A 144,179-nucleotide genomic window follows, 5' to 3' on the forward strand; every position below is an offset into this window, starting at 1 on the left:
AGGGACTTTATCATCAATAACAAAGTTAAACATACCTGACTAAATGTAGCTCCTGTGAGCAGAAAAAGTTGTGACAATATGGAGAACATGAGTGCATTTATCTAGACACTTTAAACTCCATTGGGATCTTTTATTTTCATAATATCATTAAAAATTATCACTGCTCAAAAATGAATCATAATTATGCTCTACAGCAAATGAAAAGCCAGTTTACTTAAAAAGGTACCCTATGGAGACCTATACATCAGGCAATGTAATAAAACAATTGAAGTCAGTTGATAAGTTCAAATGTACGATTTGAAACCTGCTGCAACCCTGGAGAAATCATTAATCCCTCTGAGTCTCAGTTGTCTTGTCTATAAAATAGGGATAATAAAACCTGATCATGTTCATGAGGCTGTTCATGAGAGGGGAAATTACCCATAGACAATCAGAGATACATATATAAATAAGATAGATACAGATAGTAGATATAATGCGTGTGTATATATATACAATGTATTAAAGATGTAATTGCCATTTGTTACTTAACCATTGCTAACTATTATATATAGAGAAGCAACATGAAAGAGTAAGCAAAATACAAACTTTCAGTTTACTATTCAAAGTCCTTCAAATGTAACTGCAATTAGAGTATTGTTTCTTTTTGGACATTTTTAAATTAATAAAAATATGTTTTTTTTACACATCTCCCCATTCCTACTGAAAAAAAGGGGAAAATAAAGCTTGTAAGATGTATGTATTGTCAAGCAAAAGAAAATCTGGTTTTGGACATGTCTAAAGATATATATCTCATTCTACATTTTTAGTCCATCACTTCTTTGTCATGAGATATGCAGTATTCCCTATCAGATGTTCTCTAGAATCATGGTCATTCACTACGCAGATCAGAGTTATTAGGTCATTTAAAGTTGTTTTTTGTTTGTTTGTTTGTTTGTTTCCCTTTTTACTGTTTGGCATGCTATTAACTATTTTCCTCATTTTTCTAACCATTCTGAATCAATTCAACCCAATTATCCCAGGTGTCATTGAAAACATCTCCCTTATTGTCTTTTGACAATATGAACATATTTTGCCAATAATATCCCATTATATTCATATGCTATCATTTGATCAGTTATTACATAATTGTCATATTGTCACTCCATTATTTTGCAGTTTTTTTTCCTACCACAAAAAAGAGATAAATATATGAGTACACACACACACAGACATTTACATAATTTATAGGACCTTTTCTTCTTTCTTTGATTTCTTTGGAGAGGGGATTATATGGCTGGTACCTATATCACTAGGTAAAAATATATACATAATTTAATAACTTTGGGGCTCTGGTTACAGATTATTTTTCAGACTGTCAAGATAAGGTCCAAACTCCATAAATAAAACATTTTCTCAAGCCTTTCCAAAATTATTTTCTATCAACTTTATCAAAGGGATGGACATGAAGAATCTCAGAGTTGCTTTAATTTTCATCTCTCTAATTATTAGTGATGATGCAGTTTTATGTAACTACAGAAAGTTTGAATTTTTTTCCTCAAAAACTGTCTATTTACTCCTTTGGTCCTTTGACCATTTATAAAGTGGTGAATATCTCAAATTCTTAATTATTTTAATCATATATATTAATTTAAATCATATTCATATCTTAGAAATCAGATCTTTACCAGAGAAACTTTCCAGGCTTATTATATATTAATATACTTTATGGACACCACATTTTGGGGTAATCTGGCCCACTTGCTCTTCCCCAAAGACAAAATGGAATAACAATTTCCATCTTCTATGTCTTTGCCTCTGCATGGGCAATCTCCCAAGACCAATAATGTGTTCCATTATCACCTAATCCCTCATTATTTAAAAGGCTCACCTTATGTACTATTTCCTAGTGGAAGCCTTACCTGATTCCCTTGGTGCTCTCTGCCTCTCTATGTTTATATTTATCTCTTTCCCAGTTTGTTTCTTCATCTCTAATTCTGTCTTTGTTATTTCATATATATTCGTGTAACACCCTATTACATTGATTAGCACATTTTAAGACCAGAAGGATATGCAGCCCAGAATTTAACAAAGGGCAAGTAGAAAAAATTCTAAAAGATGTCTTTTATTTTCTAGTCATACAACCTGGTGACAGAGGGCTCTTACTGGCTTGCTCCCATTTTTTGCTGACCTATGCCTTTAATATCTAAGCATCTCTTCCTTCTGATTGATCTGACAATTAATCATTGGAACAAATGGTGACAATCCTGATAGGTGGGTATTTCAATGGGGAGATGGACCAATTATATCATCATTGGAAGAAGAAGAACTGCTCAGGTGCACCAATCTCTAGTTTCCCTAGTGATAGGGAAAATGTTTTTTTTTTTTTTAAATGTGACTGACCTGCCCCTCCCTTTGTCAACTTCTAAATTCCTATATTTATGATTGAGTTGGTTTTAATCATCAATAATTTCCTTTACAGGTTTACCATTTTATGAGCACAATAATCACCATCAAATCAGAGCATAATCCTAAACCCTGTTTATCAATATAGTATACTGTACAAAAAGAGAATGAAACTGAAATCAGTGTTTATCAGAATTCTGATCTTTAAGTAAGAAACTTAGACTCACTAAAAGCATTTCTGTAATTTGTTTGTAATGCCATACATTTATGAGTCATGGAATAACAGTCTCTGAAGAATTAGTTGTGAGTTACCCAAAGGAAAAGAACTGTATGGTGGCTATAAGAAAATGCCGTATAATCAGTCTAGCATGGAATCATTCGAATGGTTATCATTATCTATAATATATGACAGGGAGAGGAGTTATGCCTTTCAGGCAGCCAGTGTAAGACATTAAAATATCACTTTCTTCTTCTTTTCCTTTCTCTGTTTCTCTGTCTCTTTCTTCTTCCTCTCTCTATCTCTATATGTAAATGTGTTCATTGTTATTCTTTTTATACCATAAAAAATATAGACTATATATTCATATGAAATAAATACATATTAATACATGAACTAACTTTATAGTCATTCAATAGATGCATTTTACATGTTCTTTTTGTATATAATTCATTACAATGTAAACTTATAACGAGTGGATATGTTTCATTCTCTATAATTATATCCCCAATGAGTAGGTCAAAACCTAGTATATAGTAGGCACTTTATAAACAGTTGTTTTTTATTAATTCAAGTAGATTGATCCACCATGATGCACATTAAATGACTGAAAAAATGTGGAGGATTTCTAGGAATATATATAAACTAGTGAGAAAGGACAAGAAGGTGGATATGTTTTATACTCATAATGAAATCACACAAATCTAACAAAAATCAAAATTAAGTGTGGTGGTATCTTCAGGCTTCTACAATTCAAGGATGTAATTTGTTAGAGTATTTTATGATAATTCTTTGGCTCAGCAATTGATCTTCAAATTTATGTCTATTTTTTTCTTTAAAATCAGAAACTTGTTAACATGGTTTTCATGAAACAGATGTGCAATTTGTCATCTGCTTTGTGCTTGAAACTTTTCCAATTAAGTAGAAATTTCTAAAACATGTGATGAACTGATATGGTCTTTGAGAATCCAATGTCACTATCATGCCTCAGTGACATGTTGAAGTATGATTTTATTAATCAACAGAAGCAAATGAAGAACACCAAGAATATAAAATATTGTGCATTTTCTGGTGGAAAGAATCTATTACATGGGATTTGAAATTGAATTTCATAAATTCAGTAAAATTCATGATCTGGTAGCTCTGTGGAGACAAAGTCTCTATTAATTTCTTCTTTACTTTTCCCCATCCTCATGGGGATAGAAAAATTGAGAGGGGAACATTAGTTTATATAATCATAATAAACTTGGATAACATACCTGACAATGCTTCTTTCATTATCTGTTTCCCATTTCCTAACATAAATCCTCCACAGGGGATATATCCAATGAAGTGGAAATTTGTTTGTAGGTCTTTTCACATTTGGGACTTTTATCTTTTTTTTTTTACCATTACTTTTTTCATTCTTCCTTGCCATAGGTTTGGATCACCCCCTTTTCTTATGATAGATTTCCTGAGAAAAGTCTTTTAATCCACTTCTTGAGCAAATCAATCATGGGAATATTTTATAATTTATTTATAACTAACATGCATTTATACTTTGAACCCTAATCACCCATAATTTTGACTTCCTTATTTTTGGTTTTAAAATAATTTCTTTTATAAATTATTTGTATTTTTGTGGTGGTTGTTTGGTTGTTGTTGTTGCTCAACTTGCTCTGGGCTGAAAGGGAGGAAGAATTGTTTATGTGTATGCATGTGACCAGTTTCAGATTATTAAAATGCCCTTTCTTAAATACAATACCTAAAATTGAAAGCATTCTGAAAATGTAGCAAAAAACTTTCAAGTTTACTTTTGTTTTTTATTGTGTAGCAACTGTTTTTTTTTTTTTTTCCTTCTTCACAGTGGCTGTTAGAATCCTCTGTTTACCTGTGGACGCTTTAAAAGATGACTAAAGAAAGCCTGAATGCAAAAACATAGTGCAATGACTATTATGATACAAATGAATCTCTTTTCATTGAGTATGGGACAGAGAGGAAAATGAGTTAAAGGGGAGGTCAAAGCCCCCTCTGTCTTGAGCAAATTTAAGCTTGAAAGCCTCGAGGAGGCTTTTTTGTGGGGCAGAGGGCAGACATGACCCTCTGTGATCTCCTTTGACTTTCTCTCAAACCAACAGCAGATTAAGCCTCTAAACTGGTTTTAAAGTAAAAAAAAAAAAAAAAAAAAAAAACACAAAAACGTAGAGTACAACATATTCCCAGGAGAAGATACGTTGGTAGAACTTCAGAACAGATCTGTTTCAATCAGGCAGGGGTACAATCTGCTGAACCCAGACAGCAGCACAGGTAGACTAGGGCAAGGAGCTGGGGCAGTGAGTCAGAGAGTTACAATTCCACACACCTGGGAATTTTCTGGGAGCTTCTTAGGCCACTTGGTCCTAGTTGAAAGCATGTGGTTTGATAAATTTGCTACTAAAAGCAATTGAAAACCACTGAGCTGGGAAGAATGCAGGACTTAGCTGCTATTACTCAGCACCAGAACTCAATCAGCAGAACTGCCCCAGGACAAATTAAAGCACCTATTGCCTCTTTTACATTGAGTTTAGCTCAAGCCTTAAAAAAAAAAAAAAAAAAAGATAAAGGATTAAAAAAAAAAACAAAAAGAACTCTCCCCATTGACAGCTTTTATGGAGATAGAGATTTTAGAGATACAGATTTTAAATATTATAGTAAACATTATAACACTGGAATACCTTTTTCATTACTTGCCCAAAGACCTTTTTTTTTTTTTAAATGACTAATATTTCAATAAGATTATGTAGACAGAAATCCAAATACTTGGAGAGTTTTAACCATCAATTTACAATGTTTTATTATATTATGTTATTTAATATTTCTTTTTTATAATTGAAAGTCAATGTTGCCCAAAATAGTCTGAAAATTACATAATTGAAATATTAAAACATTTACAAACCAAAGAAAAATAAATCATGTAAAAATATGTTCTACTCTGATAGAGGGAATGCAATGCAGAATCCATATTAAGAGGTTTTCTGTGAATGATGATCTCTTCCAGATATTCTTGTTTGTGGATGATGTTGTGTAGGTGACATTAACTGTCAGAATTCTAGAAGGTCTCTTAGAAGAGATCTATAAGTTGGGTCTGGCTACTCATACAGAAAAGACCAAATGTGTAAAGACTATCTATTGCCCAGATTGTGACATCAAATTGAATAGATAATGTTTAGTAGTTGTGCATAAGGATACATAACCAGAACAGAGTACAAATGAAGAAAGAATTTGCCCCAATACTGACAAGGAAGAAGAATGTAATTTATTATCTTGAGGGAATTTCTCCCACACACCCTGTAAAAGGATGTATTTTCAATATCACTTTTCTAGTGGTATTTTGTATCCTTGAAACAGAATAGAACTATCTACAAATAACTCTAAAAATGAATATCACACAGAAACCAATGGTGAATTGTATAGTGAGTGATGAACTCCATAGAAGAACAGGAGTAAAATATACCAACAAGACAATTGTATAGTATCCAATTTATTTTTCCCATATCAAATTATCTCAAATATTTTTTTTCATTGCAGGTGGGCCCTCTACCCTTTCAAGCTTCTTCCTCTGCCCTCCCTCCCTTAGCTGTGGCTCATATTACCTCCCTTCTTCCATGGCATTCCAAAATGAAGACATCTATATATCTTGGATTCCTAGTAAAGCATCTCTCATGTGACAAAAATCATTATTTATTGAATGCAAGCATGCATTTTTAAATGAATGTATTCTTATTTTGAGTTTGATTTATTTAGTTATGTTCTAATAATAAAATTCATACAGTCAGTATTTCAATAAGCATTCAATAAACAAGTGTCAGACATTGTGCTAAGTGTTGGGGATACAAAGAAAGGTAAAAGACAGTCACTGCTTTTGAAGAGCTTACAATCAAATGGGGGACATAACCAATGAATAAATATGTACAAATAAGTTATTCACAAAAAAGCAGATATAATTAAGAGAAAGAAGGCAATAGAATTAATAGTGATTGGGGGGAACCTTTCAAAATATATTGTAGGATCCATTTAGTTAACTGAAGTTAAACTAGGAAGTACAGATGTAGATGGTAGGCATTCGCAGAGGGAACATCTATAGAAAATTCACAGACCATAGAGTTGGAATATTTTATTCAGGGAACAATAAAGAAGCCATTTTTGCTGAATCAAAGCATAGGTAGGTAAGATGTAAAGTTAAAGAAGGCAAGAAAGATATGGAGGGGTGGGGTAGGGAATGAAGAGTTATGAATGACTTTAAATACTTAAAACAAATAATTATGTTTGATCTTGAAGGTGATAGAGAACCACTGGAGTTTACTGAGTGTGGGAGATGGTTATGACTGCATCTATGTTTAAAAAAAAAAAAAGAAGAAGAAGAAGAAGAAGACTTGGGGAAGACTTTGAGGCATTTAAGTCCACAAGCAGAATATTGCAATTGTCCAAATGTGAGGTGATAAGGGCCTAATCCAGAGTGGCAGTATCAAAGGAGAAAAAGTGATGAGAACTGTTGCAAAGATGAAAAAAACAGGTCTTGGCAAGAGATTGGATATGGCATGTGGGAGAATTAAGAAGGACAGTTATGTTGTGAATCTGGTGTCCTTCTTTATAAGAAGTATAGAGTGAAAGTATTATTTGTTTGTTTCTTCATTTATTTATTGCTGAGGCAATTGGGGTTAAGTGACTTGCCCAGGGTCACATAGCCAGGAAGTGTTAAGGTTTCTTAGGTGAGATTTGACCTCAGGTCTTCCTGACTTCAGGGCTGGTGCTCTATCCACTGTACCAACTAACTGCCCCTAAAGTGAAATTATTAATTCCACCAATTTACAGATAATGAGTTTTAAATAGTTTACCTACATACTAGTCTCATGACTAAAATCCTGAATTTTATGAATTATGCATTATTGTGGAATGGAACCTACTTTCCTTATAACTTTCTGCAAGGCATTTTTCACCTCCTTGTTTCTCAGGCTGTAGATGAGGGGGTTCAGCATGGGAATGATTACCGTGTAGAACAGGGAGGCTATTTTATCAGTATCTAAAGAATGATTTGATTTAGGTTGAAGGTACATGAAGATGATTGTACCATAAAATATTGTAATGGATATCAGATGGGAAGAACATGTGGAAAAGGCTTTCTCTCTGCCCTTGGCAGAGTTCATCCTCAGGATAGAAATAAGGATAAGGAGATAGGAGATGAGGACAATTAAAAGAGAAAAAAGAGTGTTAAAGCCAGCAATCACGAACAACAACATTTCTTTGACATGAGTGTCAGAACAGGCCAAGGCTACCAAAGGGACATCATCACAATAGAAGTGGTTAATTATATTAGAGTCACAGAAGGACAAATGGAACGTAACAGTGGACTGCAGGATCCCAACAAAAAAGCTGTAAATATATGTAGTGATAACCATTGAGATACAGGTTTTTTGAGACATGACAACTGTGTAAAGTAAAGGATTGCAGATGGCCACATAACGATCATAGGCCATAACTGAGAGGAGGAAGATCTCACAAACTACAAAAGAGATGAATAATGCCACTTGGATAGCACATGCAAAGAAGGTTATCCTTTTAACTTCCTGCATGAAATTCATTAACATATTTGGAGTGACTGAGGAAGTATAGCAGAAATCAACAAAAGCCAGGTGACTGAGGAAAAAATACATGGGGGTATGAAGTTGAGGGCTGACCTGAATTAAGACAATCAAACCAAGGTTTCCTACAACACTGATCATGTAGATTATTAGAAAAACCCCAAAGAAAAGGACTTGCAGGTCTTTCCTGTTTGTGAGTCCTAGAAGAATGAATTCAGGCAGAGCTGAATGATTGCTTGTGGCCATGGAGTGTGTTTTTAAGCGTAGCATCCAAAATTCATCAAGCAAGAGTCCAGTAGATTATCTTAATTTTGGTTGTGATCAAAGGAATACCAGAAAATGCCTCTTGGTCCAAGAATACTTGACAAAGTCTAATAGTTGCACTTGTAACTATCCTAATATTTCAGCACAAAGAGGAATTATTCCAGATGAAAATTTTACTTTAAAAATCCCCAGACCTCCTATTAAAGAAGAAATTCATTTGAATCTTATTAAGTCATATTTAAGATTTCATTCTACATTACAAACAATCCAGAACTGTTCATGACACTGAGGGAAAGAGATATGTCATGAGAATTAGAACTAGAAAGGATTTCAGAAACCACCTAGTCCAAAACCTTCATTTATCACATGAGAAAGTGAGATTCATAGAGAAGAACCATCCAAAATTATACAAATTGTAACAAATCCTAGATTCAAAGACCAGATCTTCTGAATCTAAATTCAGCAGCTTTTTACTCAACCATGTGGATGACAAATATTAGAAAATTATTAGGAGAAAGTATAATATCTAAAGGTTGGAGATTTAAAAAACACAAAACAAATATTTATTGAGGAAAAAAAATAAAAGGTTGAGAACTGATAATGTATATCTCTGATGTTGGAATCAGAAAACCTGGTTCCAGGATTCTCTCTGCCATTTCCTTTCTTTGTGATATTGTAGTGAACAGGTAACTGCCTTATTCTTTCCAAACTTCACTTCACACAGCTATAAAACTAATATGATATTACTTTGCTTCTTTCACATTGATCTTGGTAAAAAATCAAATGATATCATGGATAGAAAAAATGTTTTGTAAACTATAAAACATAAAAAAATGCAAGATGGCCTTTTATTCTTCTTATAAACACCCCATATTGAAATTTTCCCTAAGATAAGACATTGGGGTGGGGCTAAGGGAAGAAAGGGATTGTAGAGTTGGTTTAGTATATCTCTTTGACTCTGTATCTAAGCTTCAGAATATGCTAGGTCCAATACTAAATCATAATCTAAAAGTAGAAAAAAAATTTTAAAGTTCATGGATAACCAACTTCCAAAAAGGAATTCCAACAAATTAAAACAATTTGTTTCATTCATTTAGTAATTGAAGGAAATTGGGAGGTAGAGATGAAGAGTGTGGCCATTCAAGGTGTAGGAAAAAGCTATAGAAAATGCAAACCCCAGGAAAATGGAGAATTCAGCCATCTTTCTCCATCAATATAGGACAGAAGATCAATGGCAAATTATTTCTTGTTACATCTTTACATTTTAAAGAAAGCTGATTCTTCCCTCTTCCAATTGTTTTTGAACAAATTAGAGAAATGACACATTAGTTCTATCTCCAATAAAACATGACAGAACTGAACATACCTGAGGGGCTCTAGCCATTATGAATACTCATGGTTGTGAGACCTCAGTGCATTTGTCTGAGTGCATTTATCTGAGATATCTTGATTCCATTGGGACCTCATTATCATATCACATTATTTCTCTGAAGAAACAGTTGTAATGATTTATTCACAGACAACAAAAGAGAGCTTCTTTAAAGATATTCCCTTAAGACATACTGAGTAGGGAATCTAGGGTAGTAAAGAGTTTACTTATGCTTGAGTTTCATGATTTGTGTTTAAGTTTTGGACCCAATAATTGCTAGTGACACTAAGTTATTTTTATGCTGGGATCCTTGAGCAAATCATTTATATAAAGGGATAATAATATTTGTAACATGTATCTCAAAAGATTGCTGTAGGGAATACAATAAAATACAATTTTTATATTTTTCTTGCCATTCAAATAGGATTTATGGTGGTGGAATTGAGAAGAAAGGACCTATGATTTGGGAATCACAAAGATAAATTCTCACATCTGGAATAGTGAGTTCAATGGGTCTTGTCCCTTAGAATACAGGATCCCTTGAAAAGGATCACATGTCTGCACTCTAGGAAAAACATAAATTTGAAAATTTTTTATACTGACCAAAAGGCATTAGAAATACAAATCTAGAGCTGAATAAAATCTCAGAAGCCATCTAGCCCAAAGTCCTAAGACCCATTAGTGTTAAGTGACTTAATTAAAGACAAAAACAGCCAGTGAGCACCACAAATGGTCATTTAACCCAGGACATGTGACTCCAGAGGCAGCATTCTTAACACAAATCCTAAAACAACAGGCAGATGTTTTCATCTTTGTATTTCTTCTTATATTTTATTTTTTATAAAGACTTCTCCATAGTCCAGGGTCTAAAAGATTAGTCAAGACAAGGCTAATATAGAAATAAGGTAATGAATCTCAATCAGAGAACACTCTCTGATACTTTTGTCATTTCTTAAATTTGTTTTTTCGTGGAAATAGCATGCCTTATGTCTAGGCATCTTTTAGACTTCTTCAATTCAGCCTGCGGTTACAGAGAACAATTGATGTGATCAAGCATGGTAACTATTCTGAAGACCCTATTAAATTTTGGTGGTCTACCATTTCTTGAATCCTACAATAAGACCTCCTCCTGGAAGTTAGCATAAGATAGTAATTAATGTGTTCTTACCAAGAAATGGATTGGATTGTGATGTACTGAGCTCTATATCATTGAAAGATTTAAGCAAAGACATTATGGTATTTTGGTGGGGAGAGGAGGAGGCTTCTGGTTTTCCCTATTTTTACTCATTGGATCTTGGAATGAAACACCACTTCCTTCAGACTCAATTCTTCCTATTCAAAATAAAAAAGTTGAATTAGAACAGGCCTTCTTAAGCTTTGTTTGCTTTATAGTTGAGGATTATTTTTAATTATTTTTTTTTTTTGGTATTGTTGTTTTGTTTTGTTTCATGGAGCAGTCTGCTCAGTCCAATGATCTTCATCTCAAATAATGCTTTTAAAGGTATAACAAAATATATAAGGCTACAAAAAGCTGATTTTATTGAAATATATTTTGAAAATATATTTTAAAATTAAGAACTGCCTAAAATCTATCCATAGACTATAAATGGCAGATTTATAGTCCCCAGATTATCCTCAAATTGCTCTCTAACACTTTATAGCCTAAAGTTAACTGTAACTTCAAATTCTCACACATACATGTATATATATATATATATATAATATACATATAAATATATATTACTATACACATATTTTATGCATTTCTGAGTTTCTAAACTTTTTCTTTGTCATCTGTTGAGCTTTACATATCATATCTGCAGCTTCTGCAAAACTCACAATATGTTCCAATTAAATTTCTTATGCCAACCTCCAGCATATCAAACAATGATGGGGAAAATAATACTGTAGAAAGAATAATTTTAATCATTTATATGGTAATATCAAAATTCCATTGAAACCCAGAGGTTGGAGAATGGAGTATATCAAGAATTTTCAGAAGGACTTCAGAAACAATTAGTTGGACTATATACCACAAAAGGCACTTGGGTGCTGTTTCATAACACTCTTCCTATTTGTCCCAACTTCCTTCCTCAGTCTAGCCAATTCTTTCTCAAGAAAATCTGAGCTTCAGTAGAAAAGATAACAACAACAGCTATAAATTAAATCATAAGGACAGTTTCCTTTATTTAAAAAAAAAACAGTTCTGGAGGAATAGTTTTGGTTTGTTTTTGTTTTGTTTTCCCCAATAGAAATGATGCAGTCATAGGATCAATGACATGGAAAGAATAGGGTGTACCTTGGAACTCAGGAACAAAGGTGCTTCCTTTTAGACATTGTTATAGCCTATTGATCTGCTGATAAAAAGATGAGGCCTCCCAAAGGATAACATTTTGTACTTGTTTTCATTATACTCCATGGATCAAATAATATTCAAAAAAAAGAAAAAAAAAACAAGAAAAGTCAATTTATTCATTTTATTTTAATAAGTCCATGATTTCTATTGCTTATGACCCTGTTCAAAGCATCCTTCACCTCTTTATTTCTCAAACTGTAAATCAAGGGATTTAACATGGGAATGATCACAGTATAAAAGACTGAGGCCATTTTATCTGTATCAAGGGAATGGTTTGAGCTGGGCTGCAAGTACATAAATATCAGAGTCCCATAGAAAATGGTGACAGCCACCATATGTGAGCCACAGGTGGAGAAGGCTTTGCGCCGGCCTTCAGCTGATTGCATCTTTAGAATCGCAGAGATAATAAACATATAGGAGACAAAAACCACCATAAGAGAAGAGATAAACATTATTCCTGCACATGCAAAAATCCATATTTGTTTGGAATGTGTGTCAGAGCAGGATATCCTCAAGAGAGGCATGTCATCACAGTAAAAATGGTTGATAATGTTAGAACCACAGTAGGAGAGGCGGAATGTCAGGATCACATGAAATAATGCAACCAGAAAGCTGTAGCTATAAGGAGTAGCTACCAGCTGAATACAGATTTTAGGAGACATAAGAACCATATAAAGCAAAGGGTTACAAATGGCCACATAACGATCATAGGCCATGGAAGCTAGCAGCAAGCATTCTGCTGTCATGAAGGCAAGAAAGCAACCTAGCTGGGCAGCACATGCGTTGAAAGAAATAGTATTTTTCTTATACAAAAAATTCCCTAACATTTTGGGAGTAATGGAGGAAGAGTAACAGAAATCAACAAAAGCAAGGTGGCTTAGGAAGAAATACATGGGAGTTTTTAGTCGTGAGTCCATTCTGATGACTATGATGAGACCCAGATTGCCCACCACTGTGAAGATGTAGATGGACAAGAATACCACGAAGAGGGGCATCTTCAGCTCCTTCTTGTCAGTGATGCCCAAGAGAATAAATTCAGTCACCTGGGTAAAATTAATTTCAGCCATTTATTCCATCGGGAGCCTGGAGGATGGAGGAGATAAAAAAGCCTAATCCTAATAGTGTTCTTAATGGTCGCCAACATTAATAACAATTATTCATATTAAGAAAGCATTTTTTAAAATTTTATCAAAATTTTCCTCAGTTAAATACATTAATATAGCTATTGCAAAGATCATTGTATTCATTTTATTACTAAGTAAATAGTCTCACAGAGTTCATGACTTTTCTAATATCATACACCTAATGAATACCAGTTTATGTAGCTTAGAGTCTTGGCTATGATCACAGGTCTTAGAGTTTCTCAAATATGTAATGCTGCATTGCCTTTAGTATATAATTAAATTCAAACTGGCTCCTGAGTTATTATTATTGCCACTTCTTAATGGATTTTCTCTATCTCTCTGTCTCTGTCTTTCTGCCTCTGTCTTCTATTTCTTTCCCTGTGTGTCTGTTTCTATGTCTCTGTCTCTCTCTCGTGCATAACTATTACTCTGATTCATGCACCTATTAATTCTTGCCTGGACTGTTGCAAAATCTTATAATTGGAAATCCTTCGACTAAGGTTTTCACTAATCCATCTTTCACATAACTTCCCCTATAAATATTTTTTTCCCTAAAATTTACATCGGAACTTGTCATTCTTTAGGTGGAATATCTTCAATGTTTACTTTTTGCTTCTGTGATAAAATAGTAAACCCTCTGCATGGCAGTTAAAACATTCATAATGAGAATTACATCTCCATTTACAATATAAGTTTATGTTACTTCCCAACCCATACTCTTCTTTCCTGTCAAATTAGCCAGTTTACTGTTAAATATAAATAGGATATATCTCCTACCAACAAGCTTTGTTATAAGGGCACTCCAACAATCAGAATCCTCTCTCCTTTTACCTCTAAATCTCCATTAAAGAGGGCTTAAGTGCTAGCTCCTGCCTATTTTCCCCCCTACTCTCTTCAGTAGATAGAGCCTTCTTTACTTCCCAAGTAACATTGTATTTGTTTTCTACTCATTTTCTAATCACTAGAATGTATTTTAAGTTTCTATTATGTTCCAGGCACAGTATTAAGTGTTAGGGTTAAAAGAAAAAAATGTATTAAGTACCACAAATAAGCCCATAATCTATCTGAGGATATATTATACACATAAGTGTGTGTTAGTATGCACAAAAAAATGCAATTTTGGGATTTCATAGAGCATTAGCTGCTAGGAGAATTAGAAGACATATAAGTTTCGATGAGTGATGAGAACTAAGTCTAAGACACAAAGATGAAGAGGGAGTAAATTTCAGGTGTGAGGGATAGAATGGGTGAAAATATGGAGATAGGAGATGAGGAATAACATGAAGATCAAGGGAAATTTGGGTGGATAGCATAATATACAAACATATATATATATCATATATAGATATAGATATATAGAGCAGCAAAAGTAAAGTTTTTGAAACCAAAAGGGACTTGCATTTGATTCTAGTTGCATTAGGTAAGCCCCTAGAATATACTGAGCATGAAAGTGATATAGTCCAACCAATATCTTAGGGATATCACTTTGAGAATTGTTTGAGGAAGACAGATGGAGAAGGGAGAGATCACGAGTCTGAAAACAAATACAAGATTAAATACAAATAGCAAACAGCAATAAACAACTGAACAGGGTGATGTTTATATGAGTGGAGTGAATGAGGTAGAACCAATAAGATTTGACACCTAAACTGAGTGTACAGTGAATGAGGATAAGGAGTCTGGCATCTTTCTGAGATTAAATATTTTGGTGACTAGAAGGATGCTAGTGCCCTCTATAATAAGAGAAGTTTGGGAGAAAAGCAGGTTTGAGGAGGGGAGAAATCTCCCCTTAGCTAAAAGTTCATTCACTCTTACAAACAAAAATGTCAAGTTCTCCTCTATCATCATCATAGTCATTATGCTTATTTTTCAATAATATTTTATTTTTCCAAATACACATAGAGTTTCCAACATTCATTTTTGGAATTGTGTTTCAATTTTTTCTCACTCCTCCCTCTACTCCCCAAGACAGCAAGGATATAATGTTTAATTGATCCAAACAATTCCTTCAATTTCTCTTTCCTTTTGTAATCAAACTTCTAGGTGTGGGGGGAGAGAAATCTTGGATCAACTTTCTCTACTTCTTCTCTCACATATTTTTCCATTCTGATTGTTGGAGTGCACTTATAACAAAGCTTGTTGGTAGGAGATGTATCCTGTGTTCTTTCTGTGTTCTGCTCTCACTCAACTGAAATGGTTTTATCCAAAGTTATTGAAGATCTCTTGACATTTTCCTCTCAATCTGTAACCTCTTCACAGCATTTTATAAAAGTTAGTACTCTCTCCTCCTTGGTTTTCTTCTATGTATAACACTGCTTCTCTTAATTTTTCTATCATCTGTTTTGTTTCTCATCTTTTCCCTTTGTGAGATTATCATCTCTTAAAAGCCTAAAATAGGGGAATACTTTAAAGCACTGTGATGGAGTCAGTCCTTTTGCTAACCTTATCCCTTGCTGAACTCAAGTTCCATGGATTCAAATATCATCTCTTTGGGAATGACCTCAGATCTATATATGAGAACTAAGTTTTCAATTCCTGTTTCAGCTATTACCACTGAACATTTGAAATACATGTTTTATAGTCATCTCAAACCAAACCAAGTAATATAGTCTCATACTCAAAGAGCTTACACTCTATTGAGAGAGACGATACATTTATCTATAGATGTATGCAAAATACATAAAAGGTGGTAGATTTGAGATGGACAAACTCTGAGGATCATTTCTTCTTCATTTTAAAACTTAAGAAATACAATCTTGAGTTAGACAAGGGTCCAGGTTAAGCAATTTGTCTAAACAGAATAGCACCAAGAAATATTTTGAAAAATCTATGACATTAAAAGATGGGAGATTTCCTGTGAATATCCCTAACAATGTAAGAACTATCTTCTTCTATGTTCTGTGGTGATTTATGTCAGATAGAGGCAACCAGAAGCTAATGATGATTGCCCTCATAAACTAGAGATACTCCTTCCAAGTATTCAAGTTTCTATTAATAAATGATCCTATTTTAAGCCATTTTTTTTTTGTCTAAAACAAATTTGTCTAAATCTCTCTTAGACCTATTTTTCAGGTTGTACTTCTAAAAAGTCTAATTAATTTTTTATAGCGAGAATATGTGATATAAATTAAATAGCTAACATTTAATTATATTAGTATTAAGAACATTTATTTATAAATTATAATATTTGTTGATGTAGCTGATCGATGCTTTTGCCATTTTCTCCTCCAGCTCACTTCAAAGATAATGAACTGAGAAAAACTGTTAAGGGACTTACCTGAAGTCAAAAAGTTTGTAAATGCCTGGAGCTATATTTGAATACCGGAAGAAGATTCAGTAGTCTTTACTTCAGGTTCCTCGTTCTATGCACTGCATCATCTAGCTGCCCACTTTAAATAGAACAACCACATATTTGTTTTCAATCCTTGCCAATGTCAAATCCTCATCCATCAATATAGCTAATAGAAAGAAAAACTATAATTTCCAAGAGTTAGGATGGCTATTTTTCCTAATTCAATGTTTTTTAAACTATTCATTGGCCTGCTAACATAGCTAATCAATCATGAGCAATCCAGTTTGGTATAATGGTAAAAATGCTGAACTTGCAATTGAAAGTCTTAGGTTAGAATTCCTCACTTATTACTTCAGTGACTTTGGCCCAATCACCTATTCTGCATCAAAGGTTCTCTTAATCTAACATGAGGAGTTAAGGTGATGTCTAAAGTCTCTTCTAGTTCTAAATTGACAATATTATTTGATCAAAACTATTTAACTAGATTTTTTGTATAGATTTTGTCCGACAGTAATGACCAAATTTCTCATATACTATGCAAGAAGTTTTATTTAAATATTCCCTTCTAACCTGTATGTGCATGAATGTTTGTGGCAACCCTCTTTGTAGTGGCCAGAAACTGAAAACTAAGTGGATAACCATCAATTGGAGAATGGCTGAATAAATTGTGGTATATGAATATTATGGAATATTATTGTTCAGTAAGAAAGGACCAGCAGGATGATTTCAGAAAGGCCTGGAGAGACTTACATGAACTGATGCTGAGTGAAATGAGCAGGACCAGAAGATCATTATATACTTCAACAACAATACTATATGCTCATCAATTCTGATGGACGTGGCCATCTCCAGCAATGAGATGAACCAAATCAGTTCCAATAGGGCAGTCATGAACTGAACCAGGTACACCCAGCGAAAGAACTCTGGGAGATGACTAAAAACCACTACATAGAATTCCCAATCCCTATATTTTTGCCCGCCTGCATTTTTGATTTCTTTCACAGGCTAATAGTACACTATTTCAAAGTCTGATTCTTTTTGTACAGCAAAATAACTTAGGACAAGTATACTTATTTTGTATTTAATTTATACTTTAACATATTTAACATGTATTGGTCAATCTGCCATGGTGGGAGGGGATGGGGGGAAGGAGGGGAAAAATTGGAACAAAAGGTTTGGCAATTGTCAATGCTGTAAAATTACCCATACATATAACTTGTTAAAAAAAAAGCTATAATAAAATAGATAAATACATATTCCCTTCTATACTCTATATATCTGGTACATACTTGATTATTTACATGTTGTCTTCCCCATTAAAATGTGAGCTCTCTGCAGGCAGACATAATTTTTTTTTGGTCTGTCTTTGTATGCACAAAATTTGTCTCCTGAGCACAGTGCTTAATAAAAGCTTTTTCATTAAAAATAAATAAATAAAAAAATAAATCTCTTCAGTTTTTCTCCTAATTAACTGTCACAAAATTTTCTAATCAAATTATTTAATGAAACAAAAAAACTTATAGCATTACCTTACCTGATTGAACTAGATTATATTGTTAAAATGTTAAATCACTGGTCTAAATTCTTAAGTTTTCTAGAGCATTTAAAATTATGTACGGTGAGCAAAAAGTGCTCTCCAGAATGTAGAGGAAGTAAGAGAAGATAAGGCTTTATTGATGTCTGTGTCCCAAAAGGACCTTAACCTTTAAGTCTTCCAGAAGTTCACTGCTCAAACAGGAATTCACAAAGAAATTAAGTTTAACCCCTATGGGGAATCCAAATTGAGCTAGATGTTAATTGAGGAGCTGCTCTGGGTGTTTGGAAAAGTGAATATCTGAAACTGCTTCTCACAAGGATGTGAGGAAGCTAACTAGATAATTGGAAGGAGTTCTGGGATTGCTGTCTTCATTGAGCAGAATGGAAAAAAAGGGAATTTTCCTTGTTTTCCATTGCTGTTGTTCAACTTGCCTGCTCTACCTTCACTGGGTAATACTTCCTCCTTTGATGCTCACAATATATAACATATATACAGATACATACATGTATGTGCATGTATGTGTGTATGTGTATATAACACATACACACAAACATACACACATATACAGCCCAATCTAGACCCCAGTGACTATTATCTCAAAACTAAGCAATCAAAGAAGCCAAAAGTCAAATACTACCATTGACAAATCCTTGAGGATTATGGCATAGAAACTACATAAAGAATAAATTGGAAATAACCACTAGAAAAATGGCACTAGAGTAATGGGGAAGATTTGGGTTTATATATTGGTTGTAATTCAGAGCAAGTAAGTCAGCTAATGTAAGTCCTCTAAGCAACTGCCTTAAGACATTCTTAGGACCACAAGGGAGGCTGAAGCCCACTCAGAGCTTGGCCAGTCTTCTGAGACTCCAAGATCATCCACTGTATCCATGGGCATTGCCTATTATTTTGACCTGTGTCTTCCCAGTGGACTTTGCTGATTTAAAAGAGAGAGCCAGGCTGACAACTTTGCATAACTCTATCTCACTTAATCAAATTTAATCCAAGATATAATTTCATGACATCACAGGTCCCCTTCAAAAGGAAGAAGGAAGGACAACTATACTGCTGATTCTTCTCTCCTCATGCTTCACATAGGGCATGTGATGGACCCAGGGCTTATAGAGTCCAGGACTTGTCACCTTTTCTGTCTCATGACTCTGTCCAAGATAACTTAAACAAATTAAAGAAAAAAAAGTGTGTGTGTGTGTGTGTGTGTGTGTGTGCGTGTGTATTGTATATATCTTGAAATATATATTTTGAATGCATACAATAAAATATAAAGGTTGTTAAAGGCTCTCAGTTATATTGAATTAAAATTTTATATCTACTTCTATAAATGTGTATGTATATAAGGTATACTTGAACATATAAATTTTTAAATGCATAAAATAAAATTTCTAGGATGTCAAAGGCTCTCAATTATATTGAATAAAAATTCGTATGTGTGTTTGTGTGTGTGTGTGTGTGTGTGTGTGTATGTGTGTGTGTGTGTATCTTGAAATATATATTTTGAATGCATAAAATAAAATATAAAGGTTGTCAAAGGCTCTCAATTATATTGAATTAAAATTTTATATCTATTTCTATAAATGTGTATGTGTATAAGATATACTTGAACACATAAATTTTTAAATGCATAAAATAAAAATTTTAGGATGTCAAAGGCTCTCAATTATATTGAATAAAAATTCATATGTATGTATGTGTATGTGTAGGATATATTTTGAATATATATATATGTATGTATGTATGTATAAAATAAAATATATAGGATGCCAAAGGTTCTCAATTGTATTGAATTAAAATCTATACATGTATTTGAATAATCATTTATATATGTACACATAATTTTAAAAATCCACCAAATTGAGGGACCTCAGATTCCATAATTTCAAAAAAACAATTCTCAGTAAAGATGGCTATCTACTCGGGTGGAAGGAGTTTGTTCATGCGGAAACTCCAGATGGCCCAGGTCCCGTAGTTACCCCATTGGGTCCAAATTGGGAGAGTTGGATAATGAGTTGAGAAGGGGCTGAAGGTGGATTTCAGAGGGATCTTGCTAGTTCCTAACTTCCATGTGCAGAGACAGCTCTAGGCATTCAGGTCAGAATCTTTCTCCTAGCTGAGCCTGAGGGGGAACTTGGAAGCCCCCTGCCTGGGGGCATTTCTCTTAAAGGACTGGAAAGAGGAAATAAGGGTATATTCTCAACTTCCTGAGTAGTTGTGCACATTTCAGTCTGCAGTTAGGGAGGTTGAGGATCTCAATCAGTTGAACCTGGGGGACCACTGGAGCATCTGGAGGGTTCAGGCCCTAAGACCCAAAACCACCTCAAGTTAGTCCCATGCAGACTAACTCCCATGGGAGATACATGAGGCAGCTGAGGCATAGAAGAAGAAGGAAATGAACAAGTAGTTGTTAAAGCATCTATTGTGTGTCTGGCTCAGTGGGGAAGAGTTTCTGTGACTCTTAGAGCCAGAGCCACCAAGCACAGGCCCTTCCTGTGACTAGCAGGGAAACTGGAGGCCACTTGCCCAAGGTGATCTAGGATCATGCTGAGAGAGAGCATGGGAGAAAGCCCTGAATTCAAGTTCTGCTTCAGATGCTTACTGGCCCAGATAAGTTATGTAACTCTTAGTCTCAGTTTCCCAGTCTTTAAGATGGGAATCATAATATCAGAGTTACATGATAGCACATGTTAGTTACAGAGATCCAATAAGATTTAAAAAGCACTTTGCAAAACAGAAAACTTGAGACAGGGTGACCCAGAGATGACTTCTCCAGTCAGGCAGGATCACAGGGGATTTGATATAGAAGTGGAAGCCCAGCTTAGCGTGTAATGCCACAGAAACTGAGCAAGATAGCAATTAGAGTACAATTTAATAATTTATTTAAAAGGGAGAGATTTACTGGGACCATGTGGATCCATAGTTTGGTCCCAGGGCTGAATGAGACTATATAGTCTCCAAGAATCCAGCCACGAATATGAGATACAAGATTCTTTTATAGGGTAACAAGCATAATGACATAATGGGGGAGGTACCTGGATGGGGATGACCTAATGGGGGCAGGCAACTAGGATGACATAATGAGAGGTACTAGAGAGGCTCCTGATATTCTAATGATGTCTAAAATGGATAAAGACTTTTATCCCATCAAACATTAAGAGGGAATGGTTTGCCCAAATGCTGAGTGAAATGAGCAAGATCAGGAGATCATTATAGACTTCGAAAACAATACTATATAATCATCAATTCTGATGGACATGTCCCTCTTCAACAATGAGATGAACCAATTCAGTTCCAAAAGAACAGTAATGAATTGAACCAGCTACGCCCAGGGAAAGAACTCTGGGAGATGACTATGAACCATTCCATAGAATTCCCAATCCCTCTATTATTGTCCAGCTGTATTTTTTATTTCCTTCCTAATTGTACACTGTTTCAAAGTCCAATTCTTTTTATACAGCAAAATAACTGTTTGGACATGTATACATATATTATATTTAATTTATACTTCAACATATTTAACATGTATTGGTCAACTTGCTGTGGGGGAAGGATAGGGGATGGGGAGAAGGAGGGGAAAAGGTGGAACAAAAGGTTTGGAAATTGTCAATGCTGTAAAATTACCCATGTATATAACTTGTAAATAAAAAGCTATAATTAAAAAAAAAGAGGGAATGGTTATAACCTGAGGCAGAGTAACTGAATAGGACAATTAGGGAAACTGAGTCAGAACATCAAACACGAACTGTGGCACAACACTATGGCATTAGTTTTATTTCCTATCAATCGGTAATTAACTGTATTTTCTTTCTGAATATCTGCAGAAGAGAAGAGTTAAGGAGAATGTGATAACTGTCTTATATTACTGAAAAAGCTTTCGGTGAAAGAAGATTTAGAGTGATTTTATTATTTCTTTCTTCAAGGAGATAGCAGAGCTCTCTTTTGCTAATCACTTCCTTGGTATCCATTTCCTTACATACCTTCTCTTTCCCAGTATATAGGCAGACTGAATAGTTCCTTGATGGCTGTTTTTCATCTCTTATATTTTTAGGCAGGGATACACCTCCATATCATTTAGTCTCTTATCAATGAAGAAAATTACTGAACATTCATGATTTCATTATATAATATATAACCTCAAATTGCTTATTATATTTTACCTTCTTTAATATTTATGCTCAAAGCAAGCAACCTTATCCTCCTATTTAAGAGAATACTGGGATTAACTTTTATGTCCCTTTATGCTTAGATATCTGGAAGGTTCAACTAAAATACCAGCACTTTACTGAAGCCCCTTTTGATTCCTCTGGTAGTTAGCACCATTTTCTTCCTCAATTTTAATCTTGTTTTTGCTTATCTATGTGTATGTTTTGTTTCCTCATTTCTCCAGTAGAATATAAGTGTTTTGAGAACATCAACTAATTTATTTTTGTTTTTGTATCTCCTGGGCATTAGGACAGTGTTTTGGACAGAGTTGATTTCTGATAAATAGTGTTTAATTGAAGTGAGTTAAAGTTGTGTTTTTAACTTGATATTTTAGGAGTAGGAATTACAGCTATTGGTCATCCAATATATGATAAGGCTTTTATCTTCATATAGACTTGGTGATTTTTCAAAACAAAAACAGCCCTTCCTGTCTAGAGGACTCAGCACTATCATAATGTTATTGTGAAAGAACCTACGAACACGTACCTGACATGGATATGTTCTCCATGTACAGTCTTTTCTGGTATGCTGATCAGCAGGAAAGAAGCTTTGGATTGCTGTGTTATATATTCACATTTTCTTCTCTAAGGTATAAATGTTTTGTCCATATTTAGACTCAAGAATAAGGTGACCTGATTTCTAGTAAGATGCAAGTCTTAGATCCTTTTCAGAGAAAAGGAAGGACAGGCTTCTATTATAATAATAATTTTGAAACTACTATTTTCTCTATGGTCATTTAAGAGATATTTAAGCCAGTAATACTTGTTACTGATGACTCCTTTGGAAAGTGTCCTAAAAGAAACTAAACAATGAATTACAAATACCCATACCTCCCCTGAAATACTTGTGGGAAGGGAAGATCAATATTTAATTGGAAATGGAATGCTTTGATATGTGGGAGGATTGAGGAGATTTTTTGTTTTGTTTTGTTTCATTTTTTCCCCTGAAATATAGAAAATCCTCAATTGGAATATAAGCTTCTTAGAGGCAGGGATTCTTTGATTTGTCTCTTTCTCTCCTCAGGCAAATAGTAGATGCTTTATAAATGCTTGTTGGATATTGATATTAGTTGTGCCCATGTTGAGAAATTAGGATAGATGACTAACTTAGATGATTTTCAAAGCCCCTTTTAACTTGAACATTTCACAAATTTATGTCATTTCTTATCTTCAATAAAGGGATCTCACCAAGTAATATTGCAATCAAGAATATAATAAGAAAATACTACATTGCTTAAGTCAATATTTAAGTTTACTTAAAGCCATGATTGCTACTGCTCAAGGTCTTCTTCAGAGCATCCTTTACTTCCTTGTTTCTCAAACTGTAGATCAAGGGATTTAACATGGGAATGATCACTGTATAAAATACTGATGCCATCTTATCTGTATCAAGGGAATGGTTTGAGCTGGGCTGCAAGTACATAAATATCAGGGTCCCATAGAAAATGGTGACAGCCACCATATGTGAGCCACAGGTGGAGAAGGCTTTGCGCCTACCTTCAGCTGATTGCATTTTTAAAATTGCAGAAATAATATACATGTAGGAGACAAAGACAACCAAGAAGGAAGCAATAAGCATAACCCCTGCACAGATAAAAATCCATATTTGTTTAGAGTGTGTGTCAGAGCAGGATATTCTCAAGAGAGGCATGTCATCACAATAGAAATGGTTGATAATGTTAGAACCACAGTAGGAGAGGCGGAATGTCAGGATAACATGGTATAGAGCAACTAGAAAGCTGTAGATATAGGGAATGGCTACCAGTTGAATACAGATTTTAGGAGACATAAGAACCATATAAAGCAAAGGGTTACAAATGGCCACATAGCGATCATAGGCCATGGAAGCTAGCAACAAGCATTCTGCATCCATGAAAGCAATAAAGCATCCTAGCTGAAGAGCACAGGCACTGAAAGAGATTGTATTTACTTCATACAAAAAATTCCCCAGCATTTTGGGAGTAATGGAGGAAGAATAGCAGAAATCAACAAAAGCAAGGTGACTTAGGAAGAAATACATGGGAGTTTTTAGTCGCGAATTAATTCTGATGACTATAATGAGACCCAAATTTCCCACCACTGTGAACATATAGATTAAGAAGAACACCATGAAGAGAGGCATCTTCAGCTCTTGTTTGTCAGTAATGCCCAAGAGAATGAACTCAGTCACCTGGGTAAAATTAATTTCAGCCATTTATTCCATCTGACATCTTGGCCAAGATAAAAACAAAGATGAAAGTTCAGTTAGTTCTTGGATTTTCCTTCCCTCTAAATCACATTTTTCATTATTAGAGTGAACAATGATGGATAGAACACAGTAAAAAAAAACCTGCTGTGATTACCAAATATCCAGTTTATAAGTATACTGTGAAGTGGGTTGTGCAAATATTAGTATTCCTATTTTATTGTTTGAGACACAATTTGATATCCAAAATTCCATGCTATCTTACTCTTAAGAAAAGAAAAATGCATCTCTATTTTTGGTAGTACAGGCTAAATTTGTAACTGTCATTCTTAGTCTTGTCTATACATTCAAATTCAATATACATTTCTTTATCACTAATTTTGTGAGAGGCAGCTTGTTTTGGTGATGTAAATGCTAATCTCTGAGCTCATACACACTTTCAAGGTCTCTCAAGAGCTTTGGAATTGTTTGTATGACTTGGGAAATACTGGCACAGGGCTACCCAGCATGGCATGCCCTCATCAGAGAAGGTGCTGTGCTGTATGCACAAAGCAGAATAAAAATAGCCCAGCAGAAATGTGAGAAAAGTAGAGTTAGAGAAACAATCCCAAATGTTCCTTGGGCTGATTTGTGTCTGACCTGTGGCAGAGTATTCTCAGCTCCTATTGGTCTGATCAGGCACAGTTGGACACACTATAACTCAACTCTAATGTCATGATGATATTTTGGTCCAATATATATATACATACATATGTAAATCTCTTTAGGCATCAATTTTTATTCTAGGGGATTTCTGAGGTCCTTTTAGTCACTTTATTTGATTTACAGAGATAAATAAATTAAGCACAGGATGTTCCAGAATTCTTTTGTTCAGTTGTGTCTCTGTGACCCAAGGAACCATAGTGTGTAATAAGCATGCTATGATTTTACTATCTCTTGAAATTGGTCCAAAAACATGTTCATTGTTTCCATGATGCTGTCCATCCATCTCATTCTCTACCTTTTCTTTTTTTCCTTTTCAATCTTACTCTCATGATTCTTAGAGTAATGTTAAGCCCTAATAGCTTAAAACAACTTTTAAGACTTTTGAAACTCCCTGTAAATATGAAGAAAGATTGACGATAACTAGGGCATCATGAGTGGAAATGATATTCAACTGATCATGTAAGGAAACTAAGGTGAGAATAAAAGTAGGAATGGGATTGCTGAGGTAGAGAACTAACAAATGGGTCATTGTGGCTCTAACATAAAGTGTATACAAGTAAATAATGTGGCATGAGTGTGAACATAGCTACAACCAGACCAATATATGTCACCACCTTTCTCATATAAAGAAAACTTTAATCTGTTCTAACCAAGATCCTTAGTAAAACTTTGTATCTATTATGTGACAGTTCTATAAGATTACTATCACTATCTCTTCCCCATTACTCCCAGGATCCATTCCAACTTAAACTTAGCCCAGTTGATTTGGTGGACTCAAAAAAAAGAAAAAAAATATAATGTTGGTAACTCACTTACCATCATCATGGGTATATTCAGGAAAGCACTGCAGAATATTGTATAACCTCAGATCTCTATTATCTCAACTTAGGGGAAAAATGATAAAAATTGTTCCTAAAAACAAACATTTATAAGATATTCAAACAGGTTATCTATCCTCTTTTCATTTTTTGGTTATTGTTTGAGCAATTATTACTAGTATTCTTCCAATCATTTATGAATTGTGTTTATTTCAGTAATTACTATTAAATAAAGTTGCTAGGTTAACAGCTTAGTTGCTTCCTTATTCTTACAAGCTCCCAACTTCCCATTCTCTCTCAGTAAAACTAATAATATAAACTGATCTTCTGCTAACCAGTCTGCTTACATAACAGTAAGATTATTTGATCATCAAAAGTCTGTGTGGTTGTGTTTCCTAGTTCTCTGATTCCTATATTTTCATTAAGTACATAATTGATAGATGTTTTGGTTAATAAACATCACTTGACCAATTTTGGTTCAAACTGTTTTTGGTATATATGATCTTTGGGTTCAATGAAAATCCAGTCTTTCATGTATTATAGAAGATTGTTCTTCATGTTAATATTCCCATTTATGAGATCATAGTTTTCAAGTTAGGGCATACCATAAAAAGCATGATTCCAACCCTTTCATTTTACAAATGAAAAAACTAATACCTTTCCTAAAGTCATATAAGAAATGACTGAGAATTGCTCTCTCTTTTGCATTTGTAAATCAGAACTCATGTTTGGTGCCGTTTTCTTTGTACTATAATGCTTTGCAAAACAGAAAAAAAAATGGTTCATCGTCTTTTTTCAGAGTGCTTTAATTTATGTTTCTCTCTTTAAATGTGCTAGTGAATTACTAATGTAAACTGTGTCCTTGTAATTTTAAACCTTCAGAAAATGTCATTTTTGTTATTATATTGTTTTATTTTTGGTTCCTTATATACTATTTATAGTTAAAGTGATACAGATTCTAAACTATTAAGGATATGAAACAATTGTTTTGCTTTCCTGAGTCAATTGGATTATTTTGTCTTACCTGAGAAGAACAAATAGCTAGATCCTCAAAAATACATAGAGGAGCTTTTGAGTTCATGGTTTTATTGACGAATGTGTCCCAAAGGAATTACATGTTCAACTGGTCCTGAAGCTTCTAACTCACTCAGGCACTGACAAAGAAATTAAATGCAACCATGGGGAACATTAAGCAAACTGTAATTGAAGAGCTTCTCTGGGGTGTTGTGAGAACAGAAAATCTAAGCCTATTCCTCACAAGTGAGCAATGTGATAAAGAATGCTTTTTTAAAAGTAAAATTTGCTTTTGGAATATTTTCAATTATTAATAATATTGCTATTATTAATAGTCACTTTCTAGCTTCATGAATTAATTTCTTGGATAAATCTAAACTCAATTTTTAAAACAATCTCAAACATCATTCCTATGGTAAATCCTTCAGTTAAAAACATTTTTGCAGTACCCACTGTATGCAAAGAACATGGCTTAAGAACCAAAGCAACTTGGTTCTCCACCATTGCCTGGTTGAGTTTCTCATGTATGGGATCTGGATTACGTGGCCTCTAACATTCCCTGCTGTCCTACATTTGTGGTTCTATGAGTATCACCTTTCTTGTTGTAGATATTTCAGTCCTTGAATCTCCAATCTCATCCATGTAGACACCTCCTCCAACAATGTAGATTGTAACCCATCCATTCCATTTGTTGTTTTGCAGTTCTCCCTCCCAGACCATCCCTCCTATATCAAGCATGTTCTTCTTTTCCAATTGTGATCCCTTGTTGAATTAGTTTAGTTCTTATGCTATTCTCTTGAATCCTTTGCCTCTCATCACATCACCAGGTACACTCTGCCAACTGTTACTCTTTATCATTCCTACCATCTGTGTGCCTACATATTTACTGTTCAATGAAGATAAAGCAAAATCACAAAAGTGCGCTGAGTCCACTACAAATCCACATCATGCAGCTTTAGCTCAGCTCACACTCCTGCAAAGCAATCAATTTTACACTATTATGTCAAGGTATAGAGATTAATTGAGACCTATTAATTTTCAACTAGAGAATTTATTAAAGTTACTTTGACCACACAGGATTTGCATCTGAAGCGCATGGCACAGAAGGCCATAGGACCTTTTTTAGGGTGTAAAAAAACCAACAAACAGGTTAGCCTGTTTCCTTATCTGACATATTTGCAACTATTTATTAAGGGGACATATCAAATACAGAAACAGTGAGACAGAAATCTTGCATAAGATTTCTGCTACTAATGTTATGTAAGAGAAAAGGAGACAAAGGTGCAAAAGGGATTTGGGATTGTTGAGTCATTTCAAATTCTCAACCCAGTTTTCCAGGGTATGGGGCTATGGTTGTAACAGTTCCTACTTCTTTTGAGGGGAATGTAAATCATTGAATCATTATTTTCAAAATAAGAGATTACAATACCATAATTTTCATTGACTCACCCTGAGACCTGATAAATCAAACAAGATTAAAAAAGATGCAGATGCATATAGTGAGGGCAATGAGAAGGAGAAACAATGGTCCCACAAGAGATGAGAAGAAAGAGTTTGCCTATGGGGAGGAATTAAACAGGGACTGGTACCAACCTATCCCCTGACCCTGCTCCATTTGTGTGGACTCAAGATTTTTAGGCACAAGAACCAGACTCTCCCTGGTAACCCCAGAGTTTTAGCATAAAAACAACAGGCCTCTTCCCAGAGCAGTACAGAGACCATCGTATTTAAGGAACAATAGGTCCAGGTCTTAGGGAATTTTACCTGCTTCTCAAGCTCCAGGAAGTAGAGTGTTCTAGATAACCCAGATCAAGATCTACTGGTGCACTTGGCTCCCAATACCTCATTTCACTATGTATGAGGACAACAGTGGCAATGGCAGCAGAGCCCAGCAGACCGAACCCCACCGAGGTGAGGATGAGAGCTGTGGCAGCGCGCTTCTTGAGCTGTGAGTTACTGGCCCTGTATGGGAGAAAGATTCCCACTCTTCTTTTCCACCAAGTAGCATATAAGAAAGACAAGAGACTAAAATGCACAAAGAGTCTTGGTTAACAGAAAGGCCTGAGCCGACATGCCATTGAAGCAGGCCGACCAAGCTCCCGAACAAGGGACAAGGAAGCACAGGGACCTAGACAAAAGGGTAGCCATGGTCCTGGTGGAGCTGCAGGCTGAGATGTAGGGAGAGGAGTCAAGCAAAGGGGATGACACTAGGCAGGTGCCAGAGCTTTGGATATTCCCCAGAGACAAGCTGAGCTGATCAGGAGTCAAAGAGCTAAGGACCTCTTCAGGGCTCTCCATTATTCTTACATAACAAGGGGCTGAGTATCCATGTAAAGCCAATAGTCAACCCCAAAGTCTGGCCTGGAAGTATTTACAGGCCCAATGAACAGCTGAGAGCAAACTAAGGACAGGTGTGGTTGGAGGGAAAGAATGGTAAAGGTTTGGGAGTCCTGGACAAATGAATGGGGACAAGGACTGAGGAAGACTAAAGAGGGGCAGGAAGTGCTACTAAGTCCACCTCCCGCCTCTTCTCTGCTGCTGTTCCTTCAACCCAATCCCTAGGTGAAGGTGAAAGTGTTGTTCCCACTCTTTCAAGTGCTTCTGGGATGAAAATCCTCTCATCTGGAAAAAGCCCCAAACTTTCCGTGTCCCTTATCCTCCCTTTTGTTTTGGCTAAGGAATCATCTGAAGGGGAGTGGCCAGGGCTCCAAGGGTCAAGTAGCCACCTCACATATAAGGCCTGAAAGTGAATTAAAGTTTCTGTATATAACACACAAGTATAGTAGGGGTTTTTTGCTCTGGTACTTTTCTAAATATCCCTCAGGGGATATTGTGTTCAATTAAATAATGTAGATATATTCTATAATTTGACAAGTGACAAACTGAATTGTTAGTGGTGTATCCTCTTTCAGCCACATTTACCTAGATTTTCATTCTAAGTCCTGAATGCATTTTAACAGGGGACCCAGTCAGAATTCTGTGTCCATTTATCCACTAATTCCAGTTCTTCCCAAATCAATGGAGCCCGATGTCCATTAGGGGCAAGAGCTCATTTTTTGAAACTACTTCCTGCTGATAATGGGCACTGAGCTGAATCATCCTACAGGATCCCATTTTGGGGGATATGCTGGAACTGATGGAAACATTCAATAGATCAATTCAGATCCTTGAAGCTGGTCAATACAACTGCAACTTGATCAAAATCTAGAATAAAAGTAAATCTAACAAACAGATGTTAGAATAGAATAGAGATAGAAAGACGGTTCTACAAGGACTGCTACAAGATGTAGGGAAACATGTAGGAAACATGCCATAGGACAGACAAATGTTAAAGACGTGTCAGTTGTAGTCCCAATAAACAATAAAATAGCAGTTAGATCTCACAGACAATTGTGTCAATTATTCGTATCTTATTTCAGAAACCTTTAAGGACCTTATTATTTACAGACACAAATATCTAAGAACTGATAGATGACCAGGCTAAATACTCATTTGCCTAATTATTTAGGACATAATGATTACATATAGCCAGATTGGAAACACCAAAGTATTACATAATTAAATTGTACTAATGGTTTCTATTTACTATTTTCTCTGATTAGAGAAACCTCCTAAAGGTGGAAAAAGCTGGGACACAACTATAATATAATACAATCAGTCTTCTCCAATAGCAAATCTCATTAATCAAAGTTTCAAATGAATCTAGTTCTCAAAGATCACATCTCCAAAACAGGTATTGACTAAAATCTTATATTGATAAAGATTCATCCTAAAAAGTAAGTTCAACATAGCACAGATCATTTTGCTTTTAAAATGCCCGATACATAGGAAAAAAAAAAAAAAAAAAAACCTCTAATTGCATATTATCCGTAACAGAAACATGTTTGAAGGGACAATGGCAAAAACTATTATTCCCAGAGTATATATAATATATATATATATATATATTAACTCATCCTTTTCCAATTGAGGATTCCCTATAAATCTTTGGAAATACAAATAACAAATAGAAAAAGGTCTATATAAAATAAAAATATCTCACAAACAATTGTGCATATCCTATCAGATTAAAATCCTTCTCCAAGTACTTCAAGAAAGCTATAGATCCATTTGTTATCATATTTATTAAACAAGAAGACCATTATGCACTTAAATAAACTTAAATAAACATCAAACTTACCAAAGAATTCTTGCTGTTGTTTCTTCAAAGAAGTAGGGGCAATGGGTGGAACACTATGCCCTTCAGTGACTATGATCTCCTCCAGCAAAAAACTCTAGAGACCTTAGTCTTACAAGGGAGGGCTTTTACCCAACTAGTACAGGTGTCAACAAAATCGAAAGCAAATTGAAGCGCCTGCACGCCAGCATATATGCAGGCCATTTTAACAGTCCTTTCAGATTTTACTTGCCTGGGGCCTATATGAGGGAATGCAGGAGTTAGGAGTAAGGGAATTAAAGATGCCATGGTCAGAGGCAAACAAGTCTAGCATAGGCAGCTGATCTATAAGCTTGTTTTCCTTCACCTGGAGTGAATTCCCCTTCCTTTAGGAAACAACAGAAACCTCTCTAGGTCCATGGACAGCTGGCAATAATTGTTTTCCCTGAATACTTAACAGGAAATTGTTTGGCTGTCAGAAATCCCTTTTCTTTCCATGTAGCTCCCATCATCATGCAAAACATGAAAAATGTATTTGAAATCAGCATAGATATTTTAGAAATAAGCAAGGGGTCTAAGATAGGATTCCAGAGACCCTAGAAACCTTCTATCAACCCCCAACTTTCCATCAACATACAGTATGAAAGGCTCTAGGTAGATTAGTTTAGTTTTTAGGGTTCTAAAAACCTTGGCCTGATCCAGGTGTGCTAAAATAGTCTGCTTCCTCCCTTAATGAGCAAAAGGGAATGTGGGAGATGGCTTCAAATACTAAGGCAAAGTGGGCCTTTAGACAAAGAAACTCTAGCCCAGGAAGCAAGAGCTTTAGAGATTTAATAGCAGCAACCTCTAGGTTGAGGAGAAAATTCTCCAGGGCTGGGCTACAAATCAAAATATTATCTATATACTTATATTGTGCCTCATATCTTCCACTGACCACTTGCTCTGATTATAGAAATTTGCTGTAAGAGGAAAAATCAGGGACATGATTTAAATAGCATCAAAACTGGCCCTTCAAATATTTACCTGAGAGCACATACAGGATAAAGCATCCTTATTCATCTCTCCTTCAATATCTCCTAATGATCTATGATTCCATGTGTCCATCTTTTGTAACTTCCTGCATTTGCAAGGATCCAGACCTGAATATTTCCTTTACTAAATTCACTCAGATTTTTTAAAGGTTGCTCTATTTCCTGCCTCAGAAGTCTAGGGACAAGGGTGGCAAGAGTTAAAAGTCCTCCTAAGAATTGCTAGGACTAAAGGTAGTTGGGGATGGAACAATTGGTTGGTCATAGTCTGAGGAGAAGAAAAAGAAGCATATGGGGAGGGAGAGAAAAGGGAGTCCAATAGGTGTGATGGGACAGATTCCTGTTCTGCTCTCCTCTCCCCCCAGTCCACGTGATATCTTTCCTAACTCTACCATCCTGTCCCTATCTTCCTTTTCAACATGTTGCATCTCTCTCTTTTCTCTCTGACTACAACATACTGTTTCTCTCTCTCTCCAACAACCTATCAAATCAATAATCTTTAACAATTTGAGGTTTCAATATTACAATAACCCCTATTTAATTATCAATTTTACAATTTTCAACAAATGATAGCCCAATGAGTATAACATAACCATCAAAAATGGATAGGAATTTCATGTAATTTACAATTCTTTCAAATTTTAACATACAAACTAATTAAAATTATTTAAAATCAATACTTTTCCATGTGACATTCTAACTAGATATTTCATTTAACTCAATTGCAAAATCAATCCTTCTTGCCCCATGTATGTAAAATCACTTTTCTCCTTTTTTTTGTTTTCATTTTGTTCAAAATTTTTAATATTCACAATACAGCTAACAGCTAAATAACTTCATAAAGTTTATACACATGTCCAGCAGAGCTGACAAAGTTTTAAAGCATAATTTATAATGTTTACAAATTACCCAATATATGTTTTAGAAAGTAACATATTTCATCTAATTTGGGGATATATGATCTCTTCAGATAAGTTATCAGTACTTTGTTTTAACAAGCTATTTTTAAACCAAATCAAATCAGATACAGCTGCAAATTTCCAGTAGTGATGTTTCAAAATTCAAATAAAGAATAAACAAATTTAACATATACCATTCAATAGTAATTATCTTCCATAATTTCATAATTTTAAACACATACATACAGTTTCCCAAAATCCAACAAGGCAAGCCTCTTTTTGTGGCAGTAAACTTTTTCTCATTTTCCTCAGGCAAAACAACACTACTTAACAAATTTGGAATTTTCAAGAGGAATTCCAGAAGAAGATTTCACCTCACTTCCTTTCTTGATGACATCAGCTTTCCTTATTCTCTTTTTACTTATCCCATTTAGAGCTTCAAACTCTCAAGTCTTCAAGCTCTTAAAATGCTTTTACTACCATATTTACTACCAGAACTAAAAGCTGCTTTTGTTTCCAATTCTTAAATCTTAGATTAGCAGTCAGTGCAAAGAAATTACATTTTACATATCTCTTTAGTTTCTTTAAAGGGACAATCTAAATACATGACAAGACAGAAAAGTCAAACAGGAACTTACACAACACAACAGAAGTCCTAGATTAACAACTTCACTATACACCAACAAATACAGGCCAGGGGCAAGCTCTTGACATCTCAGGAGTGCTGTGAGGGGAGATTTCAGTATGACAATCTGTCCCTCCCCAAAACAGAAATACCCAAACTGAGCCTTTTTAAAGATTACACATAAAAATGCTTAGAACCAACTTGTGCTTAAAAAGCACCCAGATTTATGCCCAAAGACCATGGTGTCCCACTGGCACTTCTCAGAGTTGTATGGCTTGTCAGCTAAACTTTCTCTCTGGGGACCCTCAGATCAGATAGAAAACTTACCCTGCAGGAGTTTAAAATCAAATTCTCTACATGACTAATGGGGGGGTGTCAGGAGTGAGTCTTTGGAGCAGCTAGTTCTAATCTTTTCCCCAAGCCCTGGAAATCTCAGAAAGCCAGCTTCTCCTGGGGACCGACTAGGACAAACCAAACCAAGGCTCACCCCAGGCCTGAAAATTTCCAATCTTGCTCTCTCTCTCTCTCTCTCTCTCTCTCTCTCTCTCTCTCTCTCTCTCTCTTTATATATATATATATATATATATATATATATATATATATATATATATATATATATATATATATATATATGTCTTAGGGAGACTTCCAAAAAATTTGTGCTAAGATATAGAGACAAGTTGAGAAATATTAATTTTCAATTGGAGAATTTAATAAAGTCTACTTTGCCCATTCAGGATTTGCCTCCAAAGCACTTGGCCCCAAACAAAAGGACATAGGGCCTTTAAAAAGGGTCTCAATAAGCCAGCAAACAAGTTAGCCTGCTTCCTTATCTGAATATTTGTAACTATTTGCAACTATTTGTTAAGGGGCATGGAGACAGAAGAAATGTATATTTATGCATACATATCCATCTTTATCCATATTATCTATAATCCATATATTTATGTCTATAAATCTATCAAAGTTTCAATCTATATTGTGAGTTCTTAACTTCTCTGTTAGGAGATAGGTAGCATGCTTCATCATATAGTTGGTCATTGTGTTGATCACTTTTAAAAGTATTTCAAAGTCATTTATTTTCATATTATGATATTACAATAAATTATTTTTTTCTTTTAATTTCACTCTGCGTCAGTTCATGTAACTTTTTCTAATAGCACAATAATATTCCATTAAAATCATATATTACATTATATTTATATAAAATTTAAACATTATCCAATTGAGGGGCTCTTCCTTAGTTTCCAGATCTTTGTCATCACAACACACAGAAAAAAAAGACTTGTTATAGTTTTTTTTTTTTTTTTTTTTTTTTTTTTTTAAGAGAATTCTCTCTATTGAGAGGAATGAGATCCCATGGGAGGACTTTATTCCTCACTGGGAGATGGGTTCTTATGACAAAAGTGTATTAATTAAAGAGACCTCTCTAAAGAGTAGCCTAACTTTCCAATAGTTCAGATGCAGATTTTCATTTTTTTTTCAGTCCTTCTTAGAATACACTATTAAACACTGACATTCTGATACACCAAAGGATAAAAAGTAATAACTTTCACAGGAGGGGAAGGAGTCAAGAAAAGGAGGAAATGATCAAGGAGGGATGTTCTTGGAGAATATTTTCCATAATTCTGAGGTTTTAATCAGAATAAGAACACATTCCCTCCTCAAACACAAAAGGATATGACCAAATACTTTTCCAATTGTAGGGATTCATTTAGACAAAATTGAAAGGTTGAAGTAACCATTAAACAATACTTTCAGGTGTCTTATCCAAGAACAATAAATAATTTTTATTGTTATTCAATTGTGTAAGACTCTTTGTGACCCTGTAGATCATAGCATACCAATAATGTTCAAGAGATTTTCTTGGCAAAGCTATTGGAGTGCCATTTTATCCTCCAGGGGATTAAGGCAAACAGAATAAGTGACTTGCCAGAATAACACACTGAATGTCTGAGGGTGCATTTGAACTCAGTTCTTCCTGATTCCAGGCCCAGCATTCTATCCATGGAGCACCCAGCTGTTTCCCACTAAATGGTTGTTATGACGATATATGAAACCATATGTAATTTGTAGCATTTTATTTCTTCTGCAATAGAAATGAGAGACTTTCAGCTATTAGGCCTCCTGAAGGTTGGGTTTTTAATCCATCAAGAAAGTGCCTATTTCTCCCCACTTTATACAAACTAATTCTTTTTTCTTTCTTTTTTTTTTAAGCGTCATAAAGGCTTAATAGTAGTATCACTGCATCAAAGATTATGCAGTGTTTAAGAACTTTTTGGTTGTAATCCCAAACAATTTTAAAAAGTGGTTTTATTCACAACTCTGTTAAAGCTCTGGAGTTTTGGAATATTGCTTCAAGGTTATAATTTTTTCACACAGTTACAAATTGCTTCTGTGGTTTGTTTCCTAACCCACTTATTATTGTTGCATTTAAATCCATATTTTGATTTTTTTATTTGTTAATTACTATTTGTTTTGGGGATAGGGATTCTATATATTGTACTTTTTTTGGCTTAAAACATGTATTTGTATGATATATTCATTGAAAATGTAGAAGGCAATGAGATAGAATACCATGTGTATATGCTGTCAGATATAGTGGAATTGTTGATTGTTTCTGCTGAACTGTTTTTTTCTCATTCTCAAGTAGAGCAAAGGAGTTAGATAATCTGTGTAGAAAAATGAGAAAGGGAGGATTGATGAAAAAAATAAACAATAAAGGTAAAACATCATTGAAAAAGAATGATACATGGTATTGTGTTGTTGGATTAGATGAAGCTATAGCTCTTTTTAGAGTGATTTTCAAACATCTTTTATGTGGTGGCAAATTGAGAGAAGAGTTAAACAGGATTATTTCCAAAGCATTTTCCAAGTCTAATATTCTATGTAACACTTATTTTACTTTTTTTCATTAAAATTCACCAGCTTTAAGTGATTAAGATAAGAAAACTCTTAGTTAAATCACTTTCTTAATTGAATTAAAAGAAGTGCTTAATCATTACTGTTTAAAGCCTTCTTCAGAGCATCCTTTACTTCCTTAATCATCAAACTGTAGATCAAGGATTTAACATGTGAATGATCATGGTATAAAACACTAAAACCATCTTATCTATATCAAAGGAATGTTTTGAGTTGGGCAGTAAATACATAAATATTAAAGGCCCATAAAAAATGATGACAGCCACTGTTGGAATCTTTACAAACTGCTAACTCATTAGAGTTGATGTTTTGGGCTGGAACCTGAAACAAGGTACTAAGTAAAACTAATTGATACAATGCTTGTGTTCACACCTTTACTCATTGGAATTCACAAGTATGGGAGATTCACAAAGTAAACTTTGTAACTTTGTGAATTCACACTTCCCTTGAAGCTCTTGGGGCCAGAGAATATTCTGGGAAGAAACCCACAATCCCTCTCTCTCATATCCCACAATTCCTCTCTCTCGTATAAAAGAAACAGACAGAGGCTCTTGGACAGATTTCAGCAGAATTACATGAAGAGTGGAGCTGGATTGGAGGCTGAAGAAATCAGAGGCAGAAGCAAAGGATAAAACTGCAAGAGCTCTGGGAACCAAGCAGAGAGATAGCCCTCAACTAACCAGGCTACTTTTTTTTTTTTCTTTCTAATTTTTTTTTTAATTTTTATTTAATAATTACTTTATATTGACACTCGTCTCTGTTCCGATTTTTTTTTCCCCTCCCTCCCTCCACCCCCTCCCCCAGATGGCAAGCAGTCCTTTATATGTTGGATATGTTGCAGTATATCCTAGATACAATATATGTTTGCAGAACCGAACAGTTCTCTTGTTGCATAGGGAGAATTGGATTCAGAAGGTATAAATAACCCGGGAAGAAAAACAAAAATGCAGATAGTTCACATTTGTTTCCCAGTGTTCTTTCTTTGGGTGTAGCTGCTTTTGTCCGTCGTTTATCAATTGAAACTCAGCTCTCTTTATCAAAGAAATCCACTTCCATCAAAATATGTCCTCATACAGTAGCGTTGTCGAAGTGTATAATGATCTCCTGGTTCTGCTCATTTCACTTAGCATCAGTTCATGTAAGTCTCGCCAGTCCTCTCTGCATTCATCCTGCGGTCATTTCTTACAGAACAATAATATTCCATAACATTCATATACCACAATTTACCCAGCCATTCTCCAATTGATGGGCATCCAGGCTACTTTTGAAGGAGAAAATAAACGTTTGTATTTTTACCAGCTGGCTGCATTTGGGGTAATTATTGATCTGAACTGATACTAAGGCTGCCTCCAAGAAAACCTCCCCGGAGAAACCTGCTCTCGCCCAGAGAGAACCTTTATCTTATTATATTATTTTAAAGAAGAAAAAGAACACCACAAGCCACCCTGTGTGAGCCATCGGTAAAGAAAGCTTTGCTCCTGCCTTCAGCTGATTTCATCTTTAGAATTGCAGAGATAATAAATACATAGGAAACAAAGACAAAGAAAAGGGCACCTGGATGATTCCAGCAGACAAAAATCCACATTTGTTTAAAATTGGTACCAGAGCAGGATAGTCTCAAGAGAAGCATCTTATCACAGTAGAAATGGTTGATAATGTTAGAACCACAGTAGGAGAGGCAGAATGTCAGGATAACATGGAAGATTGACACCACCAAACAGCAAATGTAGGATATAAGTAAAAGCTGAATACAGATTTTAGCAGACATTAAAACGATATAAAGTAAAAGGTTGCAAATGGCCACATAGGGATCTTAGGCCATGGAAGCTAGCAACAAGCATTCTGCATTCATGAAGTTAATAAAACACCCTAATTGAGTAGCACATGCATAGAAAGAGATTATATTTTTCTCATATAAGAAATTCCCCAACATCTTAGGTGTGATTGAAGAAGAATAACAGAAATCTACAAATGCCAGGTGACTTAGGAAGAAATACATTGGAGTTTTCAGTCGTGAGTCTATTCTGATGATTGTGATGAGACCCAAATTGCCCACTATTGTGAACATATAGATAGATAAGAATAGTATGAAGAGAGGAATCTTCAGCTCTTGCTTGTCAGTGATGCCCAAGAGAATGAATTCAGTCACCTGGGTAAAATTAATCTCAGCCATTTATTCCATCTGCCATCTTGGCCAACATAAAAACAAAAATGAAAGTTCAATTAGTTCTTGGATTTTCCTCCCCTCTAAAGCATATTTTTCATTGTTGTCATTATCAAAGTGAACAATAATGGGTAGTCCAAATAAAAATAAACAACCAGCTGTGTTTACCAAATGTAAGATTGATAATGATATTGTGAAGTAGGTTTTGCAAATATTACTATGCCTATTTTATTCTTTGACACACAATTTGATATCCAAAAGAATGCCATTGACAAATGTCAGGACTTGAAGTAGAAATTTTTCTCTTCTTCAAAGTAAATATTTTCCCATTGTTCCATATTCGCTTACTCTCAAAAAAAATCATCTCTATTTTTGGTTATACAGGTTGTTTGTAACTTCATTCTTGTTTATACATTCAGATTCCATAAAGGTTTCTTTATCACTTACTTTGTGAGAGGCAGCATGGTTTGTGGATTAAATGTTAATCTCTGAGTCAAAAGACTTGCATTCAAATCCTGCTTCATTCATAAACTGACTCTATCACTGGGTACACTTTACCAGATATAGTTTAAAATATTTGTTGATCTGCATTATTGGGCAACATGTGTGTTTGTGTTGTGCGTGTGTGTGTGTGTGTGTGTGACTTCATAAATAATATAAAGGTCTTAAGAATTTGGGAATTTATTGTATGACATGGGAGATCTTGCACATGAGCAAATCAGAATAAAAGTACCTCAGAAGAAACATGTGATGAGCAGAGTTATAGGGTTAGAGAAACCACCCAAATGTTCATGGGGCCTATTTGTATCTGACCTGTGGCAGAGCATTCTAAGCTCCTATTGGTCTGATCAGCCACAGACAAACACACTATAACTCAGCTCTAACAGAGGGGTGTCATTCTGGTCCTCTTTAACATGAAGAACAATACTCAACTAATAAATATATGCATACATACATGAAGTATTGAGAATACAAAAACAAAATTAAAAATAATTCTTGATCCTGAGGAATTTACATTCTATGTTAAAGAATTAAACACACTTAGAAATATGTTCTACTTCCCAAACTCCAACTTGAAGATGGAGTACTTTGGGAGTGATCAGAACTATTTCTTTTTCTGTTCCGATTTTTCCCCTCCCTCCAGCAAAGAGAAAAAAAAAAAAAAAGAAAGAAAGAACTATTTCTTTGAAAGTACTCTGCGAGTCCCCACTGCTAAAAACTTATATTTTTTGCCCCCAGTAGTAGTGTTTCCTCTGACTCTATAATTGGGGAGAGAAGACAGTTTAAAACCAGATGACTTACTGATACCAGAGTATAAAAGGTGATGATGTGGTCTATAGTGAAAAGAATGATGGAGCACTCTGTTCAAATCCTAATTGTAATTTCATACTAGGTGACCCCTGAGGTCCTTTTAGTCACTAATCTGATTTACAGAAATAAATAAAGAACAGGATTTCTTTTTGTGACCCAGGGAACCACAGTGTGAGCACACTATGCCCTTAGTATCTCTCAAAATTGTTCCAAATTCATGTTTATTGTTTCCATGATACTGTCCATCCATCTCATTCTCTGCCTTCCCCCTTTTTTTTTCCTTTTCAATCTTACTCTCAAGTAATGTTAAACCCTAATAGCTTAAAACAACTATTAAGACTTGGCACTCCCTGTAAATATGAAGAAAAGTAGAAAATAGCTAGGACATTATGAGTAGAAATGCTATCCAGTCGATCCTTTAAGGGAAACTAAGGTGAGACTAAAAGTAGGGATGAGATGGCTAAATCAGAGTACTAACAAATCTGTTGTTGTGGCTCAAACATAAAATGTGTACAAGTAAATAATGTGACATAAGTGTGGACAAAGCTGACACTAGAACAATAAAGTCTTGACTATCAAAATCAGAAATGTATCTTTGAGGCATTAGGAAGTCACAACAAACCACAGATTAAAAGAACAAATTCATAAAATAATTTTGTCAGTTGCTTGAAGGATGCATTGGACAGAAAAAGTTAAAAATTCATTTAAAACACCTGGAATCCAATTAAGAGTCTATGGATTTAGTCCAAGCAACAGGCAAAAGGCATACCTATTAAGTATATATTTGAACTTTTCTCATTTTAATTTTTCCCTAGTATTATCAGTGTGTGGGACAGATTGGGTGCAAGAACCCCTTCCCAAGTAACTAATCAGAGACATCATCAGGTACAAAGAGAAAGTATTTATTTAATCCCTGCAGGAAGAGGCCCAGACACACCTGGGAGCTATCTCAACTCCTACATGTACTTCTAAAGAACGTGGCCAGCTTCTGGCTTGTTTGGGATTTAAAAGCCAAAGACCTGAGCCTTCTCATTGGATAGACTAAAAGGAAGTAGCCAACCTAGACCAATGGTCGCCAATGTTGGCTGCATCCCACAGGTCAAGTCACTTCCTGAAACTTCCTATATCTCAGGGTTCAAAATTCATCCCTTTAGTGATCAAATGACCTCCTCAGGCCCCAGCTCTGGGAGCAGGGATCATGTGACAGTACTGAGAAATACTTCATCCATCAATCCTATTCATCAGTAAATAAGCATTTGGTAAGTTCCTATACTTGTAAAGGATTTTTTTTTTTTTTTTTTGGTTTATTTCTATGATACATTCACAATCAAGAACAGAATTGACTTTCAGAAGCCCTATGATAAGGAAAGAGGAAATCATTCACATAAATAATAGTATTATATCCCAGCATAATCATAGTAAATATAACATATTATTTAGGAGATCATATAGCAATTGAAATTAGGCTACTGAATTTGACCATGGCATTTCCCTTAAAACTATGGCCATTTCAGTGGGCCAAAAGAAAAAAAAAAAATGTTGGTTGTTCATTATGTAAATCAAACAATAGTGTGGCAATATCTTTTTCTACATTTCAACCAAATATTTTAGTATTCTGTAGATATAATCGAAACTCACAGGACCCCATGTTTTGGGTGTATTAATATAATGAATCTCAAGTACTTTAATTTTTGTATTTCTTTTGTGGAGGTATTACCAATGATAATTAGTTGATGAAATAGAGGAAAAATAAGAACAGTTATAAAAACATCAAGTCATTTAGCTTGAATGAAGGATATTGGTTTAGAAATTGTGATATCTTTTGCTTATGGGGTGGAATTTATTAAAAATTATATCTGAAAATGAGAATTGGGATTTCTTATAATTTACCATCTTACATAATAATCTCATGATCATTATGCTAACTGTAAAAATTCAAGAAAATCCCATTGACATTTGTGAACATCTACCATCAAAATAGTGATTAGATGTAGATGTCACCACATTCCTCATACTAAGGAAATTTCAATCTAGAGCCTAAGAAAAATCCTATAGCCATTATGTGTCTGTTTTATAAGATTACCATCACCTATTCCCCATTCTCACTATTCTTAGGATCCATTCCACCTTAAGCTTATCCCAGTTCATTTACTTTCAAGATCATTCACTCCTCACTAAGTTAGACTAGGGAAAAAAATAACAATAACCCATATAATGTTGGTAACTCATTAACAGCAGCATGGGGATATCTAGGAGAGCACTGCAGAATATTGCAGGACTTCAGATCTCTATTACCTCTACTTACCAAAAAAATGATGAAAATTTGTTCCTAAAAACAAACATTTATAAGATATTCAAGCAGGTATCTATCTATCCTCTTCTTTCTTCTTGGTTTTTGTTTCAGTAATTATGATTCGTATCCTTCCCATTATTTATGAATTAATTATTAGCGGGGCAGCTAGGAGGTGCAACGGATAGAGCACCAGTCCTGAAGTCAGGAAGACCCGAGTTCAAATTTGGCCTCAGATACTTAACACTTCCTAGTTATGAGACTCTGGGAAAGTCACTTAATCCCAATTGCCTTAAGGGAAAAAAAAAAAAAAAAAGAATTAATTATTAGGTTAACAGCTTAGTTGCTTCCTCATTCTTCCAAGGTCACAACTTCCCTCAATAAAACTAATAACATGACCAGATCTTTTGCTGACCAATCTGCTTATATACCAATAAGATTATATGAATATCAATAAAGAAAGACACAGGGTATTGTGTTGTAGGATTAGAAGAGATTGTGGTTCTTTTGAGAGTGATTTTCAAGCATCTTTTTTTGTGATGGCAAATGCAGAAAAGAGTTAAGTTAAATGATTTCCAAAGTCTTTTCTAATTCTAATGTTCTATGTACCATTTAGTTTACTTCTTTTCATTAAAATTGACCAGAGTTTAAGTGACTAAGATAACAAGAAAACTCTTAGTTTTAAAATCCTTTCTTAATTGAATGAAAAGAAGTGCTTAATTACTATTACTTAAGGCCTTCTTCAGAGCATCCTTTACTTCCTTATTTCTCAAACTGTAGATCAGGGGATTTAACATGGGAATGATCACTGAATAAAAGACAGAGACCATCTTATCTGTATCAAGGGAATGTTTTGAGCTAGGCTGTAAGTACATAAATATTAAGGTCCCATAAAAAAGGGTGACAGCCACCATGTGTGAGCCACAAGTAAAGAAAGCTTTGCGCCTGCCTTCAGCAGATTTCATCTTTAGAATTGCAGAGACAATAAATACATAGGAGACAAAGACAATAAAAAGGGCAGCAGCACCAAGGATTCCAGCACAGATAAAAATCCACATTTGTTTGAAACTGGTATCAGAGCAGGACAGCTTCATGAGAGGCATGTCATCACAGTAGAAATGGTTGATCACGTTAGAACCACAGTAGGACAGGCGGAATGTCAGGATAACATGGTATGTTGCCACCATCAAACTGCAGATGTAGGGTATGACTACAAGCTGAATACAGATTTTAGGAGGCATCAAAACCATATAAAGCAAAGGGTTACAAATAGCCACATAGCGATCATAGGCCATGGAAGCTAGCAAGAGGCATTCTACATCATTGAAATGAATAAAGCACCCTAGTTGAGTAGCACATGCATAGAAAGAGATTATATTTTTCTCATATAAGAAATTGCCCAACATCTTAGGTGTGATTGAAGAAGAATAACAGAAATCTACAAATGCCAGGTGACTTAGGAAGAAATACATTGGAGTTTTTAGTCGTGAGTCTATTCTGATGATCGTGATGAGACCCAAATTGCCCACCACTGTGACCATATAGATAGATAGGAATATTATGAAGAGAGGAATCTTCAACTCTTGCTTGTCAGTGATGCCCAAGAGAATGAATTCAGTCACCTGGGTAAAATTAATCTCAGCCATTTATTCCATCTGACATCTTGGCCAAGATAAAAATAAAAAATGAAAGTTTAGTTAGTTCTTGGATTTTTCCTTCCCTCTTAATCACATTTTTCATTATTGTCATTATTAAAGTGAATGATGATGGATAATCCACAATAAAAATAAACAAAACTAACTCTGATTACCAAATGCTGGATTGATAATGATATTGTGAAATAGGTTTTACAAATATTAGTATTCTAATTTTATTCTTTGTCACACGATTTGATATCCAAAATAATGCCATTGACAAATGTCAGAACTTGAGGTGGAATTTTTTTCTTTTCTTCAAAGTAAATATTTGTTCCATTATACTATATTTCCTTACTCTCAAAAAAATAATCTCTATTTTTGATAGTGCAGGTTGTTTGCAACTGTCATTCTTGTCTATACATTCAGATTCCATAAACATTTCTTTGTCACTCTGTAAGAGGCAGCATAGTTTGGTAGATTGAATATTAATCTCTGAGTCAAAAGACTTGCATTGGAATTCTGCTTCATTCATAGACTGCTCTGTTCCTGGGTATATTTCATCAGATCTAGTTCAAAGTAGCTGTTGATCTGCATTATTTGGCCGCATGTGTGTTTATGTTTTGTGTGTGTGTGTGTGTGTGTGTGTGTGTGTGATTTCATAAATACTATAAAAATCTTAAGAATTTTAGAATTGATTGTATGACATGGGAGATAGTGGCACAGGACCATGAAGCATGGAGTGTCCTCATCAGAGAATGTCAGCAAAGCAGAATAAAAGTAGCTCAGAAGAAACATGTGATGAGTAGAATTATAGGATTAAAGAAACCATCCAACTGTTCATGGGGCCTATTTGTGCCTGACTTGTGGCAGAGCATTCTGAGGTTGTACTGTCACAGTCAGGTACACTATAACTCAACTCTAACAGAGTGATGTCATTTTGGTCCTCTTCAACATGAAGAACAACACTCAACTGATACATATATGCATACATCTATGAGGTATTGAGAATGCAAAAGCAAAATTAAAAATAATCCTTTATCTCAAGGAATTTACATTCTATGGTGAAGAATTAAACACACTTAAAAATATGTTCTACTTCCAAATCTCCAACGTGAAGATGGAGTACCTTGCAGATGATCAGTACTATTTCTTTGACAGCAGTCTGTGAGTCTCTACTCTTAAAAGCCTATATTATGAATGCCCAGTAGCAGTGTTTCCTCTGACTCTATAACTGGGGGGAGAAGACAGCTTAATACCAAATGATTTACTGATGCCAGAGTATAAAAGATGATGATGTGGTATATAATGAAAATAATGATGAGATTTGGAGTGCTTCAGATTTGATTGAAATCTTAATTGTGCCATTTACTACTGCCTTCATAATCTAAATCTCTCTAGGCATCAGTTTTCATACTAGGTGACTTTTGAGGTCCTTTTAATCACTTAATCTGATTTACAGAGATTTAAATACATAAAGTACAGGATTTCTAGTGCTCTGTTGTACCTTCTAGTGTTCAATTGTATCTCTTTGTGACACAGGGAACCATAGTGTAGCACACTATACCTTTACTATCTCTCAAAGTTGGTTCAAATTCATGTTCATTGTTTCCATGACCCTCCATCCATCTCATTCTCTGCCTTCCCCTTTTTCCTCTTCAGTGTTACTCTCATGATTCTTAGAGTAATGTTAAGTCCTAATATCTTAAAATAACTCTTAAGACTTTTGGATCTTCCTATACATTATCATCTACTCTTCCTCATAACTAGGGCATCATGAATGAAAATGATATTCAATTGATCTTCTAAGGGAAACTAAGGTGAGAATAAAATTAAGAATGAGATTGCTGAGTTAGAGGGCTAACAAATTAGTCATTGTGGCTCAAACATAAAGTGTGTATGAGTAAATAATGTGGTATAAGTGTGGACATTGCTGACACCAGACCAATAAAGCCTTAAACGTCAAAGTGGGGAGTATGTATTTTATCTTTGAGGCATTAAGAAGTCACAACAAATCCCAGATTAGAAGAATGAATTCATAATTTTGTCAATTGCTTGAAGGATGAATTGGACAGAAAAAGATTAGAAGAAATTCATTTAAAACACCTGGAATCCAATTAAGAGTCTATGGATTTAGTCCAAGCAACAGGTAAAAGGCACATCTACTTGTTAAGTATAAATTCAAACTTTTCTCATCTTAATCTTTCCCTAGTATTGTCAATAAATAAGCATTTGGTAAGTTCCTATACTTGTTAAGTTTTTAATTTAAAAAAAAATGTTATTTTTATGATACATGCAGAACCAAAAACAGAGTTGACTTTTAGAAGCCCTATGATAAGGAAAGGGGAAATCATTTACATAGATAACAGCATTAAATCCCAGCATAATCGTGGTAAATATAACCTATATTATTTGGGAGATCATAGAGTAGTTGAAATTAGATTGCTGAATTTGACATTGGCATTTCCCTTAAATTATGACCATTTGCAATAGAAAAAAATGTTGGTTGTATATTGTGTAAACCAAACAACATTGTAACAATAACTTTTTGTACTTTTCAAACAAATATTTTAGTATTTTGCACACATGATCTAAACTCACAAGACTACATGTTTTAGATTTATCAATATAATGATTCTCAAGTACTTTGACCTTTGTATTTCTTTTGTGGAGTAATTACTAATGATAATTAGTTGATGGAATAGAGGAAACAATAAGATAATGCTTATAAAAAGATCACATCATCTAGCTTGGCTCTTGCTTTAAAAGGAATGAAGAATATTGGTTTAGAAATTGTGTTATCTTCTGCTTATGGGATGAGGTTCTAAATTACATCTGAAAATGAGAATTGGAATTTCTTATAATTTACCATCTAGAATTTGAGTACTTGTATAATACCTCACTATCATTATGCTAACTGTAAAATCTCAAGAAAATCCCTTTTCAGTTTGTGATCATCCACAATCAAAAACATAATTAGATGTATATGTTACCACCTTCCTCATACAAAGAAAATCTCAATCTGTTGTCATCAAGATCTTAAGAAAAATCATGTTGTCATTATATGTCTGTCCTATAACATTACCATCACCTCTTCCACATTCTCACTACTCCCAGGAACCATTCCATCTTAAGCTTAGCCCACTTGATTTTGTGTACCCTATTGATTTTTATTTTCAAGGTCATTCACTCCTCACTAAATTGGAATAATAATAAAAAAAATAACCCATATAACATTGGTAACTCACCAGTAGCATGGGAATATCCAGGAGAGCACTGTAGAATATTGCAGGACTCAGATCTCTACTATTTCTACTTAGGAAAAAAAAAATGAAAATTTGTTCCTCTAAAAGACATCTATAAGATATCCAAGCAGTTATCTATCTTTTTCTCCTTTCTTGGTTTTTGTTTTATTAACTTTTATTAGTATTCTTCCCATCATCTATGAATTATTAGGTTAACAACTTAGTTGCTTCATCATTCTTTTAAGATCACAACTTCATATCCTTCCTCAATAAAACTAATAATAGGACTGGATTTTCTGCTGACTAGTTTGCTTATATACCAGTAAGATGATTTGAATATCAAAAGTCAGTGTGGTTGTGTTTCTTAGTTCCCTAATTCCTAAAATTTCAGAAAGTACATTAATTGATAGATGTTTTGATTGACATCATTTGAGCAATTTTTTAGCTCAAACTGTCTTTGGTATATATGGTCTTTGGATTCAATGAAAACCCAATTCTTCATGTATTATAGAATATTGTTCTTTATGTGAATATTCCCATTTATGAGATCATAGTTTTCAAATAGGGCATACCTTAAAATCCACGATTCCAACTCTTTAATTTTACACATGAAAAAATCAGTACCTTTCTTAAAATTATATAGATAAGATGTGACCCATGAGATTTGTTCTCCCTTATGCAGAATTCAGATTCAGTGGTATTTTCATTGTACTAGAATTCTTTGCATAACAGAAAGAAATGGCCCATAGGCTTTTCTTTAAGTACTTTAATTTGTATTTTAATTTTTTTGTTTAAATATGTTAGTGAAAATATTAATGTAAATTATATCCTTGCTATTTTAAACTTTCAGAAAAATGCCATTTTTGTTATTATGTTGTCTTAATTCTGATTCCCACTACTACTTATTGTTTAAAGGATACAAATTCTAAACTGTTAAGTCAATTGGAATATTTTTGTCTTACCTGAGAAGAACAAATAGCTAGACCCTCAAAAATACATAGAGGAGCATTTGAGTGCATGGTTTTATTGATGAATTTGTCCCAAAGGAATTACACGTTCAATTGATCCTGAAGCTCCTAACTCACTCAGGTGCTGACAAAGAAATTAAATGCAACCATGGGGAACATTAAGCAAACTGAATTTTAATTGAGGAGCTTGTCTAGGGTGTTGTGGGAACAGAAATTTTAAGCCTGCTGCTCACAAAGTGAGCAATGTGACAAAGAATTGTTTTCTTAAAGTAAATGTTGCTTTTGGAACATTTTCTATTATTAATAGTGCTATATATACATACATATATATGTTAATATAACCACAATCACTTTCTAGCTTCATGAATTTCTTGGGTAAATTTTACCTCAACATTAAAAGCAATCTAAAACACCATTCTTACGGTTAATCCTTCCTTTAAAAACATTTTTGTAGTACCCACTGTATGCACAGAACATAGTTTTGTAATCAAAAGATCTTTGTTTCAATCCAATCTCCACCATTGCCCGCTTGAATTTCTCATGTATGGGATCTGGATTAAGTGGCCTCTGACTTTCCCTGCTGTCCTACATTTGTGGTTCTATGAGTATCACCTTTCTTGTTGTAAATATTTCAGTCCTTGAATCTCCAATCTCATCCATGTAGACACCTCCTCCAACAATGTAGATTTTAACCCATTGACTCTATTTATTGCTATGTAGTTATAATCCCACTCCCTCATATTATGCACATTCTCCTGGCCCAAATGTGATCCCTTTTTGAATTACTTTAGCTCTTCTTTATCCAATTCACTTGAATCCTTTGCTTCTCATTATATCACCAGTTATACTCTGCTAACAATTATTCTTGATCATTTCTGCCATCTACTGCCTTTGTGCCTACAAATGTGCTGTTGAATGAAGATAAAGAAAAATTACAAAAGTATGATAAGTCCACTACAAATTTGTATCATGCAGCTTTAGAGCTCACACTGCTGCAAATCAATCACTTTTACACTTCCCTAATCAAGTGAATATTCTACTCACCATAGCAACTCTTCAAAATCTTTTCATTTCTCTTTAAATTACCCAAGGTTCATCCTCCCCATGCCTTTTTAGCTGAAAACTTTGCCTCTCATTTTACCTTCCCCCAGAAATGAAGCTCCCTTTTCTCCCTCTTTTTCCTCATTACACAATACTTCCATAGTACCTTTCATTTTTTTGTCTTCCTTACTATCTAGCCCAAAGAATGGCTCCTGCCAAAGGCAAACTGCTCAATCAACACAACAATCCTGTTTTATTCAGTCTCCTCCAACAGATTGGCCCCTCTATCCTTCCTTTCTTATCTTTAATATCTTCTTTGTTTTCTGGATCTTTCCTATTGCCTATAACCATAACCATGTCTGTACTTTTTGGGGAAAAACTCATCTATTTGGTTGTTTTATTTTGATTTTATACATTTTTAAACATTGTATACATTGTGGTTTTTTTCTGCTTGTACTTTTGATTTTATGATTTTAAAAATGGATATTTTATACAACTTACTCCCCCATATTTGCTATTTTTCTCCATGAGGGCTATTTCTTTGATATAAGTATATTTTATGTATATATAATTACATATATATTATTATGCATTATAAAGAAATAATTTAAATAATGTATATAATATATAAAATATATAGTTATATTTATGGGAATAATCAAATGATTTTCTGCATTCTATACTTTCATCCCCACTCCTTTATTGAAACAAATATGTGGAGTCAAGCCAAACAGACTTCCATACTTGACTACATTTTATTTATGTATATATATATATATGTTATGTATATTTTATATGCATATATATGTATAATTAGGTATACCTATCTATCGATCTATCTATACTCATATATATGTGTGTGTATATATATATATATATGTGTGTGTGTGTGTATATATATATATATATATATATATATAAATTCTAGAAATATTTCTCAGTCTATATTGTGAGTTCTTAACTTCTCTGTTGGGGATTGGTAGCATGTTTCATCATAGATCTTCTCGAATCATAATTGGTCATTGTGTTAATCATTTTTTAAGTCTTTTGAAGTTGTTTATTTTTATTTTCCACAATCAACAGTATTACAATAAATTCTCCCTTTTAAAAAAAATTCACTCTGAATCAATTCATTGAACTTTTCCTAAGCTTCTCTTAAAATATCTCTTTCATTTCTTATATTACAATAATATTCTATTAAATTCATATATAACATTAGTCACAGAAAATTTAAGCTTTTTTTTTTTAATTGATGGACCTTTTCTTAGTTTCCAGATCTTATTCATTATAATACAGAGAAAAATAGATTTGCTATAAACTTTTTTTTTGAGAATTCTCTCAAATGAGAGGAAAGAGATCTCTTTGGAGGAGTTTATTCCTCACTAGATGGGTTCTTATGACAAAAGTGTATCAACTAAAGAGACTGCTCTCTAGGGAAAAGCCTTACCTTCCAGTGGTTCAGAAGTAGTTTTTCATAATTTTTCAGTCTTTATTAAAGGATACTATCAATCACCAGCATTCTGCCACACCAAAGATAAATAAGTAATAACTTTCACAATAGAGGAAGAAGTCAAAAGAAGGAGGAATTGAACAAGGAGATATATTCTGGGAGAATATTTTCCATAAAGCTAGGGCTTTAATCAGAATGAGAACACATTCCCTCTTCAAACACAAAAAGATGTGGCCAAATAATTTTCCAGTTGTAGAAATCTGTTTAGACAAAGTTGCAAGGTTGAAGTAACAATTAAACAAGACTTACAGTGTCTTATTCAAGGACACTAAATAGTTTTTAATTGTTATTCAATTGTGTCAAACTGTTTGTGGATCATGGCATGCCAATATTGTTCTTTTGTTTTGTTTTGTTTTGTTTTGTTTGTTTTTTGTTTTTTGTTTTTTTTTTTGTTATGTTTTGTTTTGTTGGCATAAATATGGGAGTGCCATTTTGTCCTCCAGTGGATTAAGACAAATAGAATAAGTGATTTGCCAGAATTTCACAGCTACAGAATGTCTGAGGGTAAATTTTAATTCACTTCTTCATGATTCCAGGTTCAGCATTCTATCTCTTCATGGAACACCCAGCTGCCTCCCACTAAATGGTTGTTATGGCAATAGATGAGACCATTGATTTTTTTTTCCATGTCCTTTTGTAATTTATATCATTTTATTTCTCCTGTAACAGTAGTGAAAGACTATAACCAATTAGACCTCCTAAAGGTTGGATATTTAATCAATGAAGAAATTGCCTATTTCTCCCAGTTTTTGACTACACAAACTGTTTTGTTTTGTTTTTTTAAATGCTTCATAAAGGCCTAATCACTGGATCAGAGGATATGAACAGTTTAAAAACTTTTTGGCTGTAGTCCCCAATGATTTTATAAAATGATTTTATTCACAGCTCTGAGAGGATTGTTGTTGTTAAAGCTCTGGTGTCTTGGAATATTGCCTCATTGATATATAATTTTTTTTCACACAAATTACTACTTTTTCTCTGATTTCTGTGATAAGCAGGAAGTTTCCTACTTATTATAAATTTGTTCTTTCCACTATATTTTAACTTTGTTTCATTTGTTAATTACTATTTTGTTTTGGGGATATGGGTTTTAAAGATTATATAATATTGGCTTAAAACAGGTATTTATATAATATATTCATTGAAAATGTAGAAGGCAATGAAGAGTATACACACACACACACACACACACACACACACACACTATCTGATATAGTTGAACTATTGGTTGTTTATGCTGAATTTATTTTTTTCTCATTCTTGAGGAAAGCATTCTTATGTTTCTGAAGGGGAGGAAAGGAGTTATCTAAAATGGAGAAAAAAATGAGAAAGGGAGGACTAGAAACTGATTTGATGAAAAAAAGAATAATTGTAAAATAGCATTGAAAAATAGACAAAAGATATGGTATTGTGTTGTAAGATTGAAATTGTGGCTCTTTTGAGAATGATTTTCAAGCATCTTTTATATGGTGGCAAATTGTGAGGAGAGTTAAACTGCATGATTTACAAAGTCTTTTCTAATTCTAATATTCTATATAACATTTATGTTACTTTTCATTAAAATTGACCCTCATTTAAGTGATTAAGATAGCAAGAAAATTCTTAGTTTTTAAATCGCTTTCTTAATTTAATTAAAAGAAGTGCTTAATTACTATTGTTTAAGGCCCTCTTCAGAGCATTCTTTACTTCCTTATTCCTCAAACTGTAGATCAGGGGATTTAACATGGGAATGATCACTGTATAAAAGACTGAGGCGCTCTTATTTGAATCAAAGGAATGTTTTGAGCTGGGCTGCAAGTACATAAATATTAAGGTCCCATAATAAATGGTGACAGCCACCATGTGTGAGCCACAGGTAGAGAAAGCTTTGAGCCTACCTTCATCTGATTTCATCTTTAGAATTGCAGAGATAATAAACATGTAGGAGACAAAGACAACCACAAGGGAAGCAATAATGATGCTTCCAGCACAGATAAAAATCCACATTTGTTTGAAATGGGTATCGGAGCAGGACAGCCTCAAGAGAGGTATGTCATCACAGAAGAAGAGGTTGATAATGTTAGAACCACAGTAGGAGAGGCGGAATGTCAGGATAGCATTGTAGATCGCCACCATTGAACTGACTATGTAGAGAATGACTACAAGCTGAATGCAGATTTTAGGAGACATCAAAACCATATAAAGCAAAGGATTACAAATGGCCACATAGCGATCATAGGCCATGGAAGCTAGCAGCAAGCATTCTGAATTCGTACAGCTAACAAAGCACCCTAGTTGAGTAGCACATGCATAGAAAGAGATTATATTTTTCTCATATAAGAAATTGCCCAACATCTTAGGTGTGATTGAAGAAGAATAACAGAAATCTACAAATGCCAGGTGACTTAGGAAGAAATACATTGGAGTTTTCAGTCGTGAGTCTATTCTGATGATCATGATGAGACCCAAATTGCCCACCACTGTGAACATATAAATAAATAAGAACAGTATGAAGAGAGGAATCTTCATCTCTTGCTTGTCAGTGATGCCCAAGAGAATGAACTCAGTCACCTGGGTAAAATTAATCTCAGCCATTTATTCTATCTGATATCTTGGCCAAAATAAAAACAAAGATGAAAGTGCAGTTAGTTCTTGGATTTTCCTTCTCTTTAATCACATTTTTCATTTTTGTTATTATCAGAGTGAACAATGATAGATAGTACACAGAAAAAATAAAACAAAACCTGCTCTGATTATCAAATATCCAATTTATAAGGATACTGTGAAGTAGGCTGTGCAAATATTAGTATTCCTATTTTATTGTTTGAGATATGATCTCATATTCAAAATAATGCCATTAATAACTGTTGGGACTTGAGTTGGAATTTTTATCTTTTTTACAGTAAATATTTCTTCTACTATTCCATATTCTAGTCTCAAAAAAATCAAATCTATTTTTAGTAGTCTGTCTTTGCAGTCATGAAGTCAATGCAAATGTCATTCTTGTATATAAATATTTCTTTGTCCTATACTTTGTGAGACGCATCATAGTTTGGTGGTTTGAATGCAAATCTGAGTCAAATCTGAAGTCTGATTTTGAGTCAAGTCAAAAGACTTTGATTCAAATCCTGCTTTATTCATGGATTGGCTCTGACTGTCAGCACACTAAATTAGATATATTTCACAATAATTTATTGTTGATCTGCATTATTGGGCTGTATATATGTGTGTGTGTGTGTATGTATATGTGTGTATATATGTATGTGTGTGTGTGTGTGTGTGTGTGACTTCATACAGAATCTCAAAATCTTTATTAAGAATTTGGAAATTGATTGTATGACAGGGGAGATACTGGCAGAGGACTGAGTAGTCCTTCATCAGAGAATGTGCTGTGCTCCATAAGTAAAGCAGAATAAAAGTAGCTCAGAAGAAACATGTAATGAGCATATTTATAGGGTTAGAGAAAGTACCCCAAATATTCATGGGACCTATTTGTGTCTGATCTGAGCATTCTGAGCTTGTATTGGTCTGATCAGCCAGTCAGACATAATATAATTCAACTCTAACAGAGTGATGGTCCTCTTCAACATGAAGAACAACAATCAATTAATAAATATATGCATACATACACGAGGTGTTGAGAATGCAAAAGTAAAATTAAAAATAATTCTTGATACTGAGGAATTTATATTCTATGGTGAAGAATTCAACACATTTAGAAATATGGTCTACTTCCTGACCTCCACCTTGAAGGTGTAGTCCTTTGGGGGTGATCAGTACTATTTCTTTGAAAGCACTCTATGAGACCCCACTTTCAAAAACATATTATGAAACCCCAGTATTACGTTTCCTCTGACTCTAAAATTAGGAAGAGAAGACAGCTTAAAACCAAATGATTTACTGATGATACCCAACTAAAAATGTGATAATGTGGTATATAGTGAAGAGAATGACGAGATTTAGAGTGTGAAGCACTTGGTTCAAATCCTAACTGTGCCATTTAATACTTCTATAATCTAAATCTCTGTATGTATTAGTTTTCATACTGGATGATCTCCTAGGTCTTTTAGTCACCTGATCTAATTTACAGAGATAAATAAAGCACAGAATGTTCCAGAGTTCTCTTCCTGTTCAGTTGTGTCTTGTTGTAACCCAGGGAATCATAGAGTGCTGAGCATAGTATGCCTTTACTATCTCTCAAAGTTGGTAGAAATTTAAGTTCATTTTTGCTATGATACTGTCCATTCTCCTCATTTCCTTTTTTTCTTTTTCTTTTTTCTTTTTTTTCCTTTTCATGTTTCTTACAATAATATATTAAAACAACTCTTAAGACTTTTGGAACTCCCTATATAATATGAGGAAAGGAAGAAGATAATTAAGGGATCATGACTGGAAATGATATTCTATCGATCCTCTAAGGGAAACTAAGGTGGGAATAAAAGTAAGAATGAGATCACTGAGTTAGAGGACTAACAAATCAGTCATTATGGCTCCATCAAAAAGTGTGTAGGAGTAAATAGTGTGGCATAAGTGTGGCCATAGATAAAAGTAAACCAATAAAGTATTAATTATCAAAATGAGGAGTATCTATTGTATCTTTGAGGCTTTAGGAAGTCACAACAATCATATGTTAGAAGAATGAAGTCATAAGTTAATTTTGTCAATTGCTCGAAGGATGAACTGTACAGAAAAATACTAGAAGTAATTCATTTACAATACCTGGAATCCAATTGGAAGTCAGGAGTCTAATATAGAGGTCTATAATTTAGTCCAAGAAACAAGTGAAAAGCTCACCTACTGGTTTAATATAAATTTGAACTTTTCTTATTTTAATTTTTCTCTAGAATTGTTGATTAATAAGCATTTGATAAGTTCTTATATCTGGAAATATTGTTTGTTTGTTTCTATGATGCAAATCAAATCTATGATGCATTCAGAACCAAGAACAGGGTTGACTTTTAAAAGCCCTATGATAAGGAAAGGAAAAATCATTTACATAGATAACGGCATCAAATACCAACATAACTATAGTAAGCTTATATCGTTCAGGAGACCATAGAGCAATTAAAATTAAATTACTGAATTTGACCTTGGCCTTTTCCTTAAACTATTGGCCATTTCAGTGGGCCAATAGGAAAAAAACAATGTTGGTTGTGTATTATGTAAGTAAAACAATAATGTGGCAATAATTTTTTCTGCTTTTCATCCAGTTACTTAATATTCTGTAAACATGATCTAGCCTATATGTTAGATGTAGCAAATATAATGAATCTTATTTATTTTAACTTATGCATTTCTTTTGTGGAGGAATTAGCAATGATGGTTAGTTGATGAAATAGAGGAAACAATAATATAATAGTTATAAAAAGATCAAGTCATCAAACTTGGCACTTGCCTTAAAAAGAATGAAGGATATTGGTTTAGAAATTATGATATCTTCTGCTTATAGGGTGGGGTTCATTATAAATTACATCTGAAAATGAAAATTGGGATTTCTTTTATTTCTGAATCTAGAATTTGAGTTCTTATATAATACCTTATGATGATTATACAATCTGTAAAAAGTCAAAAAATCCCCTTCTAATTTGTGAACATCCCCCATCAAAAAAGTAATTAGATGTATATAACACCATTTTCCTCATACAAAGGAAATCTCAATCTGTTCTAACCAAGATTCTAAGAAAAATCCTGTAGCCATTATATGTCTGTCCTACAAATTTACATCCCACTCCCACTATTCCCAGGATCCATTCCTATTTAAATTTAGCCCAGTTGATTTGGTGGAGCCTACTATCTTTTACTTTCAAGGTAGTTCATTCCTCATTAAGTTAGACTAAAAAAAATATCCTATAATGTTGGTAACTCACTTACCAGCAACATGGGGATATCCAGGAGAGCACCACAGAATAGTGTGTGACTTCAGATCCCTGTCATCTCAATTTAGGGAAAAAAATGATGAAGTATATTCCTAAAAATAAACATTTATAATACATTCAAACAGTTATTTATCCTCTGCTCCTTTCTTGGTACATATTTTAGCAATTCTTATTAGAATCCTTTCTTTCATTTGTGAATTAATTACTAGGTAAACAACTTAATTGATTCCTCACTCTTCCAATATCACAATTTCCTCAATGAAACTAATAATACAACCCAATTTTCTGGTGACCAATCTTCTTCCATACCAAGTAAAATTATTTGAATATCAAAAGTCAATGGGGTTATGCTTCTAGTTTCCTAATTCCTAAATTGTCATTAAGGACATAGTTGATCAATGTTTTGGTTAATAAACAACCTTTGATCATTTTTTTTGGCTCAAACTGCCTTTGGTATATATGGTCTTTAGGTTCCATGAAACCCAATTCTTCTTGTATTATAGAAGATTGTTCTTTATGTTAATATTTGCATTTATGAGATCATAGTTTTCAAGCTAGGCCATACTTTAAAAAGCACTATTCCAATCCTTTCGTTTTACAAATGAAAAAACTAATATCTTTCCTAAAATCACATAGATAAGATGTGACTGAGATTTGTTCTCTCATACATTCGTAAGTCAGAATTCAAATTCAGTGCTATTTTTATTATACTAGGATGCTTGCATAACAAAAAAAAAGTACACAGAATTTTCTCAGAGTACTTTAATTTATGCTTGTCTGTTTAAATGTGCTAGTGAAATATTAATGTAAACTATATCCTTGCCATTTTAAGCCTTCAGAAAATACCATTTTTATTTTCATATCATCTTAATTCTGTTTCCCATCACTACTTATCGTTAAAAGTATACAGATTCTAAACTATTAAAGATATGAAACAGTTGGTTTGCTTTCCTAAGTCAACTAGATTTTTTTTTTCTTACCTGAGAAGAACAAGGGACTAGTTCCTCATAAATATATAGAGTAGCATTTGAGTGCATGGCCTTATTGATGAATGTGTCCCAAAGGAATTACATGTTCAACTGGTTTTGAAGCTCCTAACTCACTCAGGTGCTGACAAATTAAATGCAACCATGGGGAAAATTAAGTAAACTGAATTTTAATTGAGGAGCTTCTCTGGGGTATGAATAGTGTGACAAAGAATGATTTTTAAAATAAATTTTGCTTTTGGAACATTTTCAATTATTAATAATAGGTATTATTATTAATAGTCTCTTTCTGGATTCATGAATTCCTTGGATAAGTCTAACCTCAACTTTAAAAGCAATCTCAAATGCTATTCCTATGATGAATCCTTCAATTAAAAACGTTTTTGCAGTTCCCACTGTATGCAAAGAACATGGCTTAAGAACCAAAGCAGCTTGGTTCTCCACCATTGACTGTCTGAGTTTGTCATGTATGGGATCTGAATTAAGTGGCCTCTAACATTCCCTGCTATCCTACATTTATGGTTCTATGAGTATCTCCTTTTGTTCTAGATATTTCAGTCCTTTAATCTCCAGTCTCATCCATATAGATACCTCCTCCAACTATACAACTTGTAATCAATGCATTCCATTTATTTATATACAGTTCTCCCTCCCACATCATCATCCTTATATTATCCACATTCTTCTTTTCCAATTGTGCTCCCTTGTTGAATTAGTTTAGTGCTTCCTTATCCTATTCTCTTGAATCCCTTGCCTCTCATCATATCACCAGTTACATTCTGCCCACTGTTAGTCTTCATTATTCCTGCCATCTACTGTCTTTGTGCTTACATATGTGCTGTTGATTGAAGATAAAGAAAAATCACAAAAGTATGCTAAGTCCACCAAAATTTTATATCATGCAGTTTTAGCTGAGCTCAAAGCTGTAAAGCAATAAATTTTACACTTTCCTAATCAAGTCACTATCCTACTTACCATTGCAACTCTTCCAAATCTTTTCATTCTTCAAGTTCCCCGTGGCTCCTCCCTCTATTCTATTATTTGAAAACTTTGCCTCTTCTTATTACAGCCCTCCAAAAAAAGAAACTCTCTTTTATCCTTCTTCCTCCTCATTACATATTATTTTGATATCAACCCCCATTATCTCTGTTTCCTTCATCTGCGAAAGGCAAACTGCTCAACCAACACAACAATCTTTTATACTTTCTACTCCAACAGGTTGTCCCCTCTCTCTTCCTTCCTTTTTTACTTATTTTTAATATCTTCTTTTTTGTGACTCTTTCCTATTCCTACAAACATACTGATGTCTGCACCTTTTTGGAGAAAAATCATTTATTCATTTTATTTTGGCTTTATATATTTGCCAATATTGTAACTTTTTGTATTTTTCTAGTTTTACTTTTGATTTTATCATTTAACAAATGGATACTTTATACAAATTCACCTCTTACTTTTTTGTTTTTCTACATGAGGGCAGTTTCTTTGATATATATATATATATATACATATATATTTATGTATGCATATTTATAATGTATTATGAATAATGAATATAATGCATATAATATATGAAATATATATTTATATGTTTACAAATATGTTTGCATATATGGGAATAATCAACTCTTTTTCTGCATTTTATCCTTCTCTCTCCATGCCTATATTGAAGCAAAAGTTTAGTCAAACCAAATAAACTTCCATACTTGACTATATTTTATTTATATATGTGTGTATATATGTGATATATATATATATATCACATATATATATTTGCACATTATTTATGTACATATATGTGTGTATATATATGTATACCTACCATGTATAAGTCCATATATTTATATTTATCTCTTTATAAATATAACAACATTTCTCAATCTGTATTGTGAGTTCTTAACTTCTCTTTTAGGAAATAAGTAGCATCTTTCATTATAGATTTCCTGGAATTGTAGTTGGTAATCATGTTGATCACTTTTTTAAGTGTTTCAAAAATTTTTTATGATGTTATAATATTTACAATATTACAATAAATTCTCCTTTTTTATGTTCACTCTGCATCAGTTCATTTAACTTTTGTAAAGATTCTCTTAAGACATTCTTTTCATTTCTTATACTACAACAATATTCCATTACATTCAACATTACATTATATCCATATAAAATTTAAACATTGTTCAATTGATGGGACCTCCCTTAATTTCCAGATCTTTGTCATCACAATATGCAGAAAAATAGTTGCTGTAGATTTTTTTTTTTTTGAGAATTCTCTCAACTGAGAGGGAATGAGATCTGTTGAGAGGGTTTACTCTTCAGTGGAATGTGGGTTCTTGGCAATAGTGTATTAACTAAAGAAGCTTCTCTCTAGGGAGTAGTCCCTAGACCCTAGACCAATTTTCCAATGTTTCAGATGTAGTTTTTCATACTCTTTTTCTGTCTTTCCTAGCGTATATTATTAAAGACCACATTCTACCACACCAAAAGATAAATAAGTAACAACTTTCACAGGAAAGGAAGGAGTCAAGATTTTAATCAGAATGAGAACACATTGCCTCTTCAAACACAAAAGGATATGACCAAATAGTTTTCTAATTGTCAGAATCTATTTAGAAAAAAATTACAAGATTGAAGTAACTATTAAAGGAGACTTGCAGTCTTATCCAAGCACACAAAATAGTTTTTATTGTTATTGTTATTTTATTTGTTGTTTTTATTTATATGTTTATTTATTTTTATTAAGAGTTTGATACAAACTCTTTGTGACCCTGTGGATCATGGCATACCAATACTACTCAGGAGGTTTTCTTGGCAAAGATTTGGAGTATCATTTTGTCCTCCAATGAATTGAAGCAAACAGAATAAGTGACTTGCAAGAATCTCACTGCAGGTCTGAGAGTGCATTTGAACTCAGTTCTTGCTGCATTCCAGGCCCAGCATTCTTTCTATGCATGGAACACTTTCTCACTAAATGGTTGTTATGACAATAGATGAAACCATTGATTTTTATCATGTCCTTGTGTAGTTTGTAGTTTTTTATTTCTTCTGCTATAGTAGTGAGAGATTTTGGGCTATTAGGTCTCCTGAAGGTTGGGTATTTAATCCATCAAGAATCTACTTCTTTGCACTTTATACAAACTGGTTCTTTTTTTTTAATCACTTAATTAAAGCTTAATAGTAGTATTACTGGATCAAAGGATATACAGAACTTAAGAAAATTTTGGCTGTAGTCCCCAATGATTTTACAAAATGACTTTATTCACAACTCTGAGAAGATTGTCTCTATTAAAGCTCTGGAAGACTTTTCCCATTCTAATATTCTAACATTTATGTTATTTCTTTTCATCAAAATTCACAAGTGTTTAAGTGAATAAGATAACAAGAAAACCCTTAGTTTTAAAATCATTTTCATAATTTAATTAAAATAAACGATTAATTACTATTCCTTAAAGCCTTCTTAAGAGCATCCTTTACCTCCTTATTCCTCAAACTGTAGATCAGGGGATTTAACATGGGAATGATCACTGAATAAAAGACTGAGACCATCTTATCTGTATCAAGGGAATGGTTTGAGCTAGGTTGCAAGTACATAAATATTAAGGTCCCATAAAAAATGGTGACAGCCATCATGTGTGAGCCACAAGTAGAGAAAGCTTTATACCTGCCTTCAGCTGATTTCATCTTTAGAATTGCAGAGATAATAAACATGTAGGAGACAGAGATAACTAAAAGGGAAGCAATACCAATGATTCCAGCGCAGATAAAAAGCCACATTTCTTTGAAATGGGTATCAGAGCAGGACAGCCTCAAAAGAGGCATGTCATCACAGTAGAAATGGTTGATAATGTTAGAACCACAGTAGGAGAGGCGGAATGTCAGGATAACATGGTAGATTGCCACCATCAGACTGTAGATGTATGGTATGACTACAAGCTGACTACAGATTTTAGGAGACATCAAAACCATATAAAGTAAAGGGTTGCAAATGGCCACATAGCGATCATAGGCCATGGAAGCTAGCAACAAGCATTCTGCATTCGTGAAATTAATAAAGCACCCGAGTTGAGTAGCACATGCATAGAAAGAGATTATATTTTTCTCATATAAGAAATTCCCCAACATCTTAGGTGTGATTGAAGAAGAATAACAGAAATCTACAAATGCCAGGTGACTTAGGAAGAAATACATTGGAGTTTTCAGTCGTGAGTCTATTCTGATGATTGTGATGAGACCCAAATTGCCCACCACTGTGAACATATAGATAGATAAGAACAGTATGAAGAGAGGAATCTTCAGCTCTTGCTTGTCAGTGATGCCCAAGAGAATGAATTCAGTCACCTGGGTAAAATTAATCTCGGCCATTTATTCCATCTGACATCTTGGCCAACATAAAAACAAAGATGAAAGTTCAATTAGTTCTTGAGTTTTCCTTCCCTCTAAATCAGATTAATTATTATTGTCTTTTTCACAGTGCAAGATGATAAATAGTCCACAGGAAAAATAAACAGAACCAGCTGTGATTGCAAAATACTCGATTAACCATGGTACTGCACAGTACGGTTGAGCAAATATTAGTATTACTATTTTAAATACTAAAATATTACTATTTTATTCTTTGACACACGATTTGATATACAAAATAAAATGCCATTGACAAAGGACTTGAGGTGGAATTTTTTCTCTTCTTCAGAGTAAATATTTTTTCCACTATTCCATATTCCCTTACTCAAAAATAAAATAATCATCTCTATTTTTGGTAGTATACTCTTAATTTGTAACTATCATTCTTGTCTACACATTCAAATTCCATAGACATTTCATTGTCACTTACTTTGTGTGAGGCAGCATGGCTTGGTGGATTGAATGCAAATCTCTGAGTCAAAAAAAAATGGATTCAAATCCTGCTTCATTCATAGATTGACTATGGCCATTGGCACACTTAATCAGATATAGTTCATAGTAGTTGTTGATCTGCAACATTGGGCTGTATTGTATTATATTTGTGTGTCTGTGTGTCTGTGTGTCTCTCTCTATATATAGAATTAAACACATTTAGAAATATATTCTAGTTTCCAACCTCCAACTTGAAGATCCCTTTGGGGATGATCAGAATTATTTCTTTGAAAGTATTCTGTGAGTCCCCACTCTTAAAAACTTTTATTATGAGCCCCAAGTAGTATATTTCCTCTGACTCTATAATTGGGGAGAGAAGATGACTTAAAAACCAAATGATTTATTGATACTAGAGTATAAAATGTACATAGTGAAGAGAATGATTAGATTTGGAGTTTGAAGCACATGGTTCAAATCCTAACTGTGCTATTTAGTACCTCTATAACCTAAATCTCTCTAGCCATCAGTTTTTGTACTAGGTGACTTTTGAGGTCCTTTTTGTCACTTAATCTGATTTACAGAGATAAATAAAGTACAGGATTTCCAGAATTGTATTGTTCAGTTGTATCTCTTTGTTACCAGAGAATCATAGTGTAAGCACACTATACCACTGCTTTCTCTCAAAGCTGGTTCACATTCATGTTCATTGTTACTATGACACTTTCCATTCATCTCATTCTCTGCCTTCCTCTTTTTTCCTTTTTAATCTTACTCTCATCCTTCTTAGAGTAATATTAAGCTCTAATAGCTTAAAAGAACTCTTAAGACTTTTGGCACTCCCTGTGAATATGAGGAAAGGTAGAAGATAACTAGGGCATCATGAGTGGAAATGATATTTACTTGATCCTCTAAGGGAAACTAAGGTGAAAATAAAATTAAGAATGTGATTGCTGAGTTAGAGGACTAACAAATCAGTTATTGTGACTCAAATATAAAGTGTCTATGAGTAAATAATGTGGTATAAGTGTGGACATAGCTGACACCAGACCAATAAAGCCTTAAATGTCAAAGTGGGGAGTAAGTATTTTATCTTTGAGGCATTAAGAAGTCACAACAAATCACAGATTAGAAGAATGGATTTATAAGATAATTTTGTCCATTGATTGAAGAATGAATTGGACAGAAAAAGATTAGAAATAAGAAATTCATTTAAAATAACTGCCAGGGATCCAGTTAAGAGTCTATGGATTTAGGCTAAGCAACAGGTAAAAAGCCTACCTATTTTTTAATTATAAATTTGAATTTTCCCCTAGTATTGGCAGTTAATCAGCATTTGATAAGTTCTTATACTTGTAAAAAAATGTTTATTTGTTTCTATGATACATTTATAACCAAGAACAGGGTTGACTTTTAGAAGCCCTATGATAAGGAAAGGGGAAATCATTTACATGGATAATGGCATTAAATACTAGTATAATCATAGTGTGTATAACCTATACTGTTTAGGAGACCATAGAAAAGTTAAAATTAAGTTACTGAATTTGACCTTGGCATTTCCTTTAAACTATTGACCATTTCAGTTGGCTAATATCAAAAAAAAAATGTTAGTTATGAATTATGTAAATCAAAAAATAGTGGGGCGATAACTTTTTCTACTTTTCAATCAAGTATTTTCGTGTTCTTTAGACATGATCTAAACTCACAGGACCCTATGTTTTCAATGTATATATAATGAATCTTAAGTGCTTTAACGTATGTATTTCTTTTGTAGAGGAATTACCAATGATGACTAGTTGGTGAAATAGAGGAAACACTAGGATAATGTTTATAAAAAGATCAAATAATCTAGCTTGACACTAGCTTTAAAAAGAATGAAGGTTATTAGTTTAGAAACTGTGACATCAGGTTTTACAAGGGATAATATTGAAAATTATCCATGTATATGTTTTGAAAATAAAAAGCCTAAAAAAAGAAATTATGACATCTGCTTATAGTGTGGGGTTCATCATAAATTACATCTGAAATTGAGAACTGGGATTTCTTATAATGTAATATCTAGAATTTGAGTTCTTATACAATACCTCATAATCATTATACTAACTGTCAAAAGTCAAGAAAATCCTTTTGTAGTTTGTGAACATCCACCATCAAAAAAGTAATTAGACCTATATGTCACTACCTTCCTCATACAAAGATCATCTCAATCTGTTCTAACCAAGATCTTATGAAAAATCCTGTAGCTATTATGTGTCTGTCCTATAAGATTGCTACCACCTCTTTCCCACTTCCACTATTCCCAGGATCCATTCCATCTTAAGCTTAGCCCAATTGTTTTGGCAGATCCTAATGTCTTTTACTTTCAAGGTAGTTCATGCCTCACTATAACTTAGACTCAACAAACAAACAAACAAACAAAATAACGACTATAATGTTGGCAATTCACTTACCAGCAGCATGGGTTATCCAAAAGATCACTGCAGAATATCGCATGACCTCAAATCTCTGTTATTTCAACTTAGGAAAAAAAATGATTAAATGTGTTGCTAAAAAGAATTATTTATAAGATATTAGTATCTATCCTCTTCTCTATTCTTGGTTTTTGTTTTAGCAACTGTTATTAGTATCCTTCCCATCATTTATGAATTAGCTGTTAGGTTAACAGCTTAGTTGCTTCCCCATTCTTCCCAGATCAAAACTTTCTATCCTCCCTCAATAAAACTAATAGCACAGTCCAATCTTGTGCTGACCCATTTGCTTACATACCTATAAGATTATTTGAACATCCAAAGTCAGTGTGGTTGTGTTTCCTAGTTCTCTAATTCCTACATTTTTATTAAGTACATAGTTAATAGATATTTTAGTTAATAAACATCATTTGACCAATTTTTCTTGGTTGAAACTCTCTTTGGTGATATGCTCTTTGGGTTTGTTGGAAACCCAATTCTTTATGTATTATAGAAGATTGTTCTTTATGTTAATATTCCCATTTATGAGATTATAGTTTTCAAGCTAGGTCATATCTTAAAAAAATATGATTCCAACCCTTTCATTTTAAAAATGAAATATATATATACCTTTTATAAAGTCATATAGATAAGATGTGAATTATTGAGATCTTCTCTTTTATGTGTTCGTAATTCAGATTCAGTACTATTTTTATTGTACTAGAGTTGTTCATTATACTAGAATGCTTGAATATCAGGGGAAAAAATGGTCCAAAACTCTCTCTGAATGTTTTCATTTTTGCCTCTCTGTTTAAATATGCTAGTGAAATATTAATGTTAACTATGTCCTTGTCATTTTAAACCTTCAGAAAAAATATTTTTTTAATTATCATGTTGTCTTAATTCTGATTCCCATAACTACTTATAGTTAAAGTGATACAGATTCCAAACTATTGAAGATATGAAACAATTGATTTGCTCTCCCAAGTCAATTGGAAGATTTTATCTTACCTGAGAAGAACAAGTAGCCAGTTTTCATAAATACACACAGTAGCATTTGAGTGCATGGTCTTATTGATGAATGTGTCCCAAAGGAATTTCATGTTCCTTGTCCTGAAGCTCCTAACTCACTCTGGTGCTGATAAACTAAATGCAACCATAGGGAACATTATGTAAACTGAATTTTAATTGAGGAGCTCCTCTAGGGTGTTGTGGGAACAACAACAAAAAAAAAAAACAAGTCTGCTCCTCATAATCTGAGCAATGTGCCAAAGAATGTTTTTTTAAAGTAAAATTTGCTTTTGGAACATTTCCAATTATTAATAATAATGTTATTTTTAAGAGTCACTTTCTAGTTTCATGAATTTCTTATATAAGTCTAAATTCAACTTTAAAAGCCATCTCGAACACAATTCCTATGGTCAGTCCTTCAATTAAAAACATTTTTGAGGTACCCACTATATGCAAAGAACATGGCTTTGGAATCAAAGGGCCTTGCTTCGAATCCTATAGCCACCATTACCTGCTTGAATTTTATAGCAACTATTCAAAATCTTTTCATTCCTCTTTAAGTTACCCATTGCTTATTCTCCCCCTATCCTGTTAGCTGAAAACTTTGCCTTTAACACCCACCCCACCAAATATTCTCCCTCTTCCTCATTTCATATTACTTTGATCTCACCTCTCATTATCTCTGTCTTCATCTCTGTCTAATCCAAAGAGGTCGCAGCTGCCAAAAGCAAATTGTTCAACCAATGTGACAGTACTTTTTTATTCTGTCTCCTCCAACAACTTGTCACCTCTGTCTGCCTTCTTTTCTTACTTATCTTTAATATCTTCCTTGTTTTCTGGATCTTTCCTTTTGCCTACAAACACATTTATGTCTACACATTTTGAGATAAAAATCATTTATTCAGTAATTTTATTTTGACTTTATATATGTGTCAATATTGCATCTTTGTGGATTTTTTCTGGGTTTACTTTAGATTTTATTATTGAAAAAATATTATTATTATTAAAAAAAAACTTTATACAAAGTTCCCCTATGACTTTTTGTTATTTTTTCCCCATGAGTGCTGTTTCTTTGAGATACACAGGTAGATATGTACACACGTTGTGCATTATATATATATATATATATGTATATATATATATATACACTTATTTTTATTTATATATAATTATGTTTGTAAATAAATATGTATGTATATAATAACATTATAAATAAATAAAATTTATAAAAATATATATTTATATTTCATAACTATATGCTTATATATATGAAAAAAATCAATTGTTTTTCTGCCTTCTATCCTTCCATTCCCACTCCTATATTAGAATAAATGTTTAGTCAAGTAAAACAAGCTTCCATATTTGACTCTATTTTATTTATAAATATATATGTGCATATATATGTATACACATACACATATAAACCTATCACTCTGTTTATATACACATATTTATATATATATATATTTATAAATCAATATGTTTTGATCTGTATTGTGAGTTCTTCATTCTCTGTTAGGAGGTAGATAGCATGTTTCATCATAGATCTCTTGGAATTGTAATTAGTCACTGTATTCATCAACTTTTTAAAAGTTCAACTCTTTTGAAGTTTTTTTTTTTTAATTTTTATAATGTACAATATTTACAATATTACAATAAATTCTCCTTTTTCTTTTAACTTCACTCTGCATCAAGTCAAATAATTTTTCCAAGATTTTCCTAAAACGTCCCTTTTATTTTTTATACTACAATAATATCTATTACATACATATATTCCATAATATTTAAATAAAAGTTAGTGACTATTCAATTGATGGGCCCTCCTTTAGTTTCTAGATTTTAGTCATCACAACATACATTAAAAAAAAAAAAAGTTGCTGTAGATTTTTTTTTTTGGAAGAATTTTCTCAATTGAGACAAATGAGATCTCTTGGGAAGGATTTATTCCTCAGTAGGAGGTAGGTTCTTATGATAAAAATGTATTGACTAAAAAGACCTCTCTCTAGGGAGTAGCTTCACTTTCTAATGGTTCAGATGTAGTTTTTCATATTTTTTAGCTCTTCTTAGAGTATACTATCAATCACCAACCTTCTGCCACACCAAAGAATACATAACAACTTTTACAGGAGTGGAAGGAGTCAAGAAAAGGAGGAATTGATCAAGGAGGGATGTTCTGGGAGAATATTTTTCATAAAGCAATTTTTCATCAAACAATATACAGAATGATAACACATTCCCTGTTCAAACACAAAAAGATATGACCAAATACGTTTCTAATCGTAGGAATCTATTTAGAAAAAATTGCAAGATTGAAATAACCATTAAACAAGACTTCCAGGTGTCTTATCCAAGGACAATAGTTTTTATTGTCATTCAATTGTGTCAAACACTTTGTGATCCTGTAGATCACAGGTTTCAGGAGATTTTCTTGGCAAAAATGTTGGAGTGTCATTTCGTTCTCCAGTGGCTTAAGGCAAACAGAATAAGTGGCTTGCCAGAATCTCACAGCTACAGAATATCTGAGACCACATTTGAAATCAGTTCTTCTTGATTCCAGGCCCAGCATTCTATCCACAGATTGGTATTTAATTTATCAAGAAAGTGATATTTCCCTCTACTTTTTGGCTAAACAAAATGGTTCTTTTTTTTTTTTTTAATTGCTTCATAAAGGCTTAGTAGGAATATCACTGGATCAAAGGATATGCAGAGTCGAAAAAACTTTTGGTTGTTGTCCCCAATGATTTTACAAAATGACTTAATTCACAACTCGGAGAGAATTGTCTGTTAAAGCTCTGGAGTTTTGGAATATTGCCTCATTGTTATAATTTTTTTCACACAGTTACTGTTTCTGTGATTTGTTTCCTAACCTATTTATTATAAGATTGTTGCATTCAGATCTATATTTGACTTTTTTATTTGTTATTTATTATTTTATTTGGGGGGCATGGATTCTAAAGATTATGTAATGTTGTCTTAATATATTAATTTATATCACATATTCATTAAAAATGTAGAAGGCAATGAGGTAGAATACTATGTAAATATACTGTCAGATATGGTAGAACCGTTTATTATTTCTGCTGAGCTGCTTTTTTCTCATTCTTGAGGAACGTATTCTCATGTTTCTGAAGAGAAGTAAAGGAGTTACCCCATTTGAATAGAAAAATAACAAAGGGATAACTAGGAATTAGGTTGATGAAAAAATAAAAATAGTAAATTATCATTGAAAAGCAAACAAATACATATGGTATTGTATTATAAGATGACATCAAGTTGTGACTCTTTAAAGAGTGATTTTCAAGCATCTTTTATATGGTGGCAAATTGAAAGGAGAGTTAAACTTAATGATTTCCAAAGTCTTTTCCAATTCTAATATTCCATGTAACATGCATGTTACTTCTTTTCATTAAAATTCACTAGTTGTTTAAGATAAGAAAATTCTTAATTTTTAAATCACTGTCTTAATTTAATTAAAATAAGTGCATAATTATTATTGCTTAAGGCCTTCTTCAGAGCATCTTTTACCTCCTTATTCCTCAAACTGTAGATTAGGGGATTTAACATGGGAACAATTACTGTATAAAAGACTGAGGCCATCTTATCTGTATCAAGGGAATGGTTTGAGCTCGGCTGTAAATACATAAATATTAAGGTCCCGTAAAAAATGGTGACAGCCATCATGTGTGAGCCACAAGTAGAGAAAGCTTTATGCCTGCCTTCAGCTGATTGCATCTTTAGAATTGCAGAGATAATAAATATATAGGAGACAGAGATCACCATAAGAGACAAAATAAGCATTATTCCCGCACATGCAAAAATCCACATTTGTTTGAAATGGGTATCAGAGCAGGACAGCCTCAAGAGAGGCATATCATCACAGTAGAAATGGTTGATAATATTAGAACCACAGTAGGAGAGGCGGAATGTCAGTATAACATGGTAGAGTGCCACTATGAAACTGTAGATGTAGGGAGCAGCTACAAGCTGAACACAGATTTTTGGAGACATCAGAACCATATAAAGCAAAGGGTTACAAATGGCCATATAGCGATCATAGGCCATGGAAGCTAGCAACAAGCATTCTGCATTCATGAAGTTAATAAAACACCCTAGTTGAGTAGCACATGCATAGAAAGAAATTATATTTTTCTCATATAAGAAATTCCCCAACATCTTAGGTGTGATTGAAGAAGAATAACAGAAATCTACAAATGCCAGGTGACTTAGGAAGAAATACATTGGAGTTTTTAGTCGTGAGTCTATTCTAATGAGTGTGATGAGACCCAAATTGCCCACCACTGTGACCATATAGATAGATAGGAATATTATGAAGAGAGGAATCTTCAGCTCTTTCTTGTCAGTGATGCCCAAGAGGATGAACTCAGTCACCCTAGTGAAATTAATCTCAGCCATTTATTCCATCTGGGAGCCTAAATGAAGGATTAGGAAAAAAAAAAAAGACCAATTAGCCACTCTTTTTCCTCTTGCCTAAATAGTTTTTCTTCATTGCCATCTTCAAGGCTAGCAATACTCAATAATTCAGTGTTGGGTTTTTTGTTTTCTTTTGACCAAATGTTGCTTTACATTAACCATATGAGATAATCAATACAATATTACTTTTCTCTTTGTAAAGCTGAGAACGCTAAGGCTCAGTTGCCCATCTGCGTGCCTATAATGTGTTACTTTTCTCCATACTATCCTGTCTCAGCATAAGAAGTAAAAAGCTTACACATTTTTTATGACAGACATAGTCTGTCATAATTTTTTATTTTTGTCTCCATTGATCTAATTCACCCTGGATTTTTTTTTTTTGGTCATTTACCATATACAAGGCATTTTCCTAGATTCTAGAAATTCAACAAAATGGAAAACTGTTTCCATACAAAAGAAACTTGTACCAAAGTTGAGACTACATTTAAATACTTTAAAAATATAATGAATTTCAATGACATAGAGAACATAATAAGAAAAATTTCCATTGTAAGATTACATCTTAGTTTATTATAATTACTTTAGTAGAACATTAGAAGAAATTCTGTTTTATGCTTTTCTTTGTATTCCCAATATTCTGCATTTTGTCTAGAACATAATATGTTCTTAATAAGTACTTATTGACTAGGTGATTGACTCGTAGAAATATAAGTATTCAAAAAGTTCAAGGAAAGGAGGAAACAAGCATTTATAAAGGGCCTAATATGTGACAGTTACCATGCTAAGTGCTTTAATTTGGGAAATAGTTGATATTAATATCCATTTTATACTTTAGGAAACTTAAATAAACAACTAAATGACTTTCCCAGAGTCACAGAGCTCAAAAATATATAAAGCTTTATTTGAACTCTGGTATTCTGAAATCAGGCCTAACACTCCAATAACTACTCTCTAGTGGAGATAATAGGTTAAAAGGGAAAATTAATGCTTTCTAGTTAAGAAAGAAAACCTATGTGAATAGACAGAGATGAAATATGGAAGGCTTAATTAGGAATTTAGCATATAGTCCCGTTTGATTGGAACACAGAGTACCTGTAAGACAGTAATATGTATTTCTGTTCCTTTATTTATTTTTAAAATGTTTTAATAACTTTATTTTAATGTAATTGTTTTCTGGATAATCTTAAATATTTTAATTTGTATATTCAAAAACATTATCTTGAATCATAGTTCATTGGCTTTATATATATTCCCATCAGAGACCATACCCCAAATAAAAATGTTATGAATCTCTACTCTGAATGCTGGATCTGAATCTAGTTTGAAGGAATTGAAATATTAAGCTAAGTAATTTTTATTTTATGTTATGGGGAGGACAGTTACTGAAGATTCTTTATCAAGACTATAAATGGCATAGTCATATTTGCGTCTTTTGGGAAATATAGTTTTCCATTTTTTTGAATTTAGTGAAAAATGTGACTATAATTTGATTTAAGATCACTCATTAAAACCCCAGAATAAAGAATAAAATTGAATCATAGTAATGCCAGTAATGGAAAACAAAGAAAATGACAGTGAATCTAAATGAAGTTGTAATGTTCTTTCCCATTGAGTTTCTAATGGTTTGTCACAATATTTCAACAAGTAGCAAGTGGTGTGGCAGGATATCAGGTAACCAGAACAGTCATAGTAAATATAGCCTCATCTAGATCTTTAGGGGATCATAAAGTAGCTTGCCTTTTATGACTGATTTATTCCATCAGTTCTATCAAGCCAATATTCAATTCATTATGACTTTAGAGACTGAAGTGAGAGGTTGACTGGATATTTTTTAAACCCAATTACTGGTTGAGACAATTTTTCTACTTTTCAAATGATTTTTTAGAGTACACTACAAAACCAATGACAATAACAGCAATGTCAAAACAAACAAAAAAGAAAGCTATCTTCTCATGATTTTTGGACTCTTGTTCTTAAAGATGAATTAGAATAGCATTTCATTCCAGGAGAAATTCCTGTCTGTTCTGATTAAGTTCTGAGACCTCAACAGGGATGTTATTTTTCTTGCCCAATGAAAGCATATCCTTTCTTAATTCCCATCCTTTAATAGTTCTCAAAATCCTGTTAAGCATCAATGTACTGACTGACCTCACCATCATTTGCATTTAGTGTATATGATTGTATATTAAGCAAAACAGTGAGAAAATCAAATTTGTTCCATTTCTCAATCAATTCTATTTTGTAATTGATTTTCCCCCCATGTATTTTGTATAACTTCCAAAATCTCTCTCTTTGACTCTGAAATGAGAAATTTCTAGCTTCAGAATTTCAGCCTTTGTCTCTAAACTTTTGTCCCATAACTCACCTTAATTCAAATCTTGTAGGAACTTGTAGGATTAATTCAAAAAATATATATCACTTCTACACATCTTACTGTCTTACATGCATAGGGGAGGTCTTTTATCTCACTCACAAGCCTGCATGCCGTGCCAGAAAATCTGTTATCTCTGTTCTGCTAACAAGCCCCGCAGGATGCAGATGGGCTCCATAATCAGACAGCATTTCTTAAGGACAAGGAAAGGGTTCTTGCCCTGTATTACTGTATTCTGAATTTCTAGCCAATTATACTGTTTTCCCCACATATGATGCTTGAGGCTTTTTAGCAAATCATGTTTTCCCCAGCTAAGATCCTGCCTTCTAATTTTTGGATACCTCTCCTTTTATCCATAAAAATTATTTGTCCACATTCTGGATATTTCTTTTCTTTTCTTTTTCCTTTTCTTTTCTTTTTTTTTGGGGGGGTATGGAGGAGCTTAAGACTCCTTTTTACTTATAACTGATACCTCCCTTTACTAATACATTATACATGATTGGAACTTTGTGCCTCAGGTTACATTAATTTCAATTATGACAACAGAAAAAGCCCTTTTAAGGCTAAGCTAATATACTTACAAGCAAAATGGTTCTATTAATGACAGCTCTTCTCAATTGGTTCATTGTGCTTACCAGATAATCACTTGTTTTTTGCCTTGACCTCAGCCTAGGGTTATCATAGCCATCAAGTCTTAGGAAACAAAAGAAGAAAGAAAACTATCTTACTAGTGATGAAATATTTTCAATATACTACTTTCAGGAAAAATATTCCTTCCTCTCTTCATGATTCTTGTTTAAATGTCTTTTTTAAGCTAGTTTCCTCACCATTTATAAATATTACTCATTGATTTTTTTTTTCTCCCAAAAATCCCTAATGTGGAAATATTTTATATAACTATGTACTTAAGCTGTATAAATTGCTATCTGCCTCAAGGAAGCCCTGAGGAAGATAGAATCTGGAACTTAAAATTTAACAGCAAATGTTAATTTTCTCTTACGTATAATTGGGTAAAAACATTCAAAATAAATGTTACTCATCTGAAGTCATTTGAAGAAAGCTTTTCTTAATACATTATCATTGTTCTTTCCAATTTATCAAATTTCTTCCTCTCCCTTAATTTTGCTGAGGTTAAAGAAACCTAATCTTCTTATGTAGCACAGAGACCAATATTTCAAGTAAATCAAATAAATTAAAGAGATTTCTAGAAGTAAAACCAGAAAGAATTGTCTTATGTCCTCACAAGAAAAGGCGTCTCCATCCCACAAGCAGTTAGGCAAGGAGAGGTGAGGAGAGTTAACAGACAAGAATTACATAAGGGCTTGGGATAACATTCCCTATGATCTGGATCTTTACCCTGATTAGCCAGCACAAATGATCTCATATTCTAAGTCATAAAAGAGGAAAAACTTTCAACCCAACCACATTTTAAGGATTATTAAATTATCTTAGATGGGTGTTTCACTACTAATGTGGCGCCAATTTAGTTTCCCAAAAAAAAAAAGTTTTCATCCTTTTAAATCATGTGATCTCTGGAAAAAGAAACCTGTCCCTGAGGCACAATTGACCTTCACTCAATTATTACAACCCTGTCTCCATCTTGTGAGAGAGCTTTCACAGTTCACTTCATTCATTTTGATGAAAGTTCTAATACCAGAATACAATATAATCATGTTAACTAATTCATTGATCATTAATTCTTCGCTAGCCACACATTTGGCATGTGCTTGTTAATAACTAGCAACTGACACTGTATGTAATCAAAACTTTTTCTCACCTTTATCTATAAACATTTCTCTGAGAATTCATCAAAGACTCCAGTATTTCATATACTATCTAAAATTCTTAATTTATATAATATTCCTAGTTATCAAATATAGATTTAGAGCTGGAAAAGTCCTCAGAAGTGTAGTAATCAATCCTTTAATTTAACAAAAGTAGAAATTTGAGCCTCCCAGTAATTGAAATAAGATGTCAGGAACACTATTCCAGTGGGCTTTCCACTGTCCCATCCTACCTTTTTCAAATTATAAGAAGTTAATACACCATTCTTTTATCATAATTTTTAAATGTATCTGTTTCAAAAGTCTATTCAGATTTTCAATTATTAACATGGAATTTTTTCTGCTTTGTTCTTATAGATTTTGAAAGTAATAATATCATGTTCATTTTAAAAAATTAACAACTATTGAAATGGTACCTCAGTTATTTAACTAACTTAATTGTATGCTTAAAATATTAATCAGTTTGTCAAAGTTTACAAACCACCTGAAATACTGTTACCTACCTACCATAAGGAAACAGTTTTCTCCTTACAAATTTTTTGGCACAATAATCAAATACAAGGTTTTATTGATGTCTATGTCCCAAAAGGGTAATTGTCATATATCCCCAAAGAGCATGACTCATTCAGTTTTTAAGAAAGAAATTAACTGCAAACTCCCTGGGGAACTCAAAGTAGACTATATGTTAATTTAGAAGCTACTTTGAGTTCCTTCAAGACAGCAGTCCTAAAGCTGTTTCTCACTGGAAAAAGAGCATAATGGAAAGAAGCAATTGGACTTTAAAACTTATGAGATTTTTTTTTCATTCTTTCAAATAAGTGTTCCATATTTTTGCTAGTGCAAATAAAAAATACCTGCAAAGATAGTTTTCAACATTCACCCTTACAAAACCTTGTGCTTCAAATTTTTCTCCCTCCCTTTCCCTTAGTCCCCTCTCCTAGACAGCAAGCAATCCAATGTATGTCAAACATATGCAATCCTTCTACACCTTTTTCTATATTTATCATGCTACAAAAGAAAAATCACATAAAGTGAGAAAGAAAAAAAAGGAAGCAAACAACAACAAAAAGATGAATGTTGTGATCCATATTCAGTCTCCATTGTTCTCTCTCCAGATGCAGATGGCTGACTCCATCACTTCTATTTGAATTGGCCTGAATCACCACCTTATTGAAAATAGCTGCATCCATCCAAGTTGATCATCACATAATCTTGTTGCTATTGTACAATGTTCTCTTGGTTCTATTCACTTCACTTAGCATCAGTTCATATAAGCCTCTACAAACTTTTCTGAAATCATCCTGCTGAATATATGTTTCTTATAGGACAATAATATTTCATTACTAACTTATTCAGCCATTCCCCAACTAGTGGGCATCCACTTAGTTTACAACTCTTGACCACTACAAAAAGGGCTGCTACCAACATTTTTGCACATGGGAGTCTTTTCCCCTCTTTTATGATCTCTTTAAGATACAGATTCAATAAAGACACTGCTAGATTAAAGGGTATGCACAGTTTGTTTTTTTTCCCTTACAATTTTATTTATTTTGTTTTTTTAATTGAATTTTATTTTATTTTATTTTCAAAGTACAAGGATATTCAAAGATAATTTTTCCACACTGACCCTTGAAAAACATTGTGTTCCAAATTTCTGCCTTTTTTCCCTACCCCTTCCCAGATGGCATATAATTCAATATATGTAATATATGTTAAACATGGTAAAAATATATGTTAAATCCAATATAGGCATACATATTTATATAATTATCGTGCTGTACAAGAAAAATCAGATCAAAAAGTTAAAAAAAAAAAGAAAAAGAAATAAAATTCAAGCAAATCACAACAAAAAGAGTGAGAATGTTCTGTTGTGATCCACACTCAGTTTCCACAGTCCTCTCTCTAGGTATAGCTAGCTCTCTTCATCACAAAATCATTGGAATTGGTCTGAATCATCTCATTGTTGAAAAAAGCCACAACTATCAGAACTGATCATCATATAATCTTTTTTCTGTATACAGTGATCTCCTGGTTCTGTTCATTTTACTCAGCATCAGTTCATGTAAGTCTCTCCAGGCCTCTCTGAAATCATCCTGCTGGTGGTTCCTTTTTTTACAACAATTTTTTTTTTTTTATTATTAAAGGTTTATTATTTGGGGGGAGAGGCGGAGAAAAGATGACACTCACCTTTTGTCTGAGCTCTTCCCAACACCTTCACACTTAGAGAAAACCCAGCCTCTGAATTAGTTTTTAAATGACAGAAACCACAAATATTGAGAGTGTAACAAACTACCAACATAAGATAATTTCTTTTTTTTTTTTCTTATTTATTTATTTATTATTATTATTATTATTTTTTTGCTGAAGTAACTGAGGTTAAGTGACTTGCCCAGGGTCACTCAACTAGGAATTGTTAAGGGTCTGGGACAAGATTTGAACTCAGGTCCTCCTGACTTCAGAGCTGGTGCTTTATCCACTGTGTCACCTAGCTGCCCTAAGATAATTTCTAAGATCACCAGAAAAGGTCTGTTTCAATCAGGCACAGAGAGAGGCAGGCCAAGCACAAGCAGGCTGACTACAGACGCAAAGCAAAGGCAGCACAGATCTGGGGCAGTGAGAGCTCTGTGTGCTGGAGAATCTACAGCAGTGTTGGCTACTCTGCCCTTGTTGCAAGGCAGTAAACCAGCAGAGAAGTTAGAAAACACCCAACACCAAGACAAAAGGTAAATAGTGAACCCCAAAACACCAGAATCTCACAGAACCAGGCCACACTCACCCAGAACTGGATGTCAATAAGCACTGACCCAGCTCGGCTACTTCCAATTGTAGAAGGTTGGACAACCTCCCTTGCCCTAAAAATAGATCTCAACTTTTAATAAAAATGAGCAAAAAAGCAAAAAGAACACTTACCCTACATAGTTGTTATGGCAAAATACAAGAACAGATTTCAAACCCTGAGGTCACTAAATGCAGATTGTCTCCAAATGAAGTCCCTAAAGGTGATATAAATTGGTCCTCATCTCACAAGGCTCTCTTGGAAGAAATTTTAAAAAGGATCTTAAAAGAGAGCTAGAAGATAAATTGGGAAATAAATGAGAACTTTGCAAGAAGGTTTAGAAACGAAAACACAGAAGTTAACTGAAGAAAACTCCTTACATAATCGATTTAGTGTAGGGCAGCTAGAAGGCATAGTGGATAGAGCATTGGCCTTGAATTCAGGAGAATCTGACTTCAAATCTGGCCTCAGACACTTAATAATTCCTAGCTGGATGATGCTAGGCAAGTCACTTAAACCCAAATGCCTCAGAAAAAAAAAAAAAAAAAAAAGAAAAAGAAAAAAGAATGCAAAAAAAAAAAAAAAAAAAAGAAAAGAAAGAAAAAGAAAAAAAATAGATTTAGTGAAATGGAAAAAGCGTATAATACCTCGCAAAATACATTTGACTATTAGAAAATGGAAATGGAAAAAGAAAACAATTCCCTAAAAAACAGAATTTGTGAAACAGAAAAAAGAAAACAACTCCCTGTAAAACAGAATGAGTGAAATAGAAAAAATCACAAGAGCATTGGAACTGGCCTGAATCATCTCATTGTTGAAAAGAGCCATGTCCATTAGAATTGACCACAGTATAATCTTGTTGTTGCAGTGTAACATGATCTCCTCTCCTGCTCATTTCACTCAACATCAGTTCATGTAAGTCTATGCCAGGCCTCTCTGAAATCATCCTGCTGATCAGTTTTTACAAAACAATAGTATTCCATAATACTCATATCCCATAATTTATTTAGGCATTCCCCAACTGATGGGCATCCACTCATTTTCCAGTTCCTTGTCACTATGAAAAGAGCTGCTACAAGTATTTTTATACATGTGGTTCCTTTTTGTGCAGATGGCCACAGATAGTGTGGAAACCTGGTAAGAGTATAAGACCCATTAGTCCTGTAAAAGAAACCCTACGGATGGTGTCTGGTTTGGTTCTTATCCCCCAAAGACTCTCAACCTTCCTGAGAAATCAGGGGGTGAAACAACCTGTGTTGTAATTAAAGCAGAGTTATACCAAATGGCAGAGACATCTAAGCACAATAGCAATTTGTTTGTATGGTGCAGCTTGTGCAGTATATTCTTAGCGAATGTGCGGTGTGCTATAGTTATGCAAATGTATTAGGGTATATAAGGCTGAGGGAATTTGGAATAAACAAACTCCATGTTTGACCATCCATGTGGGTTTTGCCTCTTCACTCCTCTTCTAAGATCAAGGACTCAGGCTGGTACCAAGATTCTCCAGAGACCTAGTCTGGATATTATATTTTCCCTCTTTTAAGATCTCTTTGTCATATACACACAGTAGAAATACTGCTGGATCAAAGGATATGCACAATTTGATAGCACTTTGAGCATCATTCTAAATTGTTCTCCAGAATGGTTGGATAAGTTCCCAACTCCACCAACAATGTATTACTTTCCCAGTTTTCCCACATCCTCTCCAACAGTTTCTATTTTATGCAAGTAAACATCTAGAGAGGCAAAATTTTCCCTAATATACTCTCTGGTTCCATCTCAAAAATTTTTTTATGCTGTCTCATTGTTGTCATTCTCTTGAAGGAAATAATTGATTGTGTTTATAATTTGTTTTTTCACTCACTCATTCTTTGGAATTAAAATATTTCCCCTGCCTTTTTTTTTTTTTACATGTAATTTATACTGCATCATTATCTGAGAAAATATATTTACTATTTCTGCCTTTCTGTATTTGACTTTTTTTTTATTTTTATGCCCTAATATATTATCAGTTTTTCTATAGTTTCCATGTATTGCTGAGGGGAAAAAAAAAGTATATTTTCTTCTGCTCCTTTAAATTTTCTTCAATGGTCTATTATCCCTTATTTTTCTAGGATTCTATTTACCTCCATAACTTCTTTCTTCCTTATTTTGTGCTTCAATTTATCTAATTCTGATATAGAAAGGTTGACAGCCCCCAGTACTATAGTTTTGCTATCTAATTCTTCTTATGACTTTCTTAACTTCTCTACAAATTTGGATGGTATACTACTTGGTGTCTATGTGTTTAGTTTTCATATTGCATTATTACCAATGGTACCCATTAGCAAGATATAATTACCTTTCCTATCTCTTTTTAATTAGATCTGTTTTTGCTTTTGTTTGCTCTGAGATCAGAATCACTACCCCTTGCTTTTTTCTTCTTCTTCAGCTGAAGTACAGTAGAGTCTGCTCCAGATGTGTACCTTTACTCTAAATGTATTACTCTACTTTAAATGTGTTTCTTTAAACAACAAATTGTAGGATGCTGGCTTTTATTCCAGTCTGTTATCCACTTTGATTTTATGCAAGAGTTTAGCCCAGTCACATTCACAAATAAAAGTATGAACTCTGTATTTCCTGCTGTCTTGTTTATCCCCAGTTATACTTTTCTCTTCCCTTTCCTCCTTTCCTTCCTCCCCAGTATTTGGCATTGAGACCCTTTTTCTCAAACAGCTCTCCCCTTTTGCAGTTGCTCCCCCTTTATTTTACCTTTCTCTTTTTATTTCTGTTCTCCCTTCTATTAGCCTTTCCCATTTCTTTCCTCTTTCCCCTCTTACTCCTTGTAGGGTGAGACAAGCTTGTCTGTGAAGCTTAATGTGTCTGATATTCCCTCTTTTAGCCAAATCTGATGAGATTAAGATTCACACAATGCTCATTATCCTCCCTTCTTTCCCTCAATTATAACAGGTCTTTTTTTTTTACCTCCTTGTGATGTCCAAATGTGCTCATGGGAGGACTTTGGTGCCAGCCCAAGCCCTGATCTTGGGTGAGGAGTGATGAGGCAGAAGTCAGGAGGATGGTCAAGCAGCAATCCCTTTATTAAAAAAAAATCCTCTGCCTTATATACCCTATGCTTATGTAAGACACTTACCTAACTGCTCATGCACTAATTATGGAATACTGTTCATTCAGGACCACATAAACGACTTGCTATTTTGTTCATACATTTCCTTGTCTTTAGTATAACTCTGCTTCAAGTACAACACATATTGTTATGCCCCCTGAATTATCAGGAAGGCCTTGATGCCTTCAGAGGGGTTGGGGAGCCAAAGCAGACACTGTGAGCAGGGTTTCTTACTGGACTAAAGGGTCTTATACCTCACCCAGGCTTCCCAATATTTGTGGTCCTCTACATCTCTCCCTTTCTTTTTGTGTTAATTGAAGGTTACATATCAGTGGTTAAATACATAAAATGGTGGATTACAAGTTTCAGCAACGAGGAGTCACACAAGCAAGTAGTAATATAACAAGTAATGTAAAGAAACAAGATGAAATAAAAGACTTCCATGAGCCCCAGAAGGAAGGTATAAAAATAGCTATTGTTTTCCATATCTCCTCCATTGAGTGATGAGGCAGAATTCATGAAGATGGTTAAAAAGGAGTCCATTTAGTCAAAAAATCTTCAACATTATGTCATCTAATGCCCTTACATTACTATAGGCTATTGCACATGTGGGACCACAACTTGCTATTGTGTTCAGATGTCTCTTTGCCACTTGGTATCACTCTGTTTTAATTATAAAAACTGTAACACTCTTGACTTCTCAGGAAAGCTGAGATGGGAAGCCAAACCAGACTGGTCAGCAGTATTCCTTACCAGATTAAAGGAGTCTTTTAACTCACTAAGAGTTCCCCACTATCTCTGGTTTTCTATACAGTTTCTCTGTTTTTGTTCTACCCCCTTCAGCTGTCTCTTTCCCTGCCTATATGTAGGGATGAATATCTGTCTCTGTCTGCATCTCTGTTTCTGTCTGTTTTTCTCTGCTTCTCTTTGGCTATTTTTCTTTTCTCCTCTCTGTCTTTCTCTTAAACACACACAAACACACAATGAGATGGGTATTTTTTTAACAAAAAAAGTCCTTCTCCCCTCCCCCCCATCTTACTAGGATAGCAGTAGAAAGCACTATAAAATCACATTCAAAGTATTTATGGAGCATTGTCATTATTTAGTAAACAATAAAGGTCTTAATTTCAGTCACAATTGAACTAAAGAAAATGGAAATTTGGGGCTGATGTTTTCTATTTTCATATAGAATCTCTTGACAGGTTCTCATTTTAGTATAATTTCAGTGCAATGGAAAAACAATCTGAAGTAATTTTTTAATAGGAAGTATAGTAAATGAGAATACTAATCCTCTTGGATTTGACTAATGGCTCCATACACTAGATTCATTTAGGAAGTAGTTTGCTCAGTGCAGCAATAACATCCTTATTTTTCAGACTGTAGATTAGGGGGTTAAACATTGGGGTGACAATAGTGTAGAAAAGAACAAGCACTTTGCTAGATGCTGATGATTGACTCAGTTTTGGCTGCAAATACACAATACTTCCAGACCTATAGAAAAAGCATACAACTGTTATGTGGGAAGAACAGGTGGAGAAGGCTTTAGATCTCCCTGAGATGGAGGGCAATTTCATTAATGTAATTATGATTTTGACATAGGAGACCATTATCAACAAAAAGGGAATTGTAATAAATAGTAGAGCCACAAGATGGACAGAGACCTCTATCTTATATGTGTCTGTACACACCAATGGGAATAAAGTTGGGGCATCACAGAAAACATGATTGATTTTTTTTTAGGACCACAGAAGTTTAAAGAGAAAATCTGATATATCTGACCAATCATAATTGGAACCCCAGTCAGCCAGGAAGCCACAACCAATTGGACACACACTTTGTGATTCATGATGAGAGTCTAATAGAGAAGCTTAGTGATTGCCACATGATGGTCTTAAGCCATCACAATCAGAAAAAGGCACTCGGCCCCTCCACAAATATAAAGACAAAAAGTTTGCACAGCATAGGCCAGGAAGGAAATAGTTGGTTATGGGTCCAGAGATCTGCCAACATTCTGGGCAAAGTGACTGATGTGTAACATATTTCCAAAAAGGAAAAGTTCCCTAGGAAAAAATACATAGGAGTATGAAGAGCTTGATCAGTCTTGATTATAAAAAGGAGGTCGTTTCCTAACAGTATACTTATGTAGATGACAGAATATCCCAAATAGGAATCCTTGGAGACTGGGCAAATTAGAAAATCCCAGGAGAATGAATTCCTTCACATTTGTGAGATTTTCCTCTGGCACTGTGTCTTTCTTCTGCCTGTGAAAATGATGGGTTAAAAATGAAGCTATCACTTTCCTTCTGTGGTTCACAGTTTCCCTCCTCCAAACAGGAACAGTTGGATTTGAAGATCTACTATTTTCCTCCTAGATTTAATTTCATGTTTTCATCACCAGCTCTAACATACAATGTTATATTCTTTCATTTGCTGTCTCAATTCGAACATTCTATATAATAGGGGGCTGGGGGGAGACAACAAATCAACTAATAAGGGATTAAGTCCTATACCAGGGACTCTAATCATGTTCTATGACTATGATTGTAGGGGGGAAAATTGTTCTTAAAATCCTCAATTTAAGTAAGAACAAAATTCTACATCATATTGAACATTTCCGTTTTGTGATTTGCCTATTTAAGGTCTTTCTTATTTCTATACCACTGGCTGTGTAGTCTTCTCCTGTAAGGCAAAAATCAGTTTCACCTTGTTTGAATTATTCTGTCATAGCATTTATATCAGATGTTTGTCAATTAACAAATGGTTACTACTTAATCGTAATGATCTATTCCAAATATATATCCTGTATTTGTGAAATATTTTAAAAAATAGATATACTTTCTGGGTAATTTAATAATTTAAAAAAATTAAGTCCAGCAGTCTATTAAAGAAAGTATGATCATTAACCAATCATTCCTAAACCAAAGACAACAATGGTAATGGGCTTCAGTTTAAAAATTATTGCAACTAGAGACTTACAGCACACCATTGTTTATGTCACCCCTGTACACAGAAAATTTCTAGACAGCAGATGACTCCCAATCTTAAACTATTTAGACAAAAAGATCTGTGTCTTTCAAATTTGATTATGATACAATAGGTTTCCTTGCTTCACATTACATTCCTTTCAAGGTTGTGTGGGATATGATCAAGATCTATTAGTTTCAATGCAATCTAATTGTAAGGGATGTTTTTTGAAGAAAAAATGACCTTTTTATTTTACTTTTAAAATCCAATATATGCAAACATAATTATACAATTATCTTGCTGCACAAGAAAAATCAAATTAAACTGGAAAAAACCGAGAAAGAAATCAAATTGCAAGCAAACAACAACAAAAAGAGTGAAAATGCTCTGTTGTGAACCACACTCAGTTCCCACAGTCCTCTCTCTGGTTGTAGATGGCTCTCCTTATCACAAGAAAAATAATCTTTTTAAAATGATAAATTCAGGAGAAGAGAGAGCTTCTGAATTTCCTCAAGATATTGATTATTAATATTCATTGATCACTTTAGTACTAGTTTCTTAGCACCTTAAAGTTAATGATCATTCATTTTGCAATGCTATTGATTTTCAACTGAATGCACATAAGTATTTAATATATATTTCACTTATGAATTATCAAATTTATACATCAGTCCAGTGATTTATTCACTATACCAAGTAGTTGCCCCAATTTGGTTTAAGATTAAAAACCCAAAGCTCTTTAGATTTCTATTTCTTTATACTAAAACATTTAAGTAATATTCTTTAGCAAATTGTTCCTAATTTTTTTTTTCATTTTGTCAGTCGTTTTTCCAATTTTGGTTACTTTGCTTTTAATCACAATGTGCAAGTTAATAGTTAACAAGCATTTACATACTGTGCTTTAACACCCATGGAATGATGTATGATCACATAGTTGACTCATTTTACCTTCATAATATATATATATATATATATATATATATATATATATATATTTTAAATTTACTCTACATAATTTCAATTTTGTAACAATCCTCTAACAAATCTGTCTGTCTCTCTAGCTCTCTCAATTTTTTTCAATGAATTAGTTCAATTTTGGTTCAAGTACTTTCTTTTTCAATAAATGGTGCTATTTTGAAAATACTCTTCTCTCCACTATCTGACTTTCACAGTAAATATATCTCAAAGTAAATGAGGGCATTTCAAAGGGTTTGCCATTTTATATTTGAGCAAAATGAAGCAGGAACAGGTAGGTGATACAATGAATAGAGTTTTGGGCCTGAAGTCCTTAAGACTTCGTCTTGAGTTCAAATTTGGCCTCCGATACTAAATAGCACAATGTCTTTGGGCATGTCACTTAACTTTGTTGTTTGCATGTGTCATGGTAAAAAGAGAATATTATTAGAAATAGCAGTAATAATTATAACAGCTTCTTGTATTTTAGAGCATCTACTATTTGCCAGGCCCATTGCTAAGTCATTTAATTGTATCATTCACTTGTACCTCAAAAGAAGTCTGAAATATAGGCGCTATGGCTTTGCCCATTTTCTAGATGGAGAAACAGAAGGAAACAGACATTCTCTGATGTACTCAGAGCCCCACAAATAGTCTGTTTTGAGGACAAATTTTAAGTTGGACCTTCCCAACTACAGGCCAGTGTCAACCATTATGCTACCTAACAGCCCCTAGGCATTACACTTATGCCCTATCGTTAATGGACCAAATAATATCAAAAGTTTTCATTAATATCATTTATCTGACAGAAAAATAAAAATTAATACAATTCTCTTTTTTGACATCATACTTAGTAAAATAGTTCATTTTTTTTAAAAAAGCAAGCAAAAAACTCCTCACAATTTGTCAAAGTTGGTGGTCTGTCAAGAAGGCAATAACAAAGATACTGTTTTTGTAGAGTTAATTTCATAGAATTAACAGAGGTAATTAAGCCGAGACTTTAAAAAAAATGGAAATTATGCAAAAAAGACACTGAACTATTCCTCTGTGGATCAGCAGGTTGATTACTGTAACATATAACGGAAGAATATCAGTGGCAAACAGAAGAATCCAAATTTTTATAGTACTGTTTGTGGAAATGAAACAAATATTTAAAACCTGGAATGGGAAATAGATATTCATCAGTGAATAATTCAACATATATTGATATGTGATTTTAATTAAAGAGTATACTAAGAAAAATGGCATCATAAATAAGAGATCTGAGAAGACTTTGTAATGAACTGAGAAGAAAAGAGAATCAAATTCTATTTAACAATAATGTGAATTGACATAACAGTAATAGGAAGCTCAGGTGAGATTAATGACACGAACAAAATTTGATCTTGAAGAACAGATGACAAAGCCTGCTCTCCTGCTTTAAAAACAAGAGTTGGAGGTTATATAGTTCTGGAATATTGAATAATTGTCCCTGTATTGTTGTAATGTATGTTTTTTTTTTTTTTTTTGAAAATTTTAAAATTCTTTTTTACAAAAGAAATTAAGAGGTTGGGGGATTTGGGGAAATAGCTGTCCTTAAAAATAAATTATAAAATCCCTTGAAATATAAAACGAATTATAAATAACATAATTGTATTTATTGGGCTATTTTTGCATCTACTGATGAAGGGTTACCTTCCCATACCTTGGGTGGCAAATTGGGAGATGATATTCTATATAAAGTACTTTTCATTTCTTGGACATTTTGTTTCTTTAATCTCTATCTTTGAGTGGGATCATAAAATTCAGACCTGCCAGATGGATCACTGAGAGTTCAAACCATAAATTTCTTTCAAGTAAGAGAAACGCAAGGATTGACAGCAAAAAAGTCTACACTTACCATTTTCAGATGAAATTAATCACATCCAACTGCTTATTTCTCTGAAGAATATAATCAAATAATATAAGCATATAAGTGGAATCCATTGATTTCTTTAATGCTTACAAAGATGTTAACAAATGTCTTTTTATCTAACCCTCACATTGGAACTCAATGACAGGACTTCAGATTAGAAGACTGAAATTCAGACAATCTGAATGACTTGTTTAAAATTCACAATGATTTTCAGTATTTCAGTATTTGAATGCAGTGTCCTTATTACTTCTGGTTCAGTACTTTCCTAGGCTATTTCTCCCACAAGAATTACAATATCACACAAACTAAAGCCTTACCTGCAAAAATAATCAACTCCTCTACTCAAAATGACCCTTTCATAAAAGTCGCTTTGAGCTTTATAAATAGAAATAGTTCCTGCCTTTCTTAGTCCTGTAGAGACAACACCTCTCCCATGCTACTTATCAACTTTTAATGAGATGGAAGATAAACTGGCTCAAAGTCCAGTAAATTGAGTCTTAATGAGGGGGGATTACATCAGAGAAAATCTGAGTTTTTAAGCCATAAAGCCATGTTTCATCATTCCTTCCGTACTTTTAATTTACTTAACTATTACATAATCTCTGTTCATCTCTCAAAAGGAGTTATTCTTTCTATGTTTTGGTGTTTGCCTTGCTTTTTTTTAGACATGCATTTTGTGAGAATTGTAATTGGTAAGAATTGAATATGTTAGCCACAGTAATTATCTTAAAAAATCATTGGCCAATTCTTCATTTTATTGACAAAAATGAAAACACTTCCGTTATTTTAAAACAAATTTCCTTCTTTATATCATCTTATTGCAAAATGTAGTATTAGCTATGTTTACCCCACCATAAATAATGCACCCCAGATCTAAGGAAGATATGCTAATTCTTCCTGGGGACATTGAGATAGCAAAGCAGTGTTAGTAATACTCTGTTAAGAAGCAAATTACAAGGAAGTGAATCATAGCAATTCTTCTTTCCTTTTTTTGTGCGTGAGTAACTTATCTTTCTTCTTTTTTTCCCTCAATTTGCTTAAAAGGACAATGTTGTTGTACATTTTGTCCCTATTAATTCACATTAAATAAAGACCATGAATATTCATAATAGTTGGATAGGCAAGCAATTAACAATTAATTTCTCTGAAAAAAAATGAGTATCAATGGGTCTCATGACCTACCCAACCAATATCTTTAAATCTTTTAGGTCTTAAGATTGCACAGTGGAGCATGGAATAAAACATACCTATATTTTGCCATCTAACTTGCTAATGCAGTCTAAGGTTTCCTATACCTTTGCATTCTCTCTGCTACTGTACCCTTAAGATTTAAGGGCTTTCTTTTAGATTAGTAGTTGAATTCCTTATCTTTCTGTCTTTGTTTCTCTCTCTGACTGTATCTCTGTCTCTGTTTCTGTATGTCTCCTGTTTCTCTCTGCCTCTTTATCTTTCTCTCTTTTGTCCCTTCTTTTTCTTAAGCACACACACACACACATACACACATACATTATTAAATTAATATTTTTAAGAAAAATGTTTTTTATGTTACTAGGAAAAAGTAGAAAGCACAATAAAATTGCACTCAGATTATCAATTGATCGTTGTAATTATTTAAGATACAATAAAGGATTTAATCTAAGTCAAAATTGATCTAAGGAACATGGAAATTTTGGGCTGGCATTTTCTCTTTTCAAATAGAATCTCTTGACAATCTCTCATTTTAATGCCATTTTAGTGCAATGGAAAACAATAAATGGAAGTATTTTTAAAAATAGGAAGTATGGCAAAAGTGAATTAGTATTCACTAATCCATTTAGATATGACTGCTCCATATGCGAATTCACTTAGGAAGTAGTTTTCTCAGTGCAGCAATGACATCCTTATTTCTCAGACTGTAGATGATGGGGTTAAACATTGGGGTCACAGTGGTGTAGAAAAGAGCAAGCACTTTGCTGGATCTTGATGACTGACTGGATTTTGGCTGCAAATACACAATACTTCCAGACCCATAAAAAAAGCACACAACCATTAGGTGGGAAGAACAAGTGGAGAAGGCTTTGGATTTCCCTGAGGTGGAGGGCAATTTCATTATTGTAGTTATGATTTTGATATAGGAGGCAAGTATCAAAACAAAGGGAATTGTAACAACGAGTAGAGCCACAACATGAACAGAGACTTCTATCTTATATGTGTCTGTACATGCCAATGGGAATAAGGGTGGGGCATCACAGAAAATGTGATTGATTTTATTAGGGCCACAAAAGTTGAGAGAGAATACCTGGTATATCTGACCAATCAGGACTGGGACCGCAGTCAGCCAGGAAGCCACAACCAGCTGGACACATACTTTGTGATTCATAATGAGAGTATAATAGAGAGGCTTAGTGATTGCCACATAACGGTCATAAGCCATCACAGTCAGGAGAAAGCACTCTGCCACTCCAAAAATATAAAAGAAACAAGTTTGTACAGCACAGGCCAGTAATGAAATAGTTCTCTTCTGGGTCCAGAGATCTGCCAACATTCTGGGGAGAGTGACTGATGTGTAACAGATTTCCAAAAAGGAAAAGTTCCCCAGGAAAAAATACATAGGGGTATGGAGAGCTGGATCAGTCTTGGTTATAACAATGAGGAGGCCATTTCCTATCAGTATACTTAGGTAGATGACAAAAAATATTCCAAATAGAAAACCTTGGAGATTAGGAAGGTCAGAAAATCCCAGAAGAATGAATTCCTTCACATATGTGAGATTTTCCTCTGCCATTGTATTTTTCTTCTGCCTGTGAAAATGATGAATTCAAAATGAAGCAATCACTTTTCTTCTCTGGTCCTCAGTTTTCTTCATCCAAACAGGAAGAGTTGGATTTGAAAATCTGCCATTTCCCTCCTAGATTTCATTCCAGGTTTTCATCACCAGCTCCAACATCCAATACTTCATTTTCTGTCTCAGTTCTAACTTTCTATATAATTAGGTAAAAATAAACAAAAAAAAAATCGACTAATAAGGGATTTACTCTGTATCCTAAATCAAGGATTCTAATCACCAATTAGCCACTCTTTTTTTTCTTCCCTAAACTGTTTTCTTCACTGCCATCTTCAATTCAATAATTCAGTGTTGAATTTTTTGTTTTCTTTTGTACCAAATGTTGCTTTACATTAACCATATGAGATAATCATACGGTCAACCGAACTGCTCTGTGCCCTGCTCTTGAGTGCCCCAGATTGAGCACTGTGTCTGGATCTGCTCATGGGAGGATTTCGGTACCAGCCTAAGTCCTGATCATTGGTGAAGAGTGATGAGGCGAAACTCATGAGGATGGTCAAGCAAGATCCCTTTTTTGTGAAGCTGAAAACGCTAAGGCTCAGTTGGACATCTGAGTGCCTATAATGTGTTATTTTTCTCCATACTATCCTGTCTCAACATAAGAAGTGATAAGCTTATACATTCCTTATGACAGAACACCGTGGGTAGTTTTTATTTTTGTCTCCACTGATCTAATTCACCTGGGATTATTTATTTATTTTTTTTATGTGCCACTTGCAAAGCATTTTCCTAGATGCTAGAAATTCAACAAAATGGAACTATTCCCATATAAAAGAAAATTATATTCTACCAAAATTGGAACTACATTTAAATACTTTTAAAAATATAATGAATTTTAATGACATAGAGAACACAAAAAGCAAAACTTCTATTGTAAGGTTGCATCTTAGTTTATTATAATTATAATTACTTTAGTAGAACATTAGAAGAAATTCTGTTTTATGCTTTTCTTTGTATTCTCAATATTCTGCATTTTGTCTAGAACATAAAAATGTTCTTAATGAGTGCTTATTGACTAGGTGATTGACTTGTAGAAATGTAAGTATTCAAGAAGTTCAAGGAAAGGAAGAAACAAGCATTTATTAAGAGCCTAATATGTGACAGTTACCATGCTAAGTGCTTTAAATTGGGAAATAGTTGATATTAATATCCACTTTATACTTTAGGAAACTTAAATAAACAACTAAATAACTTGCCCAGAATCACAGAGTTCAAAAGTATATAAAGCTTTATTGAATTCTGGTATTCTGAAATCAGGCCTAACACTACAATAACTACTCTCTAGTGGAGATAGTGGGTTAAAAGAGAAAAGTAATGCTTTCTAGTTATGAAAGAACACCTGTGTGAATAGACAGAGATGAAATGTGGAAAGCATAATTAGGAATTTAGCACATAGTCCTGTTTGATTGGAACACAGAGTAGTTGTAAAACAGTAATATGTACTTCTGTTCTTTTATTTATTTTAAAAATGTTTTAATAAATTTGTTTTCTGTGTAATCTTAAATATTTTAATCTGTATATTTAAAAACATTATCTTGAATCATAGTTCATTGGCTTTATATATATTCCCATCAGAGATCATACCCAAATTAAAAATATTATGAATCTCTACTCTGAATGCTGGGTTTGAATCTAGATTGAAGGAATTTAAATATTAAGCTAAGCAATTTCTATTTTATGTTAAGGAGAGGACAGTTACTGAAAATGCTTTATCAAGACTATAAATGGCACAGTCATATTTGCTTCTTTTGGGGAATACAGTTTTCCGTTTTTTGAATTTAGTAAGAAATGTGACTATAATTTGATTTAAGATCACTCATTAGAACCCCAGAGTAAGGAAAAAAATGGAATTATAGTAATACCAGTAATGGAAAACAAAGAAAATGACAGTGACCATGAACAGTGAATCTAAATGAAATTGTAATGTTCTTTCCCATTGAGTTTCTGATGGTTTGTTACAATATTTCAACACATAGTAAGGGGTATGGCAGGATACCAGGTAACCAAAACAGTCATAATAAATATAGCCTCATCTAGATGTTTAGGGGACCATAAAGTGGATTGCCTTTTATGACTATTTGTTCTTTCAGTTCTATCAAGCCAATAATTCAATTCATTATGACCTTAGGGATTGGAGTGAGGGGTTGATTGGAGATTTTTAAAACCCAATTACTGGTTGAGACAATCTTTCTACTTTTCAAATGATTATTTTTGAGTATACTACAAAACTAATGACAATAACAGCAATGTCAAAATAAACAAATAAAAAAGAAAGCTATCTTCTCATGACTTTTGGACTCTTGTTCTTAAAGATGAATTAGAATAGCAGTTCATTCCAGGAGAAATCCCAGTCTGTTCTGATTAAGTTCTGAGTCCTCAATAGAGGACTTATTTTTCTTGCCTAATGAAAACATATCCTTTCTTAATTCCCATCTTTTAATAGTTCTCAAAATCCTGTTAAGCATCAATGTACTGACTGACCTCACCATCATTTGTCTTTAGTTTATATGATTATATGTCGAACAATACAGTGAGAAAATCAAATTTGTTCCATTTTTCAATCAATTCTATTTTGTAGTTGATTTCCCCCCATGTATTTTGTATAATTTTCAAAATCTCTCTACAATTGAGAAATTTCTAGCTTCAGAATTTCAGCCTTTGTCTCTAAACTTTTGTCCCATAAATCACCTTAATTCAATATATATATATATATATATATATATATATATATATATATATATATATAATTTCTACACAACTTACTGCCTTATATGCATAGGGGAGCCCTTTTATCTCACTCACAAGCCTGGCAAGATGCATGCGGTGCCAGAAAATCTGTTATCTCTGTTCTGCTAATAAGCCCTGCAGGTTTCAGATGAGCTCCATTATCGGACAGATTCCTTAAGCACAAGGAAAGGGTTCTTGCCCTGTATTCCTGTATTCTGAATTTCTAGCCAATTATACTGTTTTTCCCATCTATGATGCTTGAGGCTTTTTAGCAAATCATGTTTTCCCCAGCTAAGATCCTGCCTTCTAATTTTTGGATACCCCTCCTTTTATCCATAAAAATTATTTGTCCACATTTTGGATATTTCTTTTCTTTTTCTGTTTTCTTTTTGGTTTATGGAGGAGCTTAAAACTCCTTTTTACTGATAAATGATACCTTTCCCAATACATTATACATGATTGGAACTTTGTGTCTCAGGTTACATTAATTTCACTCATGATACCAGAAAAAACCCTTTTAAGGCTAAGCTAATATACTCACAAGCAGAATGGTTCTATTAATGACAGCTTTTCAAAGTCTAATTTTACCTCAGAACTCAACTGGTTCATTGTCCTTACCAGATAATTACTTGCTTCTTGCCTTGACCTCAGCCTGGGGTTGTCATAGCCATCTAGTCTTAGGGGAAAAAAGAAGAAAACAATCTTACTAGTGATGAAATATTTTCAATACACTACCTTCAGGGAAATTATGCCTTCCTCTCTTCATAATTCTTGTTTAAATGTCTTTTTTAAGTTAATTTCTTCACCATTTATAAATATTACTCATTTTTTTTCTCCCAAAAAATCACTAATGTGGAAATATTTTATATAACTACATACTCAGTCTGTATAAATTGCCATGTGTCTCAAGGAAGCCCTGAGGAAGATAGAACTGGAATTTAAAACTTAACAGCAAATGTTAATTTTCTTTTACCTATACTTGGGTAAAAACATATTTTAAAAAAATGTTACTTATTTGAAGTCATTTGAATAAAGTTTTTCTTAATACATTATCATTGTTCTTTCCAATTTATCAAATTTCTTCCTCTCCCTTAATTTTGCTGAAGTTAAAGAAACCTAATCTTCTTATGTGGGACAGAGACCACCAGTTCAAGTAAATCAAATAAATTAAAGAGATTTCTAAAAGTAAAACCAGAAAGGAATTGTCTTATGTTCTCACAAGAAAAGGCATCTCCCTCCTCAAAGCAGTTAGGCAAGGAGAGGTGAGGAGAGTTAACAGACAAGAATTATATAAGGGCTTGGGATAACATTCCCTATAACTTCAATCTTTGCCCTGATTAGCCATGACAAATGATCTCACATTCTAAGTCATAAATGAGGAAAAACTTTGAACCCAACCACATTTTAAAGATTATTAAATTACCTTATATGGGAGTTTCACTACCAATGTGGCATCAATTTACTTTCCCCAAAAAAAGGTCCCATCCTTTTAAACCATGTGATCTCTGGAGAAAGAAACCTGTCCCTGAGGCACAGTTGACCTTCACTCAATTATTACAACCCTGTCTCTATCTTGTGAGATAGCTTTCACAGTTCACTTCATTCATTTTGACGCAAGTTCTAATACCAGAATACAATATAGTCATGTCAACTAATTCTTTGATCATTAATTCTTCACTAGCCACATATTTGGCATGTGCTTGTTAATAACTAGCAACTGACCACTGTATGTAATCAAAACTTTTTCTCACCTTTCTTTATAAACATTTCTCTGAGAATTCATCAAAAACTGATTTACAGCAGTGTTGGCTCCTCTGCCCTGGTTGCAAGGCAGTAAACCAGCAGAGAAGTTAGAAAACACCCACACCAAGACAAAAGGTAAATAGTGAACCCTAAATCATGTTGTCTTGATTGAAATTAATGTAACCTGAGTTCCAATCATGTATAATGTATTTGGAAAGGTATCATTTATCAGTAAAAAGGAGTCTTAAGTTCCTCCATAAACAAAAAAAAAATCCTTTAATTTAACAAAAGTAGAAATTTGAGACTCCCAATAATTGAAATAAGATGTCAGGAATCCTATTCCAGTGGGCTTTCCACTGTCCCATCCCACCTTTTTCAAATTATAAGAAGTAATACACCATTCTTTTATCATAATTTTTAAATGTATCTGTTTCAAAAGTCTATTCAGATTTTCAATTATTAACATGGAATTTTTTCTGCTTTGTTCTCATAGATTTTGAAAGTAATAGTATTATGTTCATTTTAAAAAATTAATAACTATTGAAATGGTACCTCAGTTATTTAATTAACTTAATTGTATGCTTAAAATATTAATCAGTTTGTCAAAGTTTACAAACCACCTGAAATACTGTTACCTACCTACAATAAGGAAACGGTTTTCTCCTTACAAATTTTTTGGCACAACAATCAAGTACAAGGTTTTATTGATGTCTATGTCCCAAAAGGATAACTGTCATATGTCCCCAAAGATCATGACTCATTCAGTTTTTAAGAAAGAAATTAACTGCAAACTCCCTGGGGAACTCAAAGTAGACTAGATGTTAATTTAGAAGCTACTTTGACTTTCTTCAAGACAGCAGTCCTAGGCTGTTTCTCACTGGAAACGGAGCATAATGGAAGGAAGCAATTGGACTTTAAAACTTATGAGAATTTTTTTTTGTTCTTTCAAATAAGTGTTCCATATTTTTGCTATTGCAAATAAAAAATACCTGCAAAGACATTTTCAACATCCATCGTTACAAAACCTTGTGCTTCAAAGTTTTCTCCCTCCTTTTCCCCTACTCCCTCTCCTAGACAGCAAGCAATCCAATGTATGTCAAACATGTGCAATCCTTCTACACCTTTTTCTACATTTATCATGCTACACAAGAAAATCACATCAAAAAAAATAAGAAAGAAAAAAAGAAAGCAAACAACAAAAAGATTAATGTTGTGATCCATATTCAGTCTCCATAGTTCTCTCTCCAGATGCAGATGGCTGCCCCCATCACTTCTATTTGAATTGGCCTGAATCACCTCATTATTGAAAATAGCTGCATCCACCCAAGTTGATCATCACATAATCTTGTTGCTGTTGTACAATGTTCTGTTGGTTCTATTCACTTCACTTAGCATCAGTTCATGTAAGCCTCTACAAACCTTTCTGAAATCATCCTGCTGAATATATTTTTCTTATAGGACAATAATATTTCATTATTAACATTCAGCCATTCCCCAACTAATGGGCATCCACTCAGTTTACAACTCTTTACCACTACAAAAAGGGCTGCTACTAACATTTTTGTACATGGGAATCTTTTTGCTCTTTTATGATCTCTTTAAGATATAGACCCAATAAAGACACTGCTAGATTAAAGGGTATGTACAGTTTGTTTTTTTCCCTTACAATTTTATTTATTTATTTATTTATTTTTTTGATTGAAGGTTTTTTTTTTAATTTTCAAAATTACAAGGATATTCAAGGATAATTTTTCTCCACTGATCCTTGAAAAACACGGTGTTCCAAATTTCCCCCTTTTTTCCCTGCCCCTTCCTAGTCGATATGTAATTCAATATATGTTAAACATGGTAAAAACATATGTTAAATCCAATACAGACATATTTATATAATTATCTTGCTGTACAAGAAAAATCAGATCAAAAAGTTAAAAAAAAAGAAAAGAAAAATAAAATTAAAGCAAACCACACCAAAAAGAATGAGAATGTTATGATGTGATCCACACTCAGTTTCCACAGTCCCCTCTGTAGGTATAGCTAGCTCTCTTCATCACAAGATCATCGGAACTGTCCTGAATCATCTCATTGTTGAAAAAAGCCACATCCATCAGAAATGACCATCATATAATCTTGTTTCTGTATACAGTGATCTCCTGGTTCTGTTCATTTCACTCAGCATCAGTTCATATAAGTTTCTCCAGGCCTCTCTGAAATCATTCTGCTGGTTTTTTCTTTTTTTACAACATTTTTTTTTTATTAAAGCTTTTTATTTGGGGGGGGGAGGGGGGGGAGAAAAGATGACAAACATCTTTTTCTAAGCTCTTCCCAACATCTTCACACTTAGAGAAAACCCAGCCTCTGAATTAGTTCTGAACTGTTAGAAACTGCAAATATTGGGAGTGTAACAAACTACCAACATAAGATAATTTCTTTTCTTTTCTTTCTTTCTTTATTTATTTTGGCTGAATCAACTGAGGTTAAGTGACATGCCTAGGGTCACCCAACTAGGAATTGTTAAGTGTCTGAGACCAGATTTGAACTAGGGTCCTCCTGACTTCAGAGCTTGTTCTTTATGCACTGTGCCACCTAGCTGCCCTAAGATAATTTCTAAGATCACCAGAAAAGATCTGTTTCAATCAGGCACAGAAAGAGGCAGGCCAAGCAGAAGCAGGCTGACCACAGATGCAGAGTGAAGGTAGCACAGATCTGGGGCAGCAAGGGCTCTGTGTGCTAGGAGGAATTTACAGCAGTGTTGGCTCCTCTGCCCTGGTTGCAAGGCAGTAAACCAGCAGAGAAGTTAGAAAACACCCAACACCAAGACAAAAGGTAAATAGTGAACCCCAAGCCCCAGAATTTCACAGGACCAAGCCACACACACCCAGCACTAGATGTCAGTAAGCACTGACCCAGCTCAGCTACTTCCAGTGGTAGAAGGTTGGACAACTTCCCTTGCTCTAAAAATAGATCTCAACTTTTAATAAAAATGAGCAAAAAAGCAAAAAGAACATTTACCATAGATAATTGTCATGGTAAAACACAAGAACAGATTTCAAATCCTGAAGTCACTAAAAGCAGATTGTCTCCAAATGAAGTCCCAAAAGGTGACATAAATTGGTCCCCATCTCACAAGGCTCTCTTGGAAGAAAATTTTTAAAAAGATCTTAAAAGAGAACTAGAAGAAAAATCGGGAAATAAATGAGAACTTTGAAAGAAGGTTTGGAAAAGAAAACCCAGAAATTAACTGAAGAAAAGTACTTACAAAATCGAGTTAGTGTAGGGCAGCTAGAAGGCATAGTGGATAGAGCACTGGCCCTGAAATCAGAAGGATGTGACTTCAAATCTAGCCTCAAACACTTAATAATTCCTAACTGGATGATGCTAGCTTAAGCCCAAGTGCCTCAGCAAAAAATAAAAAAGAAAAAGAAAAAGAAAAAAAATAGATTTAGTGAAATGGAAAAAGCATATAATACCTTGCAAAATACATTTGATTATTGGAAAATGGAAATGGGAAAGGAAACAATTCTGAAAAACAGAATTTGTGAAACAGAAAAAGAAAACAACTCCCTGAAAAACAGAACGAGTGAAATGGGGAAAAAAATCTATTGAATAAAAAGACTCATTTAAAAATTCAATTGGCCAAATACAAAAAGAACTAAAAAAGGCAAGTGAAGAAAATAATTCACTAAAAATCAGAACTGAACAAGTGAAAATGAATGACTCAATGAGACATCAAGAAAAAGTCAAGCAAAAAAAAAAGAAAGAAAGAAAGAAAGAAAGAAAGAAAGAAAGAAAGAAAGAAAGAAAGAAAGAAATGAAGAAAATGTAAAATACCTAATTGGGAAAACAACTGACCTGGAAAATAGATCTAGGAGAGACAATCTAAGGATTATTTGACTTCCTGAAAACCACGATGAAAAAAAAAAAAGAGCCTAGACATTATCTTTCAGGAAATCATCAAAAAGAATTGCCCTAGAATCAGAAGGTAAAATAGCCATTGAAAGAATTCACCGAACTGCTCCTGAAAAAGGCCCTGAAATTAAGACTCTAAGGAATATCATGGCTAAATTTCAGAAGTATCAGACTAAGGAAAAATATTGCAAGCAGCCAGAAAGAAACAATTTGAACACCGAGAGTCCTACCCAGGACCAGTAGCTTCCAATTTAAAGAACTGAAGAGCCTGGAATCTGATATTCTGAAAGGTAAAGGAACTTGGAATGCAGCCAAAAATAAACTACCCAGCGAACTGAAAATTTTCTTTCATGGAAAAAGATGGACATTCAATGAAACAGGTAAATTCCATTTATTTCTGATGAAAAGACCAGAGCTGAACAACAACAAAAAAATGACCTTGTAAATATAGAACTCAAGAGAAACATAAAAAAGTAAAGTGGATAACTCTTGAGAATTATATCTCTGTTATGGATATATAGAGAGAGTGCATGTATAATTTTATTTTACTATTATAATATTAAAAAAAAAACTAGAGGTGGAAAAGGATTGTACTGTAAAAAGGGGAAAGTGGAAGTAAGATGAGGGAAATTACATCTCACCAAAAGGCAAAGAAAATCTATTATAATTGAGGGAAAGAAGGGAGGGGGATGAACATTTTGTGAATCTGACTCTCATAAAATTTGGCTCAGAGAAAGAATATTAGACATATTTAGTTTCACAAAGAAACTTCTCTCACCTTATAGGGAAGTTTGAAGGGAAAAGAGAAATAGTAGGGGAAAGATAAGAAAAAGGAGAGAGGCTATAAAGGGAGAGGGCTCCTTGAGGCAAGTGGATTTCATAAACTTTTTATTTTTTAAAACATATGCATGAACAATTCTTTAACATCATCTTTTGCAAAATCTTGTGCTCCAATTTTCCCTCCCTTTACTCGCCCCCTGCCCTAGATAGCAAGTACCTTAAACATATTAAACAAGTATGTTAAATTGAATATATACATTCAAATTTAATTTATGCACAGTTTGATAGCCATTTGGGCATAGTTGCAAATTGCTCTCCAGAATAGTTGAATAAGTTTATAACCCCACCAACAATGTATTCGTGTCCCAGTTTTCTCACATTTCTGCCAGCATTTATTATTATCTTTTCCTATCATCTTAGCCAGTCTGAGGGATGTATAGTGGTACATCAGAAGTTGACAAAGTTTTGTTTGTTTGTTTGTTTTTTCTGAGGTGATTGGGGTTAAGTGAATTGGGTCACACTACCAGGAAATATTAAATGTCTGAGGTCAGATTTGAACTTGAGTCCTCCTGACTTCACTACAACAACTAGAAGCCCAACTGGTCAAGTTTTCAAAACAAATTCTAATCTTAGCAAGGGAGATTATACAATTTTTTTAAAAATTTTTCCTCCAAGAATCCTTATGAACAATAATTGTGACTTTATTTTTATATATATATTAAAATAATATGTTTATTGTTGAGGAACAAAATTTTAGGCTGTGTCTGGAACTGAACCAAATATTGCCAACCTCTGTTAACAATGACACAATTTATATTCTATTATACTAAACATCTTCCAACTCAAAATTTATTTTATTCAGTTATGTTCAACAAAATGTATAAAATAATGAAATTTAATGTCTTTCAAATAATAGTAAACATATAAAGGTTTACTGGATTACTTCATTTAATTCTTACAGAATGCCCCAAATAAAACATTTTGTATAATTTTATGAGTATACATATATATATTATCCTGTTTTTAGAATGTATAGTGTTTTCATAAATATTGATAGAATTAAATTGTATCATTACATAAGATACACTTTAATTTGGACATTGGAGATCTAAATCTTAGTATTATAGTTATTTAAGCACTTAATGAATTGAAAAGAATATTGTAGGTAGCATATTAATGTATCCTAAAGGTTAACAACATTTTTTTGTTTTGTTTTCAGTTTGTGGAACGAAATATATGTTGTCTTAGAACAAATAGAACTAGTCTATTCCTTTTTATGTGTAGCATATGATTGAGTATAGAGAAACCCAGAAGAATTCACTATGACACAGTTCTCCTTTATTCCTTTTTAATTGTTATTTTTGGAACTTGTAAAAAGAAAAGCTTATATATACATACATACATACATGTGTGTATACTGATGTAATATTTAAATATTGTGAATATGGAATGGTTAATGATTTTATTAATCATCTTGATTTTTTCAAGCTCCTTTGTTATCCAGAAGAGGAGGCTGACCTAAGAATCAGATAAAACTGAACATTTTTTAGGCTGGGGATAGCTCAAGTTTCTTGCAGAATTCGAGCTTTAGAAGTTCCTTGAGGTATTTGCATAATGAACCCATCCCTTTCTATGTCAGAAAACCAACTGAGACTGATTCATATCAAATCTCAGATCTAAAAAAAACAATAAAGCCCAAGAGATGATCTGATAAGACCACTGAACACCACTATGTGATTATCCCTGCTTCTGCGATTTTTGTCTCAATAATCCCTGCTTCCTATGTCCACCCTGAACTCAATACTAATTGTGCTTCTATATATTCATGTGTGCCTTCTTAGGAGGAATAAAACTATGGATACAACCTAACTATTTTGTCTTAGAACAAACTCTGGAAAACAAACAAAAAAAAAGTTTGACATCAATTTTTACGATATTGCTATTGATCTAGATTGTCTAATAAAATGTTGATTCAAATTAAAATCATTTTTTAATCCCTCCATTTTCATAGCTCGAACTAGTCAATCTCACTAGCCAAAGAGAATTCTGATGCAAAAGTTCAAATCTGTGGGTTGGCTAGAATGTAGAAAACCAGATTTAAACATCCTGGGGCAGTTCTAGCCTTAGAAATTTTAGTAAGAGAATAGCTAAGCAAGATCTGGTGACCACCAAGTTAGCACTAGACAGCTGTCTGTAATTTAGAGTTTTCCTCAATTCTTTCTAAATGCACATGCTTATTTCCCTCTAGAAAATAGTATTTTTTTGAATAATAGAAGGTGTGGTGGAAGGAAAAAAGAAAAAGGAATAATTCTGGCCCTCGGAACAATGAACTTTAGTTTTTATTTTGGGGTCAACAACAAAAGTTTTTTTTCTTTTTTTTCTTCAGATGTTAGAGTGAAGTAAATAAAAAGATTCAATCAGTAGAAGTCTGCACAGGTCAAGACATTTGATTCTGACTTCTGCCATTTAATGAGTGTAAAACGCTGATTTAAGTGTGACATAGCTAAGAAGTATTTGAATCCAAAATACCAATCTTCCTTTAAAATGTAGTCTGGGTCATTACAGCCTAACTTAATATCCCATCAGAATTCCCCAAAATAGAAAAAAGACATTCTTCTCTATATGTAAAAAAGGGGAATCTCCTACCAATTGGATGATCAAGAATCTCAGTAGCTATTGATAAATATTAATATGTACAAATTAATCAAATTCTGTAATAAAGCAAGCTACCTAGCAAAAATCAGATAATAGTATATTTTTCATAGCCATAATTTGATTATTTTATTATTTTCTCCATTACATGTGAACAAAAATTAATAATAAATTGTATTATTTATTTTATTATTCATTCATTTATTTTTCATTCATTCATTCATTTAAAATTAATATAAATGTTTTTAAATCACTTAAAAAGTTTTAAATTTTCTCCCTCCCTTCTCCCTTCCTTTGAGAAAACAATTTTATACAGATTATACATTTGCATTCATGCATTCTTCATAAATCATATTGCAAAAGAAAATGTAGCCTAAAAAAGTAATAAGGGGTAATGTATTTTTAAAATATTTCCAGAGAAACAAAGAATGAATTGGGTACTGCAAGGTACAGAAATGTGCCAAGTTCCCAACAACAGCAAGGAACTTTTAAGAGTGTTCTCAATTTGATTAAGAATATATTCTAGTACCTATTCTAGGGAAGAACTTAATTGCTGATACAAAACTTGATTTTAGCAATGGTCCTATGGATGGCATCTTTGACTTCTTTGTTCCTCAAGCTATAAATAAGGGGGTTCAACATGGGGATCACAGCTATGTAGAATACAGAGAGCACCTTGTGGAGATCCAGAGAGAAGCTTGCACTGGGCCGCACGTAATTGAAGAAGAGGGTTCCGTAAAGGATACTGACAGCAGTTAGATGGGAAGAGCAGGTAGAAAAGGCTTTATGTCTTCCCTCAGCAGAACCGATTCTGAGGATGGCTATGAGGATGTAGATATAAGATATGATGATGATCAGACCACTGAATATTAACACTGACCCAGCCATGATAAAAAGGACGATCTTGTTGACTGAGATGTCGGCACAGATGAGAGTTAAGAGAGGTGAGATGTCACAGAAGAAGTGATTGATGATGTTTGGACCACAAAAGGGGAGTCGGAAAGCACCAGTAGTATGAGTCATGGTACTGGTGAAACCTGCAGCGTAGGGGCCAGACACCAGCTGGATGCAGAGTCTCTGGGACATGGCCACAGAGTAGAGCAGGGGGTTACAGATCGCTACATACCGGTCATAGGCCATAGATGCCAAGAGGAAGCACTCAGTGGCCCCAAAAAAGCCAAAGAACCATTGCTGCAAAGCACAGCCCAGAAAAGAGATGGTCTTCCTCTCCTCAAAGAAGTCTCCCAGCATCTTTGGGATCACCACAGAAGAAAAGCCAATGTCCACAAATGATAGGTGACTGAGGAAAAAATACATGGGCGTGTGAAGGCGGGCATCAATTCGGATGAGGAAGATCATCCCCAGGTTGCCTGTCAGATTAAAGAGATAAAAAGACAGAAACAACACAAAGAGGGCTACTTGCAGTTTAGGATGATATTTCAAACCCAGAAAAATGAACTCGGTGACTCTAGTGTAGTTTCCAAGAGCCATTATTCTTTGTGTTCTCTGTTGAGAAAAAGACCATAAGACAATATATTTGGAATTGATGCCTTCAAGCATGAATGTCAATATCTATACATTGACCCAGATGCAATCCACCAGCCAGGGAAAGATGAGACAATTAAATATACTAAGATCCTAGGCACATTGTCAATGCATTTCATTCATTTGATGACATTACTAATTTTATTTAGAATAAGATTGTCAAATGGCAAAATGGAAAATTAGTTGATGTTAAAGTCAGGAAGACTTGAGGTCTAGAGCTATCTGAGAACATATTGGTGGTGTGACCCTGGGAAAATTACTTGAGTAAGTATTTAACAATGCTCTAGACCAAGGCTTCATTTAATGTGAGTAAACCATAATTTCAGATGCCCATTTTCAGTTTATGGGCTAACTTGTGATGACTGCATTAGCACTCTGGATACTTTAGAATCAGCTGGAGTCAGGATAAGCAAAAGTCCTTGTTCTTTATTCTTTGTGGACGAATGGAATGGCAATACGAAATGAGAGGAATCATGACACCAATCTGGTCAGGAGTGACTCTGGCTTCTCACTCCACCCTCTCAATCTTCCACCCAATCTCTCTATACAACAGATCAAACCTGCAGAGAATAGTGGGCAGGGCCATTCTTTCTCCAAGCATATGCTAATGGAGTATTATCCAATTGGTAATTAGCCTTAGTTCTCAGACTCGATGCATCAACTCAGTTTCAGCCCATTACACTATCCACATATGGGTTTAAGAAGCTTTTCTCTACAATTTTGAACTATGCTTGAAAAGTTATCAAACTGTTCATACCCTGTGATCCAGCAGTGTTACTTACTGGGATTTTATCCCAAAGAAATCTTAAAGGAGGGAAAGGAACCCACATGTGCAAAAATTTTTGTGGCAGTCCTTTTTATAGTGGCAAGGAACTGGAAAATGAGTGGCTGCCCCTCAATTGGAGAATGGCTGAATAAATTATGGTATATGAATGTTATGGAATCTTACTGTTCTGTAAGAAACAACCAGCAGGATGATTTCAGAGAGGCTTGGGGAGATCTGCATAAACTGAAGCTAAGAAATGAACAGAACCAAAAGATCATTAAACACAGCAACTGAGATACTCAGAGATTAAATAATTTGCCCAGTGTCAAACAGTAATTATCTGGGGTTGGATTTTGAATCAGGTCTTTCTGACTTGAGATTCTCTGCTACCTACATATTCCCTAGTGTGGGACTATAAATATGAAGAGGCAAATAAATAGAAAAAATATATATAAATTAATTTCTCCCTCCCTTCCTCCCACCCCCTTCCATAGATAGCAAGAAATCGCTAATATATTCTAAAGCAAAGCTCCAGTGATAAGTGCCATGCATACACTTTTCTAATATCCCTAGTTGTTATCTTTTAAAGATTTACATAATCTAATTCTTCACATATACATATGCATGCATATGTATATATACATATATACACATACAAATTATGTGTATATATACATACACTTATATATATGTGATACAAGTGTGTATATATATTATATATATGTATATACATATACATATACATATACATATATAAAATCATATGTATATATAGTCTGAGATTCAAAAGATTACATTATGTATGCCTTTAAATGCCACAATAAGGATTTTTTAATTTTATTCCTGGGACAATGAAAAGCTATCAAAGATTTTTGCATATTGACATAATGCATATTTTAAAGAAAACAAATTGGTAGCTATCAGGAGGACTGCTTAGAGAAGAAATAAAAGAGCAGAGAGGCAAATTAGAATGTTAAAACAATTTCATTTCCTTATTCTACCTCGTAAAGCTAAAATATGAAACAAAGCATAGATGTACACATATACATTCACACATATATATAATATACATACATACATACACACATTTTAAAGGCTAAACAAACTGTTTAACTAAGAAAGTTAAATAAAATGATTCTTTATTATACAGTTTCTACTTACATCCTACCTGCATTACCATATTTCAACTCACTTACCTTTTAAAAGGAAAATAAAGGTAGCACTTAATTTGTAGTCACTTGATTGAAATTCAGTACACTGATGTCCTTCTAGGTGACTACTAGACTTCCGAGTATTTTCATGACAATTCACATTAACCAAACTCCTAATAAGGGTGCCAGTGTTTCAAAATACAAGGCTTATACCTGAGGATGTCCTGTGGAGGTATTTTCTACCTGCCTAACAGGATTGATTATCTTAGCGGAAAGTCTCACATTTCCCCCTTTTCTAAATGGAAAATCCAGTAAAAAGAAATCCCAGAATGCCATGGGATTTTTAGTTCTCACTGGTGTTCATAGATAAATATTTATCTTTAATGAAGACCATACTCTTTCAAGGAAGAGAATTTTTTTAATTAAAAAGAATATTACCAAAGTATCTACTTTTAAATATTCAACTTCAGAAACTGAATGCTTTTTTGTCATTCTTCTTACATAGAATAGAATAAAAAAAATTGTGAATGAACTTTTTTACCCATGAAGGGAAAACCTGTTGCTATGAAATCAAAGATCCAGTGATACATTTAAATGTTAAAGTAAAGCCAAATAAATTAATTCATTAGCTTAGAAGAAGACAGCATTCTTATCATTTTTTTTAGTTTTATCTTTTAAAGTTAACAATTTTACTATTTTCTCAATGAACAAGTCTTTCAGTTGTTCTTACCTCAGATACTTGTAGTCCCATTCTAAATTCTTTTTGCTCTGTTATGCTTCCCATAGCTTCTGGAGGACTTTTTCATTCTGAACAGTTCTAGCCATTAAGGACCAGAAAAGAAATGAGCCACTAGATGAATTGTTTGAAATCAATACATTGGCCAATGACCACTCCAAGCTCTAGATGGTAGTCATCATCAAAATCCTTGATGGAAGATTATAATCCCTAAATTAATCAAACCAAACCATGGTCTTATTCTTCATTTGGATGCCCTACTGTGATTGGAGTGGGGGATGGCAGAACTTCTTTGCAAATTGCTTCTTCTTCTAATGAAAGCTGAGACTTTTTTTTTTTTAAAAGTAGTAATAGGAGAAGAGTAGATTAGAAAACACTCAACTTAGATTTTCTGCGAGCCTCTTTTTATTTGTAAAAGTTTAAAAAACAAAAAGCTACAAAGTCACAATCAGAATGTAGGACCAAATATTATCTTTTTTGGTGTTCTTTTTTTTTCACTCTCACCCTTCCTCCTTTTCCTCTCTTCTGCACTACTGTGGTTCACAGAATTAGCACTGTTTCCCAGTAGTCTTTCATTTTATTCTTATTCGCTTTCACTGTGTAATCTTCCTACCTCCTTTAGAAGAAAGTTGAATGTTTTCTTTCCAAGAATCTAAAATGTCTTATCAGATCTGCTTACATCATGTTTCTCCCCCTGCTTTAGGGGAGCCAATATCCCTCAAGTCTCTCTTTCCTTGGGAATTACACTATTAATAAGAGGGAAGATAATTAAAAAGTCTTTACTATTTTCACACCATAAACAAATCCACAGAGATTCAGTTTCTTAGATGTTTTCTTCTGAGGAGTTTTTCTCCTTGGTTTCCTTATGAATAAGGCAGAAGTCCTTGAAACTCATGTTAATCAATTTAATGACTCTTATGCTTCTCATCAATTATCATTAAGTATCAATACCATGCCACTAAGAATGGGTTGAAGGAACTAGGAATGTACAACTTGGAGAAGGAAAAAAAAAAGAAAGAAAAGATATATGAGCTGGAAAGAGGGCAGGACAAGATAGAATGATAGCTATCATCAGTGTATTCATTCTGTTTTACGCCAAAAGATAAAACAAGAAGCAATAGAAATAATCTATAGCAGAAGGCTAGGTTCCTCCCTAAAGGGGAGGAAACATCAACAAATTAAAACAAGTTGAAAATGATCCCACCTTGAATGACTGTTGATGATTTCCCCTTTCTTGAAGTTCTTCAAGTGAAGGTTGGATTAAGTCATTCAATCAACTCATATTAAGTAAGTAAATACTCTGTGTCAACTATCATAGTAAGCTATGGGTTCACAAAGACAAAAGTGAATCAATCCTTGTTCACAAAAATTTAAATTCTAGTAGGGGAGACAACAATATGTATGTAACATTTAGAGACAAGAGATGGAGGATCATGTGGAAGGAGCAACCCAAATAGCAAGAATATAGGTTAGAAAGGGAGAGAAATCTTTTTTTTTTTTTTTTTAAGGCTGAAAAGGAAGGAAGGAATCAGGTTGTCATATTTTTTATATACTTAACAGAGTTTCATTTGATTCTAGAAGAAGAAATTCCTCATATTTATTATGTTGGAAAGTTATATGATCAAATCAGTACTTTAAGAAAAGCAGATTGGTAACTGTGTAGGGAATAGGTTGCAATGGGAAGAAATGAGGCAGGGAAACTAATTTAGAAGCCTCATCAATAGTCTAAGCCAGAGATGCTAAGAGCCTGAATTGGGCTAGTAGTCATTCAAGTAGAGATAAGAGGTCAGATGACAGAGGTGCCATAAGGGGAAAAAAATAGCAGTTCACTGGATATTCGATAAAGGATTGGAAAAAAAGGAATAGGGAAGTTTCAAAGAATCAATGGGCAAAGAAGGCAAGGAGAAAATAATGAATTCTATGTTGAATATGTTAATCATATAGAGTCAGACACAAATGAATACCTGAGTTGAAATATTAATAAGCAGTTTCTAATGAAAATTTTTGAAAGAGAATAATTTAGTAAACATATATCTGCTTAGAGATGACAGCTGAACCCATATGAATTAATAAGGTAACTAAATTAAAGAATAGTGAGAAAAAAAGAGGAAGCTCTGAATCTCAGCTTTGGCATCCATTCCCAGTTAGGAAGCTTGATATGGATCATAATAAAGCAAGAATCTGGAAAAAAGTAGAAAGGATAGAAGAGAACTAATACATGTCATGTTGTCAAAGCCCAAAGAGGGAGAATGTGTGGAAGCAGATTGTAAGTTATCAAATGCAGCAGAAAGCACAAGAAGGATGAGGGTTAAGAAAAAGGACACTTGATTGAGCAAAAAAAAAAAAAAAAAAAAAAAAAAAAAAAAAAAAAAAAAAAAAAAACATTAGTAATTTTGGAGAGAGCAGTTCCAGTTCAGTAATCAGGTCAGATGTGATATTATATATATGAAAAAAGTAGAAGCACCAAGTGAATTTTGAAGTCTGACCATGAAAAAAGAAGATATATATTATGATAGCTAACTGAAGTGGCAAGATATAAGAAAAGGAGTGTTATATGTGTTTTCCTAAGGATGGGGAAGACGTGTCTAGTTGGCAGAAGAAATGGAAACTGTGAGCAAGAAAAAGACAAATGTACAGACATAGAAAAAAAGAGACACAGAGAAAGAGAGACAGAAAGTCATAGAGATAGACAGAGGCATAAAGAAAGAGAGAAAAGAGAGAGAGAAGGGAGAGAGAGAGAGAGAGAGAGAGAGAAAGAGAGAGAAAGTTGTCCCTACAAAATGTGTGCAGATAAGCTATATTGGAATATACATTTATTTAGCATGTATTATTTAGCAACCATTGCTCTAAGTGCTGGGTAATATAAATATAAATAACAGGAAGAGAGACAGAGACAAAGGGAGAGACAGACAGAAATGGGAACAGAAATTAATCATTTTCAGAGATATTTAAGAGATGATTCTCAGATAATGGCAAGGTGACCTTTGGAATCTTTTTTCTTTGAGATTCTATCTTTCTATTGCAGAATAATAGTATAGCATATGAGTTGAAAAGAATTTTAAAGATCTCATAACTCAATCTATCACTTTATCAAGAAGAAAACTATGGCCCAATGACATAGGCAATAAGTAGCAAATCCAAGATTTGAATTAAATCCTTTGACATCAAATTTGGTATGCTTTGCACTATCACTGTGGCTACTATGTCACAAGATTAAAAGTTTTTTCAACTGTTTCAATTCAACAAGCATTTATTAAGTGTTAAGAAGTAATAGATACTGAGAGAGATGGAAGATAAATAAAATAATTATTTACAAAATTATTATTTAATTGGTTGCCCAAATAAAGCAACTCCACGTTGGAGAAACTCTTTGGGTTGGTGACCACTCAAAGACATTTGTCGAGGGCCCCTACCAATGATTTGTTTTTACTGCTAAACAGTAGACTCATTTTTAGAAAGAAAAGACATTTAATCAAACAAGATTAGTATTTTTGGATTCAAACACTTATTAGCTATGTCACCCTTTAAATCAGGTACTCTGTAAGCATTTTATACCCATTAAATGGCAGAATTCAGAATCAAATTTCTTTTTCTTGACCTGTGCAGACTTCTACTGATTGAATCTTTCTATTTACTTCGTTCTAACATCTGAAGGAAGGGAAAAAAAAAACTTTTGTTGTTGACCAAACAATAAAGACTAAAGACCTTTAATTAAATCAGTTACAGTGGGAGTAAAAATGTTTAAATTTTAAAAGTAAAAAAAAATGTTTAAATGAGATTATATATATTATATATGTCATATATATATATATATAAAATGCTTTACAAAATGCAAAGTGCTAAAGCCATCTATTATGATAATGGTTGTTATTATGATTATTAAAACAACTGAAATGACAAAGTAATAATATAAAGATAGAAAATTGGAAAAACTGAAAATCTTGTGAGTCAAATGATCTCTCTGAGATATTTCATCTGATTTTATAAATACACTGGTTCTTGTCCTCTGTTCTATGATGTAATAAATTTCCACTGCATTAATTGTTATTCTTCCAGGTTTATAGATAAGAACATATGCAATTACACAGCCATATTATCACTTTCATGATAATACTTATGACTCTTCTTTTAAAAATGTTTATTTCATTCAGAAATGAACAAACCTATGATTTTTTTTAATCTCAAAAGAGAAATCTTTTACCTTAGCTTACATTTAGTGTAAGTAGAAATTTAGAAAGTGTCTATATATCAGAGCTATAGAAATTATGCAAACTTATCTACTAGTTCATAAAAGTGAAAAGGTAATAGATTAGCATGTTTATTTAGTCAAAGATTTTCTTCCAATGGCTTTGCTCAGGGCATCCTTCACATCTTTATTCCTGAGACCATAGATCATGGGGTTCAACATGGGGATCACTGTTGTGTAAAATACAGCTACCATTTTACCCTGCTCTACAGACTCTTCAGTGGGACGTCTTAAATGCATACAGAACAGGGTTGAATAGAATATGGTGACTACTGTGAGGTGGGACCCACATGTGGAGAAAGCCTTGCGTCTGCTCTCAGCAGAACGGCTCCGGAGGATGGCCACAAGAATGAACATGTATGATGTAAGAATGATCAGAAGGGACTGGACATTGCTATAGCCAGCCACTATATACATGGATAGCTCTTTACTATATGTATCAGAACATGCTAATTTGATGAGAGGTGGGTCAGCACAGTAGAAATGGTTAATTTCATTAGCACCACAGAAAGATAAATTGTAGGTCCTCAAGGTTTCCATCACACTGAGAAGGAATCCATAGACATAGGGAATGATGACCAATCGGATACAGATGCTCTTTGACATTTTACTACTGTACAGTAGTGGGTTGCAGATGGCCATATAGCGATCATAGGCCATGACAGCCAACATACAATGTTCAGTAAGCACCACAGCAATCACAATGTAACATTGGACCAAACAACCAGTATAGGAAATGGTTTTCTTCTCTGATAAAAAGTTTTCAAGCATCTTTGGGGTAACATTTGTAGAGAAACATAGATCCAGAAAAGATAAACTACAGAGAAAAAAGTACATGGGAGTGTGAAGTCGAGAATCGATTTTGATTAAAACAATCATTCCAAGATTCCCTACCACAGTGACCATGTAGATCATGAGAAATAGCACAAAAAAAGCAGTGCGAAGCTCAGGACGACTGGTTAATCCAAGAAGAATGAATTCAGTCACTTGAGTGTAGTTCCTGCTGGACATTTCCTGGACTCCACTTGAGGATCATTGGTTCTGCTATTTAACAAAAAGGTGAAAACAGATAATGAGTACTCCTTTGCCCTTGTATCATGACTTCCTACATAGAGTCCAAAGCCTTCATTTGCATGATCTCAACAACTTTCATATTAAAACAATAAGAAAAGGCAAGGTTAACACAACTCATTTAAAATTCCCGCCATATCACCAAGAATTACTTATATCACGTCAAATGACATCAAATTAGCTTTCCTTTTCTTTTGAAAGGTGAAGGACAGGATTATTCCAGTGTGTCTCATAAAACACATTGTTGATCTTTGAGCATCAGTCTACGGCTTTGGGGTTAGGGAAAGATAACCTGCCTTCCTAAATTGAAATGTTCAAGTAGTTTGTCTTTATTTGTTGCCTTAATATGGACATTTGGTATTCCCCTCCATCTGAATCTCTATTCCAGTGGTTCTCAAAGTATGGTCTAGAGAATCCTGGGAATCTCTGAAACCCTTTTAGAGGCTCTACAAATTCAAAAATAGTTTTTATTTCCAATATGGTAAATGTCTATAAATATAATCCAGATAAACATAAACGCTTTGGAGAGATCCTCAATAATTTTTAATAGGATAAAGATACTGAAAACAAAAGTTTGAGAACCACTACTCTATTCTGTCTGTAACATAAACTCATAAGCAGAAGATTCTGGAGGCAAGTCCAACACTTGCCCATATAATGAATTCCACTTCTAGCATCTTCTGCCAGTGGTCTCTCAGCTTCTGACTGAACACTGGCAGAAATGGCAAGCCCTCTATCTAAATCCAAAGCCAACTCACTCCACTTTGGCATATAGTTATAGGGACATTTTTGTTTGTTTGTTTTCCCTTGATTTGAATCAAAATTTGTCACTATAACTTCTCCCAGTGTTGGTCTTTTCTAGATACTCCAGGACCAAGAAGAATACATCTTATCTTTCCCATTACACTTTTTTTAACTATTTGAAGAAATTTATCACTTCCATTGAATCATTACTTCACAATACTCCAACTAGTCCTTGATTCTTGTGGGAAATTTTTTTTTAAATCCTCTTACCATCCTGCCTAAATTACTCCAAATCTACTGCAACTGGCCAATTCCCCTTTCTAAAATATAGTACTTCAATTGAATATAATATAGCAAGATTATTGTTTATTATATAAGCAATACAGAATGCTCTTCTTGGTCTCTGCTTCCCTGAAAAATATGTGAGAAATCAACTCCATTTCAAGCCCACAATAAATTTTTTTAATGTTTTACATACACTACTAAGTTACCAGCACATTTGTCAAGCATGATAAAATTAAAATTATAAAATAAATGAAGTTTGGCTTTATTCTCTACTTCTCTTTCTGTGTGCCGTCTCTATGTCCCTTTCCTTTGCCCTCACTGGGATCTTTTCATTGATCTCATCTCCTTATTTCCTGTTATATTTATATTTGCTGTTTATTATTTTTTAAAGCCTGTGACTTCATCCTATATAGGGCTCTTGCAGTATGAAAACTTTTTGTTCCATTGCAAATGGCAGAAGATTTGGCAAGTCCCTTTGGTAAATAGAGAAGTCAAATGTCTTAAAAATAATCAGATAATTAGTTTGTATCAAAGGTAGGATGTAAACCAAAATGTTCCTAGCAGCAAGGCTGGCACCCTATTTGTTATACTCTACTACTTTGCTAATCTTTTGTTTGTTCTATCAACTTGCCTTCCTCTCAGTATATAATTTTATCTATTTAAAATAAGGGTAATTCTATCACACAAATTTATATATAAAGCAAGACAAGTTAATCATAAAATTACAAAAACAAATGATATAAAAACAACACAACACAACAATCTACTATTTCTGGCAAGAAAAGTTTTTTTTTAATCAATTTTAGTATATAAAGGACTTTCTAAGCTAGATCAAGAAAAGGTGGGTAGTATTTAAAAACACAACTTTCTGGGAAAATGTTTTAGCCTTGAGGATTTAAATGCTAATCCAATCATAAGACTAGTCATACCCATAGACTGAATAGTTGAACATATAAAGTATGTCCCAATATGCTCCAGGAAGAGCTTTGTGCCATGAAAAATCACCACTCTCTATGCTCTAATAAGGAGTTCCATTGAATGTGATTTGAGAAAGGGTTTATTTTTGTGAAATGATTATTAGTAGACCCTGAAAGATTTTAAAGGTAAAAGAGATTGACTGAAAAAGAAAAAGATGGGTAAAGGAAAGGTATGGAAAGGGAGTAGGGGAAGATGGAAAAAAAGATGGTATTGAGGGAGTTACAATTAATAATCATACTATTAAAGAGAAGAGGAGACTGAGAAGCCAGAAGCTGTAGTCAGATTAAAGAAAATGATCTAAAGAAGGAAAATTATTCAGCTTCAAGGACCTAAGAACTAAGCTGCTTGGTCTCACTATCACTTCTTTCTCTCCTCCATCCCTCCCTAAAGAAGATGGTAAATTCCCTTTCCCCAAGAGTTTGAAATCATAGAAATAAGCTTAAATTCATCATCCTATTGACTAATTCTATCTATAATTTGCTAAAGATTTAAACTTGTAAATATTTCAGCATTGGTTACCTTCTCTAATCTTTTGATAATCTCTGTAAGCTCGACAGAGTACAGATGATTTGCCTCACAGATGAGGAAATAAAGATCTAGAAAAATGAAGCAAATGAGTGACTTTCATCAGATTGTGCACTGAAATGACATTATAATTTAGAAGGAAAATAGAGAGACCTAATCTTGAAGAATTCATAAATTCATTTTCAGTTCAATTGGCATAAACCCAAAGCCAGTTCAGAAAGCAAAACTCATACCTATAAATGAATCGGTGAATGATATTATAGATTTTTTGGAAAAAAAAATTACATTTGCACATCTTTAATAAGATGTGTCATAGGAGACAATGCCAAAATATTGACTCCTGTTGAAAACCTTAATTTAACAAGGCCAAGAGCTCCCATTTCATCCAGGGCCATCTCCAGTTGTCTTAATCTATATCTTGCCATTAGAGCTAGAAGAAAAAGTAAAGCAGGTGACCTTTCACAGCCTTATTTCACTTCTATCCAATTCACTTGTATGTTATAGCATCCCCTCCCTGAAGTCATGGTTGTCTTCAGGAATAAAGGAAAAACAACAAAAGCAACAAATTAAGAGTCACAAAAACTGAGTTTAAGTTTTGGCTTTGTTACTTCCTGTGATTACTTGGACAGTTATTTAAACTCTTTGAGCTTCAGGTTTATTCATCTGCAAAATAAGGAGGTTGGGTTATAGGATTATCAATGTTCCTAAACTTTATATCTTTTGATAATCTAAGCAAAAATAGTTTATAAAAGTATTATGGCCTTGGTAGCACTCCCATTGGATAGTAAACAGCAGCTAGGTACATGAACTATGTGAGAAGAGAATGTTAGAGAGACAGTGGACAGTAATGGCTGCATATATTGGAGATCCATTCTATCTGTTTAGACCAGTTATTTGCCCTCTATAAGAATCTGTTTCATCTTTTGGGAAAAGGTAGCAATAAGACCCACACAAAATCTTATGGTGAAAAATGTACTTTGTAAATTTTAAATAATATGAAAATGTTTCATCATTATTATCTAATGCAAAGTTGTCTGCAAAATGAATGGAATGCGAGTTGTTTTTACCTTCTGAATCCAATTCTCCCTGTGCAACAAAAGAACAGCTCGGTTCTGCAAACATAAATTGTATCTAGGATATACTGCAACATATCTAACATATATAGGACTGCTTGCCATCTAGGGAAGGGGGTGGAGGGAGGGAGGGGAAAAATCAGAACAGAAGCGAGTGCAAGGGATAATGTAAAAAAAATTACCCTGGCATGGATTCTGTCAATAGAAAGTTATTATAAAATAAAAAAAATGAATGGAATGGATAATCTCTAAGGTTCTTCCTTTCTCAAATTATATTTTTTGTAGTTCCAAAGAAATATATAGATAATATTCTAGAAACTTTATAATAAAATGAATAAAGCCCACTCTCAGTCTTCTTTCCATTTTTAGAAACATTCTATTGAATATACACAATGTAAAATAATACCCGCATAAAACTTGAGAATTAGAAGAAACTTTTGATGGCATACAGTCTACTCCTCCTCCCCCATTTTATAAGTAAGCAGGTCAAAATGTAAAGAACAGGGTGGGAAAACATCCTTTTCAGATAGTAGCATGGCATGACTAATAGCTGTCTCCTGATTTCTCATCATCAGTTAACTTGTTATTTTTATGAGCAAATCTCTTCCCTCTTTTCCATTTTCCCAATCAATTCTATACACATTAGAACACCACTCCCTGAGATATAAATTCATTACACAGATTTCTTTTCAATCCTACCTGTGAAAGAAATGACATTTTCATAGTGACACTAAGGTCAGAAGATTGTCTGCTGAGGAAGCATTTATATCTAGTCTGATGCTTGATATTTCATAAGATTTTCTCAAATGCATGAAGAAGGAGCAATTCAAGTGGGAAATCTTGAATATGCCCAGAGGATTTTGCCAATCAGTAGGATTGCATTGGGATTTGGAATATGGGCCTGTTTTCTTTTATATTCAGCATTACTTGTGTTGCATCAGGATTTTGTCACAGGTATACAGGGAGATCAGATCTCCATATAGTACATCAATAAACTGTTAACAGTTTGGTAATAGAATAATACCCCTAGCCAATGTGAGAGCTAAACATAATCCAGGAAGGTTTCTTATTGTATAAACATTGTCCCAACCATGAGAGAGAAGAACCAGTTTGAGTGCAGTAAGATAAAGCCTATATTTCTTTCATGGCAACTAGGTTGTATCGTAGATACAGTATTAGTTCTAGAGTCAGGAAGACTCAGTATTTGTGAGATCAAAACTAGTCTCAGGTTCTTACTATCCATATAACCTTGGTCAAGTCATTTCACCCTCTCTGCCTCAATTTCCTACTTTGTAAAATGAGCTAGAGGTGGAAATAACAAGCCACTGCATTGTCTTTGACAAGAAAATCCCCATATGGTGTAATGAAGAGTAGAATATGTTTGAAATGATCAAACCAACACAACAACATACTGCAATAAACTAGCAGGTGTTCAATAAATACTTGTAAGAGACCCCATATGGTACAATGATCAGAGCATTGATCTTGGAGACAGGTCTTAGCTTTTTAAGTATTTGATCTAAGCCACATCACTTTACCCATCAAAACTTCATTTTCCTCTTCTACAAAATGAAAGCCTCAGAAAGCCTCAACTGTAATTCCTTGTACTTCTGTTCATGTATTTCACTTAATAGTTATCATAAAGTTTGATTATTCCATATACTCAAGAATTTCATTTGTAGATAATTTCTATTTCTTATTCTTTGCTTACTATAACAGGCTTTTGACAATAATTCTTTCTTCTACAAGTAAATATTCATAACTGGTAAGGAACCAAAAAACAGTCCAACATTTTGTCAACTTTAACCATACCCCACATACACATTTTGCTTTTTTTTATACAATACAATAGTACATATAAGGATATAGGGAACACATGTAATCTACTTAATCAACTCATTGGCTCTAAGGTTCATTCAAGTACCAAGAGATGATGGAGAAAATATAATGATTCCAATAAATCATCTTTTCCACAGCTGCATGATTATATCCAAGTAGATAGAAAAGTTCAAAGTTAATTTAAAAAGAAAAAGAAAAAAAGAAGCTAGACTCTTTTTATAAACATACCATTCCAAGCTAAATAAAAGAACCCAAGAAGTTCTGAATCCAGAAATCATGAAGAAATTGATTAAAGAAGTGTACAAATGCTAATAAATTTTCTTTTGGTTCTCATTGTGTTATATCTTTAAATGCACCAGTATTATAGATTTTTCTCTGCTTGTATCTCTTTTCCTCCCTCTGGGGGAAAATCCTCTGCTGACCAGAAATATAGTGTGACTTGACATCATACCACTGGCATGGGAAAAGTTCAGAAATAATGCAGGAATTTTAAAAGAAAAGGTTAATGAATCCAAAGATCAGAGAGCTACAGTGGACCTAAAATGCAATCTTCTTTAATGGTCACTTCATGTTTGAAGAAAACTGATGTCCAGAAAATGGAATTGACTTTCTGAAGAAACTCCACATAGTCATGAGTTCAATGTATACTGTATATGAATACTAAAGTATCCATAGATCAGATAGTATAATAAGCAGACAATCATTAATCAATAAGAATCTGTGTTTTCAATTAAATAAAATTCTCTCTCTACAATGTCCCTCACACCCAAGGAAAACAAAACAAAGCAAAAGAAAAAAAATGATAAATAATCATAATAAAATAAAAGAAATTATCACTTGGGTTATATCCAAAAATATATCTCTTTCTAAAAGCAGTCTGTTTTGTTTACATTAGAAGGTGAGCAAAAATTATCATTAATTTTCTTAAATGATGATTGGTCATTGTATAGATCAGACTTCTTAAGTTTTTTATAGTTGTTTGTCTTTACAATATTTCATCAAGTACTTTCTAAATGCCAGAATCTGTGCAAGGTGTTAGGCATATGAAGATAAAAATTAAAGTCTCTAGCTTTCAGAAGATTCTGTTTTGTTGGTAGAGATATAATACACATATATAAGAACAGAAAAAAACAACATTGAAGTAAACAATCTAATAGCATAAATACTATACATTATTATTATATTCCTATTAATAACAATCCAATCTAAAATTTGAATACCTGATTGAATTTTAAATTTTCAAAATTTATTTTATTGTAATGATTAATATTTAAACTTTAACTAGGAAAAATATTTAATTTTACAGCTGCTAAATAAATATAAATCATTATGATAAAAAGTGAAAAAAGGCAAAACATAGATTTGAAGTTTTACTAACAATATTCGTTTATAAAGTAATAAACTATTTTAGACAACCCAACACTGAAATTTATTTAGAAAGTTCTTTTTTGAAGAGTTCTTTGCTTAAGGCTTCTTTGACATCTTTGTTCCTTAAGCTGTAAATCATAGGGTTCAACATGGGGATCACTGTGGTATAAAACACAGCTACCATTTTCCCTCGTTCCACAGACGTCTCAGAGGGTGGTGTTAGGTACATGAAAAAGAGAGTTGCATAAAATATAGTGACAGCTGTCAAGTGAGATCCACAGGTAGAGAAGGCCTTACGTCTGCTGTCTGCTGAGCGAAGCCTGAAGATTGCTGGGAAAATGTACAGATAGGAGATGAGAATGATGAGCAGGGAAAAGGTGAGGTTAAACCCAGCAACAACAAACATTGATGTTTCTTTGTTGTAAGTACTAGAACAAGCTAATTTGATGAGAGGAGGGTCAGCACAGTAGAAATGGTTAATCTCATTGGGGCCACAGAATGATAAGCTATAGGTCCACATGGTCTCCATGAGGCCTGTGAGGGAGCCATAGACATAAGGCACTGAGATGAGAGAGGAGCAGACAGTTGGGGACATTTTACTGCCATAGAGCAGAGGATTGCAGATGGCCATGTAGCGATCAAAAGCCATCACAGCCAGGATGTAGATTTCCACATGGACCAAAGCAATGAAAAGGTAACACTGCACCAAGCAGGCTGAGTAAGTGATGGTGGTCTTTTCCACTATGAAAGTCTCCAGCATTTTTGGACTTACATTGGAAGAGAAACAGAGGTCCACAAAAGACAAGTGACTCAGGAAAAAGTACATGGGTGTGTGAAGCCGCGGAGTGATTCTCACTAGCACCATCATCCCCAAGTTCCCCACCACAGTAATGATGTAGATGATTAGAAAGAGGACAAAGAATAAGACCTGAAGTTCCAGGCGATGGGTTAGTCCTAGGAGAATAAACTGGGGATTTGTTGTGACATTCTTACTCATCACTTCTCCACAGGAGCTCCACACTCCTTGGTTTCGTATTTCCTAATATATAAGGAACATTAAATGCAAAAAGTAATATAAATAAGAGAGAAAATTTTTTTTTTTTAAAGTAACTAATTTCCATTTTCTTCCTCAACCCTCACTCTGTGCTTTTATTTCCATTACTTCTACTCAAAACACTTCCTTGAATGAACAAAATAGCTTGTGGTGGCAATTTCCAATAGTGAGAAGCAGCTAGGGTACTAGATGACCTCAATGAATATCTTAGCTCTGAAATTATTGTTTGAACACAGGCAAGTCGTTTAACTTCTCCAAGCTTATCTTAAATGGAATTTCAAAGGAAATTAATTATATCTATATGTTTTTTTTCCAATTCACATTCAAAGATCTCCTAAAATCTATTTATGAATTCCACATCTGTGAACCCCATTATAAACTACTCATAGAAAGCCTATGACATCCCTTCCCATTCTGATTATTATTCTGTATATGTGAAGGTGGATATTTTACCTGAAATATAGAACTTTTACTTGTTCCCCATGAAATATCCTCTTAGTGTGTTTAGCTCATTATATTTGCCTATTGAGAAATGTTGGAATATGTACTCTGTCTCTCAGACTTCAATCTTTCTGTCCAAGCTTTGTGATATTTGAAAGTCTGAGAGGCAGTCTTTATTCCCTTATTCAAAGGATTGGTAAAAGTGTTTCCCACTTAATAGTATTTTATTATTTTTCCAATTTCATTTCATTTTTCATGTCACATTTTCAAAATTCATTTTTGTACCCTTTCCAAGATAAAAAAAAAAAAGTTTACTAGCACAGAGCCAAAGACAAATTCCAGAGAATTCCATTCTAGCTACAAACATGAATTTGATTTTGACTAATTAGTTATTGCTCATTGGATCCAGATAATCAACTAATTCATTGAACATTTTCTTGTCTTGTTGCTCAGTTGTTTCAGTCAAGTCTAACTTTTCCTGGCCCCATTTGTTATTTTCTTGGCAAAAATACTAGTGTAGTCTGACATTTCTTTCTCCAGTTTATTTTATACATGAGGAAACTGAGACAAACAAAGTTAAGTAACTTGCTCATGGTCATACAGTTAGTAAGTATCTGAGGGCAGATTTGAACTCAAAAAGATAAATCTGCCTCACTCCAGTCCAGGTCTTCTATCCACTGCATCAATTAGCTATTATAATTTAGTTAATCCCTTTTCCTCTCATTCACAAGCCTAATAGCATGGGAGTCTTTATCACATTCTTTGCTTAAATGTAAATATCTTATGATTTCAGGATAGACTTTTCTCTATTCTTCCCTCATAAAACTCCATCTTCCCATCTTATTTACAGTTCAAGCCTTCATGGCTGGAATTTATTTCCTTTTTGTCTCCACCTCATTAAGTCCTTTCTATTAAAAATCAATCTAAGAATTTTGTTCTTCATCAACCTATTCTTGATTTTTCCCAGCTATTGGTTTCCTCCCTTCTGGACTCCCAGATATTGGAACCACTTTGTATAGATATTTGCTTTTACTAAGATTTATGTTGCATTACAAGGTCTTTCAGAATTTTCAAGTTACTTTAAAGCTTTTCTTATCTTAAAATTACCCTAAAAATTTTGGGGTATGTATTTTTACCTATAAGTGAAGTATCCTACCCCCTATTTGAATGTAAACTTTCCATAAGTAGGGATTTTTAAGCTTTCTTTCCATTTATATCTCCATCACCTAACATTATGCCTGAAACAGAGTATATACTTCATGGATTCTGATTGATTGATTAATCATAGAACCAGTTTAATTGGTAAAAAAATAATTTGCAAGACTTGCTCTTGAGGAAGCTCTTCTTCTTTCAGTAATCATTGTTTCTGATTCTAATTGCTAACAAATTATAATATTATTCCAAAATTTTGTCAGGAATAAAAATCAACCCTACTTTTCTATAGACTACAAAATATGCTTTTTAAAAATATGAAATTAGGTTCACCTAGTCTTTTTTTTTTCAATTCGCTTCCAAAAATAATTTAAAGACTATCTACGGTGACATTACAATCACAATTACAAATTCCTTAAGTGTGTAAGATTTTATTCATCTAGGACTAATAAGTATAATTCACTGGGTCAGTTAGAGGTTGCCTTAATCACTTCATTTGACTTGGGTTTCCACTTCTGAACTACTTTTGTTTCATCCTTCCTCATGGAAAAATAATTTTACATGGATGAGAAAACAGAAGCAAACTGAGAATTAAATATTTTAACCTTTAACCTTCTTTCCACCCCATCTCTGATGGTCCTCTTGGCCCCAATATTGCTTTAAAGAAAAAAAGAAGAAAGAAAAAGAAAAAAGGAAATAAAAAAGGAAGGAAGAAAAAAGAAAGAAACGATGAAAGAAAAAGAAAGAAAGATAGGAAGGAAGGAAGGAGAAAAGGAAAGAGAAAAAAGGAGGGAAGGAAGAAAGGAAGGAAGGAAGAAAGGAAGTTAGGGAGGAGGGAAGGAAGGTAAGAAGGAAGAAAGGGAGAGAAGGAAGAAGGAAGAAAGAAAAAAAGATAATAGCTACAATATCTTTTTTCATATAATTGCTGCAGAGATAATACTTTGTAAATTGTAAAACATTGTAATTATTATGATATGTAAGAAAATAAATGAGAATTATTTTTATAATAGTACAGAAAAAGAAAGGTAAAAAACAAATACTTAGCCTGATTTCCATTTATAAAAAGGTATTTCATTGAATCTTACCGGTAGAAAAAACCTCATAGATTACAGTCAGAATTTTATAGCCTAAAGGAACATCGATGTCAAAACTCCATTATTTCACACAGGAAAATATTAAGTGAGGAGTCAGTGGCAAAGAAAAGATTAGAATCTAGCTATCCTATCTTTTAGTATATTGTTGTCTCTTCTATGATCTGGGTTATCATTTTCTGTACAAAACTCCCAAATCCCTTTTCCCTTCCTCCTTTTCCCAAACTCTAGCATTAAAATGCCACATTACAAAATCAATGAAATTTAATGGGGAAAAAATCAGTGTGTGAATAAATTTCTGGCTTCATTTTTCAGAACCATTAGTCCTACTTGTGAAGCAAAATGTATTTTCATAGTAATAAGTTCTAAGAAAGATCTGCTCTAGAAGGATTTATAACAGGGATGATAATGAGGAGTTTTATCCCTGAGGAATTTCATAGACTCACCTAGAAACTATAATTCAAGTGGGAAATCTTGTATGTCCCAGGGGATAGAAGCTAACTGAGGGATTATACATCTCTTTTCCTTTTTTTTTTTTTTTTAAGGATTCAGAAATGTTGCCAAATCTTGCTTTTCATTACCTATGTCACTGATTCTCATTGAAACCAAAAGTCAAATAGTAACATCTACATTATGTTGAAGTGTATGTATTTTGTCTTAGGCATCTAAAAGAAATAGAGTGGTATCTTACACCCCAAGAAACAATTAAAAACTTCAGTGGAAGCTAGGTGGCGCAGTGGATAGAGCACCAGCTCTGAAGTCAGGAGAATGTGAGGAGAATTTGGTCTCAGACACTTAACATGTCCTAGCTGTGTGACCCTGGGCGAGTCACTTAATCCCAAATGTCTCAGCAAAATAAATAAATAAATAAATAACTTCAGAAATAGTACAGCAACCCTTACTTGGTATCTTTGGGTCTTGTTATATGGATGTTATAATTAATATATTTCATAGACATCTAGAATAAACTAAAAAATTATAGGAGATACTTTAGACTACATAACATAGAATGCCAGAACAGACAGAGAGAGGTTAGAATGTACACAGAATGTGAACTATCAGAGCTACAAGAAATCTATTGAATCCAACTCTTTCATTTTACAATAAAATGAACTGAGGCCAAGAGGTCATCATTGGCATCAAAGCACTCAACTATCAAATGTCTTATTTTGAACCTGAAGTGAGGTCATCAATAACACCTCCTATTTCTTTACATTATGTTTTATTGACTCCGTTCCACTCTCTAAATTGGAGCATTTCACCAATTCCCACATCTGTCCCAAGGGATCTGTTTGTATTTCTTTGATGAAGCAGACTATCTTTTGAGATTCCCAACAACTTTGCATTACAGTCAAGGAAGACATACCTTACACTGACTTGTAGTCTGGCTATTACTTTTGCCATTCAAGAAGATTCATTTTTCTGAGTTCATATCTGGCCTTAGATACTTATTAGCTGTCCAATACTGAGCAATCCTGTTTGTATTAGTCTCTTCATCTATAAAATGATCTGGAAAAAGGAATGGAAAACCACTCCAATATCTTTGGCAAGTAAATCCCAAATGAGATCACAAAGAGTAGGACACAATTGAAACAAATGAACAACAGCAAGAATGAACATGCCTAAGAACATACATAAAGTGTTGGGGATTCGGAGGAGCAAAAAATGAAATTGCCAGTGCTGTCAAAAAGCTAATAATCTATTGAAATGAGAAACCACTATGGATGCTTTGAAATCTCAAAGTGTTCGGTCATTCTAGCCACAAATAAATGGGGAAGCAGGTTTCTCTATATCCTCAGTATGTAGGAGTTAATCTTCCATGAACAGATAAGGGAAAGCTTTACATAAGCTATCTCTTTGGTATCTCAAAAAATCCCTGGGGCATGGGTAAGGTAGCTAATACTATATTCATTTCAAAAATGAGAAAACCAAAGTTCAGGTGAGTGGTTTTTTTTGAAAACACATATATAGAAAGTGTCAGCACTGCATTTCTGACTTTCAAACCCAATGGTTTTCAGTCTATTTTAATTTTTCATTCTGGGGCATCTGTGATGTGTCTCCTAGATATACAATGGAATAGAATATTTCCAGATGACCATCTTTTTTCCCCAGAAGACTGAAATAAAATGAATAAAATTATTTATTTCATTGTAAATTTCTTTAGTATTGTTCAACAAATGTTATGTCACAAGAGGCTTCTGACAGTGGCTGCAGGAGATCCAATCTAGACCTACAGAATTGATTTCCTCATGTGAAAGGATGATACAAGGAGACTGAGAGGCAGTTGCTGTTCTCTGACCTCTCTTCTCTTCCCTCTGCCTCCAATTTATTTCATTTCCAGTCCACAAGCAACACCTATGTCAGTAAAGGCTGCTCCACAACTCCCTCGAGTGTCACAATCCACAGCTGCTGCAGAGGATCCTGGAGAATTGACCTGCCTTATTGGAATCCTTACAAAGTGTTAAGTCATTAGAATTGAAAGAGACAATAATTATCTAATTTAGATTGTTCTGATCCTACAAGGAGATGTTATGGGCCAGAACTTGAAACAAAGTACTAAGTGGAATTAAGGAGACTGATGGTTAAATCTAGTTTAGCATTGATTTAATCCTACAACAAATAATGGTTTCCCAGTGATATAATGATTGGTGTGTACTCAGTGTTCAACATATAAGCAAGAAGCTCTGAGGGCCAAAGAGAACTCTGGGAGATACAGAAACCCACTTTTAGAGGCGGAGTCAGATTCATTCCATTTTCCACCTTTGTGCTGGGTGGAGGCTGAAGGCTGAAGGACAAACCTTTGGATTTGGAGACATTTGGAGAGAGCTCTTAGAACTAAGGAGAGAGATAGGTCTCTATTAAAGCTAACCGGGCCCAAGGAAAGAGACAAGACTTGGAAGGAGAAAATAAACATTTGGATTTTAATACCTGGCTGCATTTGGAATGATTATTACTTTGAACTGAAACTAAGGCTGCTTCCAGAAAACCTCCCCAAGAAACCTGCTCCCAGAGAGAACCATTATATATTATATAAAAGAAGAGAACACCACACTGCCCTTTCACCCAGGCATGATTTTTAACAAACAAATATTAAGTGCTGTTTATGTGTAAAGTTTTATACCAAGTTTTGTGAATGCAAAAATTAAAAATTTTAAATGACAGAGCCCCCTTTCTTCAAGAAGCTTCACTGGGGCTCTTTAAACATAAAATAGACATCCATCTTCTCTAAACTGTTTAGATCCTGACCAAACAGACTTTGGGTTAATAATATACTATACCATATTATTATTTTAACTTTTATAATTATACATATATAATTTATTTTATCATAAAATATTTTATTTAATTATATGATATATTATTATACATATATAATATATAATTATTTTAAATATTTAAAAATATTCGTATTGAGTTTTTTTTCCATTTCTTATAGCACAATAGAATCATTCCCCTTTTCATTCCCAGAGACCATCATCTTATGAAAATATTTTTGAAGATACCAGAAGAGGGGGAAAATCAGCACAACTAATCAAAATAATAAAAAAATCTGAAAATGTGTGCATTGTTTAACACCTGTGGATCTTCCACTTCCATGAAAGGTAGGTTGGAAAAGTATGATTCTTACTTGGCATATATAATTTTGTTACTTTTACTATTGATTTCTTGGTTTGTCATTCTTTCTATGTAAAATGCTATAGTTAGTTTATACATTCTCTTATTCATGATGATACCTCTCTTTAGTAGTTCATATAGATATTTCATTCATCACACTCATCATTTCTTACAGCACAATTACTTTCAGTACCATGATTTGTGTAATCATCTACTTTGTTTCCAATTGTTAGTTATCTATCAAAAAAGGCTATTATAATTGTTTGGGAGCGTACGTAGGCTTTTTTCTTCTTATCAGTGACCTCCTTATAGTACAAGGTCTATAATGGAGTCTCTGATTCCATAGTTTTAGACATTTTAATCACTTAATGGAATATGTGTAATTCCAAATTGTTTTCTAAAAATTTGTACCACATCACAGTGATCTGTAAATTCTTTTGATTGCAATTTCATTTTTTTTAATAACAAGTTTTGGGCCCTTCTCTTTTGTTTCTTTCATTATGGTGTTAGAGCTTTTTTGTCCCTTGTCTTCTCCTGGAAGACTTATTTGTCTCTGTGTAAACTGCAATTTCAGCATGTTTTGACTGCATGGTGAACATATTTTCACTTATTTCCTGACTCCCTTCACTCTGATGATGGGTTTCCATAGGGGATGGATTTTAAAACATCTCATTCTCCATCTCTAGAAAATTCATGGTCCTTGTCCCAAGTGACTTTTGTGTGTGTAGAACTAGTCCCAGTTTGATGCCATGTTCTTTTGCTCAGACATAATGGAATATTATAGCATATTATCCTACATAGCTTCCTACATTCATTGTATCCTTTCCATGAGGACCACGCCAACTCTCTCTATTCCTCAGTTTTCTAGCAATTTCAAACTTGCTTTTCCCAGGATCAGAGTTTCTGGGTTGCAGCTCTTAGAAGGCTTTTGCTCCTCAAGAACCATGGCCAAGGTATTGGCTAAGCCAAACTTCCACTGTTTAGACTTGGGATTTCTTTGGCACTGGAAAAAAGAGAAGGTGGGAGTAAGAGAGTGAAGAAAATCGTCTTTATGCCTATTAATGCCGCCTTGTTGTCAGTACTGTAAGAGATCCTAAGGATTGCTAAGTGAGCTCATGGTCAATGAGCATCAAATAATGGATTTGGAGCAATGTTTTTAAACATTAGGATTCTTGGAATCCTAGATATGGAAACTGCTGAAGTTGCTTTTTCTTTGACATATAATTTCTGTCGTTAGAGGTCTTTGAGCAATTTTGAGAGGTCTGAGAAGTTCTGAGGATCAGAAAACTATCTAGTTGGCCATTGTATCAGTCATATTTCTGCTCCTCACTCTTAAAAATTATTGAAGACCCCAAAGAAAGCTTTTATTATATGGGCTATATCTATCGGGGATTTATTTTGTAGCCAGCTACTTTGCTAAAATTATGAATTATTTCCAATAGCTTTTTGGTAGAATCTCTGGGGTTCTCTAGGTATACCATCATATCATCTGCAAAGAGTGATAGTTTGGTTTCCTCATTGCCTACTCTAATTCCTTTTATATCTTTCTCGACTCTTATTGCCGAGGCTAGTGTTTCTAATACGATATTAAATAATAATGGTGATAGTGGGCAACCTTGCTTCACTCCAGATCTTACTGGGAAAGGTTCCAGTTTTTCCCCATTGCATATGATGCTTACTGATGGTTTTAAATATATGCTCCTGACTATTTTAAGGAAAAGTCCATTTATTCCTATGCTCTCAAGTGTTTTTATTAGGAATGGATGTTGGATTTTATCAAATGCTTTTTCTGCATCTATTGAGATGATCATGTGGTTTTTGTTTGTTTGGTTATTGATATAGTCAATTATGCTAATAGTTTTCCTAATATTGAACCAGCCCTGCATTCCTGGTATAAATCCTACTTGGTCATAGTGTATTATCCTGGTGACAATTTTCTGTAATCTTTTTGCTAATATTTTATTTAAGATTTTAGCATCAATATTCATTAGGGAGATTGGTCTATAATTTTCTTTCTCTGTTGTCAGCCTACCTGGTTTAGGTATCAGTACCATATCTGTGTCATAAAAGGAGTTTGGTAGGACTCCTTCAATCCCTATTTTTTCAAATAGTTTATATAACATTGGAGTTAATTGTTCTTTAAATGTTTGGTAGAATTCACATGTAAATCCATCTGGTCCTGGGGATTTTTTCTTAGGGAGTTGATTGATAGTTTGTTCTATTTCTTTTTCTGAGATGGGACTGTTTAGGATATTTACTTTTTCCTCTGTTAGTTTGGGCAAGCTGTATTTTTGGAGGTATTTTTCTATTTCATTTGAGTTGTCGAATTTATTGGCATAAAGTTGGGCAAAGTAACTCCTAATTATTGCTCTAATTTCCTCTTCGTTAGTGGTGAGTTCTCCCTTTTCATTTTTAAGACTAACAATTTGATTTTCCTCTTTCCTTTTTTTAATCAGATTTACTAAGGGTTTGTCTATTTTGTTGGTTTTTTCATAGAACCAACTCTTAGTTTTATTAATCAATTCAATAGTTTTTTTACTTTCAATTTTATTGATCTCACCTTTTACTTTTAGAATTTCAAGTTTAGTGTTTGACTGGGGGTTTTTAATTTGTTCCTTTTCTAGCATTTTTAATTGCAAACCCAATTCATTGACCTTCTCTTTCTCTATTTTATACAAATAGGCCTCTAGAGATATGAAATTTCCCCTTATTACCGCTTTGGCTGCATCCCATACATTTTGGTATGATGTCTCATTATTATCATTTTCTTGGGTGAAGTTATTAATTATGTCTATGATTTGCTGTTTCACCCAATCATTCTTTAGTATGAGATTATTTAGTTTCCAATTATTTTTTGGTCTACTTCCCCCTGGTTTTTTGTTGAATGTAATTTTCATTGCATCGTGGTCTGAAAAGGATGCATTCACTATTTCTGCCTTACTGCATTTGAGTTTGAGGTTTTTATGTCCTAATATATGGTCAATTTTTGTATAGGTTCCATGAACTGCTGAAAAGAAAGTGTATTCCTTTCTGTCTCCATTACATTTTCTCCAGAGATCTATCATATCTAACTTTTCTAGTATTCTATTTACCTCTTTGACTTCTTTCTTATTTATTTTGTGGTTTGATTTATCTAATTCTGAGAGTGCAAGGTTAAGATCTCCCACTATTATAGTTTTACTGTCTATTTCTTCTTGCAGCTCTCTTAGTTTCTCTTTTAAGAATTTAGATGCTACCCCACTTGGTGCATATATGTTTAATATAGATAGTGCTTCATTATCCATGCTACCCTTTAGCAAGATATAGTGTCCTTCCTTATCTCTTTTAATTAGGTCAATTTTTGCTTTAGCTTGATCTGAGATCAGGATGGCTACCCCTGCTTTTTTGACTTCACCTGAAGCATAGTAGATTTTGCTCCAACCTTTTACCTTTAACCTGCATGTATCTCCCTGCTTCAGGTGTGTTTCCTGTAAACAACATATTGTAGGATTCTGGCTTTTAATCCATTCTGCTAACCGCTTCCTCTTTATGGGGGAGTTTACCCCGTTCACGTTTATGGTTAGAATGACCAATTCTGTATTACTTGCCATCTTGTTAACCCCGGTTTATGCTTTCCTCCCTTCTTTCCCCTTTCCCCCCCTTCCAAGTATTAAGCTTGTGAGCACCCCTTGCTTCTCACAGCCCTCCCTTTTTAGTGTCCCTCCCCCCGCCTTAGAGTTCCTCCCCCTATCTTACCCCTTTCCCTCCCAGTTCCCGTATTCCCTTCCGCTTAGCTTATACCTTCCCTTTCCACTTTTCCCTTCTCACTTTTCAATGAGATGGGAGAAGTTTCACCATAGATTGAATATGTCTTAAGATTTTTCACTTAAAGCCAATTCTGAAGGCAGTAAGATACCCACTATATTCATCCCCCTCCATTCTTTCTCTCAGATATAATAGGTTTCCTATGCCTCTTCATGAGATGTACTACCCCCACTTTACCCTTTTTCTGGTACAATGTCCTTTCCACATCAATTTCTAGAACAAGGTATACATGTATTCTTTATACATCTATATAGTCAAAATATAGTTCCCAAGATTAATCTTTACCTTTTTAGATTTCTCTTGAGTTCTATATTTGTAGATCAAACTTTTTGTTAAGTTCTGGTTTTTTCATCAGAAATAGATGAAATTCGCTTACTTCGTTGAATGTCCATCTTCTTCCCTGGAAAAAGATGCTCATTCTCGCTGGGTAAGTTATTTTTGGTTGCATACCAAGTTCCTTAGCCTTTCGGAATATCATATTCCAGGCCCTTCGATCTTTTAATGTGGATGCTGCCAGATCCTGGGTGATCCTTATTGTGGCTCCTTGATACTTGAATTGGGTTTTTCTAGCCGCTTGCAATATTTTTTCTTTCATCTGAGGGTTCTGGCATTTGGCCACTATATTCCTTGGTGTTTTGATTTTAGGATCCCTTTCAGTGGGTGATCGATGAATCCTTTCAATGTTTATTTTTTCCTCTGTTCCTATGACTTCTGGGCAGTTCTCTTTGATAATTTCCTGGAAGACAGTGTCCAGGCTCTTTTTTTCATCATGTTTTTCTGGGAGTCCAATGATTCTCAGATTGTCTCTCCTGGATCTGTTTTCCAGGTCTGTTGTCTTTCCAGAAGGTATTTCACATTTTTCTCCATTGTTTGATTTTTTTGGATTTGCTTGACTGATTCTTCTTGTCTCCTCGAGTCATTCAATTCCACTTGTTCAATTCTGATTTTCAGTGAAGTATTCTCTTCACTCACTTTTTTAAAATCTTTCTCTAATTGTCCAATTGAGTTCTTTTGTTCTGTGGAATTTTTTTCCATTTCGCCAATTTTGTTTTTTAGAGAGCTGTTTTCTGTTTCCAGTTCACTAATCCTATTTTTCAAGGATTTTACTTCTTTATCCACTCTCTCTTTAACTTTCTCCAGGCTCTTTTGCCAAGCCTCCCTCTCCTTTTCCCAAGCCTCACTCTGCTTTCCCCATTTTTCTTCTAGCTCCCTTGTGAGAGCCTTTTTAATCACTTCTATGAGGTTCATCTGTGCTGAGGAACAGACAATCTCCTCCTTTGGGGGTTCACCTGGGGACTGCCTGTTTTTAGTCTCCTCAGGATTTAGAGTCTGCTCTCTATCTGTGTAGAAGCTGTCAAGGGTTAAAGTTCTCTTCAGCTTCTTGCTCATTCTGTCTATTAATCAGAGACAAACTACCAAAGAAAAACAGAAAAAACTGGAGTCTTTCTTTGGGGGGGGGCTGGGTGTGTTATCGAGCTTCCTCTATAGACTGCAGGGGGCAGCAGTGAGGCACTAGCAGGACTGTGCTGCGCCTGCGCTCTGAGATCCCAAAGCGTGCTGAGTCACTGAGGGGGGGGAAGGGGGGGGCGGCCAGGTCCTGAGAGACTCCAGCTGTTTGGGGTTGTATTCTTCAGCCCCGGTGTTTTTAGCTTCTCTGCTGGGCTGCTGACTTGCTGCAGGTTCCAAACCTGTAGCGAAGCTCTCCCCGCAGAGACGGCTGCGATCACTCCCCACCCCCTCTCCAGTCTGCTCCCGTGCTCTCACTGCCGCTGCCCGCCGCCTGCGCCCGATCTAAAACCGCCCCAGCCCTCCAGTAAAGACAGACCTTTCTTGGCGGATCTCAAGGATGGCTTCTCTTGGTAACTATTTGTGGGTTTTTTTCAGTCAAGCATTGATTCAGAGGCTTGTAATGAAGTGGATAGTGAGAGAAAGCGCGGAGCTTATGCAACTGTGAGCCTCCTCTCCGCCATCTTAACCGGAAGTCGGGCTATATCTATCAATATGAGGGTAGAAATTGAAATATTTTCTTGTATTTATCAAAATAGTTTTGACTTTGTAGACCTCTTAAAGAGATCTTGATTACCCACCAGGGGTTCAAAACACATTTGAGAATCTCAGCTAGTACCTTCTACCTAGAAACTTAGATTTCTATGAAAAACCCTTTCCTAAATAAAAAATTTGCTATGAAATTCCTATGAAATTCACTTTTGAAACAAGAATCAAAGGTCAAAAGATGATTGGAGAAAAAGCAAAGAACCTATTATGCTCTAAAATGTTTATAGCAGTTCTTTTTGTTATTGACAAGGAACTGGAAAGTGTAGGATATCTACCAATTTGGAGATGGCTAAACAAATTGTGGCATATGATTGTAGCAGAATACTACTAGGCTATAAGAAATGATAAGCTCAATGATTTTAGAATTAGATATTCATGAAATAATGAAGAGTAAAATGAGCAGAATCAAGAGAACATTGTATACAGTAACAACAATATTGTTTTTAGAATGATTGAGCAAGTTATTTTAACTATTATCAATACCCAAATTAAAGGGTATATGAAATATATGAAGGACATATGAAAAAAGATGCTATCTACATCCAGAGAAAGAATTGACAAATAGAAGTATGCATAGAATTATTGGTTTCTGTGTGTGTGGTGTGGGGGGTCTTCAAGCCCAAAGACATCAGTCATCAGAGGCAAGATCATAGAAGTATTTACCTGAAATAAAAGATATCATTTTGGGGGGATGAGGGTGTTGGCACATCTATATAAAGGGCAGGGTAAGAAGGGGAACCTTCCCCAAACTGAAAGGAGCAGGAAGTATGTCTAAAGTATAGACAGTTTGTTGGTGAGAGAGGACAAAAACTCCATCACTAACCTACCACTGAAGGTTTTCCCTTACTAAGGCAATTACTTCTATCACCTGTTAATTCATTGAATTCCTAGAGAGTGCTAAAAAATGAAATGAGGCCAAACAGGACCTGTAGAAATAAGTAAAATTATGCATAATTTCTATGCTGTATAACTCAGGAAGTGTTTACCAAACCTGATATGAGGTAGGCAAATATGATCAATTAGTTTATATATTTACATACTTATACATATACAGGAAGGAGAAAGGATTAAAGAAAAAAGGAAGGATTAAAAAGGAAGCAGGAATGAAGCTTAAAACAGGAGGAAAGAAAGAATAGAGGAAGAAAGGAAGAAAAGGAAGAAAAAGAAAAGAGAAAAATGGGAGTAAGAAAGGAAAAGACAAAGGAAGAAAAAAGCAAAGAAAGACAAAGTAATTTGAAGGAAGGAAAGAAGGAAAAATAAAGAAAAGAAGGAATAGGATTATAATGATGATGATGATAAACATAAAAATTAATATTTAAACAACGCTTTGAACGTGGCAAAGAATTTTACAAACTTTCTATTATTTGAGTCTCCAGAGAGTTTTATGAGATAGTTGCTATTAATTTTACAGAGGAAATCAAGTCTTGGAGAAATACAAGACTGGTTTTCATGTTAGTGAGTTTTTAATTATCTCAGTATTTCACAGTTATGTCTCAATTTTTTTTTTCCAGGATAATTTATGTAGCACTTAATTACAAGTCTTGAGATTTTTCCCACATCCAAGAGACATGTTAGAATTATATATAAATGTAAGCCCAAGTGATTTTACATAAGCATTTGGATTTTATTGGAGCAATTGTTTTTACAAATTTTATGACAGGAAAAAAAAAAAAAACTACTTACTTTAACTTGTGAGTGCAATATTAACCCAGACCTCTAAACAAAAACAACAGCTGAGTATTTTATTTATTTATTTATTTGGAGGAGGAGAAGGGTACGACAAGTCTATGTTTTTTACATAGGTAGCACGATGCACATGATTGAAATGGTAAGAAGGGCCATGAGGTGGTGTGTTCCAAATGCATGATATACATACTCATCTTCTTGTCTCCAAACCCTCTTTCCATGACACTATATGGTATAGCATTTAGTATCACTGGAATACTATGAACAAAAATGACTACAATTTATTTAGAGAGATCTTTTCTGAAAAGTTCTTTACTTAAGGCCTCTTTCACATCTTTGTTCCTTAAGCTATAGATCATGGGGTTCAACATGGGGATCACTGTGGTATAAAACACAGCCATCATTTTCCCTTGCTCCACAGATGCCTCTGAGGGTGGTCTGAGATACATGAAGAAAAGAGCTGCGTAAAATATAGTGACAGCTGTCAGGTGGGACCCACAGGTAGAGAAGGCCTTACGTCTGCTGTCTGCTGAGCGAAGCCTGAAGATAGCTGGGAATATGTATAGATAGGAGATAAGAATAATGAGCAGAGAAAAACTAAAGTTAAACCCAGCAACGACAAACATAGACAGTTCTTTGTTGTAAGTACTAGAACAAGCTAATTTGATGAGAGGAGGGTCAGCACAGTAGAAATGATTAATCTCATTGGGGCCACAGAATGATAAGCTATAGGTCCACATGGTCTCCATGAGGCCTGTGAGGGAGCCATAGACATAAGGCACTGAGATGAGAGAGGAGCAGACAGTTGGGGACATCTTACTGCCATAGAGCAGAGGATTGCAGATGGCCATGTAGCGATCAAAAGCCATCACAGCCAGGATGTAGATTTCCACATGGACCAAAGCAATAAAAAGGTAACACTGCACCAAGCAGGCTGAGTAGGTGATGGTGGTCTTTTCCACTATGAAAGTCTCCAGCATCTTTGGACTTACATTGGAAGAAAAACAGAGGTCCGCAAAAGACAAGTGACTCAGGAAAAAGTACATGGGTGTGTGAAGCCGTGGAGTGATTCTCACTAGCACTATCATTCCTAGGTTCCCCACCACAGTGATGATGTAGATGGTTAGAAAGAGGACAAAGAATAGGACCTGAAGTTCCAGGCGACTGGTCAATCCTAGGAGAATAAACTGGGGATTTGTTGTGACATTATTACTCATTACTTCCTCAGATGAGATCCAGGCTTCTTGACTCTGTTTCAGGATTTATTAAAAGTAAATTTATTAAAATTAAAAGTAAAAAATTAGAAGTTAAATTGTTATCTTCATAGCTAGGTCATTTTTCTAGTTTGCTACTTTTGTTTAAACAGAAGCAAGAAAAAAAATCCTCATTCTCTAACTAAATAGGCAGTACTTTGTAGGTCTCTTTAGCATAAAACTTCTTCGCCACCTTCTCTCCTATTTTCTTTCTCATTTTCCTTTTCCTCTACCACCCCTTTATCTCCTCATTGCTGACAGTCAATAGTATTTAAACAAGGATAGCCCTTTGGGAGAACTTTCCAGATAAAGATAAGCCTGAGTTGTTGTTCACTCATAGAAAAAAACTTGAAATCTAGAGCCTATGATTCTGCCTTTCTCTGCATTAAGCTCTGTTGTTGTTGTTGTTGTTGTTGTTTTTAATATATATAGAAAAATAAAATGGTCCAGTTCTTTATAGAATTATACTATGAATTTTATCCCTCTGAACAAAGGAGGAGCTAGCCCATATATAGATCCTTTAAGATTTATTTGAAGACATGGCAGGCATAAATCTTTGAAGACTACATATCCAGTAATTTATTTGGACTCTCATATATTGAAAAAGATACGTTTTTTTTTTTTTTGTTTGTTTGTTTTTTTTTAATCATTAAACTTAATTGCTTTAGGGATAACCCCAGGGAAACAACAAGAGAAACTGTGATCAAAATGATGAACAAAGATATTATTTTTATTGTACAGATGTATAATGTCCTTTTATTAGATTATGAACTCCTTGAGGGCAGGGGATGCTTTTTGCATCTTTTTGTACCCCCAATGTTTAACATGGTGTATGATGCATAGTAGATGTATAATACGTTTTTAATGATTGGCTGGCTAATCATTTAAGGTCCATTACTTCATGACATAACCATCCTGTTAGGAAAGTAGTATACATATTATGAGCCCCATTTCTCATATGGAAAAACTGGGTTCCCAAGGTCAAGCAGCCAGCAAGGTCAAAGCTGAAATTCAAGTGCTGATGTTCTTACTCTATATCCAATGTTCTAGACACTACATTTGAGCTACTTCCAATATCATGGACCCAATAGAGGCACAACAAACAAACAAACATCCTTTTCACTGTACAGGTAAAGAGATTAAGGTGCAGAGAAAGGATATATGACTTTTCCTTTCTCAAATAGAACTAAGACTAGAACCTGGTTTTCAGGATACTCGATGCATATTCTATCACAATGCATCCTCTGTCTAGACAGATCCTGATGGCATATTATCTATCTGTAATAAATAATTAATAAATGCTTGATTTCTTCTTCATTCTTGATTCAGTCATTACTTAAATGTAAAGAACTAACCTTAGAAGCCTGGCTCCATAGCTAAAGGAAAAAAAAAATAATGACAATATCTTTGTTTTCCTTAATCTAGTAAAAGGATATATCTTATAATCTAAAAATAATGTAAACATATATATATATACATATATATATATAATACACACACACATAAAAATATATAAGCACAGAAGAAGAAGAAGAAGAAGAAGAAGAAGAAGAAGAAGAAGAAGAAGAAGAAGAAGAAGAAGAAGAAGAAGAAGAAGAAGAAGAAGAAGAAGAAGAAGCTTAGAGTTGGATTTGTCCAATGTCAAATAGCTGTAAAGTGTTATCCCTGGTATTTAAACACAGATTTTCTAACTTCAAATTCAGTGTTCTTTGGAATCTCTATTAATTTATTATCCTAGGTAGGAAGTTACTTGCGATGGGGCCCACTTAGTACAAAATGAAATAGAAGCTCTCCAGTTGACTAGTTTTACTTTTATCTTCACAGAAAACTGAAACAAAATGAATAGAATATATATTCTGAGTTAAGATCTCTTGACTCCAAATCTGATACATTTCATCTGTTTTTTGAGGGTCTCATAGATGTATGGAGATGGGAGTCCCTAATTTAATACTGGAATAAGTTATTTAGGAAGACTGAAGCCTCACTTCACTGGAGCTCTTTTAGCATAAGACAGTACCACCTTCTCTGAGTGATTTAGAACTTGACAAGACAGATCTTAAGACCAAACAATGTAGCACTTTTATTATGTTAGAAATCATGGAGGAATTAAGAGGGAGCTTTTCATTGTATGATTTGCATCCCTCTATATTTACTGTACTCAACATGAAAATGTCTTAACATTATCATAAAATTAGTTTTGAGCTTCTGGAGCTCTTAAAAGGGTCTTGAGTACTCCCAGGTTGCCATGATCATATTTTAAGTACCTGTGATGTGGCATCTTCTACCTAAAAGAAAAGTTTCCATTGAAAGTCTTTTTCCTGAAAGGAGATGTTATATTTTAGACTCATGTATCTACATAAAATATGAAGTTGAAACCAAAACTAATCCAACACAATGCAAAACATCATAGGTATGTGAGAAGAATAAAATCCATAATATACCTGGTCTGATCAATTTGGTATTATCATGTATCACAAGAAAAGGAGTGCTGTCACTTTCTAGTGTTAGTTACAAAAGTCAAGTTCCTAGTGTAGGAGAAAAAAATAGACCATCAGAGAACTAGCAGCTTAAGAGCTGTGATGGACTCCTCTATTTTGTTCCTTTTGTCTCCAGTTACTGGAAATCCTTTCATCAGCATGTTTTGATCTTCCTCTCCTCCCAATCCCCAGTTTCCCATCTCCTGCATCAGGAATGTTATTGGTCTTTGTCGTAGACACATTTTTCCCTCTGATTATACTAGACACAAAGGCAAACAGAAAAAGTAGTGCTTGCTGTGAAAGAGCTTCAATTACAGTAGCAATTGTGAAAGCAACAGTATCTAGATAGAAAAAAGGTACTAGAAGTTGCAGAGAGATACACTTAAGAGTGGACACACTGAGGAGACCTTGGAGAAGAAAACTGCCTTCATGCGTCAGGAAACCAATATCAACCTTTAATACAGAAGCAAATAACTCTGTGTGTCTTCAGAGACCCCAAGGGCCAGAGGCATAGTTCTGATTTCAGCTATATTTTATATTATGGGAATAAGGAGTAAAGCACAGTTTTGTACTATGGAGACTTGAGTCTGCCAGATAAAAGTTCTCTTTCTCTTTCCCTTCTGCACTCTTCCTTGCTAACTATCCAGACCCTATCTCCATACTAACCAACCTATAGTATCACCACTAGAAGATGAAATTATGAACCAGTGCCATTATGTATTTTGTAAAGTTTAAAAATGAAAGATTTGGGTGTCTTGTAGAAAAGAGTAATAATGTACCTTCAAGATACTTCAAATCATCAATAATCCCCCATTAGCTTTAGGCAAATTTTCTTACTCTAGAGCCATTTTCTTCATCTTCAAATGAGGAAGAAATAGGAAAGCATAATATCTTTAATGATCTTTTTACAACTAATCATCCAGGATTTTCAATCATTTGAGGGAAAAGGGATTCTAAAAATAGCTATCATCCTATCTATACCTATATGACTAGCTCTTCTTTGGGGAACATCCCAGTCAAATCTGGGAACAACCCTTAATAACCATTTAATTTTAACTAGTTCATTTTAGCCAAAAGGAAATCAAAACAAAGAGAAAAATGATTTTACCCAAGATAGTAAACATTAAAAGCAGGATGTCTTCTATTGCTAATCCTAGTTCAAATTCTACTAAATGATGATAATTTCTACCTAATCACTAAAGAATCACTAACCTCTAGTTTCTGCCAGGACAGGAAAAATGTGAGAACCAACAATAATATCGTCTTCTAATCTCTGGTACAAAAAGACAAATGATGGCCACTTCCAAGGAGCCCATATGTGCTCATGAATGAATAAAGGGAGGATTATGCCTGCATTTATAGCTCTGAACTCTTTCCCCTAAAGAATTTATCCAAAATACTAAACTGTAGCAATTAAAGGGATGTTCCTCTAATTATTTATGGGAATTCTTAATTGACAGAATAACAATTTAACAAGGGAATTAGTCTCTTTATCTTTCTGATGTTCCAATTCTCTGTATCCAGAGTGTATCTATTTACTTTATGGTTTGTTTTTTAATTTTTTTTTCTATGCTCCCTTCAGTAAAATATAAGCTTGAAAACGAAAATGATTTTTGTTTTTGTATTTCTAATTCTTCTTACAGAGCAGCTTATCATTAATACTTCATGTATGTTGATTATAATATATGATATAAATTGTACATTTGCTTGTATAAATTCGTATATTTATAAATGCACATGCAAAATCATGTCTATATGCATATGCATATATATGTAAACTATATATACTGTTTACAACATATATAGTTGCTATTGCTGTTGCTGTTTCTCAATAACATTTTATTTTTGTCCCAAATACATGTAAATATACTTTTTAACATTCATTTCTTTTTTTTTTGTTCTTTCTCTTCTTTTTTCCATTTTATTTTTATTTTATTATTATTATAATTTTTTATTTACAAAATATATACATGGCTAATTTTTCAACATTGACCCTTGCAAAATCTTCTGTTCCAATTTTTCACCTCCTTCCTCCCACCCTTTCCACTACATGGCAGGTATACATGTTAAATATGTTAAAGTGTATCAACATTCATTTCTGTAAGTCTTTGTGTTCCACATTGTACAAAGCAATGGCAAGATTATACAATGATCAATTCTAACAGACATGACTCTTTTCAATAGAGAGGTGACTCAGACCAGTTCCAATAGTCTTGTGATAGAGAGAATCATTTGTAGTTCTTCTTTTGGGTACATCGCAGTCAAATCTGGGAAGGACTCTTAGTAACCATTTAATTTTAACTCTTTCATTTTAGCCAAAAGGAAATCAAAACAAAGAGAAAAATGATTTTAGTAAATATTAAAGGCAAGATGTCTTCTATTGCTAATCCTAGTTCAAATTCTACTAAATGATGAGAGGACTATGGGATCTGAGTATGGATCACCATATAGTATTTTTACTTTTTGTTGTTATTTGCTTGCTTTTTGTTTTCTTTCTCATTTGTTTCCTTTTTGATCTGATTTTTTTGTGTGTGTGCAGCAAAATTGTTAAATGTGTATAGAAGAATTGTACATGCTTAACATATATTTGAATTACTTGCTGTCTGGGGAAGGAGAGGAGGGAAGAGAGTGAAAAAAAATTTGGAACACAAGGTTTCTCAAGGGTGAATATTGAAAACTGTCATTGCATATTATTTTGAAATTTTTTTTGCATTTTTTCCTTTCTCAAAAAAGTAATGTGTGTATATGTATATATGCATATACATATACACACATACTATATATATGTATGTATAGATTTTTCTAGTAACTGCATTGTCTATCCTTAAAAAAAGACTTTGTGTTCCAAAATTTGCTCTCTCACTTTCTTACCTTGTCATGTTGCACAAGATAAAAATAAAAACACAAGAAAGAAAAAATAAACAAAATAGTGAAAATACTATGCTTTGATCCACATTCAATCCCCATACCTCTCTGTGGATGTGATTGCCTTTTTTCATCCTAAATTTATTGGAATTGTCTTGAATCACTGCATTGTACAATATTCCATTATATCATTACATTCATATACTACAACTTGTTCATCCATTCCCCAGTTGATGGACATCCTTTTCTTTTCAAGTGCTTTGCTGCTACAAAATGAGCTGCTATAGATAGTTTGGGTCATTTTCCCTTTTTTGTGATCTCTTTGGGATGGTATTAGTGGTAACGCTGGATCAAAAGATATGTCCTAGTTTAATTGATTTTTAGGTATAGTTCCAAATTACTCTCCAGCATGGTTGAATCTGTTCATAGGTTCACAAGTGGTGTACTGAAATTCTGATTTCCCACATCTTCTCCAAAAATTATTATTTTCCTTTTCTGTCTGACTAGCCAACCTAATAGGTATGAAGGAGTACCTCAGAGTTAATTTGTTTGCATTGATCTAATTGTCAATCATTTAGAACACTTCATATCATTACAGATAGCTTTGATTTCTACATCTAAAAACTTCCTGTTGATATCCTTTGACCATTTATCAATTCAAGAATGACTTGCATTCTTATAAATTTAACTCAGTTCTCTCTTTGTTAGAGAAACGAGGCCTTAATTACAGATGCTTTCTATAAAAATTGTTTCCCGACTTTGTTTTTCTTCTAATCTTGATTACATTGGTATTGTTTATGCAAACTTTTTTTAAAACAATATAATCAAAATTATCATTTTGTATTTCTTAAAGATATCTGCCTTTTTTGGCTTTAAACTCTTCCCTTCTTCATAGATCTAGTAGGCAAACTATTCTCTGTTCTCCTAACTTGCTTATAGTTTCACCTTTTATGCTTAAATCATGTACCCATTTTGACCTTTTCTTAGTATATATGTGAGATATTGGTTTATGTCTAGTTTCTGGCATGCTATTTTCCAGTTTTCTCAGGAGTTTTTGTCAAGTAGTGAGGTTTTACCCCAGAACTTGAGACTTTGGAATTATTAAACAGTAGATTACTACAGTCATTTAGGACTATATCTTGAGTACCTAATCTTTTTCACTGATATACCACAACTGTATTTCTTAGTGAGTACCAAATAAATTTAAATAAAAATGATTCATTTTAATAATTAATTTAATAGTTTTATATCAGTACTACTAAGCTATTTTCTCATGTATCTTTTTTTTTCATTAATTCCCTTGATATGTTTATGCAGATGAATGTTGTTATTATGTAGTTTGGTGATTACAAGAAGGACATGACAGTGTTTACTTTTCCCTCAGATAACTTCTCTAGCACAGAGAGATGTAATATATGCAATAATAACAACAATACATGCCTGAATGGTAGTGAATTCTTCCTGAAACCCTAAATATATAATCATGGGCAAGTTGATTAAATTTTTCCTTTAGTTTCCTTCTCTATAAAATGGGAATAATGCCTTCAGGAAATGCATTTTAAGATGTTATAACCACTTTAGATCTCGGTTATATAATACTATGTTATACTAATCCTGGAAGGATAAGTGCATCTATGTACCATTTAATAGGGAAATGACCTTATTGACAGGTTGTGAGGAGGTAGCACTTTATTTCCATTGAAATCCTGAAGATGATTAAATGTATTCTATAACTAAAATTTGTCATGAAATGGCCCTAGGAATTACATTAAAATTTTAAACTACTTATCCTCTTGTCAGGTTCTTAAGGTTTTATTTCACATTCTAAATTTAAAGAACTTTCCATACAAAATAGGAAAAACATGAGAAAATGATAGTTTATAAACATTCCAAACAACACAATAGCTTCATTGTGATAAGTGGTTTACTGTAATTACTTGTACATAATTACCATATTTTTTGCCATACTTGTGAAAAATATACTTTTATTCAAGCAGTTCTTTGCCTTGGAGTCTCCACTGATGATCTTAAGTCTTGTTGTTCTGTAGTGGTCATTTTAGTACCTCATAATCTGTACCAGTAGAATATAAAAACGTCTGGTGACAAACTGGAGATTAGCTATCTTACATATTAGCCTATTTTACATGAGGTTTAGCACCACGTATGTGGGGATGATTTATTCAGATATACATCAAGGATCAAACACTCTTTCTTTTTGTAGATCAGTGGTTAGTGAGACTGTTTCAGAGGATGATCAAGAATAAAACTAGTTTTATAAGAATATTAAGATATTTTAATTTCTAACTATTAACTCTTATTATTAACTATTGATAGATGTAATCCAACTAAAGAGAATCTCTTTGGGGTCTTCAGTAATTTTTAGTGTATAAAGAGATCCTGAGATCAAAAAGTTGGAAAATCTTGATTTTTAGAGTGATCGCTATCTATAGACATTGTAAAGGGTCTGACAAATAAATAGTCATCACAGACTTTGCCGATGATCTTATATTAAGGCCACTTTCTCTAAGACTAGTATTACACTTTGGATCGTTGCCTTAAAGTTAGAAGAGGCTTTAGAGAATTGCCTGTACTACTCTATCATTTTATAAATGAGGAAACTGAGACACAGAAAGCAGAAGTCATTTGACAAAGGTATCAGTAATCAGTATATTACAGAACTAGAATTCTATCCTGCATCCTCTTGAAGGCAAGGTTTATGATTTTGTCTTTCTGATTATCCCTTGTACCTAGCATAGTTTCTGGGATTTGGTGAGCACTTGTTGGCTGACTCACTGATTCTAAGTTCAATGATCTCAAGATTTAGATAGAAAACTTGCAGATTCAAAGGAATTAAATGGACCTTATAAGTCAAATAGCCCAAACCTCATGTTTCATAGGTGATGATGTTAACTTGCTTTTTTTCTAGAGGCAGCTGTGTGGAAAGGGAGTATTGACCATGAAGACAGGATATTTTAAGTTTAAATTCTGACTTAGACAATTACATCTTGGGAGACTCTGGCAACTTCACTTAATCTCTTTTATCATCAGTTTCCTCATATGTAAAATGGAAATAATACTGGCCCCTATTTCCCAAGGTTGCTTTGATGATCAAAAGAAATAAAGCAAATAGGTAAGATGATTTGATATCCTCGTTATACTACAATAAATATTAGATATTAATTGATATTATTACAGAAAATATTTTACATGATCTCATTTCATCCTAACAATCCTTGTTCATACAAGTATTATCACACACACATTTTATTAATTAGGAAACCAAGTCCTGACTACCAAAATCATTGAATTTGGAGTTATAGGACATGAGTTTAATGTCCAGCTTTGTAGTAACATAACTCTGTGATTTTAGACATTTCACTTAAACACTTTTCACCTTGGTTTCCACTTTTGTCAAGTAAGAAGCTATTTATAGTCCCTTGTCATTGTTAATCTGTGGTCTTAATGAACAAAGAAAAGACCCGAATAAAAGTCTCCTAAATCTAACCTAAGTGTCCATTTTAATATGATTAAAAAGTTGGGTTTTTTGTCTCCCTTTCCTCAGAATGTTTCAATCACATAATGGCAGAAGATAAATATGTCATATGTTGATGATTACAATGCTCCTGAACAATTTTGAAAACTTAAAAAGTCTATTGGAGTAAATTTTGTTATTGATGTCATTGTCATTGATGTTTTTGTTTTTGACCAGCTCTTTCAGTGCTTTATTTTTGTTAGAAGAGTTTCATAGTACAGGGTTCATAGTATTGTGTTTGCAAAGAACAAATTGAATGTCAGTCTTGATTGAGAGCATACATATAGAAAGCAGCAACCAGATAAATATGGATCTCTTTGGGCATGATGCTATATCCACTTGGCTTGGACATAAGCATGTATTTATTATAAGTCATTCTAGCAAAGATATAATGCTGGACAAGAAGTAATATGATGTATGCATAGTCCTTAAGAAAGTAACCAGAAAAGAAAAGAGGGATATTTTCAGATAAAATGTTCACCAAAATCTTGGAGGTTACATTTGAGTAACAGTATAGGTCCTCAATTTCCAAATTATTGATGAAAAAGTGAACCCAAGTAAGAAGACAGTAGTCAGCACTAATATGTACAATCATTCCAAGATTTTCCACTAGAGGGAGAGCATAATTCCCTAGAAAAACCATAAACAAGATATTCTTTAGCTCAGGACAATAAGCCAGTCTCTGTAGAATTGCAGTGCGTTTTATACTGGATCTTTCCATCTGAGCGAAATTTTCTATAGAAATAAAAGCAAAAGAAATCAGGAACAAAAAGGACATTGTTGTTGTTTTGTTTGTTTTTGTTATTGTTTGTTTTGGAGTAAGGGAGGTGATTCACACTATTTGTATTTTTGAAGGAGTCACAACCTCACAGGGCTTCAGTTTCCTCACTGGTGAAATGAGAGTATTCTACTAGATGTGTCTCTTGTGTCTTTTGTCTGTGGCAATACTCTAGTTCTATAATGTTATGATCAACAAAAGGGTGCTATTGAGTTCATCCCAATGAGTATGGTAAGCAAAAAATAACACTGTTTCCTCATGTATTAAATGAGAATGAAGTGGAACCCAGTTACAATTAAAACTAGATGGCATGCATTTATACACACATTATCTCTCTTTTACTCACATCAAGGGGAATGCGGCAGGCAGGTAGATCAAGCTGGATTTAACAATATTTGAAGGTGAAAATGTATCTGTTGCTGCTCAAGTTAGTTAAGATATCTAGTTTAGTTTCAAGAGGTTCATTTATAAAATGGAAAGAAAAATGCCTGTGGTATTTAACCTGAAGGGTTATTGTAAGAATTAACTGAGAATAATATGTGTAAAATGTTTCTTAGACATAAATTCTATACAAGTGTGTCCTTATACATGTATACACACATGTATGTGAATATCATTTATTCATTTCAGACATGAGTGACTCTTCATGATCCCATTTAGTATTTTCTTGGCAAAAACACTGGAGTGATTTGTCATTTCCTTCTCTACTTCATTTTACATATAAGAAAACTGAAGCAAATAGGATTGTGACTTTTCCAGGCTCATACTACTAATAAGTATCTGAAGCTGGATTTAAAATTATAAAGATAAGTTTTTTTCTGATTCCAGGACCCACTCTCTATCTAATACATATGCAACCCATATATACATGCATATTTGCTTACATGTGAATATATAGATTCAGATAGATATAGATATTAAAAGAGATATGGGTAGACATACTATACTGTTTTATTCAAATAGATTTTTTCTAGTCAATTTAGAAATATTTTTTTCATAATCTTCTTTCTTAGGCTGTATATAATGGGGTCCAACATGAGTCTCACAAGGGAATAAAAGAAATAATAGAAGTGTCAAATAAAAAAATTTAATTTAGACATGTTTAGCAAAATAAATTAAATTAAAAAGAACATAGATAATGAAA

The 144,179-nt window shown here is 33.8% G+C and overlaps 12 protein-coding genes and 1 pseudogene across 12 annotated transcripts; all 13 read right to left on the reverse strand.

Annotated features, from left to right (window-relative positions):
* Nucleotides 1-7,503: 7,503 nt before the first annotated feature.
* On the reverse strand, nt 7,504-8,448 carry LOC127540146 (olfactory receptor 5AL1-like). The gene has a single exon (XM_051964723.1). It carries the CDS (start codon nt 8,443-8,445, stop codon nt 7,504-7,506), a length of 942 nt encoding a protein of 313 aa, XP_051820683.1. The 5' UTR covers nt 8,446-8,448.
* Nucleotides 8,449-12,304: 3,856 nt separating this feature from the next.
* On the reverse strand, nt 12,305-13,264 carry LOC127540129 (olfactory receptor 1044). The gene has a single exon (XM_051964703.1). It carries the CDS (start codon nt 13,253-13,255, stop codon nt 12,305-12,307), a length of 951 nt encoding a protein of 316 aa, XP_051820663.1. The 5' UTR covers nt 13,256-13,264.
* Nucleotides 13,265-23,607: 10,343 nt separating this feature from the next.
* On the reverse strand, nt 23,608-24,558 carry LOC127541582 (olfactory receptor 1044-like). Its single transcript, XM_051966806.1, is given in 1 exon segment — nt 23,608-24,558. A coding segment is annotated over 1 exon segment (951 nt).
* A 12,191-nt stretch (nt 24,559-36,749) lies between these two features.
* LOC127540132 (olfactory receptor 8U9-like) lies at nt 36,750-38,880 on the reverse strand (annotated as a pseudogene).
* Nucleotides 38,881-43,188: 4,308 nt separating this feature from the next.
* Nucleotides 43,189-44,118, reverse strand: LOC127540143 (olfactory receptor 1044-like). The gene has a single exon (XM_051964720.1). The coding sequence runs from the start codon at nt 44,116-44,118 to the stop codon at nt 43,189-43,191; it is 930 nt and encodes a 309-aa protein (XP_051820680.1).
* Nucleotides 44,119-52,514: 8,396 nt separating this feature from the next.
* LOC127540144 (olfactory receptor 1044-like) lies at nt 52,515-53,444 on the reverse strand. Its single transcript, XM_051964721.1, has one exon. It carries the CDS (start codon nt 53,442-53,444, stop codon nt 52,515-52,517), a length of 930 nt encoding a protein of 309 aa, XP_051820681.1.
* A 7,693-nt stretch (nt 53,445-61,137) lies between these two features.
* On the reverse strand, nt 61,138-62,076 carry LOC127540139 (olfactory receptor 1044-like). Its single transcript, XM_051964715.1, is given in 1 exon segment — nt 61,138-62,076. A coding segment is annotated over 1 exon segment (939 nt).
* Nucleotides 62,077-69,446: 7,370 nt separating this feature from the next.
* Nucleotides 69,447-70,415, reverse strand: LOC127540126 (olfactory receptor 8U9-like). Its single transcript, XM_051964698.1, is given in 1 exon segment — nt 69,447-70,415. A coding segment is annotated over 1 exon segment (969 nt).
* Nucleotides 70,416-88,113: 17,698 nt separating this feature from the next.
* Nucleotides 88,114-89,037, reverse strand: LOC127540145 (olfactory receptor 10AG1-like). The gene has a single exon (XM_051964722.1). It carries the CDS (start codon nt 89,035-89,037, stop codon nt 88,114-88,116), a length of 924 nt encoding a protein of 307 aa, XP_051820682.1.
* Nucleotides 89,038-101,451: 12,414 nt separating this feature from the next.
* Nucleotides 101,452-102,396, reverse strand: LOC127540138 (olfactory receptor 1009-like). The gene has a single exon (XM_051964714.1). The coding sequence runs from the start codon at nt 102,394-102,396 to the stop codon at nt 101,452-101,454; it is 945 nt and encodes a 314-aa protein (XP_051820674.1).
* Nucleotides 102,397-109,421: 7,025 nt separating this feature from the next.
* On the reverse strand, nt 109,422-110,360 carry LOC127540140 (olfactory receptor 1030-like). Its single transcript, XM_051964716.1, has one exon. The coding sequence runs from the start codon at nt 110,358-110,360 to the stop codon at nt 109,422-109,424; it is 939 nt and encodes a 312-aa protein (XP_051820676.1).
* A 6,933-nt stretch (nt 110,361-117,293) lies between these two features.
* LOC127540142 (olfactory receptor 5M8-like) lies at nt 117,294-118,229 on the reverse strand. Its single transcript, XM_051964718.1, has one exon. It carries the CDS (start codon nt 118,227-118,229, stop codon nt 117,294-117,296), a length of 936 nt encoding a protein of 311 aa, XP_051820678.1.
* A 14,182-nt stretch (nt 118,230-132,411) lies between these two features.
* Nucleotides 132,412-133,347, reverse strand: LOC127540141 (olfactory receptor 5M8-like). Its single transcript, XM_051964717.1, has one exon. It carries the CDS (start codon nt 133,345-133,347, stop codon nt 132,412-132,414), a length of 936 nt encoding a protein of 311 aa, XP_051820677.1.
* Between the last annotated feature and the right edge of the window lie 10,832 nt (nt 133,348-144,179).

Source organism: Antechinus flavipes, chromosome 6 (assembly GCF_016432865.1).
Source record: "Antechinus flavipes isolate AdamAnt ecotype Samford, QLD, Australia chromosome 6, AdamAnt_v2, whole genome shotgun sequence".
NCBI classification, from domain to species: domain Eukaryota; kingdom Metazoa; phylum Chordata; class Mammalia; order Dasyuromorphia; family Dasyuridae; genus Antechinus; species Antechinus flavipes.

Excerpts from the sequence above, each read along its gene's own strand:
- LOC127540146 (XM_051964723.1), bottom strand. The coding sequence starts at position 8,445 with ATGGCCACAAGCAATCATTCAGCTCTGCCTGAATTCATTCTTCTAGGA.
- LOC127540129 (XM_051964703.1), bottom strand. The coding sequence starts at position 13,255 with ATGGCTGAAATTAATTTTACCCAGGTGACTGAATTTATTCTCTTGGGC.
- LOC127540143 (XM_051964720.1), bottom strand. The coding sequence starts at position 44,118 with ATGGCTGAGATTAATTTTACCCAGGTGACTGAATTCATTCTCTTGGGC.
- LOC127540144 (XM_051964721.1), bottom strand. The coding sequence starts at position 53,444 with ATGGCTGAGATTAATTTTACCCAGGTGACTGAGTTCATTCTCTTGGGC.
- LOC127540145 (XM_051964722.1), bottom strand. The coding sequence starts at position 89,037 with ATGGCAGAGGAAAATCTCACATATGTGAAGGAATTCATTCTTCTGGGA.
- LOC127540138 (XM_051964714.1), bottom strand. The coding sequence starts at position 102,396 with ATGGCTCTTGGAAACTACACTAGAGTCACCGAGTTCATTTTTCTGGGT.
- LOC127540140 (XM_051964716.1), bottom strand. The coding sequence starts at position 110,360 with ATGTCCAGCAGGAACTACACTCAAGTGACTGAATTCATTCTTCTTGGA.
- LOC127540142 (XM_051964718.1), bottom strand. The coding sequence starts at position 118,229 with ATGAGTAAGAATGTCACAACAAATCCCCAGTTTATTCTCCTAGGACTA.
- LOC127540141 (XM_051964717.1), bottom strand. The coding sequence starts at position 133,347 with ATGAGTAATAATGTCACAACAAATCCCCAGTTTATTCTCCTAGGATTG.